Raw genomic sequence first — 121659 nt, forward strand, 5'->3', positions numbered from 1 at the left:
GGAAAGGGTACCAATGTCTTAACAGCCCTGCACTGTAGTATCGCAGGGAGTTCGCGTACGTTCTCAACAGAATTTGGACCAAGCCCCCCAGAATTGGCATCCTGTGGAAAAACCATACAGATGATGGTGTTTAGGAAATTGTGACTCACGAACCAAACCTTTAGAGGGACCCAAAAACTAAAACACAAAAGTTGGCGGCAGGCTAGCTATAGTGTGCGTACATAAACATTCCATTGTACTAGGGTCAGAAAAGGAAGGAAGCTGGTTGAGAGCACTGTTCACCTTAGCTAAAACCACAAGGTCCGGGAGTCATTGTGAGAGAACCACGAGTTCAGAGCGAGCAAGAGGCACAGGGCTCACCGTCGCAGGCATCGTGCATGAGCAGCACAGCAGCAATGGGGGGCCTGGGCTCTGACCATAGCGCCTCCTCTGGCTGTACAGCGTGTATGGCCTTTTCAGAACCACGGAACAAGTCCTGCTGTCTGTGTGGGTAAACAAACACATAATTACAAACCCATGAACAGCAATGAACACACACAAGGACAAAGGTCGACAAGACTACAATGTCAAACCAATTAGTCCGCTGAGTGAGGATTAAACAATCTATTGTGGTCGAGAACAACTAACCGCGTGGCCCCCCTCGGTGCATACAACATCTCAATGGAAGGGGAAACTGTCTGTGGCAGGTCTTTCGGTCAATCACATCCAGCTCTTTGGGGGTCTCCCAGCCCCTGACTGTCCAGACGACTCATCCTGAAACAACACCAAGGACCAGTCACAACCTCCAGTCCCACACAGTAAAACAAACAGGGGAGGAGCATAGAAGCATGGGAACCGCGCACGCACTACGGTGAACTTCCCCGGTTACTTTGTTCCCTCTTCGAGCGTTTTCCCTCGCTGACCAGAGTACGCAAGCCAAGCACGGCCTCGCAGTGAGGGAGGGATTTCCTTTCTGGCACCGCAGTCTGCCCACTGGGTGAAAATTTTCGAAGAAGACAGGCAGAATGTATCTTATCTACCAACCAAGAGAGGTTGTTCCTTGTAAAAAACTCACGCTGCATTAACAACGACGAGATTGTTGATAAACTACGTAGCATGTTCAACTAGAGCCTCAATGTTGGACATGAGGAGGCTGAAGGGACTGCCTGTAATCATTGGAAACAAAACAACCGTTCAGGGACCTATAACAATACTCCTGATGCGGTCCGAACAAAAATACTGATATTTCTACCAAACTTCTATACTCAGTCCTATTTGCTGTTTTTTACAGAGAGCAATATAGTCTTTACCTGCCAACTTCTTTCCAGAAAGAGTATGAACAGCCACTATGGAGGAAATCATAGGAACACCACAAAGTAAGAGGAACGGATGCGTGTAAGAACTTACGAGAACATCTTTTACATATGACTCCTGGAGGAGTTGACTGACTCTAGTATCACGCAGCATAAGGGGCCAGCCCAGTAGAAACATTTGAGACCGGTGGACTGATCCATCTATTTTGTGTTGAGGTTGGTAAGTGCGAATGTTCAACTGTGGTATCCCCTTATTACCAAGTCCATACTTGAGTTTGGCAAGAGAACAAGCTAGTCCGCGCATGTCCAAACCTTGCGAATCTGCGGCACACCCTAGACTTGTTATCAGCGGAATGTGTGTCATGTAATGTTTACCGGTTTGCCTTACTACCACGCGGACAGAGGGCCTTGCTACTGGTCACTTGGCATCTAGGGTTCCGAAACAGTGGCAGTCGGGTGAGATTAAGGAATTAAAGGGAGATGAGGGTCTTGTTAAGTATGGTGGAGCCGCGTTGGCTCTCGACTCATGGAATTGCAGAGGCCCACCCGGATTTTTCGTTATACCTATTGTTGGGCCCCTGAAGTTTAAATAGTTAACGTTAGACTGGGGGAACACACGGGTAGAACTGGCTAGGCAACTTGAAGAGAAGGAAACAAGCCGGCTTTCCTGTAGAAGGCCAAAGCCTGAACAACTCCACGAAGGAACATTTATCCAAAAGCTTCTCTCACACTTCTTCAACCAAATTAAAGTTTACTGGGAACAAACACAAGTCAGTGTCTGACATGCAGGTTAATTCCTTGGCTTGTGCTGAATTATTAGGGAAACACAAACAGTGTAGTTTGTCTTACAGTAACTGTGCTGTAGCAGCCATTACACATACAGCCCAAACCCCCAACATGCCTTTGGACAGAGGGAATGGCATGGAAGCAATACTTAGATTTACAAAACAACAGAGGCAGAGTGCTAGTTTACAGATGCAAGAACTCGGTAAGCCACTTGGTAGGCGGGGTCACATAACAACTAGGGTATTACAAGAGAGTTGCCACACGTTGACTCCGAGTGGCAATAACTATTTAGGATCATTTGAGGAATAATTAAGACCACCAGATGGTAAGAGACAGTGGGTTCAAGCAGACAGTCCTTAAGACATGGTTCAAATCAAGAGGTTACCAGAGCTCTGTGTCAGCCTTATTCTGAATGCTCCAACCTCTAGCAACATCTCTGACCTTTTTGGGTGAGTCCTCTGACCATCAAAGGTCCTCCATATTGTCCCGTTGCCTCAGGCATGTCAGAGCCACTTGACGTCTCGCTGCCTCAGCACCTCTGGAGGGACTCCTGAGCTTCCCTGAGGGAGAAGACAGAAGAACTAAGGAGGAAATGTTAGAACTTTCCTAAGAATCCTAAGCAAAATGATAGAATTAATTTTATATCATGCTAAAATCTGCTAATGTTGCTTTCAGAGTTTCAAATTGTTTTATAAAAAAAAAAGGTGTAGAACTAGATAGGTGCCAAATAAAACACTTTCCGAGACTTATTAAAGATAAAGAATTCAGCGGGAGGAAAGGGTAAACAGTATCTGAGGCATTTGATTTTCCCTCTACGTGACCGGGCAAAGGCAGGGCGGGCCTTGTGCAGCCAACAGAACCAAGCACGATTAGGTAATGCCTATAAGGATGTGGTAAGTTTGGCTCCCATAGAGACCACATGCCAAGAAATAAAACTTTGCAGCTAGTGAGATGAAATTTACTATACGGACCTAACGTTTTCTTATAGCTTGGCTTTGCCCTTGGCGCTCAGTAGCATGTAATCTTATTCAGCACAACCTTTTGTAATCATGGTGTCTTTTTATTAGTAATGTCTTTATTAGTGATTTGTCCGTTTCTCAATTTTGTGACAAACCCTCTCTCCTCCACTTAAAGCCATGAATCCTTAGTTTGCCTAAGGAGACATCCGACTATTTTTGTCTTTTGAGAATGATTGATCTATGGCCACCAACAACTGATTTCTTGAAGAATATAACATATAAATGTTCCTCATGTGGGCGCGGAGCGTCTTATCCTGTCCGTACCTTCCATCATGAACAAAAATAGTTACCCAAAATGTTAGTAAACAAGTAAAAATGTAAACAAGAACTGTTTAGCTTTCAAAAGCCTGGTTAAAACACGAGCTAATGGATACAAGGACTGGGACATGATATCGGGAACGGGATGTATTACGTCTACTGAATTTTGAGAAGCGGTTACATTTTTCTACCAGCGCCCACTCATTTACCTTTTCCAGAAAAGCGTTGTAGGGTGGGAAACTCTCCTATTGTTTTCAATTAAGGAATATTCTACAGTCATTTATTCACAATTTCCTAATCTCCCAAACCTAAGATATTCAATGTAGATTTAATGATTTATCCCTTCCTTTGCCAGTATTGCCTATTCCCTTACACAAGTGAAAACAAATAGACTCTGCTGTACTTAAGTAGATATTTTGTTCATGCACAATAGAAATCCTTTATTTTATTAAAAAAAGCTATTGTCTCCCACCTCCTCCCTAAAACCACTGAGCGCAGTTAAGGCAGGCACTTGCCATCGAATCGGGCGCAGACCTAAGAGATGTGAACCAAACGAGATATAGGGCAAAAAAGGCCAAGCCAACATTACTTAGAAAACACTACGTCGCAAGTTCCCAGGCGATAGTGCTTGCAGCAAATTTCACTCAATCCTTCCATTTGCCAGTGTGCTACACTGCAGGGCATGGACATGAGCACAAGAACCAAAGGAGGCTTATGCACCCAATTAGATTGAAGACTTACCTCTTGTTGCCCTTGCAAAACATAAAGGGAGAAAGGAAAATTAGGAATAAAATACATAATCATTTTTTGACATATTAAATGATTTGGATTTAGCGCGAAGGGTGCGGGAAATTGAGAAAAGCAATGTGTAATTGTATTCTAAACTATGCATCCTAAGATTATCACACCTCAACGTAAGCCTACATCTTATTCAAAAGAAAAGAGACAAGTCAAAGTCATGAAAAACATGTGCTGAACCAAGTGTAAAAGGAAAGAATGTGCTCGGAAAACAACCTGGTGTCTCTCCAATCATGAAAGTTGGGGAGCATCTTTGTAGATCCCCATGCTGCTTATGCTTCTATAGTCGCAGGAAGTTAATATGAGGTCAGTGCTCTCAGGTAGGCATTGGTGAATTCAAGACACCACAAAAGAGGGAGATGAACAGGAAAGGAGATTAACGGAGGGTATCTACACGCTTGGGGTCAGCGTCTGAGTCCGGTGGCAACACACTAAAGGTTTATTCTTACTCGATTCACCCCGGAATTCAGAAGTTTGGATTATGCCTTTCGTCGCAGTATCTTTCTATCAGTTCCCCAAAGGCTTAAGACCAAACACTTTTAGAATTCACCACTCAGTGTGATCTATGTAAACAAACAATCAAGGGTGCCAATTCAAATCCCAGAAGCTGTTCAAGGCGCAAAGAAACTAGCGTGTGACATTGAGAGGTTGCAAAGGGGTTGCGGACTATAGCCAGTGGTATACTTGGAGACACATCCTCTGAGACTATAGTTCCATCAGCGTATGGGTATGTAATTAGTTCACATATCTTAAAACCATGCTAATCAGGCTAATTAAAAACGAGCGTTGAGTGGTAGTAGAAAGATATAGATCTTATCATTGCTAAGTAAGTAAACGAGGTGAGTATTATGGTCTTCGGCAAGGACAGGTTTTTTTGTTCTCAGAATATATTGCCCCAGTCTCACAAATTAAATTGTTGAGGTGGAAAAACTGGACGGCTGATGCTCTTTCTCTTATGCCTCTATTTGATGATAATGTGGGACTAGTAGAGAGATGCCAATCTCGGCTAATGATTAAACTCCAGTTGAATGTGAGTGCCAGCTATTTCTTATGCATCACACCATCTAAGTGAGAACTTATAGGCGTGGTATAACTGTAACAAGCTATTAATAAAATGTGAGTCTATAATATGTGCAATTTATCTAGGAAATACACAAAAGGCGTCTTACTGGCTAACGACGTTTCTTAACAGAATGCTTGGAATAACTAGTATGAGCTCAAGGCGCGCGGCCATTAATGAGTCACATATATTTCATTCTCGCGAGTAGTGGGCCTAGTCGTTGGGGTAATAAGATGCATTTAAGAACCCCGTATCAAAATAGCTCGCGCAGTCTGACCAAGGGCAGCTCACTGAAGTCTTCGTGTCGTTCAAATATGAATCCAACTGACAGAACCGGTGCTACTTTACCAATAGCGAGTTCTTGATTACTTCTTCGAGTCGGCCGACTGGCGGACATCGTCTCTTATTTTAATGCCGCATATGATTTTTTCCATCACATCAACTACCATATCACTTCTCCTCTTTGGCACTGACGAGTCCTAAACAAACCACAACAGTATGTAACAGACAGCGAACAGATTATTCAACCAGGGCTTAAAACCGCAAGTAGACCATGGCATGGAATACGTAGCTAAGCTAACGATAGCTGTCAGCACTAGCTAGCGTCGGCTCAATATCTAATTGTGCTAACTGGGAGTTGACTATAGAAATACATCAACTATAAATTTCCTTCTTTTTTAAATTGAGACGAAGAACGAAATATGGTTAGTCAATTATAGCGCTGTTGTACCTGAAGGGCTATTCTTCTTCGCACGTTTTTCCGCGTGTGATATGTTTGTACGTCCTCACCTTTTCAGATCACCTCTTCACGTAAGCGTCAAGCTAGCTGCCGTGGCTTAGTGCACGATTATTATTTTCGAAGCGTCTAAACGAATCTGGCTAGCCTAGCTAGTCCTTGGTAAACCAAAAAATTGTGGCAATGTGAATTAGTTAGCGAGCTAGCTAACTAGGTAGCAACCAATCTTCACCACAGAGTGCATTTGTGGTGAAGCCAAGCTAAAGGACAGTTTGTGTCGTTTACCTCCGCCTCATCCTCCGGTCCATGTATAATCTCTGTTATCCCTCTGTACAAAGCGCCCCACAAGTTGTAGAAGTTCGGCACTTGTCCACTGGCCTGCGCTCTCAATCTAGCACGCACCAGTGGTTGCAATACTTGATCTTCCCAACATTTCGGTAAGTCACATCAGCTGCCTCACTGCTCTGTGAGTACTGCTGAACTTACTCAATATTTTGTAGCTGCCAATATTTCCCAGTTTCACACCATGACAGTTGCTCCGACATTCAAATATACTGAAAGTCCCCACTCAAATGACATATAAGGTGACATTTTATTACTTTATATTTGGAATGGACTGACAGGGCTGGAAAACTTCTGGGAACAGAAACCCACCAGATGCTTGTTTCGCACGACAACACCATGCACGTCACCGCCTAGGTGACAGAGTGATCGCCAGGGCACCTTAAGCAGGAGTAAGCAATTTAACAGTTTATTGAAAGTGAGAATGGAGCACAACTTTTGCGGTGGTATAGAAATGACCAAGCAAACCACGTAAACTCAAGGATTGATAGTTTAGCTTGTGAGACGAACTACCACGCCCTCAAGCACTACTGGGATGCACAGTGGATATGGGAGACGAGACAGAAGAGACAGTGAGCAAATCGTTTGACGGATACACGCCAAGCTGCTCTCGAGTGGAATTAAGTTGCTCCACTTTACCGGACACCCGTGGACCAGACAAACTGCGCCCCCCATTTTTCTGACTTTATAAATAATTAACTGATGGGGTAAATTACAAAATGTCGCATACTGGCTGTGTCTATGGCAGTGAGTACAACCTGTTGGGGCTAATTCGTTCCGCACGTATCTCTGTTCGAATCCCCACCCTCATCTCACCCTTCAGTGCCCTTATGGTGGTATGAAATGGGAGCACGACCGCGTCCTCTCAGTTCAATAGTCCGTATCGCTCACAGTCAGGCAACAGCTGAAGATGTCGAGGACATCTTTGCACTATGAGAAAATTCCCAGGGTTGAATATACTTAGTGAGCGGATTTAGTAGAGTGGAGATGCAAATTGGTATGGTCAAGAACTATGATAAGCCCTTAGGTTCACCCAATCAGTTTACATTTACACATACAATTAACTTAATGAACATTGGAAACCAATGCTTACCTCTTTAGAAAACTCAGGACTCACATTTGGCTTTAGTGGGTTTATCCCAGCTGCCTTGGCACACCGGGATGCTGTGCTTCATGGAATTTCTCCGACTTTAAATACAACAGGATACCATTGTCGTGTCGAGTATGATTTTGTTAAGAACTCGAGAAGTTCAAGAATGTGGAAAATATTCCAGAATTAAACTTCATGGACGGATTAAATCACTCTTCATAAGATGAATCTATACTTTGAAATTGGTAATTTCACTAAGGATATCACCTTCGTAAGGGGAAGAGAAGGTCAAATGTGTAGAGGGTGTTGATACTGTGTAAGTCTAACATACTTCGGTACCTGATCTGTGAGGCCATTGGGCAGGGACCAGTGTCAAATGTTCGAGGGCGGACTCACAGGGATTGATCCCACTTATCTTTGCCTTAGTTCCGCGTCTTGTCCTGCATGTCTTGGGGGAACTTGTATCATGGATTGAGAGCCTGAGACCAAGCGGGAGATACGCATTATTAATACAAAATAAATCATAACATCAGATAAGAATACAATCACAATTACATGTCAAATCCATACAACCAGAACTAACCCAAGCAGCAAGTCCGATACTATGTATTACTGCAAGACATGGGCAATATAAAAATACGACCCGCTCGGAGTCAATCTGGGTACACACTTAAGGCTACTATGACCGGAAAGACTGGGAAGGTCAAACATGACAAGGACTTCTGGAGACGTTCCTTCTTCCACCCACTACTGGCATTGGCTCTGCCATTCTAGCTCGCATTTGTACCTATTTGTAATAAGGAGGGCAACAGAAAGACCTGTATATAAAATGCGAGGGAGAGAACAATTCCTCCTCTGGTATATGGCAAAGAGGTCTATAGTCCCTTCTGCTTTCATCTTCCTACAGCTGGTAGGACTTCTCCTCATCATCTCAATGGCTGGGGGTGGGTCGCGGAAGGTGGCTGCGGGTCAGGGCGGGGGGGCTGCGGGAACTGGCTATGCTGGAGGAGCAGGGACAAATGCTGGATAGGAAAGAGGAGCGATATAAAATCCACGTCAACTCACTATCAATAGACATGCTTAAAAAATAGTAAATTATAAGTAAATTTGTTGCATTTGACTACATATTGGGTCTGAACGTGTCATATCATGCGGATTAAAAAAGATATTTAACACACTGAGTGGGACATTAGGAGCTATGGGATTCCATTTGCAATCGGTTCATCCTTACAAGTTGGTACCAAAATCAATACGGTGGGTCGCGTCTGGGGGCCATCCATGTAGGAGTGTGTGTGGGGCATTAGGATGGGTTACGCACGATTGATGCGGGGAGAATCATCATGGAACGAAGCTGGGTGTTAGAACTCTGCCCACTGGGGGCCTAGGCGCATCTGCACAGGGCCATGGGGCCGTGGAATCACAGGACAGCGAGGTCATCGAACAGGAGAGTGGTGCGTACAGGACGTTGTGGCAGTCTGCATGATTCACAAGAAAAAAATGAACCAGTTTACCCCCACGGCTTTGATAATAATGTACAAAATTAAATGTCAACAGAAATAAAATGCTTGAGCATTCGTATTGAAACAAGCAAAGCAACTTACGGAAAGGAGGGGCCCCGAGCCATCGTGTTCATTGGAGGGTTGGGTTTGGGCAGAAGGGGGGCAGAGGAGATAAGGGGTGATTGATGATGATGGTAAAGCTCAGGCTTGCTCGGTCCAATCTTCTCTTTGCTTTCATCCTCCTGCACCAGTCCCTTGGCCTTGTGAATGGCCTCAATCTGCTCCTGTAGGGTGATGTTGGCCTGTGCTGCTTGCTGAGTACGCGCCATGCTGCCAGAGTGCCCATCCCAGGTCACCTAAGGAAGGAAGGTGCATTAAGTAAAAACTGACTAGTAATCGATTCCTCTTAGACATTTATTTTACACACAAAAAAAAAGGCTATTCCCTCTCCACTTGCACTCACCTTCTCCTCAGGCTTCTGGATCTCCTCTTCTCCAATCTTCTTACCGATGGCTGTCTCCTCCACGCCAAAGATATCAGTACGCCTCTCAGCCAACTGTTTCAGGCTGCTCTCAATGTCCATGCCAGGGGCGTAAACCTCGTCCTCGATTTGCCTCTCTCTGATGCCCCGGTCCCTCTGCTCTAGCCAGCGGGGATCCAGTAGCCCAATGCGCATGTGCTCCTGCATCTTACTGGCTTGGATCCTCTCACCCGTGATGGGAGAGATGAGGTACTCATCCAGAGTCTTGGCTGGAGGCTGTGGCTTGGAGGCTACAGGGCAAGAAAAATTGATCAAATGTAAGGGCAAATGAAGAACATGCATGTATTTTCCTGTCCTTTATTGTCATACATGATAATAAAACATCTAGCATAAGGGGTGTTTAGGTCCTGATGATGGAATCTCTCTCACCTTTGGGGTCATAGTCCTTGCGGATAATGACCTGGTCTGGAGTAGGGGGCAGCGGGGGTGGCATGGGGTTGTCTGGGGGCAATGGTGCCTTGCCATCTTCCTCGTCATCAGAACCCTGGGCAGAAGGCATCAAAGACTCATGTGACTCTACATTGATTACACTATTCCCTAATAATAATAATATTACATTCATGTTCAATCAGTAACTCTGTTAAGGAGTAATAAGCTGTTAATGACATCCTACTGTTGTGTGTGTATACTGAAACAGGTCTGTGTCTACTAACCTCATCCATGTCTTGCAGCTGTGTGTCCTGATCAGGCTGTGTGGGACGCCCATCATCCCGCTCCTCCCGCTCATCGTCCTCCTCATCCTCACTTTCAACCTCCATCTCCACCTCCTCACTCTCTCCAAACTTGTCATAACGCTCCTGGGTCAGGATGCGAGCTCCCAGCTCCTCAGGTGTGGTGGGTGGGGGGAAGTGGCCTGTTGGAACACAAGTCATAACACCATCATTACAAAACTAGTTACACAGGCGGTGGATAACAATCTCTCAGGAACCCGAAAATGAACTATCTATTCATATTAATTTGTCTGGCTGACAGTTCATTTCTCTACCTTGTTCATTAGGCTGAAAGTCCACGGTCTCCACCACTACAAAGTCATGCCAGTCAATTTGGGCGTAGGACACACGTTCTTTCTCCCGCTCCTCCTCCTCCTTCTTCCTTTCACGCTCCTGGAACTTCGCCCATTCAACACGGTACCTCACCTGTTGGTAAAGCCAGGAGATAAACTGTTAATGCATGGAATTATAGACTATGGACATTTTAAGAGCTTATGGTGGGTAAACCCTACATCAAAGCTTCAGGGACATACCTGGTCCAGCACCTCCCTGGGGTTCTCAGACTCTCTTTTCAGCTTTATCAGAAGTCCCTTGGGAGGGATCAGAATCTAGGGGGAAAAGACCCAAGACAAACACAGGTGAGCATCACAACACAACCAGCTGAAGACATGTTATACTACTAACAAGACAAATTATTATATGATGTGCGGCAGGTAGCCTTGTGGTTAGAGCGTTGGACTTGTATCCGAAAGGGTGCAAGATCGAATCCCCGAGCTGACAAGGTAAAAATCTGTCGTTCTGCCCCTGAACAAGGCAGTTAACCCACTGTTCCTAGGCCATCATTGAAAATAAGAATTTGTTCTTAACTGACTTACCTAGTTATATAAAGGTAAAATAAAATAAAAATTATGATATATTTCAACAAGGTATATGCCACAATCAAGAATAATTGGTATGACGCTGTACCTTAGTGTACTGCTCCACCAGCTTGGTGAAGTAGTTGAAGAGGCTGTGTTGAGGTCGCAGGAAGTCAAACTGGTAGTTTCGCTGTTCTTTCTGCATGAGCTGTGTGAGGAACTGGCCGCCCGTTGCGAGCAACAAACTGGCGGTCAGCTTGACAACATCCAGGTCGAATGCTGAGATTGAAGGGAGGTCAGCAATGAACTCAAACTCAGGTGGAGGCTCCTTTGGCACCACTGTCTCATGAATCACTTGAGCCTGCAGCTACCAGTAAAGGAAACCATAACTTAGAATAGCTCATTTTAGGCATCAATCACATCTTACACTTTACATGAACAAATGACAATCAGTGATTTATAAATCGATAGATAAGAAACCACTGAATGCCTAGGAAGGCACACCTTTTGAGGAAGCTGCTTTGAGTTCTGCAGGCCTGCTGCTGCATGACCTTTGGCACGCCGCAGACGGCTCCTGGCCCTTGCCCTCCTTGAATTCATTGACTTTGTCGGTAGTAAGCATGGTATGGGTCGTTGGGGTTCAGGAAGTTGAACTTTGGGTTGTTGATCTCATTCTGACGGATCCTTGCCTCGAACTCTGGTCCATTCCTGAGAATTAATGGAAGGAAAAGGATGCATGGCCATTGCAATATGAGGTCATACAATTTTATAAAAACACGACTGAGAATGAGACTGAAAAACAAACCTGGCTACAAAACTGGCAGTCTTGTCGACGATGTTTCGGACCTCAGGAGGTGGATAGATGATCCCAACTATGGGTTTCGTTGCTGGGGTTTCCTCTGTTGTCTCATCTGCCTGTTGAAACAATATATATATGCAGAAATTACCTGTCTCGTGAGGCTTTACAAATAAGGCTAATCTGAAAACAAAACTCCCTAAATTCTATCAGCATATCGATTGTGCTACCAGGGTGTAAAACCTTGGATCATGTTTATACTAACTTCCGCGACGCATATAAGCCCTCCCCCGCCCTCCTTTCGGAAAAGCTGACCACGACTCCATTTTGTTGCTTCCAGCCTACAAAAACAGAAACTAAAACAGCAAGCTCCTCGCTCAGTCTGTTCAACGCTGGTCCGACCAAATCTGATTCCACGCTTCAAGACTGCTTCGATCACATGGATTGATGATGTTCCGCATTGCGTCCAACAACAACATTGACGAATACGCTGATCTGGTGAGCGAGTTCATTAGAAAGTGCATTAACGATGTCGTACCCACAGCAACGATTAAAACATTCCCCAAACCAGAAACCGTGGATTGATGGCAGCATTCGCGTGAAACTGAAAGCGCGAACCACTGCTTTTAGCCAGGGCAAGGTGACCGGAAACATGACCGAATACAAACAGTGTAGCTATTCTCCGCAAGGCAATCAAACAAGCTAAGTCCCAGTATAGAGACAAAGTAGAGTCGCAATTCAACAGCTCAGACACAAGAGGTATTGTGGCAGGGTCTACAGTCAATCACGGATTACAAAAAGAAAACCAGCCCCGTCGCGGACCAGGATGTCTTGCTCCCAGACAGACTAAATAACTTTTTTGCTCACTTTGAGGACAATACAGTGCCACTGACACGGCCCGCTACCAAAACCTGCGGGCTCCATTCACTGCAGCCGAGGTGAGTAAAACATTTAAACGTGTTAACCCTCGCAAGGCTGCAGGGCCAGACGGCATTCTCAGCCGCGTCCTCAGAGCATGCGCAGACCAGCTGGCTGGTGTGTTTAAGGACATATTCAATTAATCCTTATCCCAGTCTGCTGTTCCCACATGCTTCAAGAGGGCCACCATTGTTCCTGTTCCCAAGAAAGCTAAGGTAACTGAGCTAAACGACTACCGCCCGTAGCACTCACTTCCGTCATCATGAAGTGCTTTGAGAGACTAGTCAAGGACCATATCACCTCCACCCTACCTGACACCCTAGACCCACTCCAATTTGCTTACCGACCCAATAGGTCCACAGACGACGCAATGCAACCACACTGCACACTGCCTAACCCATCTGGACAAGAGGAATACCTATGTGAGAATGCTGTTCATCGACTACAGCTCAGCATTTAACACCATAGTACCCTCCAAACTCGTCATCAAGCTCGAGACCCTGGGTCTCGACCCAGCCCTGTGCAACTTGTCCTGGACTTCCTGACGGGCCGCCCCCAGGTGGTGAGGGTAGGTAACAACATCTTCCACCCGCTCATCCTCAACACTGGGGCCCCACAAGGTGCGTTCTGAACCTCTCCTGTACTCCCTGTTCACCCACGACTGCGTGGCAATGCATGCCTCCAACTCAATCATCAAGTTTGCGGACGACACTACAGTGTGAGGCTTGATTACCAACAACGACGAGACGGCCTACAGGGAGGAGGTGAGGGCCTCGGAGTGTGGTGTCAGGAAAACAACTCACACTCAACGTCAATGAAACAAAGGAGATGACTGTGGACTTCAGGAAACAGCAGAGGGAGCACCCCTATCCACATCGACGGGACAGTAGTGGAGAAGGTGGAAAGTTTTAAGTTCCTCGGTGTACACATCACGGACAAACGGAATTGGTCCACCCACACAGACAGCGTTGTGAAGAAGGCGCAGCAGCGCCTCTTCAACCTCAGGAGGCTGAAGAAATTCGGCTTGTCACCAAAAGCACTCACAAACTCTACAGATGCACAATCGAGAGCATCCTGTCGGGCTGTGATCACGCCTGGTACGGCAACTGCTCCGCCCACAACCGTAAGGCTCTCCAAGAGGTAGTGAGCTGCAAGAGTCTCGCCACATAACGCCGATCACACGGGGGCAAACTACGCCTCCAGGACACCTACACTCACCCGAGTCACAGAAGGCCAAAAGATCATCAAGGACAACAACCACCCAAGCCACTGCTGTCACCGCTATCATCCAGAAGGCGAGGTCAGTACAGGTGCATCAAAGCAGGGACGGAGACTGAAAAACAGCTTTCTATCTCAAGGCCATCGCGGACTGTTAAAGCCACCACTAACATTAGTGGCGCTGCCAACATACTGACTCAACTCCAGCCACTTTAATACTGGAATTGATGGAAATTATGTAAAAATGTACCACTGGCCACTTTAAACAATGCCACTTAATATAATGTTTACATACCCTACATTACTGCATCTCATATGTATATGTATATACTGTACTCTATATTCATCTACTGCATCTTGCCATCTTTATGTAATACATGTATCACTAGCCACTAAACTATGCCACTTTATGTACATACCCTACATTACTCATCTCATATGTATATACTGTACTCTATACCATCTACTGCATCTTCGCTATGCCGTTCTGTACCATCACTCATTCATATATCTTTATGTACATATTCTTTATCCTTTACACTTGTGTGTATAAGGTAGTAGTTGTGGAATTGTTAGGTTAGATTACTTGTTTTATTACTGCATTGTCGGAACTAGAAGCACAAGCATTTCGCACACTCGCATTAACATCTGCTAACCATGTGTATGTGACAAATAAAATTTGATTTGATTGATTTGATATTGTCATGTTGAGGCATCTGAGGCTACCTGGCTTATTAGAGAGATGTATATATAATGAGATGATCATGTCTCCAACCTAAAAATAAGTCATTGTCCCAAAGGCAGGCAACAAACTTAGGTCCAAAATAAACCCATAGAAAACACATTAGGCTCATTTTAGACCGATTTTGGCGAGAGGTTCACCCTTCCTTTCTGCTGCCTTGCACAGGTCGGCTGATCCAGCAGCAGGAAAGGTAACTGATTTTATCACAGCATATGCGGTGGTGTATAGTACTTAAGTAAAAATACTTTAAGTACTACTTAAGTAGTTTTTGGGGGTATCTGTACTTTACCATTTATATTTGACAACTTCTACTTTTACTCCACTACATTCATAAACAAAATAATGTACTTTTTACTCCATACATTTTTCCTGACACCTAAAAGTACTCGTTACATTTTGAATGCTAAAGCAGGACAGAATTATGGCACCTGTCAATGTAACGCGTTGTCATCCCTACTGCCTCTGATCTTGCGGACTCCCGAAACACAAATACTGTGTTTGCAAATTATGTCTGATTGTTGGAGTGTGCCGCTGTCTGTCTCTAATAAAAAAATAACATGAAAATGGTGCCGTCTGGTTTGCTTAATATAAGGAATTTGATGTAAAGCATTTACTTTTACTGAAGTATGACAAGTACCACTGTACTTAAGTACATTTAAAACCAGATACTTTTAGACTTTTACTCCAAGCAGTATTTTACTGGGTAACTTTCACTTTTACTTGAGTCATTTTCTGTTAAGGTATCTTTACTTTTACTCAAGTATGACAATTGAGTACTTTTTCCACTACTGAGCATATGAACATCATATCAATCTGTTGTTTCACTAGCGCTACACAGAATGCAATAATATTTCATGTAAGTAGATTAACTAGACAATACAGTGTTTTTACAGTGATTGTAATATTTCTATAAAGGCCTTCGTGTATTTTAATTACATTTATAATATTGCAGGAGGTGCAGAAGAGGTGCATGCCACTTGCTAAAAAACAATACTTTAGATAAACAATAGATTCTTTCCAGACAAGACATTTTTTCGGTTGCATGTAACCTTTTATTTAGACTTATTGGATTTATATATATATATATATATATATATATATATACACATTTTTATTTATTTTTACTTTTTGGAAGTACCAGCATGGACGGCAGTAGTTGCTCAGCAAAACTCTTTGGTAAGTACCGAACGTATTTTTACATTATTAAGCTTGAAAAGCTGGTGAATGGCAAGTTGAATGACTGCTTGCTGGGATTGGAGAACGTCTCCTGTAAACCCAGATTCTGAGTCAAACTCATCTACTGCTGTTCATACCAGTACCATTCTTAGTACAATTTCTGTAATCTCATCCGGTGTACATGCTTATTGATTCCATTCGGATTACTGTTAGTGCTATTTGGTGTGTTGATTAGCTAACGTAGCTAGATTAGGGCAGACGTTTCTTGATCTTTATTTATTTAGTATTATTTTTGTACTCGATTGACATTTTAATGCATTGTTAGGAGCAGTAACATAAGCATTACGCGGTTGCCGCTATAACATCTGCTAAATTGTGTATGCGACCAATACACTTTGATTTGATAAAGAGCGATTGAATGTACCAGATTTTACCCTGTTGTTCGGCTCCAGTTGAACAATTTGTACAGGCCCAGGCGGCATGGCTGCGTCAATTCCTTGCTTGGCTTATCTGTTAAAACGTAAATAGTGAGGTTCGTTCTCTTCACAATGACACTACTTGTTGTGGTACTATAGCTATATCTAGAAACTGATTTAATTGCACAAAACTATTTCCAAATAGGACCATTGTTCGTCCGATGACCCGCCTGGAATGGAGGTATTTTACTTCCGGAAACACATCTAAGCATTATGGGATTTGCAGTTCTACTAGCAGGTCGCTATGGAAATAAAGTGACAACATCCAACTCAGTCTGTTACAGCATCTTCCTGAAGGCACAACAACAAGTGCCTTGAGACAATCCATGGGAGAAAGAGTGCAAGATACGAAGGCTTGTCAATATGACACATCTCTTAGGACGTCAGGACTGCGTTGAAAGTCTCCGGAGAGATTTAATAGATATTCAAGGTGCTGTTCTCGATGTCTTCTCTCGGACAGGCCCAGTTCGATTTCCCTCCTGGAAGTTCCCAGATAAGCTTTCATGCAATCTGGACCTGGTGTCGCTATTAGAACAATACGACTTTGTTGATGGGGAAGAGGAATTCAATCAGCATTCACATATTGTTTTGCTGGAGTTGGTGATTGACAGGTAAGTTATTGTACAATATGGCTTATTGTAAAGATCTGATGTGGCTATAGGGAATAGTTGGAAATGATTATACATGACTGTAATCCATTTATTTCCCCTAGATTGCTGCTCCTGCTGCAAAGTTTCAATGCCCATGCAGAGCAGTTGAAGTTGGGACAGAAGAGAGAACACATTCAGCAAAAAGGTCCATGTGTATCAATTGGCCTTGTAGTCAGACACTATTGGAATAACTTGATCCAGGTTGGCAACCAGAGGGTGGTGAGTTTTTAAAGCACACCTGGTGTTTATTTTTCACATACAATAGCTAAATGCATATCTTATGACCATGTTGTTTACCTCTCTTATTCAGAGCACGAAGCAAGATATTCAAGAAGTGATCAAAACTCCAAAATGTGAGGAAAATACAACTTTTTCTTCAGCATCCTCACTTCTGAACACAAAAAGTGATCTTTGTCCACAGTCTCCATCAATAGTGTCTCAGCACTGTACCTCAAGAACATCAGCAAGCACTCCATTGTGTCCTCCACAGAAAATATTAAATGGCTCCCTCTCCTGTCCCACTCACAGAACAGCAAGCAGCATCCCCTCCTGCCTTCCCCTTATATCCACGGACACTCGTAATGTAAGTTGCCAGACAGTAGTGTCATCCCTTGTCCCCTGTGATGCCTGTGCTCAGGTCCAGTCCAGTTTGAGGGAGACTGGTGATGCTCTTGTGGAGCTGTGTCGGAGCGAGGGCCTTCCCTCCTCTCTGCAGCGCCTTCTGGTGGCTGTGGATGACACCCTGGAGCAGGGCCGTCTGACTGCAGGAGATGTGTCCCAGTGGTCCATAGAGCAGCGCAGGGACATGGGCCGGGTGGGTAAGCATCTGCTGGAGGTGCGGTCCACAGTGCAGCCTCTCAGAAACAGCCTTCAGGCAGCGGAAAGGGAACGGGAGGAGTTCAGGGCTCAGCTGGGTAGGGCACAAGAGGAACTGAAGCGTGAAAGGGCAACACACCAAGCCAGCAAAAAACAGCTGGAGCAAAGACTGCAGGAGGCCCAGGTATCCAGGGAGGAGACAGAGAGGAGACTGCAGGAAGAACTTGAGGAGCTAAGGAGAGGTACAGTAGTACTCAACAAGTGAGGACAGAGAGGAAACCTTGCTGACAACAATATATTTGAAGGGAGACAAAATAATAGAACATTTCAAGAGTAAAAGTGCTTTCATCATATTCACAATATAAATGTGTCCCTTTTAGGAACCGTGTCCCTGGAGGATAGCAACTCCAAACTGAAGGCAGGGATTAGTTTGCAAAAAGAAAGGTTACACAAACTTGGTAAGGACATACACCCCCACCCCATGTCTGATGTTTTAGGAGCAGAAGGAGAGAGCCCAAGTTATCTAATTGTTGTGAACAGAAAAACTGCGAAACATTGTCCTTTCTTTGTCAGAGTGTGAGAGAGATGAGCTACATCAGGAAGTGAAGACCATGCAGGTAGAGGAAGAGGCACGGAGTAAATTAGAGGAGAAGACACAAGTGCTGGAGGCTCAACTGTCCACTACTCAGCTCTTACTTGACAAGGAGAAATCCAAGTACCAGAATGCTTGTCGCCAACAGGAGGTGAGTATAACAACCATATATGGATTTGGGTACTCATGGGGGCAGTCTTGAAAACCAGACCTGGGGCAGTACTAGTATATGTTTTAAAGACTTAATCTAAAAACACTGATTTGTGTCTTTTAAGTGAGTTGTTACTGCACAGTCTCACTCTGTGTCTTCAACAGTCACTGCAGGCCAAGCAGAGGTCTCTGCTGGAGCGAGTGGATGCTCTGGACCAGGAGTGTGAGGAGCTTCAGGGACAGTTAGGGAAGAGTGAGGACCGACAGACCGACCTACAGGAACGACTGACACACATCTCAGAGGAGAAGGACCAACTTGAAACCCAGCTCACCCAAGAACAGGTATATTACTACCTGACAGCCCGCAATGCAATGTTTCATATAGTTCATTTTATAGTGCTGCTTGCATACATTGGGCAGATACCTATTTCAGCATTGCATATATATTACCCTATTTCATTTCCAAAGAACAATCATTTGTGTATAACTAACTGCCTTGTCTCTGCGTTCCCTGAGGCCTTGTGTTCTGAGCTTCAGCAGGAGAAGCAGAGACTGGAGAGTCACGTGGGTGAGCTGAAAGACAGTGTGAATCAGTTGAGAGGAGAGGTGCAGGAGTTAGCCCAGAGGGAGAGGCTGATGGTGGCTTTCCCGGAGCTCACCCCCCTGCCTCAGGGATCTCCACAGAGTACGTTCATTTCCTTAAATAACCCAGTGTTTTCTGTGTTGACCCACCATGTTGACTTTGTTGACTTCTGTATTGTTTGCCAGTGTGGGTTTACTTACATTTGGTTTTGAATAGTTACCACACAGACCTGGTTACAATTACAGTATGTTGACAATGCTATCACCATGTCAAGCTGCCTGTCACAGCTCTGTGCATATTCTAATCTAAGACTTGACTCTGTCTCAGGCACAGGGGATGTGTTGGGGGATATGGAGCAGCAGTTTCAGGCTAACTATGTTCGGATTAGGGTTCTGGAGCAGGAGAATAGCACCCTGCACAGTAGCCTGGTGAAACTGAGGGATAGAGCCCAACTAGGGGCCTCCATGGTGGAGTCCAAGGTAGGAGTCCAGGGGACAGCTCTACTCCTTTAGTGTAAAGTGTGTTGACCGTGGAAACTGATGAAAGGGGCTAAGGGGCTAATACTTCAAAACTGCTGCTGGAGAACTACTGCATGTTGTGATCCATTGAATACACCTGATTTGATTTGAACAATGATAAGGGCAGTTGTAAACATTAAACACATTGCAATCTCTACAGATTACCTGCCCCAGCAGCTGTGGATTCACCCAGTCTCTGCCTGACACACCCAGAGAGAGCCAGCTAAAACCCACCCCCTATGTACAACACAGCCCTCTGTAAGTCAACACCACAGAAAGAACATGTCCATTTTTGTTTGCAGATAATACAGGGACAACAAAAATGGAATCCTACCTTAGCATGTAGGGTGTATTATTAATTATTTTCATAAATACATCCCGACAGACTCTTCATCTGTTCTCTCATTCTGTCCATCCCAGTCAGAGCTCCAGTGCAGGATTGTTGAAACATGGAGTGAGGAAGAAGGGAGCAGATGAAGGGGCCGTCCCTATGGAGATGAGGCCTCGGGATCACTTGTCCACCGCTACCTCGTCATTCTCTGCCACCTCCACTACATCTCTGGTGCACCAGCAGACCCTCCGGCTCTCCCCAGACACCAGTGCAGCCAGAACCTACACAAGGATACGCCAGGCATCCAGAACCCGCTCTGTTTGCATGCACACGAGGAAGAAGTGAATCCAGCACTTGGTGATCAACCTCATGGTGACAATTTTTGGAGCATAACAATGCTCAAAGAGGCGAGGGCTGAAAGAGGCTGTTGTTTGAAGTGTATGTCAGGCATCTCCATAAGGAGACTGTGATAAGACACAGATGATTTGAGCAGAGAAACAATACAGCTAAGCTACAGAGTTCAGGATCTTTGTCAACATTGATCTGGCTTAAAGTCACTATTTACCAGAAAATTAATTTGCATTCATACACAATACAACTGTGGTGTCATGTTTTTTATTTCTTGAACTGTGTTAATCATTTTTCTGCACTGAATCCAGTGTTGGGGAGTAGTGCATTTTGTAGTAGCTTGGTGGTAGTTGAACTAAATTCTAATCTTGGTAGTGTTTTAAGTAGTATTTAACTTTTTCCCTCATGTAGCGGTGTAGCTAACTACTGGAACTACCCACAACTTTTTTGCAAAAATAAAATATGGGTGAAGTAGACAATTTTCTACTTTTTCGGCATCAGACCTTCCTAATTCTCACTTGAAACATAGTTTGTGTTTAATAGGCTAAATTACAAATTCTGTTAACATCTGACTAGAGTGATCTGTTCTTGCAATTTGTGATCTATGACATTTCAAATTTAGATATGATCATTTATCACAAAGTAGTTTGGATGTAGTTAACTTGTAAGTGAGGACTTGGTGGACTGTATATTCTTTAGGTTAGGTTTTACTTTATGTGTTCGCTACCGTGTGAAGGTAAGGGCACAGATGACAGACAGTTAGGATTCCAGTTGAGGGGGTTTAATAACGCTGAAGATGCACAGGCACGGAACTGCACCGCACAGTGTATGTAGTATGGGTGGACTAAGGCACTTAGTGGTCTGGCAACTTGCTTCAACCAAAGTGTGTGTGTGTGTGTGTGTGGTATGTCAACAAGGACACACACTGGCCTTGGCTAACACAATGCAAGCTAACTGGTGGGAAAACACAAGGATGGCTGGAACTTTCTCTCACTTGACTACTCTCGAGCTGATCTCTGAGCTGGAGATTGCCCAGCATGCTCTGCTCCACTTCACCGGTGGGCGGAGCTACAGCTCTGATATGACTAGCTAACATTACTGATATGATTAACTACAATAATTCACAGCCCTTTGAACATAACTAAAGCTACTTTGAAAAAGTAGTTAAGTAAACTATATTTTTCTAWAGGGTAGCTTTAGTGTAGATTAACTTATACCAGTGTGAAGTAATTGGTAGCTTGGTAAACTATATTTTCAGAGTAGCTTCCCCAACACTGTTTGGATCACAAATGTGTATTTGCTGACTTCTCCCAAATGCACTTAGCACAATTATCCACAAGGAGGTAGTGAAACAGTTATCTAGTTTGGAAGGTAAAGCAATAATAAACTGAGCATAACAAGCCCATTAAAGCCCATCAATTATTTAAACTCATGAATAAAGAATGTGCTCAAGCACAAACAGCAAAAATTATTTTAAATATCTTAAAATTGTCAGTCTAAAACAGGGAGAGGCCTCCTAGGTAAAAGACAAGTCATGGTGACAACCTGGTGTGGCTCTGTGTTTACCTGATTGGGAACTCTGATTGGGAAAAATACGTGCTCCGTCTGGGATATATTTTTGAACGGTCATCCAACTCGGAATTCCAAGTCGTAAACTCTGGCATTTTTCTAGAGCTCCGACTTTCCAACCTGAAAATCACTGACGTCATGATTCGATCTTGTTTTTATTTTTGGGATTTCCCAGTTGTCTTGAAAGCACCATAAGGCCTTCTAAAGCCGGTATCACTTTTTTACTAAACACTTGAGCGTGCTGTCACTGACCAACTGTCTCACTATCTCTCTTAGAACAATCTTCTTGACCCTAACCAGTCAGGCTTCAATATGGATCACTCAACCAAGACTGCTCTTCTCGGTGTTGCGGAGGTTCTCCGCACTGCCAATGCTGACTCTCCTCTGTTCTCATCCTAGATCTATCTCCTGTCTTCGACACTATCAACCATCAGATCCTCCTCTCCACCCTCTCAGGGCTGGGCATCTCAGGCTCTGCACACTCTTGGATTGCATCCTACCTGCAGGCTGCTCATAGCAGTTGACGTGCAGAGGATCTGTGTCTGCACCACGTCTTCTCACTACTGGTGTCCCCCATGACTCGCTTCTAGGCCCTCTTCTCTCTATACACCAAGTCACTTGGCTCCGTCATATCCTCAGATGGAGAATGAAAGTATGCAGTTGAAAGTATGATGTTGACATGATCAGTTCAATCAAAGTTACTGTAGATATAACGTGATTTGATGTAATTTTATCTGTGGCCAATGACCTTGAGCCTTCTTGGATGGGATTTTCTAATGTAACGCTATGGCAGCACCCAAGGGGCTTGAATTGTTGAGCTCTCCCAGTAGATGTTTGGGTGATGTAGTTTCCCCATGAGTGACAGAACTCTGAGCCAATCACGGCGCAACTAGATAACGCTGGCTGGCCCACCACCACAGAAAGCGCTGAGCTAGGCTGAAACCTGCATTTTGGACCTGCCTTACTCAAGGAAGCAAAAAAGAGACCATGTTTGTATTCGGCTTTATTAACTCAATATTGTTTTTTAAATTGTTTGCAAACTGATATGTGACACGTATTAATGCCAAAATAACATGCAAAACAGGCAACCAAAAAAAATCTCTGTCCCACATGCCATGAATGACGGGTCGCCACTGGTTGTGAGTCTTTATGGGTAAGTCTCTAAGAGCTGTCCACACCTGAATTGTGGAATATTTGCCCATTATTATTTTCAAAATTCTTTAAGCTCTGTCAACCCACGACAATTCTTTAAGCTCTGAGCACTTTGTATCATCTGGTAGTGTCACGTTCTGACCTTAGTTCCTTTTTTATGTCTCTATTTTGGTTCGGTCAGGGCGTGAGTTGGGGTGGGCATTCTATGTTTTGTTCTATGTTTTGTATTTCTGTGTTTGGCCTGGTATGGTTCCCAATCAGAGGCAGCTGTCAATCGTTATCTCTGATTGAGAACCATACTTAGGTAGCCTGTTCCCACCTGTGTTTGTGGGTAGTTGTTTCCTGTTTTGTGTTGTGTCACCTGATAGGACTGTTTCGTTTTTTCACCTTTGTTAWTTTGTATTCAGTGTTCAGTTCAATAAATGTAACATGGACACGTACAACGCTGCATTTTGGTCCGATCCTTCCTATTCCTCATCAGACGAGGACGACGATCGTTACAGAACTACCCACAAAAAAGGACCAAGCAGCGTGGTAAGGAGGAGCAGCGCTATCTGGAGAAATGGACATGGGAGGAGATATTAGACGGCAAGGGACCCTGGACACAGGCTGGGGAATATCGCCACCCCAAAGAAGAACTGGAGGCAGCTAAAGCTGAGCGGCGGCGATATGAGGTAAGGCAGCGCAACAGGCACGAGAGGCAGCCCCCCATTTTTTTTGGGGGGGGGGCACACAGGGAGATTGGCGGAGTCAGGCGATAGACCTGAGCCAACTCCCCGTGCTTACCGGAAGAAGCATAGTACTGGTCAGGCACCGTGTTTTGCGGTCAAGCGCACGGTGTCGCCAGTACGCGATCATAGCCCGGAGCGCTATAGGCCAGCCCCCCGCAAGTGCCATGCGAGAGTGGGCATCCAGCCAGGGCGTATTGTGCCAACTCAGCGTGTTTGGTCTCCGGTACGCCMTTTCGGCCCAGGGTATCCTGCGCTGGCTCTGCGTGCTGTGTCTCCGGGGTGCTGGGAGGGTGCAGTGCGCCCTATGCCTGCGCTCCGCCCGTGCTGGGCGAATGTGGGCATTGAGCCTAAGGGAGAGGTACGAGTGGTATGCACCAGATCTCCAGTGCTCCCCCACAGCCCGGTTCAACCTGTGCCTGCACTCTGGAGGGTCCGGGCTAAAGTGGTCATCCAGCCTGGAGGAGTGGTGCCAAGGCTGCGCACCAGAGCTCCAGTGCTCCCCCACAGCCCGGTCCATCTGGTGCCTCCTCCACGCACCAGGCCTCCTGTAGGTCTCCCCAGCCTGGTGGGTCCTGTGGCAGCCCCATGCACCAGGCTGTCTCTACGTCTCCTCCCTCCAGGTTCTCTCTCCAGTCCGGAGCTGCCAGAGCCGCCCGTCAGTCCGGCGCTGCCAGAGCCTCCCGCCTGTCCGGCGCTGCCAGAGCCTCCCGCCTGTCCGGCGCTGCCAGAGCCTCCCGCCTGTCCGGCGCTGCCAGAGCCTCCCGCCTGTCCGGCGCTGCCAGAGTCTCCCGCCTGTCCGGCGCCCGCTGTAAGGGTTCCCAGTCCGGGGTCGGCGGCGAGGGTCGCCACTCCAGAGGCGCCACTCCAGAGGCGCCACATAAGTGGGCCAAGACTAAGGTGGAGAAGGGGTCTACGTCCCTCCCCTATAGGTTCAGGTTTTGCAGCCGGAGTCCGCACCTTTGGGGGGGGGGGTACTGTCACGTTCTGACCTTAGTTCCTTTTTTACGTCTCTATTTTGGTTTGGTCAGGGCGTGAGTTGGGTCGGGCATTCTATGTTTTGTATTTCTGTGTTTGGCCTGGTATGGTTCCCAATCAGAGGCAGCTGTCAATCGTTGTCTCTGATTGAGAACCATACTTAGGTAGTCTGTTCTCACCTGTGTTTGTGGGTAGTTGTTTCCTGTTTTGTGTTGTGTCACCTGATAGGACTGTTTCGTTTTTTCGTTGTTTACCTTTGTTATTTTGTATTCAGTGTTCAGTTCAATAAATTTAACATGGACACGTACCACGCTGCATTTTGGTCCGATCCTTCCTATTCCTCATCAGACGAGGACGACGATCGTTACAGGTAGGCTGTTTGATTCAGTGTCCTCTGTCTCTGTACAACCCTGTGTGGATGAACCAGTGTCCTCTGTCTCTGTACAACCCTGTGTGGATGAACCAGTGAGAGCTGGTCAAACTTTTAGCTTTTTGCCATTCTCAGTGCAGGTGGTACATAAAGCCCTGAAATCCTTAGATCAGAGAAAGCCTGCAGGTCCTGATCTTTTGGAACCCTGCTTTTTAAATCTGGCAGCTGATTTCATAGCTGAACCACTTACATATCTGTTCACTCTAACCCTGGAATGTAATGAAAATCTGGAAATCAGCATTTGTCCTACCACTTTTAAAAGGGGGAGATCCAACTCTTTTAAATAATTATAGGCCAATCTCAAAGCRGTCACCCCTGGTGAAAATACTTGAAACCSTTGTMAGTGAACAGCTAAAAMAGTTTTTATTTACTAACTCTATTTTATCAATGTACCAATCGGGCTTCAGGAAGAAGCATAGCACAATTACAGCAGCCATGAAGGTTTTAAATGATATCACTGAAGCCCTTGACAAAAAACAGCACTGTGTCTCACTTTTTATTGATCTCTCTAAGGCTTTTGATACAGTTGATCATGCTATACTAAGGCAGAGATTGTCGAGTGTAGGTCTTTCAGAGCATGCAGTTGCATGGTTTGCTAACTGTCTGAGAACTCAGTGCACTCAAATTTGATGGGCTTATGTCTGTTAAATTGTCTGTCTTTAATGGTGTGCCCCAAGGCTCTGTACTTGGTCCTCTCTTATTCACTATATATATATAAATGATTTAGACAAAAATGTCCAAAATGCACAACTTCATTTTTATGCTGATGATACTGTTATTTACTGTTGTGCCTCGTCTCTTACAAAAGCTTTCCAGAACTTGCAAACTGCTTTTTATACTGTTCAACATACCTTGTGTCAATTGAAGCTTATCCTCAATACTGACAAAACTAAACTAATGGTGTTTTCTAAAGCAAGAAATAGACCTCTGAACCTTTCACCTATTACTACCTGTCAGGGCAAGGAGATTGAGGTTGTAACCTCATATAAATATCTTGGAATTTTAATTGATGACGGCCTCTCTTTTAAATTGCATATTCAACAACTTTGAAAATTGAAGATGAAATTGGGATTTTATTTRAGGAATAAGGCCTGTTTTTCTTTTGAAGCCAGAAGGAGGCTAGTATCAGCTACATTTATGCCTTTACTAGACTATGGGGATATTTTATATATGAATGCTTCCGCTCAGTGTTGGAGATCAATTGACACCCTTTACCATGGCACTTGGAGATTTATTTTAAACTGCAAAACTCTTACGCACCACTGCACTTTGTATACCAGGGTTGGCTGGCCTTCTCTAGTCACTTGTAGGCTCAGTCACTGGTATACTTTTATTTATAAAGCCATTTGGGGTTTACTACCTTTTTATTTGGGCATTTTTATTGTTCAGAAATGTGGTGGGTACTCTCTTCATTCGCTGGACTTTATCCTGCTTACTGTTCCAAATGTCCGAACTGAATTTGGTAAAAGGGCTTTTATGTACTCTGRGCCATCGTCTTGGAACGCCTTACAAAATACTTTTAAACTGGAAGAACTTGTCCCGATTGGTATTTTTAAATCACTGATGAATGATCTTGAGACTGATTCCCTGATCTGTCAATGTTTTTAATTTGATGTTTTTGATTTTTGTTATACTCTTGTGAATTATATGGTTTTTACTAGATTACTTGTTTTTCATGTTTGTCTGTAATTTTTGTAATGACTTGGTGCTGCCTATCTTGGCCAGGACGCTCTTGAAAAAGAGATTTTAAATCTCAATGAGCCCTTCCTGGTTAAATAAAGGTTAAATAAAAATAKATTAAAATTAGGTTGTTAATCTTTGTTAGAAGACCATTTTCAGGTCATGCCGTAGATTTAAGTCAAAACTGTAACTCGGCCACTCAAGAACATTCACTGCCTTGGTAAGCAACTCCAGTGTAGATTTGATCTTGTGTTTTAGGTTATTGTCCTGCTGAAATTCATGTCTCAGTGTCTAGTGGAAAGCAGACTGAACCAGGTTTTCATCTAGGATTTTGCCTGTGCTTAGCTCCATTCCATTTCTTTTTATCCTGAAGAACTCCCCAGTCCTTAACGATTACAAGCATACCCATAACATGATGCAGCCACCATTATGCTTGAAAATATGGAGAGTGGTAATTAGTAATGTGTTGTATTGAATTTTCCCCAAACATAACACGTTGTATTCAGGACAAAGTGAATTGCTTTGCCAAATGTTTTGCAGTATTACTTTAGTGCCTTGTTGCAAACAGGATTGTTGAAAACATGTCTTGGAATAGTTTTATTCTGTACAACCTTCCTTTTTTCTCTTGGGTTAGTATTGTGACTAGAGTGATCTATTTTTGCAATTTGCAGTCTATGACATTTTAGATTTAGATATGATAATGTATAAAAGTAGTTTGGATGTTAACTATTTTTTTCAAAGTAACTTTAGTTAGGTAAACTATATTTTTCTAAAGGGTAGCTTTAGTGTAGATTTACTTCACACTGGAATAAGTTATTAGTAGCTTGATGAACTGTATTTTCAGAGTAGCTTCTCCAACACTGTTGGGTTCAAAAATGTGTATTTGCTGACTTCTCCCAAACGCACATAGCAAAATTATCCACAAGGGGGTAGTGAAACAGATATATTGAGTTTGGAAGGTAAAGCAATAATAGTGACAAAACATTAAAGGATGTAACACATTAAGGCTATAACACAACAAAAGGTGGACAAAAATCAAGGGGGTGTGAATAATTTCTGAAGGTACTCTGTGTTTGTCTTGCAGCATGTGTTGTGCATTTGGAAAGTATTCAGACCCCTTGGATAGTTTCCACATTTTGTTACGTTACAGCCTTATTCTAAAATGGATTAAATAAATATAAATTCTCATCAATCTACACACAATACCCCATAATGACAAAGCAAAATCAGGTTTAGAAATGTTTTCAAATAAAAAACATATACCTTATTTACATAAGTATTCAGACCCTTTGCAATAAGATTCGAAATTGAGCTCAGGTGCATACTGTTTCCATTGATCATCCTTGAGATGTTTCTACAACTTGATTGGACTCAAACACCTGTCTACATATATATTTTTTTTATTTCACCTTTATTTAACCAGGTAGGCCAGTTGAGAACAAGTTCTCATTCACAACTGCGACCTGGCCCAGATAAAGCAAAACAGTGCGACACAAACAACAACACAGAGTTACACATGGAATAAACAAACGTACAGTCAAGACACAATAGAAAAAATCTATATACAGTGTGTGCAGATTAGGGAGGTAAGGCAATAAATAGGCCGTAGCGGCGAAGTAATTACAAATGAGCAATTAAACACTGGAGTGATAGATGTGCAGAAGATTAATGTGCAGGTAGAGATACTGGGGTGCAAAGGAGCAAAAGAATAAATAACAATATGGGGATGAGGTAGTTGGATGGGCTATTTACAGATGGGCTATTTACAGATAGGCTATGTACAGGTGCAATGATCTGTGAGCTGCTTTGACAGCTGATGCTTAAAGTTAGTGAGAGAGATATGAGTCTCCAGCTTCAGTGATTTTTGCAATTCGTTCCAGTCATTGGCAGCACAGAACTGGAAGGAAAGGGCCAAAGGAGGAATAGGCTTTGGGGGTGACCAGTGAAATATACCTGCTGGAGCGCGTGCTACGGGTGGGTTCTGCTATGGTGACCAGGTGAGCTGAGATAAGGCGGGGCTTTACCTAGAAAAGACTTATAGATGACCTGGAGCCAGTGGGGTTGGTGACGAATATGAAGCGAGGGCCAGCCAACAAGAGCATACAGGTCGCAGCAGTGGGTAGTATATGGGGCTTTGGAGACAAAACGGATGGCACTGTGATAGATGACAGTGCATGTCAGAGCAAAAACCAAGCCATGAGATAAAAGGAATTGTCTGTAGAGCTCCGAGACAGGATAGTGTCGAGGCACAGATCTGGGGAAGGGTACCAAAACAATTCTGCAGCATTGAAGGTCCCCAAGAACACAGTGGCCGCCATCATTCTTAAATGGAAGAAGTTTGGAACCACAAAGACTTTTCCTAGAGCTGGCTGCCCAGCCAAACTGAGCAATCGGGGGTGAAGGGCCTTGGTCAGGGAGTTGACCAAGAACCTGATGGTCACTCTGACAGAGCTCCAGAGTTCCTCTGTGGAGATGGGAGAACCTTCCAGAAGGACAACCATCTCTGCAGCACTCCACCAATCAGGCATTTATGGTAAATCAAATCAAATTTTATTTGTCACATGCGCCGAATGCAACAGGTGTAGGTAGACCTTACAGTGAAATGCTTACTTACAAGCCCTTAACCAACACTAGAGTTTTAAGAAAAAAATACATAAAAAATAAGAAATAATGTAACAAATAATTAAAGAGCAGCAGTAAAATAACAATAGCGAAGCTATATACAGGGATACCAGTACAGAGTTAAGTTGCAAAGGCACTGGTTATTGAGGTAATTGAGGTATATACAGTGGGAGAACAATAAATTGATACACTGCCGATTTTGCAGGTTTTCCTACTTACAAAGCATGTAGAGGTCTGTCATTTTTATCATAATACACTTCAACTGTGAGAGACGGAATCTAAAACAAAAATCCAGAAAATCACATTGTATGATTTTTAAGTAATTAATTTGCATTTTATTGCATGACATAAGTATTTGATCACCTCCAACCAGTAAGAATTCCGGCTCTCACAGACCTGTAGTTTTTCTTTAAGAAGCCCTCCTGTTCTCCACTCATTACCGTATTAACTGCACCTGTTTGAACTCGTTACCTGTATAAAAGACACCTGTCCACACACTCTCCACTCTTCACAATGGCAAGACCAGAGAGCTGTGTAAGGACATCAGGGATAAATTGAGACCTGTACAAGGCTGGGATGGGCTACAGGACAATAGGCAAGCAGCTTGGTGAGAAGCAACAACTGTTGGCACAATTATTAGAAAATGAAGAAGTTCAAGATGACGTCAATCACCTTCGGTCTGGGGCTCCATGCAAGATCTCACCTCGTGCGATCAATGATCATGAGGAATGTGAGGGATCAGCCCAAAACTACACGGCAGGACCTGGTCAATGACCTGAAGAGAGCTGGGACCACAGTCTCAAAGAAAACCATTAGTAACACACTACGCCGTCAAGGATTAAAATCCTGCAGCGCACGCAAGGTCCCCCTGCTCAAGCCAGCGCATGTCCAGGCCCGTCTGAAGTTTGCCAATGACCATCTGGATGATCCAGAGGAGGAATGGGAGAAGGTCATGTGGTCTGATGAGACAAAAATAGAGCTTTTTGGTCTAAACTCCACTCGCCGTGTTTGGAGGAAGAAGAAGGATGAGTACAACCCCAAGAACACCATCCCAACCGTGAAGCATGGAGGTGGAAACATCATTCTTTGGGGATGCTTTTCTGCAAAGGGGACAGGACGACTGCACCGTATTGAGGAGAGGATGGATGGGCCATGTATCGCGAGATCTTGACCAACAACCTCCTTCCCTCAGTAAGAGCATTGAAGATGGTCGTGGCTGGGTCTTCCAGCATGACAACGACCCGAAACACACAGCCAGGGCAACTAAGGAGTGGCTCCGTAAGAAGCATCTCAAGGTCCTGGAGTGCCTAGCCAGTCTCCAGACCTGAACCCAATAGAAAATCTTTGGAGGGAGCCGAAAGTCCGTATTGCCCAGCGACAGCCCCGAAACCTGAAGGATCTGGAGAAGTCTGTATGGAGGAGTGGGCCAAAATCCCTGCTGCAGTGTGTGCAAACCTGGTCAAGAACTACAGGAAACGTATGATCTCTGTAATTGCAAACTAAGTTCTGACCAAATATTAAGTTCTGCTTTCTGATGTATCAAATACTTATGTCATGCAAATAAAATGCCAATTAATTACTTAAAAATCATACAATGTGATTTTCTGGATTTTTGTTTTAGATTCCTTCTCTCACAGTTGAATTACCTATGATAAAATACACACCTCTACATTTGTAAGTAGGAAAACCTGCAAAATCGTCAGTGTATCAAATACTTGTTCTCCCCACTGTACATGTGGGTGGATTGACTTATGCATAGATAATAACATTATGCATAGATAATAACGCAGTAGCGTAAAAGGGGAGGGGGGCAATGCAAGTAGTCGGGTAGCCATTTGACTGTTTGAGGTTGTGGACAGGTGTCTTTTATACTGATAACAAGTTCAAACAGGTGCCATTAATACAGGTAACGAGTGGAGGACAGAGAGCCTCTTAAAGAAGAAGTTACAGGTCTGTGAGAGCCAGAAATCTTGCTGTTTGTAGGCGAACCAAATACTTATTTTCCACCATAATTTGCAAATAAATTCATAAAAAATCCTACAATGTGATTTTCTGGATTTTTTTTTCTCATTTTGTCTGTCACAGTTGAAGTGTATGATGTATGATGAGTATGATGAAAATTACAGGCCTCTCTCATCTTTTTAAGTGGGAGAACTTGCACAATTGGTGGCTGACTAAATACTTTTTTGCCCCACTGTAGGTGTTTCTTTTGTCCAGGTGTGAAAGGGCAGTGTGAAGTGCAATAGAGATTGCATCATCTGTGGATCTGTTGGGGTGGTATTCAAATTGGAGTGGGTCTAGGGTTTCTGGGATAATGGTGTTGATGTGAGCAATGACCAGCCTTTCGAAGCACTTCATGGCTACAGACGTGAGTGCTACGGGTCGGTAGTCATTTAGGCAGGTTAACATAGTGGTCTTGGGCACAGGGACTAAGTTTGTCTGCTTGAAACATGTTGGTATTACAGACTCAGACAGGGAAAGGTTTAACATGACAGTGAAGACACTTGCCAGTTGGTCAGCGCATGCTCGGAGTATACGTCCTGGTAATCCGTCTGGCCCTTCGGCCTTGTGAATGTTGACCTGTTTCAAGGTCTTACTCACATCGGCTGCGGAGAGCGTGATCACACAGTCGTCCGGAACAGCTGGTGCTCTCATGCATGTTTCAGTGTTACTTGCCTCGAAGCGAGCATAGAAGTAATTTAGCTTGTCTGGTAGGCTCGTGTCACTGGGCAGCTTCCCTTTGTAGTCTGTAATAGTTTGCAATCCCTGCCACATCTGTCGAGCATCGGAACCGGTGTAGTATGATTRGATATTTGTCCTGTATTGACGCTTTGCCTGTTAAATGGTTTGTCAGAGGGCATAGGGGGATTTCTTACAAGCTTCCGGGTTAGAGTCCCGCTCCTTGAACGCGGCAGCTCTGTCCTTTAGTTCAGTGCGGATGTTGCCTGTAATCCATGGCTTCTGGTTGGGGTATGTACGTATGGCCACTGTGGGGACGACGTCATCGATGCACTTATTGATGAATCCAGTGACTGATGTGGTGTACTCCTGAATGCCATCAGAAGAATGCTGGAACATATTCCAGTCTGTGCTTGCCAAACAAGCATCTGCTTCATCTGACCACTTTTTCGTTGACTTAGTCACTGGTACTTCCTGCTTTAGTTTTTGTTTGTACGCAGGAATCAGGAGGACATAATCATGATCAGATTTGCCAAATGCAGGGCGAGGGAGATCTTTGTACGTGTCTCTGTGTGTGGAGTAAAGGTGGTCTAGAGTGTTTTTGTCTCTGGTTGCACATTTAACATGCTGATAGAAATTTTTGTTAAACGGATTTAAGTTTCCCTGCATTACAGTCCTCTGCCACTAGGAGCGCCGCCTCTGGATGAGCGCTTTCCTGTTTGCTTATGACGGTATACAGCTCATTGAGTGCTGTCTTGGTGGTATGTAGACAGCTACAAAAAATACAGATGAAAACTCTCTAGGTAGATAATGTGGTCTACAGTTTATCATGAGAAACTCTACCTCGGGCGAGCAATAGCTTGAGACTTTCTTAGATATCGTGCACCAGCTGTTGTTTACAAATATACATAGACCGCCACCCTTGTCTTACCAGAGGCTGCTGTTCTATACTGCCGACGCCAGCTGTATGTTATTCATGTCGTCGTTCAGCCACGACTCGGTGAAACATAAGATATGACAGTTTTTAATATCCTGTTGGTAGGATATATATACTTTTAGCTCGTCCAATTTATTTTCCAGTGATTGTACGTTGGCCAGTTGTACGTATGGCAAGGGCAGATTAGCCACTCGTTGGCGGATCCTCACAAGGCACCCCCCGATCTCTTCCTGCAATATCTTTTCCGTCTCTTTCTCCTGAGAATGACAGGGATGAGGGCCTGTTCGGGTGTCTGGAGTAAATCCCTGTGGTCCGACTCATTAAATATAAATTCTTCGTCCAGTTCAAGCTGAGTAATTGCTGTTCTGATTTCCAGAAGCTCTTTTTGGTCATAAGAGACATTATGTACAAAAGAAGTTACAAAAAATTTGAAAAAACAAAGCCCATGAAACGGCAGCCATCCCCTCCGGGCGCCAGAGTGGCCAGACGGAAYCCATTCCTCAGTAAAAGGCACATGACAGCCCGCTTGGAGTTTGCCAAAAGGCACCTGAAGACTCTCAGACCATGAGAAACAAGATTCTCTCGTCTGATGAAACCAAGATTGAACTCTTTAGCCTGAATGCCAAGCGTKACGTCTGGACATGTCCCCCCTACATTTTGAAATAGCATTTCAAATCAAATCAAATCAAATCAAATTGTATTTGTCACATACACATGGTTAGCAGATGTTAATGCGAGTGTCGCGAAATGCTTGTGCTTCTAGTTCCGACAATGCAGTAATAACCAACAAGTAATCTAACCTAACAATTCCACAACTACTACCTTATACACACAAGTGTAAAGGGATAAAGAATATGTACATAAACGATAGTGATGATGTGATGGGTAAACGAGGAACGGCATAGGCAAGATGCAGTAGATGGTATAGTCTACAGTCTATACATATGAGATGAGTAATGTAGGGTATGTAAAACATAAAGTGGCATAGTTTAAAGTGGCTAGTGATACATGTATTACATAAAGATGGCAAGATGCAGTAGATGATATAGAGTACAGTATATACATATACATATGAGATGTAGTAATGTAGGGTATGTAAACATTATATTAAGTGGCATTGTTTAAAGTGGCTAGTGATACATTTTACATAATTCCATCAATTCCCTCATTATTAAAGTGGCTGGAGTTGAGTCAGTATGTTGGCAGCGGCCACTAAATGTTAGTGGTGGCTGTTTAACCAGTCTGATGGCCTTGAGATAGAAGCTGTTTTTCAGTCTCTCGGTCCCTGCTTTGATGCACCTGTACTGACCTCGCTTCTGGATGATAGCGGGGTGAACAGGCAGTGGCTCGGGTGGTTGTTGTCCTTGATGATCTTTATGGCCTTCCTGTGACATCGGGTGGTGTAGTGTGTCCTGAGAGGCAGGTAGTTTGCCCCGCGGTGATGCGTTGTGCAGACCTCACTACCTCTCTGGAGAGCCTTACGGTTTGGGCGGAGCAGTTGCCGTACCAGGCGGTGATACAGCCGACAGGATGCTCTCGATTGTGCTCATCTGTAGAAGTTTGTGAGTGCTTTTGGTGACAAGCCGAATTTCTTCAGCCTCCTGAGGTTGAAGAGGCGCTGCTGCGCCTTCTTCACAAGCTGCGTCTGTGTGGGTGGACCAATTCAGTTTGTCCGTGATTGTGTACACCGAGGAACTTAAAACTTTCCACCTTCTCCACTACTGTCCCGTTGATGTGGATAGGGGGGTGCTCCCTCTGCTGTTTCCTGAAGTCCACAATCATCTCCTTTGTTTTGTTGACTGTTGAGTGTGAGGTTATTTTCCTGACACCACACTCCGAGGGCCTCACCTCTCTCCCTGTAGGCCGTCTCGTTGTGTTGGTAATCAAGCCTACCACTGTAGTGTCGTCCGCAAACTTGATGATTGAGTTGGAGGCGTGCATGGCCACGCAGTCGTGGTGAACAGGGAGTACAGGAGAGGGCTGAGAACGCACCCTTGTGGGGCCCCAGTGTTGAGGATCAGCGAAGTGGAGATGTTGTACCTACCCCACCACCTGGGGGCGGCCCTCAGGAAGTCCAGGACCCAGTTGCACAGGGCGGGTCGAGACCCAGGGTCTCGAGCTTGATGACGAGTTTGGAGGGTACTATGGTGTTAAATGCTGAGCTGTAGTCGATGAACAGCATTCTCACATAGGTTTCCTCTTGTCCAGATGGGTTAGGCGCAGTGTGCAGTGTGGTTGCGATTGCGTCGTCTGTGGACCTATTGGTCGGTAAGCAAATTGGAGTGGGTCTAGGTGTCAGGTAGGGTGGAGGTGATATGGTCCTTGACTAGTCTCTCAAAGCACTTCATGATGACAGAAGTGAGTGCTACGGGGCGGTAGTCGTTTAGCTCAGTTACCTTAGCTTTCTTGGGAACAGGAACAATGGTGGCCCTCTTGAAGCATGTGGGAACAGCGACTGGGATAAGGATTGATTGAATATGTCCTTAAACACACCAGCCAGCTGTCTGGTGCGCATGCTCTGAGGACGCGGCTGAGAATGCCGTCTGGGCCTGCAGCCTTGCGAGGGTAACACGTTTAAATGTTTTAACTCACCTCGGCTGCAGTGAAGGAGAGCCCACAGGTGTGGTAGCGGGCCGTGTCAGTGGCACTGTATTGTCCTCAAAGCGAGCAAAAAAGTTATTTAGTCTGTCTGGGAGCAAGACATCCTGGTCCGCGACGGGGCTGGTTTTCTTTTTGTAATCCGTGATTGACTGTAGACCCTGCCACATACCTCTTGTGTCTTTTTGTCTCCCCAAGTTTTATCATTGGCATGTGATACAAAAACGAGACAACGTTGTGCATTAGGCCATGCGACGCCTCCGAGCAGTCGGGTAGGTGTTTGCAGTGTTTAATATATCTGGATTTATCTAAATATATATACATACAGCTCTGGAAAAAAATCCTCCACCAAGTTTCACAGTGGGTGCAAGACCTGGAGAGGCCTACAAGCCACAGTGTCTCGCAGGCACTGTGAAATTTGGTGGAGGATCAGTGATGATCTGCTTCAGCAAGCTGGAATCGGGCAGATTTGTCTTTGTGAAGGACGCATGAATCAAGTCACGTACAAGGTTGTTATGGAAGAAAACTTGCTTCCTTCTGCTCTGACAATGTTCCCCAACTCTGAGGATTGTTTTTTCCAGAGCAGGACAATGCTCCATGCCCACACAGCCAGGTCAATCAAGTTGTGGATGGAGGACCACTAGATCAAGACCCTGTCATAGCCAGCCCAAACTCACAACCTGAACTAGAGCCGATTAATAGGGCCGATTTCAAGTTTTCATAACAATCGGTAATCCTGGTATTATTTGGACGCTGATTATGGGCCAAATCCTTAACATAATCACTAGTTAACTACACATGGTTGATGATATTATAGTTTAAAACTTCTTCGACAACATTCCGCTGAAAAGGCAGCGCGCGAAAATTCATTTATTTTATTTTTATATGTAACTTCATCATTCACAAGTGCAATACACCAAATTAAGCTTAACTTCTTGTTAATCTACCCATCGTGTCCGATTTTCAAAAATACTTTACAGCGAAAGCACACCATATATTATGTTAGTCAGAGCCTAGTCACAAAACACACACAGCCATTTTCCAGCCAAAGAGAGGAGTCCAGAAAAGCAGAAATAGAGATAAAAGAATCACATAACCTTGATGATCTTCATCAGAGTGACACTCCATAGGACTTCATGTACACAATAACAATGTATGTTTTGTTCGAATAAAGTTTCATATTTAATTCCAAAAATCTCAGTTTACATTGGCGCTTTTATGTCAGTAAGTTTGCTCGAAACATCCAGGCAAATTTCAGAGACCACACCAATTTACAGACATAACTCATAATAACTTTGATAAAAGATACAAGTATTATGCACAGAATTATAGATATACTTCTCCTTAATGCAACCACTGTGTAGATTTTAAAAAAGCTTTACGGAAAAAGCAAAACATTGCAAATGATCTGAGTACGGCGCTCAGACAAAAACAAGCAATCAAGATACCCGCGCCATATGTGAGTCAACAGAAAGTCAGAAATAGTATTAATAAATATTCACTTCCTTTTTTATGATCTTTCTTCAGAATGCACTCCAGGAATCCCAGTTCCACAATAAATGTTTGTTTTTGTTCGATAACGTCCAAAATTTATGTCCAAATACCTCCTTTTTGTTCGCACGTTTAGTTCCAAAAATCCAAATTGATGACGCTCAGGTCAGACGAAAAGTCAAAAAATTCCATTACAGTCGTAGAAACATGTCAAACGATGTATAGAATCAAATCTTTAGGATGTTTTTAACATAAATCTTCAATAATGTTTAACCGGAGAATTTCTTTGTCTTCAGAAATGCAATGGAACGCAGTTCGCTCTCACGGCGAGCGCACGTGATCAACTCACGGCAGACTCCTGACTCAAAGAGCTCTCCTTCCCTCATTCTTCACAGTAGAAGCATCAAACAAGTTCCAAAGACTGGTGACATCTAGTGGAAGCCTTAGGAAGTGCAATATGACCCCAAAGGCACTGTATATTGGATAGGCAGACCTACAAACCTCAGATTTCCCACTTCCTGGTGGATTCTTTCTCAGGTTTTGCCTGCCATATGAGTTCTGTTATACCCACAGACATCATTAAAGTTTTAGAAACTTCAGAGTGTTTTCTATCCAAATCTACTAATATGCATTTCCTAACTTCTGCGGCCTGAGTAGCAGCAGTTTACTCTGGGCACCTTAATTCATCCAAGCCACTCAATACTGCCCCAGCCATAAGAAGTTAACAAAGATTGCAGTCTGTTTTGGAATGGTGGCATAATAAACTGGTCCTGAACATCTCTAAAACTAAGAGCATTGTATTTGGTTACAAATCATTTTAAGTGCTAGATCTCAGCTGAATCTGTAACGGAATTCTTCATACGAAGGGAGGAGTAGTGATCTCGACCAAAATGCAGCGAGGTATGATGACTAAATGATTTTATTAAACAAGACGAAGATGAAACGAAATACACTTGATAAACTACAAAACAAATAAACGATGTAGACAGACCTGGACACGAACTTACATATAACATGAAGAACGCATGAACATGAACAGGAACAGACTACAAAAACGAACAAACCGAAAACAGTCCCGTGTGGTGCACAGACACAGACACGGAAGACAACCACCCACAAACAAACAGTGTGAAAACACCTACCTTAATATGGCTCTCAATCAGAGGAAATGAAAACCACCTGCCTCTAATTGAGAGCCATATCAGGTCACCCTTAAACCAACATAGAAACAGAAAACATAGACTGCCCACCCAAACTCACGTCCTGACCAGCTAACACATACACAAACTAACAGAAAACAGGTCAGGAACGTGACAGAATCTGGTAATGAATGGTGTGGCGGTTGAACAAGTTGAGGAGACTAAATTACTTGCCGTTACCTTAGATTGTAAACTGTCATGGTCAAAACATATAGATTGAATGGTTGCAAAGATGGGGAGAGGTCTYMCCGTAATAAAGAGATGCTCTGCTTTTTTGACAACACACTCCAAAAAGCAAGTTCTGCAGGCTCTAGTTTTGTCTAATCTTGATTATTGTCCAGTCGTGTGGTCCAGTGCTGCAAYGAAAGACCTAGTTAAGCTGCAGCTGGCCCAATAACAGAGCGGCATGTTTTGCTCTTAATTGTAATCAGAGGGCTGATATAAATACTATACATGCCAGTCTCTCTTGGCTAAGAGTTGAGAAACTGACTGCATCACTTCTTTTTTAAGAAACATTAATGTGTTGAAAATCCCAAATTATTTGCATAGTCAACTTACACACAGCTCTGACACACTACTTATCCCACCAGCCATGCCACCAGGGGTCTTTTCATAGTCCCAAAATCCAGAACAAATTCAAGAAAACGTACAGTATTATATAGAGCCCTTATTGCATGGAACTTCCTTCTATCTCATGTTGCTCAAATAAATAGCAAACCTGGTTTCAAAAAACAGATAAAGCAACACCTCGCGGCACAACGCCTCTCCCCTATTTGACCTAGATAGTTTGTGTGTATGCATTGATATGTAGGCTACGTGTGCCTTTTTAAAAATGTATGTAGTTCTGTCCTTGAGCTGTTCTTGTCTAATGATGTTCTGTATTATGTTTCATGTTTTGTGTGGACCCCAGGAAGAGTAGCTGCTGCTTTTGCAACAGCTAATGGGGATCCTAATAAAATACCAAATAACATGGCACAAGTGGGTGGGTGGTCTCTGTTGTGCTCTATTGTGGGGGGGGGGAGGTTCTCTGTTGTGCTCTATTGTGGGGGGGGAGGTCTCTGTTGTGCTCTATTGTGGGGGGGAAGGCCTCTGTTGTGGCTCTATTGTGGGGGGAGGCTCTGTTGTGCTCTATTGTGGGGGGGAGGCCGATGACATTAGAGAGCACCCATCAGACCAACTTCTTCAATTGCCAACTCCTTGAGTTTGACAATTGTGTCTAGAAAAACACAATTGTTTACCCTTAAGTGTGAGTAATTTACTCTATTTATACTTGTAATATAATTTTTCAATGGAAAAAGTAAAATAAATACTGTAGCTGGAGTGTGTCTTTAATGTGTTGCATGTGGTATGCTTGTCTCTTGCTTGACAGACTGATTTAGCCTAATTGTGAACACACAGTACTTATCTCTAAAAGCTAAATGGACAGTGTATAATCAATTTAGTTATGTTAATAGTATGGGCAAGAAACCCTGTAATAATAACAATATTCAGAATGCTGCTTCAAAACATTTATTTGTCACGAAATAACACAGCTTCTTTTAGACTTTATACAACAAAAAATACTTACAATTTGGATGTGTAAGTACAGAGTACATAGGTACAGTCAGAGCTCATAGCGCACTGTGCTTACTGCCACACAAGACAGAGAACGTAACTCATCGAGGTGAGGAAATGTTCAGCTTGCCAAAAGCACCATAGTGTCAACACCTGTCACTTGCCCACGCAGGAAAAACAGAGACACACTGGTAGAGAGACACATACAGTTGTTTGCAGTTAAAATCTTAAACTATGTGCAAAGTTGTACAAAAATGAATTTAATATTTTGTTACCCCCACATCCACCAACATTTAATTATTTCAAAGGCTGTATCTGTTGAATTTAATTGTATGGAATATAGTAGTTTACAATATAATATCCTATGAATAAATACTGAGATTATAACAGGGTAAACTACTTGGATAGAGGAGAAAAGCTACCTGAACAACTAAAGTTGTTTAGATTTCACGTAAGCTTTGGGAATCATTCTGTACTCATGAAAACATCTTTAAGGCCATTGGTTGCTTGTGTCATATATTTACATAAACAAATGTATGTTTAAAATATGTATGTTTACAATAACTAATAAATAGTGATAAATAAGAGACAAAACAAACATATTTTTGAGTACAACACTAAGGTGAGCTACAGACACTTGTGAGGTTGGTAGCCGGTAGTGAGAGTCTCATGCTTATTTTTCATCATTCTAAGGACTGTGATATATAGAAAACGCTAATAACATCAAGGCAATGTTGTAGTTACATTATTATTATACAGATAAATGGTAGATGTTTTACCGCAATCTCCAAACGTGACAAACAGACAAATATACACCTTATAGGTAACAAAATAATCAGTTCTCAGGACTTGACTGAAAACTTTAGCTATGGGAATGTTATGATTATCACGTTGAGACATTGTTACATTGTCATGACATCTTACTGCCCTCTCGAACACTGTGCTATCAGACAGGGTAGTGAGTAACTGGGTGTGAGAGTGCAATCCCTCTCTGAGGCGGTCAGTGTAATCCAGCACTGTGAGGGAGAGTAATCTGTGCGTGTGTGTAATCTAGATCAAGCTATTGGGCAACCGCAGGGACTGCTGCAAATCTGTCGGATTACAGAGGCCTCATGAGGATAAGGGATGTCCTATGGCTGGCATAGTCTGACAAAACACCCAATTCCTGTTTGTTAATATGCTTCTAAGCAGCAGCACCACCAAATACCCTGTTCAGGTACATCATGAACTGGGTTTGTGCTTGCAAAAAGCATATATTAAAACACATGTTTATAACTCTCGTCTCGTATTATCACTCTTGTGTATGAGGAGAAATGAGAACAAAACCATAGCTAAAATAATCCAGGTGCTTTTATATCAGATGGTTGTATAATCTAATCTCATGCTAGCACACAGAAGGGGAATGGGTCGCTGTCTAGTTATTGTGCATTGGGGGGAAAAAACTTCTCAGTAGATATTAGGTTGATTGAGACTGCAAAATCTGGGACACATAAGAGTGAGTGAGGTCATTGGATGGGAGTCAGTGGATTAAGTGAGAGGTTGAAAGGTCTACTCAGCCTTAGAAGAAGAGAGTGACAATCTCATGTGATGGAGACAGAGAAAGTTAACAAGTGGAGTCAGGTCATTATGATACGAAGCGAGGTACAAAAACATCCCAAAACAGAACATAATATGTGTGTGATATGCCATCAGTGAAATGCAAAACTAAAATTATAAAATATACTGTTTCACAGCTCAGAAACTACATGAAACAAGTCCAAAATAATATTTAAAACAGAAAATGTATGTAAATGATTTGCGTTTGGCTGAGCAGCCACCAGTGTTGGGGAATGAGGGGGATCTTGAGGTGGTCCCAGGGGTTGTAAGTGGACCCACATGACCCACTGACAGAACCTAGTCTTTCCTCAGGCAAGAATAATTGTGTGTGTGTGTGTGTGTGTGTGGTGTGGTGTGTGTGTGTGTGGGTGTGTGGTGTGTGTGTGTGTGTGTGTGTGTGTGTGGTGTGTGTTTGTGTGTGTGTTGTGTGTGTTGTGTGTGTGTGTGGTGTGTGTGTGAGTGAGAGAGAGAAAGCAAATGTGAATATGTGTTTGTACATGGGTGTGTGTGTAAACAAAGGTCCATTAATTCCAGTGCTTGCAAAACGAAAAATGCCGCAAATCAACATGTGCTATCAATGTATGCTATGATCAAAAGCACCATCCTACTTCCAAACACATTCAATTGTAAGTGACTGAGAGACATTAAAAAGCGGATCAATTGAGGAGTTGAGAGAAATGCTAACAAGGAAATAACACCTGTGCTGGTTTATCTACCATTTAAAAAAATACAGTGATTATAACCAATAGCAATATCCTAAACAATGCTAGATAGCTTTATTACTATGTTCCCATATTAACAGATACAATATGTAAAAATAAATATAAATATGTTTCATAATGAGAGAGCGTAAATCTCATTGTGTGATGTGTACTTACTAATGCAGAGAAACACAGCCTTGTGGCAGTACACACTGATTGTGTGAGGCCAGTCATGAGAGGGAAGTCAGAGGAGAAGAGAGTGAGGTAATGTATGAGTAGGAGCAGATAGATGATAACGGCCCACTGAAATAAAAATGGCTCCCTTCCTAGTTCCTACACATCATCTCTTTGCCTGCTGCTCTTCAGCAGACTGGGCGGGGGAGGGGGTGGTGTGGAGGGCGCTGGCGTCCCCATGTCCGTTCGGCTGTACTGACTGGACTGTCTCTACCAGGCTGCCACTAGGGAGCACCACGTACCTGGCAGCCATGTCCTTGGGCTGCAGCTCCCTCAGGCCCTCCTTACTGTGCCATATCCCATAGCCAAAATACACCAGTAGACCTAGAGAGGTGCAACATATACTGTTAGGACCAAAACACATGCTTACAGAATCACACACATATGTTGTTGTTATTGTTATACTGTCATACTGTATGTGCTTATTCATTGAGAAGACACAGCTATAGCAGGAATATGGTGCTAGGAATTGATTACTTAGACATGGCCCAGCCCCTGTCATGTTCAATATTCCCTGTGAACCCTCTGTAGGCAGACAGGCAGTGTTGGGTAGGTTACTTTCTAAATGTAATCCGTTACAGTTATTAGTTAGGTCTACCTGAACAAAATTGCAAACAGTAACGTAACGTTTGGATTTCCCAAACTCAGTAATGTAATCAGATTACTTTCAGTTACTTTTAGATTACTTTCCCCTTAAGAGGCACAGGTTAGTAGCTGGCACAAAGTCATAAAATGTGATTATAAACCTAAACTTAACCACACTGCTAACCCTAATGCCTAACCTTAAATGAAGACCAAAATGTAAATTTTTTGTTTTCATAGATTTTTACAATATAGCCAATTTTGAATTTGCAGCTGACCCATTTAGCAGAAATCGCTCCGTTTTGCCTCAAGGACAAGACTCGTCCCAATAAATATCAACCTGTTTAAGAAGCATTAGAAGAAGACAAAAATGAATTACCTCTATTGCAGGATAAATCAATGTTAGAGTTTACATAGCTGGCCATAAATGGATGTTGCAGTTTAGAAGCAGTTTAGAAGGGATGAACTCAAACTTTTATTCCATAGGCTAGGATCCGCACTGCAGCTGTTGCAAGAGTGCTTTTTTCACTGGTTGTCCACTGGGGCGTATTCATTACTCCGATTCTGTTGCAAAACGTTTCTTAAACGGAAGCAAACGGAACAAAACGGGGAGGGACCTACCTGAATTTGTCCAACAGAAACTCTAGTTTTGCTCTGTTTGCTTCCATTTGGTTCTTAAACAGTCAATGGTTTCCGTAATGAATACACTCCTGACCGCAAAAACAATGATTGATAAGCAGTTTAAACTTCTTCAATTCAACCATTATTGGGTTAAAATACACAGCATATACATTAGTGAACATCCATCCACAACAACCACAATATGTAAGGCGCAAATAAATTAGAGAGCAGCAGTGTGATTCACATCAATGCGCTATGTAGCCTAAATATCTTCTAACTGCAGCAGGTGCAGGCTAGGAAAGGGTTAACTCACTCCAGTCAAGCCTTGACTTACTTGGTAGGTTTACTCTCTGTAAACACAAAAAGTAACCTGCATATGTTTTAATACAAACATGTGCTATGTACTAATAATTTAATAAAACCCTGTTTCATATCCTGTTGTCTATGATCAACCAGTAATAAGTATCCATACTATTTGTCCATCATTTAGGTTAATAAGTGGCACAGTATTTCAACCACTGAATGCAACAGTTCCAGTTCTGTCTGACATGATGTTTGGTTTACAGGACGTCTGCGCTACATGGTCCTCACAGGCACATGGTCCTCACACAACACACATTTGTGCCATTAGTGGAAGTAATCTTACCTGCAGCCACCCATACGGTAAAGCGGATCCAGGTCATTGGGCTGAGCTTCAGCATTAGGAACACATTCATGAGGATGCTTGCACCAGGGATGAATGGGACCAAGGGTACCTAGAAAATGACAACCGCAAACAACCATCATTCTGACATGTATTAAAATGTGTCAAATAATCAATGCCTTCCTTAATTCAATAAGTGCTTGTCATTGAAAAAAAGGAAGTTGGAGAGCCTAAAAGACCACTAGTCTTGACTCAAATATTAAAAGTCCCAATAGGAGTACTTAATATAATTCAAAAGAATGATCAGGTCTTAATGACAAGATTGTATATTAGGTTGGTGCCAGAGGGAACGTGGGCCATGCTTGAGCTCACAGAAACAGCTTTTATTTTGTATGAACAGCAGATCAACCACACAGCAGAGAGTGAGTGTCTGCTGTGACTCAGCCTCAGAGCTGGGTGAAAATGTCACATTAAATGTTGCAGTTCCTATCTACTGGGCTCGAGTCAGACTGAGTAGAATTTAACATATCTAAAGGTGGAGAGACAGCTACAAAAAAGTCTTAAAACACACAGAGTATTCTTGGTTTATCATAACTACATAAAGACTTAGGGAAATATAACAGGCTGTTTGCTCAAATAAAATGGTATTTGTCACATGCTTCGTAAACTTGAGTAACGATAACTTGGCTATATACACTGAGAATACCAAACATTAGGAACACCTTCAGGGCATGAACTCTACAAGGTGTCGAAAGCGTTCCACAGGGATGATGGCCCATGTTGACTCCAATGCTTCCCACAGTTGTGTCAAGTTGGCTGGTTGTCCTTCGGGTGGTGGACCATTCTTGATACATACGGGAAACTGTTGAGCGTGAAAAACCCAGCAGCGTTGCAGTTTTGACAAACTGGTGCGCCTGGCATCTACTACCATACCCCGTTTAAAGGCATTTAAATTTTTTGTCTTGCCCATTCACACTCTGAATGGCACACATACACAATCCATGTCTCAATTTTATCTAGGCTTAAAAATACTTCTTTAACCTGTCTCCTCCACTTCATCTACACTGACTGAAGTGGATTTAATAAGTGACATCAATAAGGGATCATAGCTTTCACCTGGATGCACCTGGTCAGTCAATATCATGGAAAGAGCAGGTGCTCTGAATGTTTTGTATAGTCAGTGTACACAGGGTACCAGTACTGAGTTGATGTGCAGGGGTACGAGGTAATTGAGGTAGATATGTACATATAACTAGGAATAAAGTGACAGATATAAAACAGTAGCAACAGCGTATGTGATGAGTCAAAAAAGTTAATTAAAACAGGGTCAGTGCAGATAGTTACAGTTCAGGAAGGAGACGCGTTCTGTCTCCTAGAGATGAACGTACTTTGGTGCGAAAAGTGCAAATCAATCCCAGAACAACAGCAAAAGACCATGTGAAGATGCTGGAGGAAACAGTTACAAAAGTATCTATATCCACAGTAAAACGAGTCCTATATCGACATAACCTGAAAGGCCGCTCAGCAAGGAAGAAGCCACTGCTCCAAAACCGACATAAAAAAGCTAGACTATTTGGAAGACCCATTTGCAACCAAGCTTTAACTTCCTGACTGATGTCTTGAGATGTTGCTTCAATATAGCCACATAATTTTCCTTCCTCATGAAGCCCTCTATTTTGTGAAGTGCACAAGTCCCTCCTGCAGCAAAGCACCCCCACAACATGATGCTGCCACCCCCGTGCTTGACGGTTGGGATGGTGTTCTTTGGCTTGCAAGCCTCCCCCTTTTTCCTCCAAACATAACGATGGTCATTATGGCCAAACAGTTCTATTTTTGTTTCATCAGACCAGAGGACATTTCTCCAAAAAGTACGATCTTTGTCCTRATGTGCAGTTGCAAACCGTAGTCTGGCTTTTTTTATGGCGGTTTTGGAGCAGTGACTTCTTCCTTGCTGATCGGCTTTTCAGGTTATGTCAATATAAGACTCGTTTTACCGCTGTTTCCTCCAGCATCTTCGCAAGCTCCTTTGCTGTTGTTCTGGGATTGATTTGCACCTTTCGCACCAAAGTACGTTCATCTCTAGGAGACAGAACGCGTTTCCTTCCTGAGTGGTATGACGGCTGCGTGGTCCCATGGTGTTTATACTTGCATACTATTGATTGTACAGATGAACGTGGTACCTGTAGGCGTTTGGGAATTGCTCCCAAGGATGAACCAGAACCAGTCTACAATTTCTTTTCTGAGGTCTTGGCTGATTTCTTTTGATTGTCCCATGATGTCAAGAAAAGAGGCACTGAGTTTGAAGGTAGGCCTTGAAATACATCCTCCAATTGACTCAAATGATGTCAATTAGCCTAACAGAAGCTTCTAAAGCCATGACTGGAATTTTCCAAGCTGTTTAAAGGCACAGTCCACTTAGTGTATGTGGACTTCTGACCCACTGGAATTGTGATACAGTGAATTATAAGTGAAATAATCTGTCTGTAAACAATTGTTGGAAAAATGAATTGTGTCATGCACAAAGTAGATGTCCTAACCGACTTGCCAAATCTATAGTTTGTTAACAAGAAATTTGTGGAGTGGTTGAAAAATTAGTTTTAATGACTCCAACCTAAGTGTATGTAAACTTCCAACTTCAACTGTAGTTAATCAAATAGCTACCTGGGCTAACTATTTAGCAGTCTTATGGCTTGGGGGTAGAAGGTTTTCAGGGTCCTGTTGGTTKCAGACTTTGTGCATCAGTACCACTTGCCATGCGGCAGAGAGAACAGTCTATGACTTGGGTGGCTGGAGTCTTTGACAATTTTTAGGGGCTTCCTCTGACATCGCCTGGTATATAGGTCCTGGATGGCATGGAGCTCTGCCCCAGTGATGTACTGGGCCATACGTATTATCCTCTATAGCGTCTTGGGGTCAGATGCCAAGCAGTTGCCATACCAAGCGGTGATGCAAGATGCTCTCAACGGTGCAGCTGTATAACATTTTGAGGATCTGAGTGCCCATGCCAAATCTTTTCAGCCTCCTGAGGGGGAAGAGATATTGTCATGCTCTCTTCACGACTGTGTTGGTGTGTGTGGAACATGATAGATCCTTAGTGATGTGAGGAACTTGAAGCTCTCGACCCACTCCACTATAGCCCTATCGATGTGAATGGGGGGCATGCTCGGCCCTCAATTTCCAGTAGTCCACGATCAGCTCCTTTGTCTTGATGACGTTGAAGGAGAGGTTGTTGTTGAGGGTCAGCATGACGGATGTGTTGTTCCCTACCCTAACCACCTGGGGATTGGCCCATCAGGAAGTCCAGGATCCAGTTGCAGAGGGAGGTGTTCAGTCCCAGTGTCCTTAGCTTAGTGATGAGCTTGGAGGGCACTCTGGTGTTGAACGCTGAGCTGTAGTCAATGAAGAGCATTCTGTCATAGCTGTTCCTCTTGTCCAGGTGGGAATGGGCAGTGTGGAGTATAATAAAGATTTCGTCATCTGTGGATCTGTTGGGGCGGTATGCAAATTGGAGTGGGTTCAGGGTGTCTGGGATTCTCTGCCTCAAACCCTATTACAGGGGCTGAGTCACTGGTTTACTGGTGCTCTTCCATGCTGACCCTAGGAGGGGTGCTTCACTTGAGTGGGTTGAGTCACTGACATGATCTTCCTGTCCGGGTTGGCACCCCCCTTGGGTTTGTGCCGTGGGGCAGATCTTCGTGGGCTATACTCGGCCTTGTCTCAGGATGGTAAGTTGGTGGTTGAAGATATCCCTCTAGTGGTGTGGGGGCTGTGCTTTGGCAAAGTGGGTCGGGTTATATCCTGCCTGTTTGGCCGGCCCTGTCCGGGGGGTATCGTCGGACGGGGCAACAGTGTCTCCGACCCCTCCTTTCACAGCCTCCAGTATTTATGCTGCAGTAGTTTATGTGTCGGGGGGCTAGGGTCAGTCTGTTATATCTGGAGTATTTCTCCTGTCTTATCCGGTGTCCGGTGTGAATTTAAGTATGCTCTCTCCAATTCTCTCTCTCTTTTTCGCTCTCTCTCTTTCCTTTCTTTATTTCTTCTTTCTTTCTTTCTTTCTTTCTTTCTTTCTTTCTCTCTCTCTCTCTCGGAGGACCTGAGCCTTAGGACCATGCTTCAGGACTACCTGGCCTGATGACTCCTTGCTGTCCCCAGTCCACCTGGTCGTGCTGCTGCTCCAGTTTCAACTGTTCTGCCTGCGGCTATGGAACCCTGACCTGTTCACTGGACGTGCTACCTGTCCCAGACCTGCTGTTTTCAACTCTCTAGAAACAGCAGGAGTGGTAGAGATAGACTGAATGATCGGCTATGAAAAGCCAACTGACATTTACTCCTGAGGTGCGGACCTGTTGCACCCTCTACAACCACTGTGATTATTGTTATTTGACCCAGCTGGTCATCTATGAACGTTTGAACATCTTGGCCATGTTCTGTTATAATCTCCCCCCGGCACAGCCAGAAGAGGACTGACCACCCCTCATAGCCTGGTTCCTCTCTAGGTTTCTTCCTAGGTTCTGGCCTTTCTAGGGAGTATTTCATAGCCATTGTGCTTCTACACCTGCATTGCTTGCTGTTTGGGGTTTTAGGCTGGGTTTATTTACAGCACTTTGTGACATCAGCTGATGTAAGAAGGGCTTTATAAATACATTTGATTGATTTGATGATGGTGTTGATGTGAGCCATGACCAGCCTTTCAAAGCATTTCATGGCTACAGATGTGAGTGCTATGGGGCGATAGTCATTTAGACAGGTTACCTTGGCATTCTTGGGCATAGGGACTATGGTGGTCTGCTTGAAACTCTGCAGGCGTTATACAACGTTATACAACTAATAATTCTAAGGCGAGGGTCTAGTTCTGCTTCCCTAACTTTATGTGTAGGCATATACAATAAAGTAAAAGTCTACAAAATTGTGAACTGCTTTGCATTTACACTTTGGGCATTAAATGAAAAAGTGAGAATTTGTTTGGCTCACCTGGAAGGTTTTGGTGTTGATATGTGGTTCATGGGCATATATGACGACCAGGCTGAGGAGGAAGGTCGAGCCAAACACCACTATTAGCACGGCGAAGCTCCACGTAGGCAGCTGCAGCTGGTTATTCCCAAACACAAACACGGCACAGAGGGACACAGAGCTCACCATCACCGCCAGCACAGAGAAGGCCACCACCTCCCCCGGCTCAAAGTTCCCTAGCAACCTGCCCAGGTAGGGCTCCCAGCGGGCCTTCAACACCCCTGGGGCGCTGCGTTCCCTGGTCTTCTGCATCTCCACCAGCTGTAGCTTGTCTGAGAAGGACTCATACTCCTTCAGCTCCCCGCTGTCCTGAGCTATGATCTGGGACTCTGAGGCTTCGGGTGAGAGCTCTGGGTTGTAGTTGGTGTTAGGGGAGGTAGTGGAGTTAGCCTTGGAACTGGTCTTCTCCTTCTCAGGCTGGAAGCGCAGCACGATGACACTGGCTGCCACAAAGGTGTAGGCCAGGAGGGTGCCGATGGACAGGAACTGGACCAGGGCCTCCAGGTCAAAGATGAGGGCCATGACGGCCATGAGGAGGCCAAACACCAAGATGGCATTCACAGGGACCTTGGTGACAGGGTTGACCTTGGCGAAGAAGGCGAAGAAGAGGCCATCCTCCGCCATAGCGTAAACAATCCGAGGGAGGGAGAAAAGGTTGCTGAGGAGCACTGTGTTCATGGCTGGAAGAGGGGATGGACAGAGAGTCACATGATCATCAATGCAATCAAAACAGAGAGCTACTGTATGAAGTCAAGATAAATAAAAGTCATAACCATTTGCCCTTCAATCAATTATATCATCAACAGACCCAAAGAAATTCAATGGCATGATACATTGGTGTGGTTACAGTGGCTAAGTCTTTCAAGACACACTTACCACAGATGGACCCTACTGCCACGATGTAGCCAGCCCAGCTGTAGCCTCGGCGGAAGAAGGCGTCAGACAGAGCTGAGTTGGGATCGAGGGAGTGCCAGGGCACCATGAGAGTGAGGACAGTGGAGACCAGGATGTAGGCTGTGGCTGCCATGCACAAGGAGATGGCTGTGGCCATGGGAATGGCTCGCTGGGGGTTCTTTGCCTCCTCGCTTGAGGCTGCAATCACATCGAAGCCAACAAATGCGTAAAAGCAGGTGGCTGTGCCCGCCATAACCCCAGACACACCGAACGGTGCAAAACCTCCTTCTTTCTGGCTCCAGTTGACTGGGTCGGCCAGCATGAAGCCAAACACCAAGATGAAGAGTATGACAACCAGACTAACAGCGGAGAAGATGTGGTTGAGCCAAGAGGAGACTCGCACTCCGAAGGTTATGAAGATGGTGGCAACCACTAGAATCCCGGCGGCCAGCAGGTCAGGGTAGTGGGCGATATAGGGAACATTCCACTTCATTATGTGGTTCTCTGTGTAGTTCTGGATAGTGTGGTTAAACATGGAGTCCAGATAACCACTCCACGCCCGCGCCACCGCGGCCCCACCAATCATGTACTCCAACACTACGTTCCAGCCAATGAGAAAGGCCCATATCTCTCCACAAGAAACATAGGTGAACATGTAGGCTGAGCCCGTTCTGGGCACGCGAGCTCCGAACTCAGCATAGCAGAGGGCGGCCATCAGGGAGGCGATGCCTGCTATGAGGAAGGAGAGAACCACGGCAGGTCCCGCGGTGTCCTTGGCCACAGTGCCAGTCAGGACGTAGAGGCCAGAGCCCACCATGCCCCCAACACCCAGCAGGGCCAGGTCCACCATGGTCAGGCAGCGTTTCATTGATGTCACCATCAAATCATCATCCAGGGTCTTCAGTCGGTTCAGCCTTTGGCAGAAACGCACTGCAGGGATGCAGCCACGCTCACAGGTCGCCATGGTTACAGGATCACAACTTATCAGTCAAGATGCTCAAACTGGATCCATTCTCCTCCTGATCAATTGACCTGAGAGACAAAAATACATATACATACCATCATACAGGGACAAAGCCTGTGGCCGCAGAGCAGGTAGACAAAAGCAACTCATCCTAATGAGGGCTTCATCTAACCTTTATCTGAATGACTCCACCCCCTCACCACTGCTGCCTATTTCTGAGCATGTTGTATTACACCTCTGTCCTTACCAAGTGGAAGCTGGAAACTATTGCTTTTCTATTTTTAGAATTGAAGACTAATATTCTTCAACTTGGCATATTAGGATAGCTTGATACATTTCAGTTAGGACTATCTGAGTAATGTAAAATCTATAAATAGGCATATCTATAAATTACGCAATTGAATACATGTGTTGAACGATATCATTTAGTCTATTACTGATTAATAACTGTCCATGATAAAGATATATTTTTGATCTGCTCTGACTGTTTGACACGTCTTCTATTCACTTGAAGACTAATGTTGAAGGTAATTTCCTATTGTAGCAAATGTAAGGCTATATTCAGCTTTCACCCTGCGAAGACTAAAAGTGTCCGATATCTCAGCAAATAAAAGTAGCCTAACCGAACACACAACTATTTGGGTTGGTTAAAGGRTGTGGAGCCAAATTCTATAATCAAAGGCTACGCTTTATGTGATAGAATGAGACCAGCCCGGGATCCGACTCTTTTTGATGTACCGTTTCCAATTACTGCGTACGGCAGGCATATGGCGAGTTCTGCCGTGCTCAATGCAAGAAATACATTACATAAAGCTTTTATTCCCTACTGAAATTAACACCGATACAAAGTGAAGCGACCATACATATGTCCTCCATAATAACTGTGATTCGTGTCATAATTGTGGAGTCATGGCGAGAATGAATCGCTTTAAGTGCGTCGTTTTTACAAAAGCCAGCCACATTAATAATTTATAACAAAATGGAAACTCATACAAATGTTATCAATGACAAACTATAGGCTATTTCAATAAAGCGATGGCGATTGCTGATTATTCTATGAAATTGTACTTGTCTGCGTTTTTTATATTTTTTTATTATGGCACGAACAAGGTGTTGGAATAGGTAGATTATGGCAAAAACCAGGGGAGAAACTCAACCATTACTGCTATTCTGCATATATAGTCTAATATATTTGATTTAAAAAACGGTCTAATATGGTAACAAATAAAAATATTTGTTTACCTTGAATGCTGAATATCGCTTATGAGTAGCCTATCTCAGGCCCGGTTGATATCCTTTGAAACCCTCAACGACAGACAGGGAGAAAGGTGGAGATGGAGAACGAGAGGATAGAGAGCTGAGCCCTCGATTCTTAAAGGCGCAGTACGAGTTTATTGTTCATCTGATGACGACGGGATCATCCGTCAGATAAGGTCACGCGCAAGGCCAGCGTTTAAAGGTCCAATGCAGCCGTTTTTATCTTAATTTCAAATCATGTCTGAGTAACAATGAAGTACCTTATTGTGATTGTTTTCAATAGCTTTTTAGCAAAGAGCAATTTCTCAAGCAAGAATTTAAACTAAGACTGTCAGGGAGTGGTCTGCGTGGGAGGGCAAGCCTGATGGCCAAAACTTCATCCCACCAAATCAGGCTGAAATTGCAAACAGCTCTTATGCTAAAAGAGCATTATCATTATCACAATTTCACAGTATTATTTTAGAGTGGAAATATATATAAAACACAGGAAAATCACGTTTCTGACAGCACTGTAACATATGCCTAAAGTAAAGTTGTCAAAAGGGCCAACCCTTTTCATCTACCATAATAGCAATAACTGGATGCTACAGTATCAGCATACAAATTATATTCAAATCATCTAAGTTTGTATAGTACTAGTACATTTAAATACCCTTTATTCAATGTTTTGCCTATTGTCACTCAACTAGACTAATAATGAAACAATGAGTCACAATAATCAAAATAAATACTTTTTAATTCATGAACACATTTTACAGTGGCCAAAATCATGGTAAACATGAATAACATTTTTGTTAAAAAAATATCACAAACGTGATAAGTTGGATGAATAAGATGACTTATTTACATTTTGCATCTGTGTGACTGAGTGGCAAACCAAATGGAAAACTATCTACAGCCTTCAGTGATTCTTCAAATTCCTGCACTCTCTTCACAGCCCCATTGTCATCCATAACCAGTAATTTCTACATAGATTCACAAAGAAATACAACTTCTTGGTTTCCATGTGCATTGAACAGAACACACACAGCCCCTGAGGACATGAACCTGAACATGTTGGAAGAGAATGTGTATCCTGAGCCCTGCTCAAGCTCTCACTAACAAGAGGACAGGATGCTGTTGTGTCTATCCACTCTTGGATATGCTCTTTAGTATCCAGTGCTTTTACACAATCAGACCCTGTCTATCGGTCTGTCTGTCTCTCAGGACAGAACTCCTTACTGGGACTCTTTCTGTGGAAGTTTAAGTATCATTTTGAGCCAGTTCATCTGCATTGTCAACTCCTCAAATTACAAGAAGGGAACATGAAACCTCAGAGCTATTATTGTCAACGAGCAGCGCAGTTCCGCATGAAGAAGAATTCTACACATGGCGCACGCCCAAAAACACTTAAAAGTGGCTTGCACTCTGCTTGCACTGCCTCTAGGATATACTTCCAGTGAAACAGCTTAAACCCTACAATAATGGTCTTCTTTGGCTAATCCTGCACTGTAGCAAGGCTATTACAATTGTGGAGACAGAAAGACTCTACCACCATCTATTGGACATTTTCCTGCACTGCAATCTGTGTTTTACCCCTTGACCCCGCTGGCAGTGCACTTAGTTTCCAACACTTTAAACTACAAATCCATTCTCTTCAGGATTCAAGGCACATATTTCACTAAATAATCAAGATTACTTCAACATTAGAATGATGACAAACTACATCTATCATATTTGGTAGAATAGACACCTGGTTATGAGTATGAGCTTATGTAGAGGTGTAACAGGGTTGGTTATGTTTCCACTTGACACTGCATAAATATGTATTCGATGTTTATGTATTCCAATTGGTTTGATGAATTTACATATCAATAAGGTGTTAAGTCATTGGTCAGGCTTGCAGAGAGGGGGAGATCGCAATTTAAATTCTTCCAAGTCTGATATTGACATGCAAGCGGTAGGTCATGTTCTGAAATAGTGCATTCTATTGACGTATTTACAATGTGTACAATTTCACTATGTACATTTACTGATATATATATCAGGAAATGTACCAGTCAAAAGTTTGGGCACAACTCATTCACTGGTTTTTCTTTATTTTTAATATTTTATACATTGTAGGATAATAGTGAAGACACCAAAACTATGAAATAGCACATATGGAATCATGTAGTAACCAAAACAGTGTTAAAAACTAATCAAAATATATTTTATATTTATCCACCCTTTGCCTTGATGACAGATTTGCACACTCTTGGCATTCTCTCAACCAGCTTCACCTGGAATGCTTTTCCAACAGTCTTGAAGAAGTTCCCACATATTCTGAGCACTTATTGGCTGCTTTTTTCTTCACTCTGCAGTCCAACTTATCCAAAACCATCTCAATTGGGTTGAGATCAGGTGATTGTGAAGGCCAGGTCATTTGATCACTCTCCTTCTTGACGGGATGGCATATCGCTGCAAAATGCTGTGGTAGCCATGCTGGTTAAGTGTGCATTGAATTCTAAATAAATCACTGCAGTGTCACCAGCAAAGCACCCCCACATCATCACACCTCCTCCATGCTTCATGGTGGGAACCACACAGGCGGAGATCATCCGTTCACCTACTATGCATCTCACAAAGACACGACGGTTGGAAACATTGCAGCAATTCGACCATGAAGTCCTGATTCACGTAATCTCCTCTGAACAGTCGATGTTGAGATGTGTCTGTTACTTGAACTCTGTGAAGCATTTATTTGGGCTGCAATTTTTGAGACTGGTAATGAACTTATCCTTTGCAGAAAAACCCTTGAATGAGTAGATGTGTCCAAACTTGTGACTGGTACTCTATATACATATTGAAAAAAATATAAACACAACCTGCAACAATTTTAAAGATTTTACTGAGTTACAGTTTATATAAAGAAATCAGTCAATTTAAATACATTCATTAGGCCCTAATCTATGGATTTTATAAGACTGGGAATACAAATATGCATCTGTTGGTCACAACAGAATATAAAGGCAGTTCATAAAATTTAAAAAACATAACAATACATTCACAGATTTCACAACACACTGTGTGCCATCAGGCCCCTACTCCACCATTACCACATATCTACAGTACAAAATCCATGCGTACGTGTGTGTATAGTGCGCATGTTATCGTGTGTGTGTGTGTGTGTGTGTGTGTGTGTGTGTGTGTGTGTGCATGTGTGCATGTGTCTGTGCCTATGTTTGTGATGCTTCACAGTCCCCGCTGTTCCATAAGGTGATTTTCTATCTTTAAATCAAATTTTACTGCTTGCATCAATTACTTGATGTGGAATAGAGTTCCATGTAGTCATAGCTCTATGTAGTACTGTGTGCCTCCCATAGTCTGTTCTGGACTTGGGGACTGTGAAGAGACCTCTTGTGGCATGTCTTGTGGGGTATGCATGGGTGTCCGAGCTGTGTGCCAGCAATTCAAACAGACAGCTTGGTGCATTTAAGATGTCAATACCTCTCATAAAAACAAGTAGTGATGAAGTCAATCTCTCCTCCACTTTGAGCCAGGAGAGATTGACATGCATATTATTAATCTCTGTGTACATTCAAGGGCCAGCTGTGCTGCCCTGTTCTGAGCCAATTACAATTTTCCTTTTTTGTGGCACCTGACCACACGACTGAACAGTAGTCCAGGTGCGACAAAACCAGGGCCTGTAGGACCTGCCTTGTTGATAGTGCTGTTAAGAAGGTAGAGCAGAGCTTTATTATTGATATACTTCTCCTCATCTTAGCTTCTGCTGTATCAATATGTTTTGACCATGACAGTTTCCAATCCAGGGTTATTCCAAGCAGTTTAGTTACCTCAAGCCTTTCCAACATAATCCAGGTGGAATTAGGAATTCCCCAGGGCAGCTGTCTAGGCCCATAACTTTTTTCAATCTTTACTAATGACACGCCACCTCAATTTCCACATGATTGATTACATGATTTAGTTGAGGTTTAGGGTTTAGTGAATGATTTGTCCCAAATACAATGCTTTTAGTTTTAGAAATATTTAGGACTAACTTATTCCTTGCCACCAACTCGGAAACTAACTGCAACTCTTTGTTAAGTGTTGACATGTATAGAGTTGAGTCATCCGCATACATAGAAATTCTGGCTTTACTCAAAGCCAGTGGCATATCATTAGTAAAGATTGAAAAAAGTAATGAGCCTAGACAGCTGCCCTGGGGAATTCCTGATTCTACCTGGATTATGCTAGAAAGGCTTCCATTAAAGAACACCCCCTGTGTTCTGTTAGACAGGTAACTCTTTATCCACAATATAGCAGGGGGTGTAAAGCCATAACACATACAGTTTTCCAGCAGTAGACTATGATCAATAATGTCAAAGTCCGCACTGTAATCTAACAAAACAGCCCCCACAAACTTTGTATCATCAATTTCTCTAAGCCAATCATCAAATAGCATTGCATCTGGTCAATCACAATTTTTCCAAAAGTTTACTAAGGGTTGGTAACAGGCTGATTGGTCGACTATTTGAGCCAGTAAAGGGGGCTTTACTATTATTGGGTAGAGGAATGACTTTTGCTTCCCTCCAAGCCTGAGGGCACACACGTTCTAGTAGGCTTACATTTTTAATATGGTAAATAGGAGTGGCAATATCGTCCGCTATTATCCTCAATAATTTTCCATCCAAGTTGTTAGACTCGGTTGGCTTTTCATTGTTGATAGACACCAATAATTTTCTCACCTCTTTCACACTCACTTTACGGAATGCAAAATTACAATGCTTGTCTTTCATAATTTGGTCAGATACTGTATACTTGGATGTGGAGTGTTAGCATTTGTTGTTGGCATGGCATCGCTAAGTTTGATGGAGCTGAGTTAGCTTTTTTCCCCAAAACTTCATTTATGGTGCTCCAAAGCTTTTGACTATCATTCTTTATGTCATTTATCTTTGTTTCATAGTGTAGTTTCTTCTTCTTTTTATTCAGTTTAGTCACATGATTTCTCAATTTGCAATGCATTTGCCAATCGGTTGTGCAGCCAGACTTATTTGCCATTCCTTTTGCCTCATCCCTCTCAACCATACAATTTTATAAATCCTCATCAATCCACAGGGATTTAACAGTTTTTACAGTCATTTTCTTAATGGGTATATGCTTATTAGTAACTGGAATAAGCAATTTCATAAATGTGTCAAGTGCAGGGTCTGTTTGCTCCTCTTTACACACAACGGACTAACAAATATTCTTTACCTAAACAATATAGGAATCACTACAAAACTTGTGTCTACCGACCTCTTATATACAATATTAGGCCCAGCCTTTGGAACTTTGGTTTTCCTAGATATGGCTACTATATTGTGATCACTACATCCGATGGATTTGGTTACTGCTTTCAAACAAATCTCTGCAGCATTTGTAAGGATATGATCAATACATGTTGATTATTTAATTCCTGTACTGTTTGTAACTACCCTGGTAGGTTGATTGATAACCTGAACCAGGATGTAGGCACTAGTTACAGTTTAAAGCTTTCTCTTGAGTGGGCAGCCTGTTGAAAGCCAGTCAATATTTAAATCACCCAGTAAGTTAAGCTCTTTATTGACATTACATACATGATCAGGCATTGCACACATGTCATCCAGATACTGACTGTTAGCACTTGATGGTCTGTAGCAGCTTCCCACCAGAATGGGCTTTAGGTGATGCAGATGAACCTGCAGCCATATTACTTCAACAGTATTTAACATGAGATCCTCTCTAATCTTTACCGGAATGTGGTTCTGAATATATACAGCAACACCTCCACCATTGGCATTTCTATATTTTCTGTAAATGTTATAACCTTGTATTGCTACTGTAACAGTATAACTTTAAACCGTCCCCTCGCCCCGACCTCGGGCGCGAACCAGGGACCCTCTGCACACATCAACATCAGTCACCCACGAAGCGTCGTTACCCATCGCTCCACAAAAGCCGCGGCCCTTGCAGAGCAAGGGGCAACACTACTTCTAGGTTTCAGAGCAAGTGACGTAACTGATTGAAACGCTATTAGCGCGTACCCGCTAACTAGCTAGCCATTTCACATCCGTTACACTACCACTGTATCATCAAAGGTATTATCTAAGTAAGTTTCAGAGATAGTCAGAATATGAATGTCATCTGTTACTAGCAATTTATTGAGCTTAAGCTACATATGTTAACATGGGCTATTTTGAGCACTTTTCTTCTGGGATGCTTACTTGTTTTTATTGCTTTACTCGGAAGCTTAGCAGCGGTAGATGTGCTCATGTTCTTCATGCTAGTGCAGGGTGAGCTGCACACAGTGGACTTCCTCCTAGGGCACACCGGCTCAGTGCTAACAGTATAAATCGGGTTCGTTGGCACATTATTACTGCATACAGTAGCTGTAGGATCAGCAGAGGCACTCAGAACAGTTAGAGGGACATACATGATGTTACTTATATTGTGTCTACCGACACCTCTGGTGTAATGTTCATTTGCTGAAGCATTATGACCACACTGCGTCACAATGTTAGGGATTAGCTGAGCTGGGCTTGGGTCATTGATAAGTCATTGTCTTGTGTCTATTGTCAGAATAAACAACAATCACCTGGGATCACTGGCTGGACAGTCCTTTCTTTAAAAACACAGCACATGACAGTTACGAAGTACGATCACATCTGTTACATTGATGCAGAGACCAGTCTTCTTGTCTTTGCTGGGTATCTGTTACAGAGGCACACAAGGACATTGCGCCATTGTGTTCATGTATCTGCCATATGCACTAGAATGTACATTTACAAAGTGTTGATTCAACTGGGGATTGATTGGTGGTTATTAGAACCCTGGTGTTCTGCTGGTTTATAACCTTTTGGTACATCTCCACCAAAATCTTGTCATCCATCATCTGTTCCTCTCTCATTTGAATCTCCAGAGCCTGATAGAGACAATTATGTCCTCAGACATGAACAATAGAAATCAGTTCTGTGGCTGTGATATAGAAGGTAGGATGTTTGGGATCATTTAACAGCGCATCAATAACATGTGTTTGCAGTCAGTGCACAAACTGAATTTTAATAATGGTATGATGCTTTATCAATTCCATACTTCTGTTTCTCCTTGTCTATTTGTTTTCATAACTACAAGGTTGTGTGGCTTGCAAACCTGTAGGGCTTCTTTATGCTTACGAACCAAATCCTGCTTGAGTGCTGGGCATGAGGAAGAGAATAGAGACATTGTAAGGTCAAAGGACCTCAGATCCCTAGTATAATGGGCACACCAACATACACTCAAATGGTTATTTTTTTCTCTCATAAGATAGAACATGTGAAACCTAAAGAGAGAGAGACCTTGATGCTTACAGTGCAGCCTTTGTCTCTGGTTGTACAGATTCAGGTGCTGGATATCCAGGAGTCCCTATACTACATCATACACTATTCCATCTATGAGTCTCAGAGCCAGGTCACTCAGTGTGGTGTAGGACAGGCGCTGCTGGAAGGAGCTGGACATGGGGGTAAAACCATTAACAGAGATTACTTCCTGGACCTGGAAACAGAGGTCAAGTCCCATTTCTTTAACTCCCCATTCACTAGGAACCAAAAAGACCGAAATGGCGTGGTTCTACCTAAACTTGTCCAATAAAAAAATTCTGACATGCTTCTGACATCTAACAACTGTAAATATTTATGCATGCATGCATATAAGACATAGGGAGAATCTCAATTGCATTTTCTTGATTCCTCGTGCCCTCTCTCCTCACCTTCTCAAAACAAAAGGTCTATGGGAAGGGACATCTGACCTTCTCATCCAATGGGTTTTAAAATGCGGAGGCGACGAGGAGAGAGGAAGCGAGAAATCAAGGAAATGCAATTGAGATTCTCCAATGATGCTGGGTTGAGATGGTTACCTGGGCAAATCTTTGATAAGGGTTTGTAGTTCTGATGTATGGGGAGTTTAGTTTTCTCAGCTAGCTCCGTACTAGCAATCAAACATGCTTGCTAGCTAGCTAGCTTTACTCTCAGCCATAGCATAGGTTATTAGCATTTAGCAAACCCTTTACTGTAAAAGCTTTGAGGAACCACATAGGTACCTAGCTACAGTTATCTTTAGAAGTTCACCAAAATGCAGTATACACAAAGTAGTGTGTATTCGTGCTGTAGTTMGAGGCTAGCGACTGATGCTCGGATGCTCTGCCTGTGGAAGGACAGAAAAGTCTAAACCAAATCCTTGGAACCACAGAAGACTGCTGAGGGGAGGACGGCTCATAATAATGGCTGGAACAAAGCAAATGGAATGGCATCAAACTCATGGAAACTATGTTTTAATGTATTTGGTACCCTTCCACTAATTCTGCTCCAGCTATTACCACAAACAAGCCTGTCCTCCCCAATGAAGGTGCCACCAACCTCTTGTGCTTGGGAGGTATCAACTCTGACATCACCCCATTGAAGTTGGCATTTAAAATGGTTAATGTTAGGGTAAGGGTAGCGTTTAGGGTTATGGTTTAGGGTAGGGCCAAGGATTCCTATTAGCACTACCCATGGAAGGGTTTGTTGTCTATAAGATACCTGCTTGTAATTCATATTTTTGACTTTATTTATTACTTTTATTTTACTGCAGTTTTGTCATCATTCGTGGTATTTATCATATTAGCAAAGATAAGTTAAATGGAAATATTAAACTATTATTTTACAGAGACAAAAGCGAGTGTGGGGGTCGCGTGAACTAGCAGGAGCTAAATTCGTCCGCCAGATGGCGCGGGCTGTACACTGTCAATCGAGGGAAGATTCTACAGTTTCTAGCTGCGGTTGATCGTGTCATGTGTCATTTCGGCAAGTCGTGTGGAGGTTGATGAGAAGGCAATGACGCCTAAAGATGTTATGTTTTTAAAAGTAGCCACAGCAACAACAAAAAATGTAAAATAGTAGTATGATATAGGCTGCAAATGCTAATTTCATCTGGAAATGAAAAAAGAACGCATGGGATGATTATTTTCTTGAAATTACCCAAATTAGGAAAGTAAATGGCAGTAATTAGTAATTGGCACTATACTTTACATATTTTGTTTTTCCTTGGGTTGTTTCCACCCAAACATTTTATAACATTGTTTGCTTATAGTGACATTACTCTTATGAATTTGCAACGTTGCTGTTAATTCTGTATCAAATAAGCCTTGAAAACGATAGATCATTGATTATAACATAGGCACGATACGCCGTCATGCGCAAAAGGTGCCAGAAATGAAGAGGACCCAGTTGCGGAGGAGGCGAGCACCATAGGGAGCACCGTTGAAAGGATCACGGATGTGCAGATTAAAATAAGTGGCAAAACCATTCTTGCTAGTCAAAAATGGCCAAAAACACATCCCTATATTTCCGTATTGTAGAGGGCAGGAGCCTTCCAGTCAAAGACGTGTAAGTATGTCTTAATTGTACTTATGCAACAGGCAGCAATTACTCCTATTTGCTTATTTATAGGTTTCTCGTTGTGTGAAGTACTCTTATACTAGGATGTACACTTGTTTTGAAGTTAAGAATAGCTTTGTTTTACAGCACTTATTGAGATATTAGTGGTAAAATGTGACTACAAGTAGCCTAGACTTGACAGGTGTTTAAGATATTTATATCAATAATGTATTTCGCAACTGATAAGGGAAGAGCATATCTGTAGGTTTCCTCTGCTACCTTCATTCCATCTTTTAACAAATCTTTTTTTTATCTGTCAAGCTCTGGGACCAGTGACCCATACTGCATTGTAAAAGTTGACAATGAAGTTGTGGCCAGGTGAGTCCATCATATCAGTCATATGCATTCTTGTTTTGTTTGCTGCTTAATTTGACTGTTTTATAAATGTGATTGATAAATGGGCTAAATGTTTACTTCAGAATTGTATGTGACAGCAAGTGGCATGCTGCTGCCAGAAACGTTAAAACTGATAGGGCACTACTGTTAATGCAATGGCAAAACATATTTATCAGTTCATAGGAAACAGTGTTGTATCCTATCATGTTGTCTTTACCCTATGCCAAACCTCTGATTGCTCTCACACACGTTGAATTCAGAACAGGATAGGAACAGGATGTATAATGAAGGAGTCGGTTGCTGGACTTTGGGTACCCCGCTATGTTTTATACAGGCTAGCATGGCAGGAGTGTGGTATAGTAGGCTAGGTGTGTGATCACTGATAAGGACTGTGGTGTTCTTAGGTTGAGCCCCCCAAGTGCAATTGAACCTGATCCAGGGCTGGCCTTTAAGACACCAGTAGGTAACCATGGAGAGGGGGCATAAATTATTGCAGGGAGCTCCCGTTCCCATTCCCGGCTCCAGGCAGGGGCATGGAAGGCTGATGGTAGGGGGACATGTGTTCATGCAGCGCATTGCCCGGGGTTTGGCTGTGTGTGTGTCCACACAAGTGTACTCTGTATATAAATTTAACATATGTTTCATTTGTTGTCTTTTGGGAACTATGTACTCCCCTCTGCTGGTTCATTACCTGTCGCATTGACCTCATGTGGAATGACTAACGAGTTAATCAAAACTTCCGGCTAATCAAGACTCCCGACACTCCCAACACCTCTTTTCTGAAAAACTGATGTTTCAGCGGTTGATAAAATGCATTTGTTTTGTCTTTTCATTTAGTTGTTTCCTCTCCCACAATGAGAGGAGTTGGAGGGTTGACTGACTGCAGAGATCTGCATCAGTCTATGGCTGTCTCATTATCAGCTCACTGACTCATTGACTGTGTGCTTTCTGGACGCCTTGGTGCTTTGACCCTGCTGTGGGGTAATGGTGTCTGGAAAAACAGAGTTTCATTATAATAAAGGGATGCACATTACTGATGAAAATAGACCTTCCTGCTACCCATTGGCATAGAGGACATGKTGTTGAAGTCATTCCTCAATTTCATGTCTAGACAGCAGGTTTGCAATCTCTAGTTTATGGTTAGAGCATTTGCAGTAGTTAATGTTTCATAATGGAAAGGCTGATTTAAAAATTATTGCATATAGACTTGTATTTTGTTATTCCACACACTGCCTTTTGAAGTTATTGCATTGTTATTCTGTCACTGTTTCACAACTTTCAACACATCACAATATTCCCCACACAGCCTTCATTGTAAATTGTTGTCTTTCATTGTTACTGACATTCACAATGAAAGGGATTATGGTTATGAATAAGAAATAAGGGTCATGTAGTACTTGCTGTGGTTACGGTCACTATTATTTGCACCGTTACCTTGCAGGACAGCCACGGTGTGGAAGAACCTCAACCCTTTCTGGGGAGAAGAATACACACTGCACCTCCCAACGGGTTTCCACTCGCTCTCCTTCTATGTCATGGATGAGGACACCATTGGGTAAGATTGCCTTTGACATCTGTCAGAGAGAATTATTGTAGTGTTTCTGTGTCAACAGATTAGTTATAACCTGTAGAGTTATCATAGTTTTGTAATTGAAGAGATGTTCATGATTGTGTTGGCTTGTTTACCAGAGGCTGTGATTTTAGAGTTTTGTATCCAGACTGACTGGGTGAAGAATCATGGATGTGTGTTTTGGAAAAACCTGAACGCTTTCAATAAACAAACATCAACATACAGATGGTACCACAGATTGAGAAATGAAATACTATCTCAGTCTCCTGATCAACAACCTCCTCAGTCTATGCATATATTCTTACTGTATTATGAGGTCACTTTATAGGATGTTAAGTCCTTTTTTGAGAAATACCTCATGTGAAGACCTTTATTTTCAATTATACGTTTTTGTTAATTGTGACATATGTTCTCCCTTTTTTTTGCCCTAGCCATGATGACATCATTGGAAAGATATCGCTGAGCAAAGACGCCATCGGGGCCAAGGTTAAAGGTAAACCTGATCACTATATGTCACAATACTGTTTGTGGCTTTAAATGAATGGGTGGAACTGAGATAATGGGAAAAACTACCAGCACAGAAACATATCTAAATGCTTATTGATTTATAGAATTGTCGCGCTACGGTTGAGATCTGTGGGTCTACTTCTCTGTCTATGCCATGCTAGAGAGGGTGAACCAAAAGAGCAAAGGGTCATCAGAGAGGGGTTATTCCCATGACTCTGAGTAAGGCTCTGCCATGTAGGTCACTGTGATTGAAGAGCTAGGTCTTTTTTAGATCCTGTTGCTGGGAAAGGTTGCCAGTGTATTCTCACAAATCCATAGGTTCATTTAGAGATTCATTTTCTGACTGCTGTGCTTGTTAGTTTGATCACATAGTATTCTCTACTGATTCGTCCCTATGAGCCAAACAGCTTCCTTCTCAATGGACAGTGTACAAACAGGGAGAGAATGACCTGTACATGGTTACATTTGTTTGCAGGATTGCTCCTTGAATCAGGGTTTGCATCAACTCCAGGATCATTCATTGTACAGTACAGCTGTCCTTTTGTTTAAAACACCACTGTAGTCTGTGAGAAGCAACCGAAAGCTTTTCAAACAGCCAGCCTGCGCCTTCCTTCACCACAGCACACCTGGCTCTCCTACAGTAACTTTTAATGTGGGAATTAGTTAGAATATATAGCAATAATGTCTTTGCTGTGCTTTTCCTTATCCATGGCAACTGGGTATAAGAATTATATTGCTACTTTGAATGTGTTTTGACACTACATGAAAGCAAATGTGACACTTTCTCTGTTAGTTAGTGTCTTATACCAATGTCTCTCTCCAGGGAACATTCTGCATTCAGTCCTGATTCACTGCAACATGTTGCCACTGAGTCAACAACTCCTTCACAGGATCTTAGGAATTCTCTCCTCTTTTGGCTGTGAAACTGAAGTCACTGCCCTCACCACCTTGTATCTCAATCAGAAATGTCAGCACCAGTCCTCATATTATCACACACAAACAATCCTCTTGTCTTTTGATATACTGTACACTATATATACAAAAGTATGTGGATTATTAGTGGATTCGGCTATTTCAGCCACACCCGTTGCTGACAGGTTTATACAATCCAGCACACAGCCATGCAATCTCCATAGACAGACATTGGCAGTGGAATGACCTTACTGAAGAGCTCAGTGACTTTCAATGTTGCACCGTCACAGGATGCCACCATTCAAATTTCTGCCCTGCTTGAGCTGTTCCAGTCAACTGTAAGTGCTGTTATTGTGAAGTGGAGACATCTAGGAGCAACAACGGCTCAGAGGTGAAGTGGTAGGCCACACAAGCTCACAGAACGGGACCGCCAAGTGCTGAAGCACATAGCGTGTAAAAAAATCTTCTGTCCTCGTGTGCAACACTCACTACCGAGTTCTAAACTGCCTCTGGAAGTAATGTCAGCACAATAACTGTTCGCGGGAGCTTCATGAAATGGGTTTCCATTTCATGCCAAGCGTCAGCTAGAGTGATGTAAAGCTCACCGCCATTGGACTCTGGAGCCGTGGCAACGCGTTCTCTGGAGTAACGAATCACGCTTCACCATCTGGCAGTCCGACGGACGAATCTGGGTTTGGCGGATGCCAGGAGAACGCTACCTGCCCAATACATAGTGCCAACTGTAAAGTTTGGTGGATGACGAATAATGGTCTAGGGCTGTTTGTCATGGTTTGGGCTAGGCCCTCCCATCTTAACGCTACAGCATACAATGACATTCTAGATGATTCTGTGCTTCCAACTTTGTGGCAACAATTTGGGGAAGGCCCTTTCCTGTTTCAGCATGACAATGTGCCAATGCACAAAGTGAGATCCATACAGAAATGGTTTGTCGAGATCGGTGTGGAAGAACTTGACTGGCCTGCACAGAGCCCTGACCTCACTAATGCTCTTGTGGCTGAATGGAAGTAAGTCCCTGCAGCAATGTTCCAACATCTAGTGGATGTTACAGCAGCCAAGGGGGGACCAACTCCATATTAATGCCCATGATTTTGGAATGAGATATTCGATGAGCAGGTGTCCACATACTGTTGATCATGTTGTATATGTACCAGCCATTTATCCAGGGTCGGACTTATCAATGGGAATGTGTTTAAGGCTTGAGTAAATGTCCACAATAACAGAGCCATGCATGGCAATGCCCGTTAGAGACACTAGGCATTATTGGTATAGTACTAGGCTGTCTGTTTTCTACGCTTTCCCTGATAGGCTTTATTAAATGCCACATACAGTGCCTTCAGAAAGTATTCACACCCCTTGACTTTTTCCACATTTTGTTGTTACAAAGTAGGATAAAAAAATATTTAAATCAAACATTTTGTCAATGATTTACACAAAACACTAATGTCAAATTGGAAGAAAAATTTGAACATTTGTATGTAATATAACACTAATTATATCTTGATTACATAAGTATTCAACCCCCTGAGTCAATACATGTTAGAATCACCTTTGGCAGTGACTATAGCTGTGCATCTTTCTGGTTAAGTCTCTAAGAGCTTTGCACACCTGGATTGTACAATATTTGCACATTATTCTTTCAACATTCTTCAGAAATATGAAAAGTGGTGTTCAGTGATGTGTTGTGTTGGATTTCCCCAAACATAATGCTTTGTATTTAGGACATAAAGTACATTTCTTTGCCACATGTTTTGCTATTTTACTTTAGTACTTTATTGCAAACAGGATGCATGTTTTGGAATATTTTTATTCTGTACAGGCTTCCTTCTTTTCACTCTGTCGATTAGGTTAGTATTGTGGAATAACTACAATGTCGTTGATCCATCCTCAGTTTTCTCCTATCACAGCCATTAAACTCCGTAACTGTTTTAAAGTCACCATTAGCCTCATGGTAACATCCCTGAGCGGTTTCCTTCCTCTCCAGCAACTGAGTTAGGACTGTAGTGGCTGGGTGGCTGGGTGTATTGATACACCATCCAAAGTGTAAATAATAACTTCACCATGTTTAAAGGGATATTCAATGTCTGCTTTTTAAATATTTACCCATCTACCAATAGGTGTGCTTCTTTGCGAGGCACTGGAAAACCTCCCTGGTCTTTTTTGTTGAATATGTGTTTGAAATTCACTGCTCGGCTAAGGGGCCTTACAAATAATTATAATCTCARTAACAAAAAGAAACGTCCTCTCACTGTCAACTGCGTTTATTTTCAGCAAATTTAACATGTGTAAATATTTATATGAACATAACAAGATTCAACAACTGAGACATAAACTGAACAAGTTCCACAGACATGTGACTAACAGAAATGGAATAATGTGTCCCTGAACAAAGGGGGGGTCAAAATAAAAAGTAACAGTCAATATCTGGTGTGGCCACCAGCTGCATTAAGTACTGCAGTGCATCTCCTCCTCATGGACTGCACCAGATTTACCAGTTATTGCTGTGAGATGTTACCCCACTCTTCCACCAAGGCACCTGCAAGTTCAAGGACATTTCTGGGGGGAATGGCCCTAGCCCTCACCCTCCGATCCAACAGGTCCCAGACGTGCTCAATGGGATTGAGATCCGGGCTCTTCGCTGGCCATGGTAGAACACTGACAGTCCTGTCTTGCAGGAAATCACACACAGAACGAGCAGTATGGCTGGTGGCATTGTCATGCTGGAGGGTCATGTCAGGACGAGCCTGCAGGAAGGGTACCACATCAGGGAGGAGGATGTCTTCCCTGTAACGCACAGTGTTGAGATTGCCTGCAATGACAACAAGCTCAGTCCGATGATGCTGTGACACCCCGCCCCAGATCATGACGGACCCTCCACCCCCAAATCGATCCCGCTCCAGAGTACAGGCCTCGGTGTAACGCTCATTCCTTCAACGATTAACGCGAATACGACCATCACCCCTGGTGAGACAAAACCGTGACTCGTTAGTGAAGAGCACTATTTGCAAGTCCTGTCTGGTCCAGCGACGGTGGGTTTGTGCCCATAGGCGACGTTGTTGCCGGTGATGTCTGGTGAGGACCTGCCTTACAACAGGCCTACAAGCCCTCAGTCCAGCATCTCTCAGCCTATTGCGGACAGTCTGAGCGCTGATGGAGGGATTGTGCATTCCTGGTGTAACACAGGCAGTTGTTGTTGCCATTCTGTACCTGTCCCGCAGGTGTGATGTTCGGATGTACCGATCCTGTGCAGGTGTTGTTACACGTGGTCTGCCACTGCGAGGACGATCAGCTGTCCGTCTTGTCTCCCTGTAGCGCTGTCTTAGGCGACTCACAGTACGAACATTGCAATTTATTGCCCTGGCCACATCTGCAGTCCTCATGCCACCTTTGCAGCATGCCTAAGGCACGTTTACGCAGATGAGCAGGGACCCTGGGCATCTTTCTTTTGTGTTTTTCAGAGTCAGTAGAAAGGCCTCTTTAGTATCCTAAGTTTTCATAACTGTGACCTTAATTGCCTACCGTCTGTAAGCTGTTAGTGTCTTAACGACTGTTCCACAGGTGCATGTTCATTAATTGTTTATGGTTCATTGGAAAAGCATGGTGTGTTTAAACCCTTTACAATGAAGATCTGTGAAGTTATTTGGATTTTTACGAATTATCTTTGAAAGACAAGGTCCTGAAAAAGGGACGTTTCTTTTTTTGCTGAGTTTATGTGTTGTGTACAGAGATGAGAAAGTTAGCCTAGTGGTAAGAGTGGCAGTTAGCCTAGTGGACAAGGTAAAAATCTGTTGTTCTGCCCCTAAACAAGGCAGTTAATCCACTGTTCCTAGGCTGTCATTGTAAATAAGAATTTGTTCTTAACTGACTTGCCTAGTTAAATAAAAAGTTATTCAAAAATCATGTTAAACACTGTTATTGCACAAAGTGAGTCTATGTGACTTGTTACGCACATTTTACTCCTGAACTATTTAGGCTTGGGGTTGAAAGGGGTTGAATACTTATTGACCCAAGATATTTCAGCTTTTCATTTTTTATTAATTTGAAATTTTTTAGAAAAATATAATTCCATTTTGACATTTTGAGGTATTGTGTGTAGGCAAGTGACAAAAAAAATCTCAATTTAACACAACAGAATGTGGAAAAAGTAAAATGGTGTGAACACTTTCTGAAGGCACTGTATGTGTTGTAATGTCCCCTGTGTCCAGGGCTGGATAACTGGCTGAATCTGACCCGGGTGGACCCGGATGAGGAGGTGCAGGGGGAGATCCATTTTGGTCTGGAGCTTCTCAAAGATGCCAAAGGTATAGGACTACGATGCCATTTCATAGAGGCCAGGTAAGACACATACTTTATTGGTTAATTGATGCGACTTTAAGCTGTTATGGTCTCTTGTTGAAATGTATAACTGCTTCTTCAATCTCACCAGATTGGCAAAATGCTCATCCTCTTTGACAGATCATCATACAGTGACTAATGTGTTGTGGATGAATTCACAATATCTGCAATGCTCAGCAATCAATGTTATTGCTGTCGCCTTTATTCTTAAAGTAAATACAAGTCCTAGAGGATATTGTGTTTACCTGCCTGTTGAAGTGCCAGCAGACACCAAAGCCAAAGAGTTACAGAAAGCAGATTTTGAGGAGGATAAGCTCATTTCATTTAGCAAAAGGAACGTGCCACAGAGACATCCATAAGAAATGAGAGGCAGAGAGGTCCCTGAGAGGGCTTCAGTGACAGGATGGAGACTGACCACTGTGAGCATGGCCGCCATCCAGCTTGGCTGTTTCTGAAGGCTTTATGCAATCATTGGCAACATACTCAATACCCTCTGAAGGAGGGCTTCCAACTAGATCTGGCCTTCTCTCAGCACTGCCATACGTTTAAAATTAGGGGTTCAGTTTATGTATTTTCTACTAAGAAGTCCTAACATTTTTCCACTGAAGTCTTCCAGCTAACCTCTGCACAGAGGGTGACAACCAATAACAATGAGCATAGTGTTCCAAAGAATTGAGATTAGGGGATGAAGCAACTTTGTTTTCTCTCTTGGAAGCAGAGCACTGCATGGAAAACATAGTATCAAACAGCAGATTTTAGAATGTCTGGTGCTCCTTTGCCTCGGTCCTGCCCCCCCCCCCTTTGGTTGCACAGTTTGTTTTTTGCCCTAGCACTACACAGCTGGATCAAATAATCAAAGCTGGATGATGAGTTGGTTAATTGAATCTCACTGTCTCATTACACTTACTGTCTCACTCTCACTACACTTACTATCTCACTACACTTACCATCTCACTACAATAATTATCTCAATACACTTACTTTCTCACAACACTCACGATCCCACTACACTCATTATCTCACTACACTTACCATCTCACTACATTCACTATCTACCTACACTCAGTATCTTACTGTCTCACTACACTTACCATCTCACTATCCCACTATACTCACTATCTCACTATACTCACTATCTCAATCTCACTACACTCACTTTCTCACTACACTTACTATTTCACTACACTTACTATCTCTTTATCTCACTACTCACTATCTCACTACACTCTCACTAATCTCACTGTCTCACTACACTTACTATCTCACTACACTTTATCTCCCTATCTCACAGTCTCTACACATACTTTTTCACTATCTCACTACACTTACGATCTCACCGCACTTTCTATCATACTACATTTAATATCTCACTACCCTTACTATCTCACTCTCTACACTTATCTCACTATCCTTACTAACTTTCTGACACTACACTTAATATCTCACTACCACGCTAAACGTCTCATCTCACTACACTGTCTCTACACAACTCACTACACTTACTATCTCACCACACTTACTATCTCATTATCTCACTACACTTACTATCTCACTATTCTTACTATCTCACTACACTTACTATTTCATTATCTCACCACACTTACTTTCTCACTACACTTACTATTGCACTATACTTACTATTTCATTCTCACTACACTTACTGTCTCACTACACTTTATATTCCTATCTCACAGTCTCTACACATACTTTTTCACTACACTTACTATCTCAATGTCTCACTACACTCACTCTCACTACACTCACTATCTCACTACACTTGTTCCGGAGTTCCAAATTAAGCAGCAGCAGCTGAAAAGATGAGCTCCTACAAATATTGAAATTTAAATGTTTTTTTAGAGTAAAGTACATCGAAAAAAATCAAAAGAAAACTGCAAACTGAATAGGAGACCAAACAAGCAGCAAACAAAGAAGAAAGGCTTTTGAAAAAGTAATAATTTTTCATAAAATTATACCGTTTTCTTAGCTAGCTAAGTTGTTTACCTGTTGCTAGGCAGTTGCTAGGGACATTCCTGGAAGAAGCTAGCTWGCTAACAAGGAGTGTCTAGTTGGCAGAAGAGAAGAAGGGACAAAGAAGGGACAAAGTGGGACAAAATAAGGACAGAAGAAAAGGGAAAGGGGACATTAAGGTGAAGCAGTCCTCTAAAGACACAAAAGACAATAATACAAGAAACAACACTTCTATTGCCTCTCCCTCTACGATACGCACTTCGGTTGGAGCGAGTAGTTGCATTCCGCTTTGCTCACAGGTAGTATTACATTTCATTTCATTACAGTACAACAGTTGATTTGTTTGATCTTAGCTGGCTACATAGCCGTCTTTGTATCCAAGATAATTGTGTAGTCTAGAGTAATTGTCGAGGTTACCTAGCCAGTTAGAGGTTACCTAGCCAGCTACACTTTCAAACAAAGTCAACAACGCAGCCACTGCTAGCTAGCCTATTTCACCAGCCAGCAGTACATAATCATTTTAGTCAATAAGAATTTTTTTTGCAACGTAAGCTTAACTTTCTGAACATTCGAGACGTGTAGTCCACTTGTCATTCCAATCTCCTTTGCATTAGCGTAGCCTCTTCTGTAGCCTGTCAACTATGTGTCTGTCTATCCCAGTTCTCTCCTCTCTGCACAGACCATACAAACGCTTCACACGCGTGGCCGCTGCTACTCTAACCTGGTGGTCCCAGCGCGCACGACCCACGTGGAGTTCCAGGTCTCAGGCAGCCTCTGGAACTGCCGATCTGCGGCCAACAAGGCAGAGTTCATCTCAGCCTATGCTTCCCTCCAGTCCCTCGACTTCTTGGCACTGACGGAAAATGGATTACCACTGATAACACTGCTACTCCTACTGCTCTCTCCTCGTCTGCCCACGTGTTCTCGACACCCCGAGAGCTTCTGGTCAGCGGGGTGGTGGCACTGGGATCCTCATCCTCTCTCAAGTGGACATTCTCTCTTTTCTCCCTGACCCATCTGTCTATCGCCTCCTTTGAATTCCATGCTGTCACAGTTACCAGCCCTTTCAAGCTTAACATCCTTATCATTTATCGCCCTCCAGGTTCCCTTGGAGAGTTCATCAATGACTTGACGCCCTGATAAGTTCCTTTCCTGAGGATGGCTCACCTCTCACAGTTCTGGGTGACTTTAACCTCCCCACGTCTACTTTGACTCATTCCTCTCTGCCTCCTTCTTTCCACTCCTCTCCTCTTTTGACCTCACCCTCTCACCTTCCCCCCCTACTCACAAGGCAGGCAATACGCTTGACCTCATCTTTACTAGATGCTGTTCTTCCACTAATCTCATTGCAACTCCCCTCCAAGTCTCCGACCACTACCTTGTATCCTTTTCCCTCTCGCTCCATCCAACACTTCCCCACTGCCCCTACTCGATGGTATCGCGCCGTCCCAACCTTCGCTCTCTCTCCCCCGCTACTCTCTCCTCTTCCATCCTATCATCTCTTCCCTCTGCTCAAACCTTCTCCAACCTATCTCCTGATTCTGCCTCCTCAACCCTCCTCTCCTCCCTTTCTGCATCCTTTGATTCCTATGTCCCTATCCTCCAGGCCGGCTCGGTCCTCCCCTCCTGCTCCGTGGCTCGACGACTCATTGCGAGCTCACAGAACAGGGCTCCGGGCAGCCGAGCGGAAATGGAGGAAAACTCGCCTCCCTGCGGACTTGGCATCCTTTCACTCCCTCCTCTCTACATTCTCCTCTTCTGTCTCTGCTGCTAAAGCCAATTTCTACCACTCTAAATTCCAAGCATCTGCCTCTAACCCTAGGAAGCTCTTTGCCACCTTCTCCTCCCTCCTGAATCCTCCTCCCCTCCCTCCCCCCTCCTCCCTCTCTGCTGATGACTTCGTCAACCATTTTGAAAAGAAGGTCGACGACATCCGCTCCTCGTTTGCTAAGTCAAACGACACCGCTGGTTCTGCTCACACTGCCCTACCCTGTGCTTTGACCTCTTTCTCCCCTCTCTCTCCAGATGAAATCTCGCGTCTTGTGACGGCCGGCCGCCCAACAACCTGCCCGCTTGACCCTATCCCCTCCTCTTTCTCCAGACCATTTCCGGAGACCTTCTCCCTTACCTCACCTCGCTCATCAACTCATCCTTGACCGCTGGCTACGTCCCTTCCGTCTTCAAGAGAGCGAGAGTTGCACCCCTTCTGAAAAAATCTACACTCGATCCCTCCGATGTCAACAACTACAGACCAGTATCCCTTCTTTCTTTTCTCTCCAAAACTCTGAACGTGCCGTCCTTGGCCAGCTCTCCTGCTATCTCTCTCAGAATGACCTTCTGGATCCAAATCAGTCAGGTTTCAAGACTAGTCATTCAACTGAGACTGCTCTTCTCTGTGTCACGGAGGCGCTCCGCACTGCTAAAGCTAACTCTCTCTCCTCTGCTCTCATCCTTCTAGACCTATCGGCTGCCTTTGATACTGTGAACCATCAGATCTCCCCTCCCACCCTCTCCGAGCTGGGCATCTCCGGCGCGGCCCACGCTTGAATTGCGTCCTACCTGACAGGTCGCTCCTACCAGGTGGCGGTGGCGAGAATCTGTCTCCGCACCACGTGCTCTCACCACTGGTGTCCCCCAGGGCTCTGTTCTAGGCCCTCTCCTATTCTCGCTATACACCAAGTCACTTGGCTCTGTCATATCCTCACATGGTCTCTCCTATCATTGCTATGCAGACGACACACAATTAATCTTCTCTTTCCCCCCTCTGATAATCAGGTGGTGAATCGCATCTCTGAATGTCTGGCAGACATATCAGTGTGGATGACGGATCACCACCTCAAGCTGAACCTCGGCAAGACGGAGCTGCTCTTCCTCCCGGGGAAGGACTGCCCGTTCCATGATCTCGCCATCACGGTTGACAACTCCATTGTGTCCTCCTCCCAGAGTGCTAAGAACCTTGCGTGATCCTGGACAACACCCTGTCGTTCTCAACTACATCAAGGCGGTGACCCGTTCCTGTAGTTCATGCTCTACAACATTCGCAGAGTACGACCCTGCCTCACGCAAGGAGCGGCGCAGGTCCTAATCCAGGCACTTGTCATCTCCCGTCTGGATTACTGCAACTCGCTGTTGCTGGGCTCCCTGCCTGTGCCATTAAACCCCTACAACTCATCCAGAACGCCGCAGCCCGTCTGGTGTTCAACTTTCCCAAGTTCTCTCACGTCACCCTCCGCTCCTCCGCTCTCTCCACTGGCTTCCAGTTGAAGCTCGCATCCGCTACAAGACCATGGTGCTTGCCTACGGAGCTGTGAGGGAACGGCACCTCCGTACCTTCAGGCTCTGATCAGGCCCTACACCCAAACAAGGGCACTGCGTTCATCCACCTCTGGCCTCTCGCCTCCCTACCTCTGAGGAAGTACAGTTCCCGCTCAGCCCAGTCAAAACTGTTCGCTGCTCTGGCACCCCAATGGTGGAACAAACTCCCTCACGACGCCAGGTCAGCGGAGTCAATCACCACCTTCCGGAGACACCTGAAACCCACCTCTTTAAGGAATACCTAGGATAGGATAAAGTAATCCTTCTAACCCCCCCCCCCCCCCCCCCCTTAACAAGAGTTAGATGCACTATTGTAAAGTGGTTGTTCCACTGGATATCATAAGGTGAATGCACCAATTTGTAAGTCGCTCTGGATAAGAGCGTCTGCTAAATGACTTAAATGTAAATGTACTTACTTTCTCACTACACTCACTATATCACTGCACTTACTTTCTCACTACACTTACTATTTCACTACACTTACTATCTCTTTATCTCACTAGTCACTATCTCACCACACTTACTATCTCATTATCTCACTACACTTACTATCTCACTATCCTTACTATCTCACTACACTTACTATCTCATTATCTCACCACCCTTACTTTCTCAATACACTTACTATTTCACTATACTTACTATCTTATTACCTCACTACAATTACTGTCTCCTTACACTTTATCTCCCTATCTCACAGTCTCTACACATACTTTTTCACTACACTTACTATCTCCCGGCACTTTCTCACTACACTCACTATCTCACTGTCTCACTACACCCACTACCTCACTACCTCACTACACTTACTTTCTCACTCTCACTACACTCACTATCTCTTTATCTCACTAGTCACTATCTCACTACACCTACTTTCTCACTACACTTACTATTTCACTACACTTACTATCTCTTTATCTCACTAGTCACTATCTCACTACACTCTCTCACTAATCCCACTGTCTCACTACACTTACCCTCTCACTACACTTTATCTCCCTATCTCACAGTCTCTACACATACTATTTCACTATCTCACTACACTTACGATCTCACCGCACTTACTATCTTACTACATTTAATATCTCACTACCCTTACTATCTCACTCTCTGCACTTATCTCACTATCCTTACTAACCTTCTGACACTACACTTAATATCTCACTACCACGCTATACTTACTATCTCACTACACTGTCTCTACACAACTCACTACACTTACTATCTCACCACACTTGCTATCTCATTATCTCACTACACTTACTATCTCACTATCCTTACTATCTCACTACACTTACTATTTCATTATCTCACCACACTTACTATCTCACCACACTTACTATCTCACTACACTTACTATCTCACCACACTTACTATCTCACTACACTTACTATCTCATTATCTCACTACACTTACTATCTCACTATCCTTACTATCTCACTGTCTCAATACACTTACTATCTCACTTTCTCACTACATTTACTATCTCACTACACTTACCATCTCACTATTACAACTACACAGGCCCTCAAAGTTCTTTCATCTTTAGATATGTAGGAGAATGTAGGAGAATGATATATGCACATATCACCCCACTCGTTGAATAATTCCAGCACCCTGTAAAAGGTCAGGGGTTGCTCATGTACTAATGTGTTTCTGTTTGTTGACCTCTTAGAGACTTGGCACCAAGAGACATTTCTGGAACCTCTGATCCCTTTGCCAGAATCCTCTTCAATAACCACAGTGCAGAGACTTCGGTGAGGAGGGACATGAGCTGGATAACGTATACATACAGACAAAGACTGATTATGTTAGTATATGACATGTTTTTCTTCTGTGTTTGTCTGTCAGATCATTAAAAAGACACGTTACCCACACTGGGGTGAGACCCTGGAGTTGGAGCTTGAGACAGAGGAGCTGTCTGAGGGAGGGACTGTCACAGTGGAGGTCTGGGACTGGGACATGGTGGGCAAAAATGACTTCCTGGGAAAGGTGAAGCAGTTATGTTCCTAAAGTCCAATCCCTCATACTTATGTTAATCTGTGAGGACACGTTATACTTATTTCTACTATATAGAATGATTCATACTTTTACAAATACAAATATGTATTTTTGGTGGTATAATACTTTTCAGTTTAGTGTATGATGTATTGGTTATTGTTTTCATGTTCAGGTGGAAATCCCTTTTGCTTGCCTGCACAAGACACCTCTGGTACAGGGTTGGTTTCGTCTGCTGCCCCTGGGAAACAATGAGGATGATGCTGGGTAAGGAGTGTGTGGGTGTTAGTGTGGTTGTGTGGATGTGTATCGGTTTGTGTGTGTAAGAGAGAGAGGGAGGGGGGTGTATTTTTATGTATATTTCTTCATCTTAAACGTCGCTTGTGACTTTAAGTATGACTTGAGGACATATTGGTCCCCCTCTAATGCCACAGGCCACGATTGACGTCAGTTGTTTGTCTGGTATCCTGTCCGAGATGGTTTTTTATTTCAGTTTTTTTACTATTTTCGTTTTCAACGTGCGAAAATAAAAATTGAAAACGAAAATAGTAAAAAAAACAGAAATACTGACGTCAATCGTGGCACGCACGCACGCACGCACGCAAGCACGCCAACAGCACACAACACACACACACACACACACACACACACACACACACACACACACACACACACACACACACACAGAGAGAGAGAGTCATTAGGGAGTGAGTCACAGCTTTAGGGAGTGCTTGTTTGGGAAGGAATGAAAAGGTACTATCAGAAGGGAGGCCTGTCATTCCCAATATGTTAGGGGACAGGAAACTATCAAAAATAACCATTACAGGGTGGTTGTTGCACATCAAGCCACCAAACCTAATATAGTGTGGGCACATTCCCTTGGTAATGCTCAGCACTACCTGTGCTATAACATTCTTGTGCTAAGCAAACTTCTTGTGAGTATTGTTTAATTAAGAGTGTCGTGACTGTAGTGTCTCTGAGGCCTCTCGCTCTCGCTGTCCACAGAGGTAAGCTGGGTGCGCTGCGACTGAAGGTGCGTCTGGTGGAGGACCATATTCTTCCCTCCATGTACTACCAGCCTCTCATTGACCTGCTGGTGCAGTCAGTCATCTCTCCTGCTGAGGTCAACATCACACTGCTGTCACATACATAACCCATTGTTATTAACAAATTCTACAGGATATTTTTCTGATTTGTTCAACCACTAGTCTATTACATTTTTCATGCCATTTTTAATTTTAAATGTAATCTTTATTTAACTAGGCAAGTCAGTTAAGAACAAATTCTTATTTACAATGACGGCCTACCGGGGAACAGTGGGTTAACTGCATTGTTCAGGGGCAGAATGACAGATGCCATGGTGCGTGATTCCTTTCTATGAAAATAGATTTACTTCTTTAGATTTCTTACAATATACCACATCCTTTCACCACAGAGTTTATACAGTATATAGAGCCTACTGTGCCCCATGGCTGACAGACACATAGCCAGCTTCCTCTCATAAATGAACACCTGGCCAATAGACCCTGACTGTCTCCACCCGCTGACCCACCCCAGGTGGAGGACGGCAGCCCCCTGACCATGCTGGAGGAGGTGACCACAGTGGAGAGCCGGCAGGACGTGGCCATGACCCTGGTCAAGATCTACCTGGGGCAGGGCCTGGTGGTGCCCTTTCTGGACTACCTCAACACCCGCGAGGTCAACCACACCTGTAAGATATACTGGCTGGCTGGGGAATTTAACATAGGACAGGAAAGTCATATTCCTGAGCGTAATGCTTTTCTAGATGCTCTTGTCAAAAATCATGGTTATATGACCACTAAGTCTCTTGGATGTAGTGAAACAAATCCATGTACAGCTGTGAACAACCAGACAGTGTGTAGGTTAAGGTAGTGGACAGTGATGGAAGGATCTTGCAGCTGTGAACAACCAGACACTGTGTAAGTTAAGGTTAGTGTACAGTGATGGAAGGATCTTGCAGCTGTGAACAACCAGACAGTGTTGTAGGTTAAGGTAGTGTACAGTGATGGAAGGATCTTGCAGCTGTGAACAACCAGACACTGTGTAGGTTAAGGTAGTGACAGTGATGGAAGGATCTTGCAGCTGTGAACAACCAGACAGTGTGTAGGTTAAGGTAGTGTACAGTGATGGAAGGATCTTGCAGCTGTGAACAACCAGACACTGTGTAGGTTAAGGTAGTGTACAGTGATGGAAGGATCTTGCAGCTGTGAACAACCAGACAGTGTGTAGGTTAAGGTAGTGGACAGTGTTGGAAGGAACTTTGAGTGTATATGTGCTAGGCAGATTAAAAAAGAGCCCAGTTGATCACCTGCTCTTGTTCCTGCGTATCCTGCAGAGGCTCTAAGCAATGCTGGTATTTAACTCTGATTTGACGCCCTCTCTCTAATCGCAGCAGTAGCCAGGGTCAGTCTGTCTGTGTGGGCGGGCAGTGCAGCCTTATATTAATCAGACCTCCTGCAATTATTCATCCTTACAGTTGTTTGACAAATTCTGGGTGTTCATTAATTATGTTCCTGTTTCCACTCGGGTCCCCAGGCTAAGTCATAAGGAGTTTAGTTGTGCTCTTTTTGTTTTTTTCACTTTCTGTTAGTGTGGCTTGTGATAACAAGCAAAGTTTCCATAGCAACTCCACACAATCTAAAAGGGAGCTCGTTGATCATAAGATCAAAATAGATATTGGGGAGTAGAGAAATGTGAGGGAAAGAAATGTGAGAAAAAAAACTAGAAATTAATTTATGCTGAAGAAGGGGTGTGGTGGAACAAACTTTTAACATCCTTTTTAATATCATAAAAGAGCAGGCAGCTCTTCTCTTCTCACAAATGAGCTTCTGGCCTACAACTACACAGATCAAAAATATTTACGCAATATGCAACCATTTCAAAGATTTTACTATCACTGAGTTACAGTTCATATAAGAAAATCAGTCAATTTAAATACATTTATTAGGACCTAATCAATGGATTTCACATGACTGGGAATACAGATATTCATCTGTTGGTCACAGATACCTTAAAAAGGTAGGGGCTTGGATCAGAAAACCAGTCAGTATCTGGTGTGACCACCATTTGCCTCATGCAGCACGACACATCTCCTTTGCATAGAGTTGATCATGCTGTTGATTGTGGCCTGTGGAATGTTGTCCCACTCCTCTACAATGGCTGTGTGAAGTAGCTGGATATTGGCGGGAACTGGAACACACTGTCGTACACATTGATCCAGAGCATCCCAAACTTGCTCAATGGGTGACATGTCTGGTGAGTATGCAGACCATGGAAGAACTGGGACATATTCAGCTTCCAGGAATTGTGTACAGATCCTTGCGACATGGGGGGTGTGCATTATTATGCTGAAACATGAGGTGATGGTGGCGGATGAATGGCACGACAATGGGGCTCAGGATTTGGTATCTCTGTCTATTCAAATTGCCATCGATAAAATGCAATTATGTTCATTGTTCGTAGCTTATGCCTGCCGATACCATAACCCTACCGCCACCATGGGGCGCTCTGTTCACAACGTTGACATCAGCAAACTACTCGACGCCATATACGCTGTCTGCCAACTGCCCGGTACAGTTGAAACCAGGATTCATCCGTGAAGAGCACACTTCTCCTGTGTGCCAGTGGCTTTTCCCAGGTGAGCATTTCCCCACTGAAGTCAGTTACGATGCCAAACTGCAGTCAGGTCAAGACCCTGGTGAGGACAACGAGCACGCAGATGAGCTGACAGTTTGTGCAGAAATMATTTGGTTGTGCATACCACACTTTCATCAGCAGTCCAGGTGAATGGTCTCAGACAATCCCGCAGGTGAAGAAGCCAGATGTGGAGGTCCTGGGCTGACGTGGTTACATGTGTTCTGCGGTTGTGAGGTCGGTTGGACGTACTGCCAAATTCAAAAAAATTATGTTGAAGGCGACTTATGGTAGAGAAATTAACAATCAAGTCTCTGGCAACAACTCTGGTGGACATTCCTGCAGTCGGCATGCCAATTGCACGCTCCCTTAAAACAGTGGCCTTTTATTATTGTCCCCTGCACAAGGTACACCTGTGTAATGATCATGCTGTTTAATCAGCTTTTTGATATGCCACACCTGACAGGTGGATGGATTATCTTGGCAAAGGAGAAATGCTCACTAACAGGGCTGTAAACAAATTTGTGCACAACATTTGAGAGAAATAAGKTTGTTGTGCTTATGGAAAATTTCTGGGATCTTTACATTGCGTTTATATTTTTGTTCAGTATAAAACATTTTGCCCGGCAATAGGTCATATCACTATGACTASATCAATGTTCCTCCKTCCAAGGATAAAGGTAACTTCGGTAGCAAATGGGGTCAACTAGGGCTATTGAAGTAGCCCTAGTTGACCAAGATCAGTATTTGGTTTATTACTCCTCTTGGCCCCATACAAAGTGGTTTAGAAATATGATGTCCTTGAAATGTATAGCCTACATTACTCTACTCTTTAATGTATCTCTCTGACAGTGGATCCAAACACCCTGTTTCGGTCCAACTCTCTAGCTTCTAAGGCCATGGAACAGTTCATGAAGGTGAGTAGAAATTCTCATCATGTTGTCTGGGCATGCTCCCTCTGTCAATCCAACGTGTTAGCTGGATTCTCACTTTGCTCTTACCTGTCTCACAGTAAAGCACTATAGCCTAGTCCTAAAGACATGGGAATGACTTAAATCTAAGAACCATTGTTGTTCTGAATAATTGGCATTAGCTGTGTAAACTGACTGGATATATATAAAATAGCTTTGAATGGATGTTTTCTAAATGTGAGGTATTGTGCACTGGCAGGCTGTGGGGATGCTGTACCTTCATGAGGTCCTGAAGCCCATCATTAACCGCATCTTTGAGGAGAAGAAGTACATTGAGCTGGACCCGTGTAAAATTGACCTGAACAGAACCAGGTAAACAGAAAATACTGGAGTCGAAATACAGGTGTGATGATTGTTTACACCCTCAGAGATATACTAGTTTCCTGGATAACAACCCATAACATCTACAGTATATGAGACTTGCATCATAGCATAATCCCCACCTCCTCCACAGTGTGACTGGAGATGACAACATCAAGACATGAAAAAGGAATGTAAAAATGGGGGAAGTTTGTTGCCTAGCAACTAGAGAGAACCCCATGAGATGCCTATCTCTGACACCCACCCATATCCAGTATCTACCATCCCTATATCTGCCCAGACCAGACCTGATCATTTACACAGACTGATCCTACATCTCCTTAGACTTAACCTGCTATCTACTGTACCACATTAGTGCTCAAGTTTCCACAGACGTAATAACACTGAGGGATCTATTGAGAGATGAAATGTATAAGACGGCACCTGATTGACAAGATGGCGCCGATAGAGATGGCAGCTTCGCTTCTAGTCCTTAGGAAACTATGCAGTATTTTTTTAAATGTGTTATTTCTTACATTATTAGCCCAGAAAACCTTAAGTGTTATTACATACAGCTGGGAAGAACTATTGGATATCAGAGAGACGTCAACTTACCAGCACTACGACCAGGAATACGACTTTCCCAAAGCGGATCCTTTGTCTGCACCTCCCAGGGAATTTGAACTGATTCCAGAGGCTGACCCAAAACGCAGGAGAGGGTGCCGGAGCGGTCTTTTAGTGAGGCTTCGGATGTGCGCACACCACCCACCGCTTCCGAGTATATTACTCGCTAATGTCCAGTCCCTAGTTAACAAAATCTATGAAATCAGAGCAAGAGTTGCTTTCCAAAGACATATCCGGGATTGTAACATACTCTGTTTCACGGAGATATGGCTAGCTGGGGACATGCTGTCGGAGTCTGTACAGCCAACGGGATTTTCAGTGCATCGTGCTGACAGAAACAAACATCTCTCCGGTAAGAAGAAGGGCGGGGTGTATGTTTCATGATTAACGACTCATGGTGTAATTGTAACAACATACAAGAACTCAAGTCCTTTTGTTCACCTGACGTAAAATCCTCACAATCAAATGCTGACAGTATTATCTCCCAAGAGAACTCTCCTCGGTTATCGTCACAGCCGTGTATATCCCCCTGCAATTGGATACCAAGACGGCCATCAAGGAACTTCACTCGACTTTATGCAAACTGGAAACCATATATCCTGAGGCTGCATTTATTGTAGCTGGGGATTTTAACAAAGCTAGATTGAGAACAAGGCTACCTAAATTCTATCAGCATATCGATTGCATTACACTAGCGAGTAACACGCTCGACCGTTGCTACTCTAACTTCCGCGATGCATACAAGGCCCTCCCCCGCCCCTCCTTTTGGCAAATCTGACCGTGACTCCATCTTGTTGCTCCCCTCCTATAGGCAGAAACTAAAACAGGAAGTGCTTAGGTCTATCCAACGCTGGTCTGACCAATCAGATTCCACGCTCAAGATTGCTTCGATTACGTGGACTGGGATATGTTCCGGGTAGCCTCAGAAAATAACATTGGCGTATACTCTGACTCGGTGAGCAAGTTTATAAGGAAGTGTATAGGAGAGGTTGTACTTTCCCTAACCAGAAACCTCCCTAACCTTCCCTAATCAGAAACCGTGGATTGATGGCAGCATTTGTGCAAAACTGAAAGCACGTACCACCACATTTAATCATGGCAAGGCGACTGGAAATATGGCCCAATACAAACAGTGTAGTTATTCCCTCCATAAGGCAATCAAACAAGCAAAGTGTCAGTATAGAGACCAAGTGTCAGTATAGAGACCAAGTGGAGTCACAATTCAACGGCTCAAACACGAGACGTACGTGGCAGGGTCTACAGACAATCACGGATTACAAAAAGAAAACCAGCCCCGTCGTGGACATCGCCGTCTTGCTTCCAGACAAATTAAACAACTTCTTTGCGCGCTTTGAGGACAATACAGTGCCACCGACGCGGCCCGCTACCAAAGACTGTGGGCTCTCCTCCGTGGCCGACGTGAGTAAAACATTTCAACGTGTTAACCCTTGCAAGGCTGCTGGCCCAGACGGCATCCCTAGCCGCGTTCTCAGAGCATGCGCAGACCAGCTGGCTGGTGTGTTTACGGACATGTTCAATCCATCCCTATCCCAGTCTGCTGTCCCCACATGCTTCAAGATGGCCTCCATTGTTCCTGTTCCCAAGAAAGCTAAGGTAACTTAAATAAATTACTATCGCCCCGTAGCACTCACTTCTGTCATCTTGAAGTGATTTGAGAGACTAGTCAAGGATCATATCACCTCCACCCTACCTGTCACCCTAGACTTACTCCAATTTGCTTACCGGCCCAATAGGTCAACAGACAATGCAATCACCATCACACTGCATACTGCCCTATCCCATCTGGACAAGAGGAATACCTATGTAAGAATGCTGTTCATTGACTACAGCTCAGCATTCAACACTATAGTACCCTCCAAACTCATCATTAAGCTCGAGACCCTGGGTCTCGACCCCGCCCTGTGCAACTGGGTCCTGGACTTCCTGACAGGTGGTGAAGGTAGGAAACAACATCTCCACTCCGCTGATCCTCAACACTGGGGCCCCACAAGGGTGCGTTCTCAGCCCGCTCCTGTATTCCCTGTTCACTCACGACTGCGTGGCCATGCACGCCTCTAACTCAATCATCAAGTTTGCAGACGACACAACAGTGGTAGGCTTGATTACCAACAACGACGAGACAGCCTACAAGGAGGAGGTGAGGGCCCACGGAGTGTGGTGTCAGGAAAATAACCTCTCACTCAATGTCAGCAATACAAAATAAATGATCTTGGACTTCAGGAAACATCAAAGGTAGCACCCCCCTAGCCACATCGATGGGACAGCAGTGGAGAAGGTGGAAAGTTTTAAGTTCCTCGATGTACATATCACCGACAAACTGAAATGGTCAACGCATACAAACAGTGTTTTGCGAAGAATGCGCAACTTCAGGAGGCTGAAAAAATGTGGCTCACTAACTTTTGCAGGTGCACAATTGAGAGCATCCTGTCGGGCTGTATCACCGCCTGGTACAGCAACTGCACCGTCCACAACCGCAGGGCTCTCCAGAGGGTGGTGCGGTCTGCACAACGCATCACCGGGGGTAAACTACCTGCCCTCCAGGACACCTACAACACCCGATGTCACAGGAAGGCAAAAAAGATCATCAAGGACAATAACCATCCGAGCCACTGCCTGTTCACCCCGCTTCCATCCAGAAAGCGAGTTCAGTACAGGTGCATCAAAGCTGGGACAGAGAGATTGAAAAACAGCTTCTATCTCAAGGTCATCAGATTGTTAAACAGCCCCCACTAGCACAGAGAGGCGGCTGCCTTCCTACAGGCTGATATCATTGGCCACTTAAAAAAATGGAACACTAGTCACTTTAATAATGCCACTTTAAGAATGTTTACATTTCTCATATTGCTCATCTCATATGTATATACTGTATACTGTATCCTTCAGTATCTATTCTTACTATCTATTGCATCTTAGCTGCTCTGTCACTGCTCATCCATATATTTTATACTTATATATTCTTATCCCATTCCTTTACAAGATTGTGTGTACTAGGTTTTGTTGTGGAATTATTAGATATCACCTGTTAGTTACTGCTGCACTGTCGGATCTAGAAGCAGAAGCATTTCGCTACACTCGCAATAACATCTGTTAACCATGTGTATGTGACCAATAACATGTTATTTGATTTGATTTGATAGATGTTGATGTATTGATTTGGCCAGTGCACAGACTTCATAATTAGTGACAATGCTGTCTGTACAAAGCAAAGGTCACAGTATGGGTCCCGCAGGCCTTTGTGTTTCAGAGCTCTTTTGAATTGTCAATATACATTTCATTTCAATGTAACACTGACCCCTCTATCTCTGGAGGCGTATCTCATTTAAAGGTGCGTTGTCTGAGGCTGAGGTGAGGGAGAGCAGTGTGGAGATGCTGCAGGGCTATCTGTCTAACATCGTGGAGTCCATCATTGGGTCAGTTACCCAGTGTCCACCTGTCATGAGGGTGGCCTTCAAACAACTGCACAAGAGGGTGGAGGAGCAGTTCCCTAAGCCAGAGAATGAGGTCTGTTTCAAACCCAGAGGTCAAATGTCAAATTCAGCTACAAAGGTCACCTAGATGAAGACGTGTTTTCCTTGCTGGATAGTGAATAGACATGGGGATGTTGTTAGTGCATTTATTTTATTCATCTCTGTTGCACACCTTCCCTCCTGGCCCTCTCCCCTTAGGATGTGAAGTATCTGGCCATCAGTGGGTTTTTCTTCCTGCGTTTCCTTGCCCCTGCTATCCTCACACCCAAGCTCTTTCACCTGAGGGACCAGCATGCAGATACACGCACCAGCAGGACACTGTTACTACTGGCCAAGGTACTGTGCCCTTGCACGCACACACTCATACGGACACACACACACACACACGCATACGCACACACATGCACAGACAGTTTTTATCCTACAACAGTGCCACACAGTCCCGCACAGTGAAACAGCTGTGGAGAATAGAGTTGCTGTCCGTGGTGCTGAAGTCCTGTTGCTATGGGTCCTCTACAGAGAATGGTCTATTTTTACATCTGTGTGCGGTCAGGCTTGGGTTCAAAGCAGAGCTTCAGAGAGGGGTCCTTCAGAGAGGTTCCCATGCCAGGTGTGGGCAGGACAAAGAGGGCCTCACAGCAAGCCTGCTCACTGGGATGTTTGATGTTACTCAGAGACACATAGAGAGAGGGGTGTAGTAGTCTGTTACAGGAACCACAAGCACATCCTGATGATACTGTGCTGCTCATTTAATATCAGAATTGATAACGGTACTCCCTGCCCATTTGACAGATGGTAAGTTTTGGTTACAGTAGAGAGTGGTGGGTGAACATGGCTGTGTTTCTCTATGCGCCAGGCAGTGCAGAGTGTGGGGAACCTGGGTTTGCAGCTGGGCCACGGTAAGGAGCTGTGGATGGAGCCCTTGCATCCCATCATCCTTTATAGCGTGTCCTCTGTTAAAGACTTCCTGGACAAGCTCATCGACATTGATAGCGGTAAGAAGCACCAGCAGGACACTGTTTATTCAGCAATGCATTTTTTTAAACCTTTATTTAACTAGGCAAGTCAGTTAAGAACAAATTCTTATTTACAATGACGGCCTAGGAACAGTGGGTTAACTGCCTTGTTCAGGGGCAGAATGACAGATTTTTACCTTGTCAGCTCGGGGATTCGATCTATCAACATTTCGGTTACTGGCCCAATGCTCTAACCACTAGGCTACCTGCCTGGAGTTTTTCCTCACCATGTCACCTTACCAGGGGGGAAACTCTAGGCCCTAGTAGTAATGTATCAGTAGCCTGCTGAAGAGCAAGCAGATAACCGTAGAGATCAGAGATAAGGTAGAGCCACTGGGGGGGACAGGGGGGGGGGCGGACGACAGAGCAGCAGAGCTTGGCTGGGCTCCTATCCTGGTAGGCTAACCCGCCAGGTGCCAATATGGCAAGGCCAGTTATTACTGGTATCAATAGATACAATAGACCCAGTGGTGAAATATTCATAGGCAGCTGGGAGCTGATACTGGGACTAAAATGGAGTGCGGTGGGCTGCGCGTTGAACTGTGGAGCCCTCGCCACCCCTACACACCACACTGTATACATAGCACACCTATGCCCTTTTCTCATCGTCGCGTGTCAGCGAGTCTGTTGTTGTGATCCATCTTATCCCTCTGAAATATCATATTCCAATCTCCATGTCATCTCAGCCACTGGGCTCTCCCTCAAAGGCCACTTTGACATTTAATACACTTGATGTGAATGTGTTATGCAGGAGTGGATTTGTATTGTTCCATATGTCTGAGGGTGTGCCCGTGTTCATTTTGGCACTCTTTTTTAGATTTAGTCTAGTCTTAGTCATTTTGACTAAAATATCATTAAGTCACATTTTTGTCATTTGAATAATGATTTAGTCTAGTTATTGTTAAAATGACTAAAATAGTGGGCCATTTTAGCCAACAAAATGCCCTTTAATTTGAGTCACAACACATTTGTATTGCCTCAACCTATAGGTGCACAAACATACATAGCCTTGTCCTACCAACATATTTTTCTGCATAACATCCTATTCTCTTCCCAACAGCAGAAATACTGTATGAAATAATTCAGAGTAAATAGATATTGCACATTACATACAGAACAAACAGACACAAGCAAGCGCAGAAAAAGAGTTGCACAATCACCAGATGGTTCCACAAAGTATTGCCGAAGGGTTGCACCTCCGTCCGGAAGGGTTGCACCTCCGTCCGGATGGATTGCACCTCCGTCATTCAGTCACGTCATTGCCATTGTTATCAAGGTTCCACAGACGCTGCAGCCACATTGGTGTCCACAAGTAAAATGGGAGCTAATGACTGTTTTGCCCAGTGATGTAGTAGTCACTGAACCTCAAGTCCGAATCAAGTCTCAAGACGCCTGTGCTCCCAAAGTCCCTAAATCCCTAAGTCCAAGTCCCAGTGCTCGAGTCCTGGTCCAAGTGCTCAAGTCTGAGTCACTGGGTCAACATTAAATCTAAATAAAGTAATTTACCCAGTCAGATATAGCGTAGTGGCAAGAGGAATTTAGTCAATCAATTGTTTGCTATCCCATTTCTTTCTGTTCCTCCAAATGTTTGCATATAGGCTACTAGTGATGTTACCAGGGCCACATTCAGTTCCAAAACGTTTTTGATTCAGATAGAACCCATGAATAGAGTTATTCCATATTCAACATATTAGAGAGGCATGTTTGTTCTACATAGAGATACGCTATCTGAACGTTCCAAAAGGTTGAGTCCTGCTGAACGTGTCCCAGGTTGGCTATAGCTAGCTAATGAGATAACATGACTGAACAAGGTGTAGCCTAAACAAATTATTAACAGTCCGGTCCGGAAGTAGCCTCGTTTGGAATGGCCCGCTATGTGCTTAATGGATGTAAAATACGGCTCTCCAATGCACGATAGAAAGAAAACATCATAGCGTTGATATTATGGGTCATATCTTTTGACTGGTAAGGGCTAGAATTAAGCCGTTTTCTCTGAGGAAAAGAAGGAGACTTTGCTACGTTGGTTACAGAACCTGGCTATGAAATGCAGTGGGGAAAGTGGGAGGGTTGAGCTTACTCAAGGGATAGAAAAACATAGACTGTTGTTTTACTATTAAACTCAGTGCGACTATGGTTTTTAATTTCTTAAAGGAGCTTGTTTCCCAACCAGGCAACGGGCACCTGCACCTCAAATTTGAGCTCCTGTTTCACCTAATATAATATTAGCTCAATTATATTGTGGAGCTCCTGCACCTAAATATGAACAGTACCGGTACCCAACATGAGTACCAGCACCTGTTTCAGTCCAAGTCCAAGTATTTTAATCACTATTTTTGACAAAATTAACACTGGGGTGTGCTGAACACAAGGGTGACGAGGGAGGCAAGATGACACAAACAATGATGTACAATGAGATAATGCATCATGTGCTGTAATGTAATTCAACAATATGTATACATTAACCATAACTGTACTGCTACAGCTCCACCTTGTGTCCATATTGATAAAACGTAGAACTTCTGTTTCTGTGCTCCCGTTTTCACCCATCTTATTTCTCTCTTCCTTTCTCTCACTCCCTTCCCCTCCATCACTGTTCCTGTTCCATCTTGTTCTCCCTCTCCTTCCCCTCTCTTTTCTCTTGCTCCCTCTGTCTGTCTGCAGTGTCTGAGGTGCCCCAGAGGGCTGTGTTCTTGCCCTCAGTGACAGTGAAGGAGGGCTATCTCCAGAAGCACAAGGCCGAAAGCCCCCAGCTCCTGTCCCGCTTTTCCTTCAAGAAGCGATACTTCTGGCTGAGCAGTGAGACGCTGTCCTACGCCAAGACCCCAGATCCCTGGCAGGTCTGACCCACACATACACAATCCTACCCATGACCAGCTCTATTGGCAATTCCTCCATTCTTTTACATCAGATAAAGACAAACAAGAAAACATTAAGTCCTCTGAAAGTAACTCATTATAACAAGGTAACACCATTTCCTCTGGTGTGAATTGGCTCCTGTACCCTTCAAAGGGTGTTTGATCGTCATCCTGCCTCAAAAAAAAAAAAAAAATTTAATCACCCGTCTGCCTTATTTGTGTTTCCCTCTGTATGAGAACATCATTAGTGGGGAGGCTATTATCATGTGATGCCCAGTCTTTTGATAATGAGCTTCTCTCATTTGCCTAGCCAGTCCAGGACAGGAGTGGGGATGAGGGAGAGAGAATGATAGGGGGTAGAAGGGGAAGGAAGAGAGAGGGGCAGAGAGCGAGCGAGAAAGAGAACAAGAGAGAGAGGGGGGAGCGAGAAAGATAGGGATAGAAATAGGGGGTGTCAGAGAAAGAGAGATGTGGAGAATAGGCCAGTAAAAGAGGGTTCTCTTTGAGCGGACTTCTTCCTTTGTGGGGCTGGAATAAATGCTAGGTTCATTGAAGGCTGTGGATATTCATACTAACATTGCAAATCCAACTGTGGACCATATCCCCTCCCACTGTGCTCTAGCCTGAGTGAGGCAGGCTTCCCATGGAAGCGGCTGATTTCTACATTAAAGCAGCCTTTCTGACATTTTTCTCCTGCCCTGCTCTCTCCCACTTTCTTCTCCATCTCTCCACCACTCTTTTCTCTTCAGTCCTTTTTCTTTGCGAAATGGTCTTGAATTGCTTAATGTTCAATAAAAAGTAGGGGAAGGATGAAAGCAGACATACTCTATCTACTGTACCCATAAGGGTGGCACTTGAAGCCGGGCCTAAACTCGTCTGAGGAATAGCTGATAACTGAATGATTCATTTGATGTGTATTTGCCTGCATCAGAAAATTGCCTACAAAGAGTAATACAGGAGTGCAACATGGAGCTGTGTGCATACTGATACTGTGTTATGTGTGCATCCTGCAGGTGCGCTCCTCCATCCCCATCCAGTGTGTGTGTGCTGTGGAGAGAGTGGATGAGAATGCCTTCCAACAGCAGCATGTGTTGCAGGTCGTCACCCAGGACAACGATGGACAGATGCACACCATCTATACCCAGTGCAAGGTATTGACAGACCTCCAGTCACTGACCACACTATTACTGACCACAGCACTACTGACCCTTGACTGGGTTGACTTTGTGGTGCTTTCTTTTCATCACTGTTCACTGTGGTTTGTGCGTACACTGGGACTGACCTGAGTGTTGTGTATGTCTGTCTGTGTCTGCAGAATGTGAATGAGTTGAACCAGTGGCTGTCAGCCATCAGGAAGGCCAGTATCTACAACAGGCGCATGCTGCCCTCCTTCCACCCAGGGGCGTACCGCAGTAGCAAGTGGACCTGCTGCCTACAGGCTGACCGCGCTAGTAATTAAAATATGAACTTATGTAGGAATCTTTGTTGAAGTACCACACACACTTAACATGTTAGTGCTTCCTTAACACTTCATAATGATCTTTTTATCTCACATTTATGTGCACTACTCTTAACACCAGCCCATATTTATTTGCTCACTGAGACTGAGAATCTCACAGACAGATTACCATACCCTTGTCTGTACATTATGCCTTGAATCTATTCTTCAGAGCCCAGAAATCTACCGTACCCTTATCCTTCTCCTCCTCTGTTCCTCTGGTGATGTAGAGGTTAACCCAGGCCCTGCAGCCCCCAGCACCACCCCCATTCCCCAGGCGCTCTCATTTGTTGACTTCTGTAACCGTAAAAGCCTTGGTTTCATGCATGTTAACATTAGAAGCCTCCTCCCTAAGTGTGTTTTATTCACTGCTTTAGCACACTCTGCCAACCCTGATGTCCTAGCCGTGTCTGAATCATGGCTTAGGAAGGCCACCAAAAATCCTGAAATTTCCATCCCTAACTACATCTTCCGACAAGATAGAACTGCCAAACGGGGCGGAGTTGCAATCTACTGCAGAGATAGCCTGCAGAGTTCTGTCATGCTATCCAGGTCTGTGCCCAAACAATTTGAGCTTCTACTTTTTAAAATCCACCTTTCCAGAAACAAGTCTCTCACCGTTGCCGCTTGTTATAGACCCCCTTCAGCCCCCAGCTGTGCCCTGGACATCATATGTGTATTAATTGCCCCCGATCTATCTTCAGAGTTCGTACTGTTAGGTGACCTAAACTGGGATATGTTTAACACCACGGCTGTCCTATAATCTAAGCTAGATTCCCTCAACCTCACACAAATTATTAAGGAACCTACCAGGTACAACCCTAAATCCGTAACCATGGGCACCCTCTTAGATATCATCCTGACCAACTTTCCCTCTAAATACAACTCTGCTGTCTTCAACCAGGATCTCAGCGTTCACTGCCTCATTGCCTGCATGTGTAATGGGTCTGCGGTCAACTGACCACCCCTCATCACTGTCAAACGATCCCTAAAACACTTCAGCGAGCAGGCCTTTCTAATCGACCTGGCCCGGGTATCTTAGAAGGATATTGACCTGCCTGGTTGCTCTTTAAAAGTGCTTTCCTCGCCATCTTCAATAAGCATGCCCCATTAAAAAAATGGAGAACTAAGAACAGATATCGTTCACCTCAGACTTGACTGCCTTTGACCAGCACAAAAACATCCTGTGGCATTCTGCATTAGCATTGAATAGCCCCTGCGATATGCAACTTTTCAGGGAAGTCAGGAACCAATATACTCAGTCAGCTAAGTCTATGTTTTTCAAACAGAAATTTGCATCCTGTAGCACTAATTCCCAAAAGTTTTGGGACACTGTAAAGTCCATGGAGAATATGAGCACCTCCTTCCAGCTGTCCACTGCACTGAGGCTAGGATGCACTGTCACCACCCAAAACAAATCTACAATAATCGAAAATTTCAATAAGCATCTTTCTACAGCTGGCCATGCTTTCCACCTGGCTACCCCTACCCCGGCCAACAGCTCAGCACCCCCTGCAGCAATTGCCCAAGCCCCCCCCCGCTTCTCCTTCACCCAAATCCAGACAGCTGATGTTCTGAAAGAGCTGCAAAATCTGGATCCCTACAAATCAGCTAGGCTAGACAATCTAGACCCTCTCTTTCTAAAAATATCCCCCAAAATTGTTGCAACCCCAATTACTAGACCGTTCAACCTCTTTTTCGTATCATCTGAGATCCCCAAAGATTGGAAAGATGCCGCGGTAATCCCCCTTTTCAATGGGGGAGACACTCTAGACCCAAACTGTTATAGACCAATATCCATCCTGCCCTGCCTTTCTAAAATCTTTGAAAGCCAAGTTAACAAACAGATCACCAAACATTTAGAATCCCACCGTACCTTCTCCACTCTGCAATCTGGTTTCCGAGCTGGTCATGGGTGCACCTCAGCCACGCTCAAGGTCCTAAACGATATCATAACTGGCATTGATAAAAGGCAGTACTGTGCAGCCGTRTTCATCGACCTGGCCAAGGCTTTCGACTCTGTCAATCACCGTATTCTTATCGGCAGACTCAATAGCCTTGGTTTCTCAAATGACTGCCTCGCCTGGTTCACCAACTACTTCTCAGATAGAGTTCAGTGTGTCAAATCGGAGGGCCTGTTGTCCGGACCTCTGGCAGTCTATGGGGGTGCCACAGGGTTCAATTCTCGGGCCGACTCTTTTCTCTGTATACATCAATGATGTCACTCTTGCTGCTGGGGATTCTCTGATCCACCTCTACGCAGACGACGCCATTCTGTATATATCTCAAACCCCCAAATGAGCTTCAATGCCATACAACACTCCTTCCGTGGCATCAAACTGCTTTTAAATGCTAGTAAAACTAAATGCATATTCTTCAACCGATTGTTGGCTGCAGCCGCCCGCCCGACTAGCATCACTACTCTGGACGGTTCTGATTTAGAATATGTGGACAACTACAAATACCTAGGTGTCTGGTTAGACTGTAAACTCTTCTTCCAGACTCACATTAATCATCTCCAATCCAAAATTAAATCTAGAATCGGCTTTCTATTTCGCAACAAAGCCTCCTTCATTCATGCTGCCAAACATACCTTCATAAAACTGACTATCCTACTGATCCTTGACTTCGGCGATGTCATTTACACAATAGCCCCCAACACTCTACTCAGCAAACTGGATGTAGTCTATCACAGTGCCATCCGTTTTGTCACCAAAGCCCCATATACTACCCACTACTGCGACCTGTACGCTCTCGTTGGCTGGCCATCACTATATATTCGTCACCAAACCCACTGGCTCCAGGTCATCTATAAGTCTTTGCTCTGTAAAACCCTGCCTTATCTCAGCTCACTGGTCACCATAGCAACACCCACCCATAGCACGCGCTCCAGCAGGTATATTTCACTGGTCATCCCCAAAGCCAACACTTCCTTTGGCCGCCTTTCCTTCCAGTTCTGTGCTCCCAATGAGTGGAACGAATTGCAAAAATCACTGAAGCTGGAGTCTTATATCTCCCTCTCTAACTTTAAGCATCAGCTGTCAGAGCAGCTTACCGATCACTGTACCTGTACACAGCCAATTTGTAAATAGCACGGCAATCTACCTCATCCCCATATTGTTATTTATCCTCTTGCTCTTTTGCACCCTCTACTTGCACTCTCTACTTGCACATCATCATCTGCACATCTATCACTCCAGTGCTAATGCTAAATTGTAATTATTTCGCCTCTATGGCCTATTCATTGCTTTACCTCCCTACTCTTCTACATTTGCATACACTGTACATAGATTTTTCTGTTGTGCTATTGACTGTATGTTTGTTTATGTGTAACTCTGTGTTGTGGTTTTTGTCGCACTGCTTTGCTTTATCTTGGCCAGGTCGCAGTTGTAAATGAGAACTTGTTCTCAACTGGCCTACCTGGTTAAATTAAGGTGAAATAAAATAAATAAATAAAATTAGAAAAGTGAATACACTGTATTCTGTTTTGTTCAGCTTCAGGTTGCAGTCGCACTCACTCTGCAGTGACTCTGGGCGACTGGAGTGACCCATTAGATCCAGACGCAGAGACTCAGACCATCTACAAACAGCTTCTTCAGGGAAGAGACAAGCTCAGGTCAGTGGAATACACTTTGACATGAGACATTTGGAGGCTATGATAAACCTTCTCAGACAGACAGACAGACAGGGTGCAGTTCATTTACTTGTCATAAGGGGTCTACATTGTAACACTAGGACTATTATTCATTAGAATATAGCCTGTAACTCAGGAACACATCAGTGTGGATTATGTTCAGCCTCTTTCACACAATGCTTTCATACTTTGTTACACACTGTCTAAACATTGATAAACATGTTGATCAGTGTGTTAATGTGAGTGTGCTGTGCTGTGCCCTGTGCTGTGCTGTGCCCTGTGCTGTGTGCTAACAGGAAGCAGTATGTGGAGGTGGAGGCAGAGATGACCACAGAGGAAGAGAATAGAGTGAACTCTGGGCTGTTCCCTGGTGAGAGACTGTCAAAGCAGTGCCTTTTTAATATGCACCTTAGCTGTCAGAGAGGTTGGTTCCCTAGACAGTTGTACTGTCATTTAAAGCATTCAAGTTGCTTCAAATCTCTCTCTCTCCCCCCCAGATGGAGCAGATTGTAGCGTGGAGCTCCTGAAGCACAGGCAGGCTGCAGCGGTTCGGCTACTTGGAGTGGTTCTGGATCTGGAGCAGGCCCATGCCACCTTCCAGCGGCAGGAAAGAGAGGAGGCCGGTAGCCTCATCCTGACCCCCTAGATTGGGCCTTCCCTGGGGCCTGAGCCCGGGTCTGAAGGGGAGAGCAGCGTCCTCTATCAGACTCAATGGAGTAGGAAAACCAAGCGATCACAGAAGGAAGGCAGCCTCTCCCTGCTCCCTGTCATGTTGTTTGTTACATGTGATGTCTAGAGGAACTCTCTTCTCATCCAGATCACTTCTTCATAAGCCAGAATGAAGAGGATACCCATTCTGCAACATTCTTTTCCTGGGACGTTTGATATCACACACACAGGTTTTCAGCTGTGGCAGAGAAGTTATCTAGTGAAATAACTGATTGCCACAGGTCTTGCATTCAGATGGACTGCCACATAAACTTCTGCTACTCTCCCAAAGCTTGGGTTCTTATCGATTGAGCAGGACACAAACTGTTATGTGGAACTGAGCTGAAGCAAGGGCGCGCATGGAGTGTGTCATTCCCGTGGTACTGCATTATTGTATGGCTATCAAGGAATGTAGTGCATGCCCTGCATCCAGCGTCTGTGAAATGTGAAGATTTTTTAAATATTCAATATCATTATATGGGTCGTTGCAGCAATTCGGTGCCTTTTGAGAAGTGTAACATGGTAAAAAAAAAATACTTTGGATTTCACCTCATTTTAGCATTCTGTCATAAAGAGCACACGTTTTCCCATCTCAAGAGGTTAAATTAAAACAATTACTATAGTAAGTGCCTTTTAAATGTCAAATAAAGTAACAGGGTTGAACACAACAGGGTTGCGAATTTCATCTGAAAATCAGCCATAATCCACTTTTGACAGGGGGAATGGAACAGGGAGTGGCAGTTGAATGCAGGCTTCCCATTTGTGTGTATTTATTGTTACAACATTTCTAGCCTGTCTATCTATGGGTAACACTAATAAATAATCATCTTCAAAAATTACTTTTTCAAAGCAACAATAACTAGGGCTTTACATTGATGGTGAATACGTGGAGAAATGTTGGGGTTAAGTGGGTTAAAAACATCCTAGAAGTCACAGAGGGTGCACGGAGGGACATGCCAAAGTGCTGAATTTTGGCACTTTAGCAAGTCTGTATTCATATAAAAAAAAAATAGATTTATTGAATTATCCATGTGGTCTATATTAAATGGTACTTCATTTAATATAACAGGCTTTTAAAATTCAATATTGGTGCACAATTTCTAATTAAAATATCAAAGGGATCCAAAAGGCAGTGTTTTCGTGTAACGACCCATACCTTGGAGGACGATTATGCAATCTACTCTAGTTTTAGATGAATCTACCTGAATGTATGCTATTTTGCTATTGCTTTTATTTATGTTTTTTTACTCTCTAATTTATATATTTCAATTGATAACATCCACAATGTTGTAGTAAGATTGTGCTGGTGTTCATATTAATGAGGGTAATGCCCTGTGAGATTTCTAAGTAAGTGTTTTTTAATACAACGACACACACGCCATAATTGCTTGAACAGTCACTTGTTTGCTATTAGTATATTGTTTTCACTGTTGCCATAGTGAAGCTTGTGTTTGGTGCTGTTGCTCCGTGGATTTATGGGAAGTAACTTAAACTCAAATGTGTGGCTTTGATATGAAAAACATATTTTACATGGTCCACAGTTGATTGGTTAATTGGTAAAAACGTGTCTTTGAAGCAGTACTACTGACAATATTAAACAGTAGATCAAGTGACATGTTTACTGTTCTCCTCAGGTCATTGTATTTGAAGTCATTTTAAGACAGCTGATTTTGAGTGAAGTGTCATACAGTAACTGTCATTCCTTTGTAATGAATGGAATTGAACATATGTAGATCATTTCTGTTCTACTCTAGTTAGGGTCCCATCACCCTCTGTAGAGAGCTAATGATGTCGACTCACAACCGTTTGAGCGTATCCTGTCTTAGCCATACCTTATATTTTGTATACATGTATGTATTCCCTACAATATTGACCAAATTCAGTTTGCTGGTTTTGAGCTAAGCTAAGGTAAGAGTTGTCAAACTCCAAGTGAGTGAGTTGAGTTGCGTGGAATGGCGTGCACCATTGAAAACGCTTTCTGTGGAGGTGTGGGAGATGTTTCAAATGCCAAACTGCATTTGTTGCCATGGTAAATTGTGTACTGTCTTTATTTTAGTAGTACTTTCTTTAAATTAGTGACAAGGAAGATAATTTTTTTGATCAGTCTTGTCGATTCAAGAAAGAAAAGCTAAGCGTATTGGATTGTTACAATTACACTGTTATCAAATGATATGTTACTGATATCCGAGTAGATTATTGACCTATTATTGTAATCTGTTTAGTAAATTGTATTTAACTTGGCTGGCTATCTTTAGAAGGTTATTATAGACCACTGTTGCATTCTGCTGAATTTCATTAAGTAGCCTCTCAAGTTCAAATCCAGACACATATTGATTGTTGCTCGTTGACTTGTTATTTACTGAAAGAGGGCTGCAATTTAGAAAATGAGCTTACATTTCATATTGCTGACACAAAATGATTGCATGCACAAAGCGGATGGTTACAGATTGGTGGTAACATCAGCTGTATTACTGTGAACTGTATTGGAAATATTGAGTAAAATGTAATGTTACCGCTACTACTTAGTTTGAATTTGTGTTCATGCACACACTGAAAAACCTTTTGAATTTACAATCAGTCGTGTTTTTAAAAGAGGTTTTGGAGGGTCTGGAGATAGTCAGTGCTCGACTTGGACTGAAATAGGTGCCGGTACTCATTTTGGGTGCCAGTACTGTTTATATTTAGGTGCAGAGCTCCACAATACTTTTTAGCTAATATTCTATGGGCCTGATTCCGATTTAGTTAATTACGCCTTTCTTACGCGAGCCTTTCTTTCACACTTCTCAGTAGTTGATATTCAGACTTACATTTTGAAGATGCTTAATGGGCTTTGCAGGCGTGGTTCCCTTGTTCACGCTGAATAAATGTGATTCAACTGCTGAAAACCTTCACACCTTCCCAACAGATTCGTTTTAATTCAATAGGGGTTTCTGTAAATGTATCTTAAGCCATCCCTTTAAATATGGTGTACCTCTTAGTTAGAATTTTGTCGACAGACTCAAAAGAATACTGTATACGCTTATTCGTCTCCGTTTCAGCACCAATTGGAAGATATAAAAAATAATCTGATCTTATTTAGGGTTAGGAAAGTACTTATGAATCATAAGAAAAACAGGTTTGGAAAAACTTTACACTCGAAAGAAGAAAACGGTGGTTTGATTCATTCTGATAATTCCCACATTCAGTTCTTTAACCCATGGTAATGTTGGAAGATTAGTGTACATAGAATTATAATAGGGAGAATAGTGTACAAAAGTAGGCTATAGTAGACTATACCCTGCACTAACCATGGAATTGTGTGATGACGCAGTCAAGTATTGCACCATGAATCGGGTTCAGACTGTTACAACTTGGTCTGCGCTCCCCTCTCCATAACGATTTAGCCACAGTGCAACCCGTGATTCAGGGCAGGCCCACCTGTTTTGAGCCCCACCTGTTTAGCAAAAAATGACAGCTTGATGACAGGTTTTCACACTCTTGGCATTCTCTCAACCAGATTCACCTTGAATGCTTTTCCAACAGTCTTGAAGGTGTTCCCACATATGCTGAGCACTTGTTGGCTGCTTTTCCTTCACTCTGTTGTCCAACTCGTCCTATCTGAATTAGGATGAGGTCGGGTGATTGTGGAGGCCAGGTCATCTGATGCAGCACTCCATCACTATCATTCTTGATCAAATAGCCCTTACACAGCCTGGAGGTGTGTTGAGTCATTGTCCTGTTGAAAAACAATGATAGTCCCACTAAGCGCAAACCAGATGTGATGCGTATTGCTGCAGAATGATGTGGTAGCCATGCTGTTTAAGTGTGCCTTGAATTCTAAATAAATCACTGACAGTGTCACCAGCAAAGCACCCCCACACTATCACACCTCCTCCTCGATGCTTCATGGTGGGAACCACACATGCGGAGATCATCCGTTCACCTACTCTGCGGTTGGAACCAAAAATCTCAAATTTGGACTCATCAGACCAAAGCACAGATTTCCACCGATCTAACTTCCAAAGCTTGCGTTTCTTTGCCCAAGCAAGTCTCTTCTTATTATTGGTGTTCTTAAGTAGTGGCTTCTTTGCAGCAATTCAACCATGAAGGCTTGATTCACGCAGCCTCCTCTGAACAGTTAATGTTGAGATGTCTGTTACTTGAACTCTGGGAAGCATTTAATTGGCCTGCAATTTCTAAGGCTGATAACCCTAATGAACGTATCCTCTGCAGCAGAGGTAACTGGGTCTTCCTTTCCTGTTGTGGTCCTCATGAGAGCCAGTTTCATCATAGCGCTTGAAAGTTCTTGAAATTATCCAGATTGACTGACCTTAATGTCCAAAAGTAAAGATGGACTGTCATTTCTCTTTGCTTATTTGAGCTATTCTTGCCATAATATGGACTTGGTCTTTTACCAAATAGGGCTATCTTCTGTATACCACCCCTACCTTGTCACAACACAACTGATTGGCTCAAAAGCATTAAGAAGGAAAGAAATTTCACATATTACCTTTTAACAAGGCACACCTTTAATTGAAGTGGATTCCAGGTGACTACCTCATGAAGCTGGTTGGGAGAATACCAAGAGTGTGCAAAGCTGTCATCAAGGCAAAGGGTGGCTACTTTGAAGAATCTCAAATATAAAACATATTCTGATTTGTTMAACACTTTTTTGGTTACTACATGATTCCATGTGTTATTTCATAGTTTTGATGTCTTCACTATGTACAATGTAGAAAATAGTAAAACATGTGTCCAAACTTTTGACTTGGTACTGTGTATATACAGTTGAAGTCAGATGTTTACATACACTTACGTTGGAATCATTAAAACTCGTTTTTCAACCACTCCACAAATGTCTTGTTAACAAACTATAGTTTTGGCAAGTCAGTTAGGACATCTACTTTGTGCATGACACAAGTCATTTTTCCAACAATTGTTAACAGACAGATTATTTCACTTATAATTCACTGTATCACAATTTCAGTGGGTCAGATGTTTGAAAATTGAAAGTTGAAAATTCCTGAAAATGATGTAATGACTTTATAGAAGCTTCTGATAGGCTAATTTACATAATTTCAGTCAATTGGAGGTGTACCTGTGGATGTATTTCAAGGCCTACCTTCAAACTCAGTGCCTCTTTGCTTGACATCATGGGGAAATCAACAGAAATCAGCCAAGACCTCCACAAGTCTGGTTCATCCTTGGGAGCAATTTCCAAACACCTTAAGGTACCACGTTCATCTGTACAAACAATAGTACACAAGTATAAACATCATGGGACCACGCAGCCGTCATACCGCTCAGGAAGGAGACGCGTTCTGTCTCCTAGAGATGAACGTACTTTGGTGCGAAAAGTGTGAATCAATCCCAGAACAACAGCAAAGGACCTTGTGAAGATGCTGGAGGAAACAGATACAAAAGTATCTATATCCACAGTAAAACGAGTCCTATATTGACATAACCTGAAAGGCTGCTCAGCAAGGAAGAAGCCACTGCTCCAAAACCGCCATAAAAAAGCCAGACTACGGTTTGCAACCGCACATGGGGACAAACTTTTTGGAGAAATATCCTCTGCTCTGATGAAACAAAAATATAACTGTTTGTCCATAATGACCATTGTTATGTTTGGAGGAAAAAGGGGATGCTTGCAAGCTGAAGAACACCATCCCAACCGTGAAGCACAGGGGGTGGCAGCATCATGTTGTGGGGGTGCTTTGCTGCAGGAGGGACTGGTGTACTTCACCAAATAGAACCTATCATGAGGAAGGAAAATTATGTGGATATATTGAAGCATCATCTCAAGACATCAGTCAGGAAGTTAAAGCTTGGTCGCAATGGGTCTTCCAAATGGACAATGACCCCAAGCATACTTCCAAAGTTGTGGCAAAATGGCTTAAGGACAACAAAGTCAAGGTATTGGAGTGACCATCACAAAGCCCTGACCTCAATCCTATAGAACATTTGTGGGCAGAACTGAAAAAGTGTGTGTGAGCTAGGAGGCCTACAAACCCGACTCAGTTACACCAGCTCTGTCAGGAGGAATGGGCCAAAATTCCCCCAACTTGAAGCTTGTGGAAGGCTACCCAAAACATTTGACCCAAGTTAAACAATTTAAAGGCAATGCTACCAAATACTAATTGAGTGTATGTAAACTTCTGACCCACTGGGAATGTGATGAAAGAAATAAAAGCTGAAATAAATCATTCTCTCTACTATTATTCTGACATTTCACATTCTTACAATAAAGTGGTGAGCCTAACAGACCTAAGACAGGGAACTTTTACTGGGATTAAATGTCAGGAATTGTGAAAAACTGAGTTTAAATGTATTTGGCTAAGGTGTATGTAAACTTCTGACTTCCACTGTATATATAAAAAAATGTGTTGCTTGTTTTGCTTGATATTTTGGCATTAATACGTCACATATGTTTGCAAACAAAGTAAAAACTACAGTATTGAGTTAATAAAACCGCATACAAACATGGTCTCTTTTTTGCTTCCTTGGTGCTTCAGCCTAGCTCAGTGCTTTCTGTGGTGGTGGGGCAGCCAGCGGAAAATACGGAGTGTAGGGGTTGGCAATGTTCACTAGTTGTGCCGTGATTGGCTCAGTGTTCTGTCACTCACGGGGATACTACGTCACCGCAAAATCTATGAGGAGAGATGTCGAAAATGTAAGCCTCTTTGGTGCTGCCTTAGATTTACATTAGAAGTGCCCATCCAAGAAGGCTCAAGGTCATTGGCCACAGATACAATTACGTCAAATCACGTTATATCTACCATAGCTTTGATTGGACTGATCATGCCAACATCGTACTTTTTAAATCTAATCTTGCAAGCTAGACAAGCAGTCATCATCATGAATCTGGTTGAGAATCTACTGGCAAATCCTTTTCAATTCTGGTCATATGAAGATACATTTTAAATAAAGCGTGTAGGTGTTCATCAGCCATTGGACATGAACACTACACAACACGTTGTAAATCGCAAATTCAACAATGAGTGTTTTGGAAGGAATCTGTGGCTAACTGCAAGCGTTGCAAAGCAATCACTAGCCTGCTATTCAGTGGAGTGGGTGTGTGGTCCAAGTCTGGGTTTATGCGTCTCTTCTCCAAGCTTAAAAGGATAAACATTCACAGACAACACTATGGGCCAGTAAAGGTTGAATACATTGACCATGCTGTCAATCCAGCATGACTTCTGCTGCGTTCAAAACAACTGGAAACTCAGAACTGGGAAATCTCAGACTTCAGTGATGTCAAGGCAACTGGGAACTTGGAAAAAAACGAGCTATGTTTTGAACGGTCATCCAAATCGGAATTCCAAGTCGGGAACTCTGGGTCTTTCAAGAGCTCTGACCTGAAGATCACTGACGTCATGATTCAACCTTGTTATATTCTGAGTTCCCAGTTGTCTTGAAAGCACCACAAATCTAGACAAAATTTGCCCACAAGAAGGACCACCGCGCCACCTTCCTGTTCAGGTGAGCACGCACAACAAAGTCCAAAAATGTATTGTATGCTGCTGCATAATGATGTAATATGCTAGCACTGAGCTAGGCTGAAACACCTGCATTTTGGAGCTGCCTTACAAAAAAGAGACCATGTTTGTATGTGGCTTTATTTCCTCAATGACATATCTTTTTTTTTTACATTGTTTGCAAACTGATATGTGACACGCATTAATGCCAAAATAACATGCAAAACAGGCAAGCCCATTTTTTGCTAAAAATGTGGGGCTCAAAACCCCCCTGCCCTGAATGGCGGGTCGCCACTGGTTATTAGGGTTACTGATGGTTGATACTGATAGTGGCTAATATTTAACATGATAGAAATAGAAAACATAGAAAGTCGGGGGAAGCCTATAATTAAGACATTTGAGAGTGCCCATCCCTGCAAGTTAAAAGGCTGTAGAATGAAAATGATGCATAATGGCACAGCATTTCATCAACTTTACTGTGGGAAAGTTGATATGTTGAAATGCTTCAGTTTGCTGTCATATGACTGGTTTCACATTTGTCTCGAGCAATAAGGTAAAATATATCTAAAACAAGTGTCCTTTATATTTACAATTCCGTTATCCAAACGGATTACTCATTTATCCAGCTCTTATCAATAGGGAAAGGGGGATACCTAGTCAGCTGTACAACTGAATGCATTCAACTGAAATGTGTCTTCCACATTTAACCCAACCCCTCTGAATCAGAGAGGTGCGGGGGGCTGCCATAATCAACATCCATGTCTTCYGCGCCCGGGGAACTGTGGGTTAACTGCCTTGCTCAGGGGCAGAACAAGAGATTTTTACCTTGTCAGCTCGGTGATGGTAAAAATCTGTCGTTCCCCTGAACAAGGCAGTTGACCCACTGTTCCCCGGGCGCCGAAGATGTGGATGTCTATTTTTTTATTTCATAGTAATTTCCTATTTTTCTATTGATGTGGACCTGACAAAGACAATGTCATATTTTCAATGTTTTGGCAATTGAATGTTCACAATTTTTTGCTTTGGAATTTCCATTATCAAGCTCTAAAATCATTGAAAGATCACTATTTCATAATACACTTCATGTTTAAAAAAAAATATATAAATATTATTGAATATTTTTTAATAATTGAACCAAAATCGAATGACCTGAATAAGCACCATTCGCTCAGCAATAATGCAACTGTTTATGTCCAAAAAATGTGTGTTGTACTTTTAGCTCTGGTTGTCCTGAAAATAAAATAGTAAAACACTTCATTGTGAAGCTAAATGTAAGGACAGATAAATGAAAGTCAGATAAATCAAAAGACGTTTTTTGCTGAGGTCTCAGGTGATAGGGTTAACACCTTCCTTGGTGATGGAGGTGAGTGATGAGAGGAGTGGGCCTCAGCTGGGAGGGAGGGGGTCTGGGGTGTCAGACCATCTGAGCTGCTGTGTCACGGCTAGGACTGGGAAAGGGGAGATGCGCCCAGTGACAGACATCATAGGTTGTCCTCGGGATTACCAGGGAGACCTCCCATGACAGCCCCACAAGCTGTTCCTCCAGGTCTGGAGGGGAAGCAGGAGGACTGGGTGTATCTGCTTTAGTATTCACCCCAGTGCCTGCATGCATACCCAGCCCCCATCTTTCTCACACATCACCAACATTCATCAGCCAGTGACAGAAAATGACCATAAAGCAGAATTTACTGCATAATGATGCTCAGAGCACAGGGCAGCCCGGAGAAGAGGGGAACAGAAGAGCGAAAGGACGAGGACATGGTGGTAACGAAAGACAGTAAAGAACGAGAGGAGAGAGAAGGTCAAACAAACTACCCCGTTGAGGGCACATTTATTTTCCACATGAAACAAACAAACATGCAACAAAATCATCCCAATCCAGTAGAGACTGGTTCAGATTCAGAGCCCTTTAATGTCTAGTCAATGTCTCTAATCTTGCATTTATTTTTTGTCATTCATTTTATTTTACACTTCAAATCTCCATTTCTCTTTGTGTGTTTTATTGAATGTTTTATATGTAATATGTTGCTTCTGATGAGAAATTAAATGTGAATGTTGAACCATAGCCACATGGTTCTCTGACATTTTGTCTGTAAAAAATGGGCATTGAAAATGCAGATGATGACCTGATACATACGATTGATTACCTTTTATGTGAAACAGAGAGAGGAACAGCAAAGTGCTATTTCTTGCTCATCTCTCTCCATGAAATCTTCTTCAGAGATCAAAACACACAGATAAACAGTGTAGTATGGAGCAGTCCACCATGCCAGTCCACACACATCTCTAAAGACTCCAGAACATTTTTGTCAGCAGACTTGTTGACATCTTGAGTAACATGCACTTCTATGACATTTTTTTATTTCAGCCCCCAAATGTCTACTGTTTAAATATTTTAGAAGCTTAAACCAAGAATTTTCTCTCACACACACACACACACACACACACACACACACACACACACACACACACACAACACACACCACCACACACACCACACACACACACACACACACACACACACACACACACACACACACACACACACACACACCAATTTGTTGCAGGCATATCTGTGTACACAGATAAGTGCAATATGCCTTTGGATGTTTTCAATATGATTGTGAGGTAAACTCCTCATGAGAAAGGATCCCACACCTAATCAATATATGCTATGGAGAATCGTATGGAATGTTTCTTTAATTACTGTAATATAACAATGTTGCACACTATGAATGCTCAATTGAAAACAATCAATCTTTTAAAAAATACATCAAAAAATATATGTGTTCTCCTATATGGAGCATTTGAGCCATACCTTTGGATCACTGTCTCCTTTGGTCACAAATGGACACGCCCTTACAGAATGTTGAACATCCATTCTCCTGTCCCCAATCCCTCCTGATCCCTCCTGCTACACATAAGGTACAAATTGGTCGCATATATAATTGCATAAACTCTATTCCGCTGTCCAAAACTAGACCATAAAATGTATGCTCACAATAAAGCTCCCCATGTACAGACCACTGAAAGTATACGGACTGTATGTACACACCTGAAAAGCTGAGGAGGCCTAGACAATGAAATATTTGATTAATATTACAGGTACATATGTAAGCATTTGGAGACTGGAAATCTGAGCATGATCTGGTCTTGAAACATTAACTGAAAACATTTTCCCTGTACAACTCAATGAGTCTCACTTAAAATGGAAAATTCCCTGATAAGACTGAAATCAATTCTTTCCTGCTTTTCCCTATTACAAGGGTGACAAAAAGCTTAAAATGTGTCAACTTGCAAAAGGATAAAGAAGAAATGAAAAGACAAAATGCCTCTTGTTTTTCATTCTCACCAGTTTGAGGTACTGACAGTATCCTCCTATTGGTTCTCTTAGGTTATACAAGGTAAATAACAGAATTAGAATTAGAATTCTATGGTCAATGACCCATCTGGGGTATAGGGTCGACGTCATGCTGCTAAACTCCCCCCAACAAATAATAAACAGGGACTTCCTGTACTTACTGAATCCCTCAGGGGCTCCACTTCACAGAATCTACATTAACAACAGCAGCAAACGCTAAGACTACTGCTAATACAGTATAAGACGCTCATAAGCTAGCATACACATTTCAACAGTCCCTGACATACTGGCAAATCACATATGCCAGATTTGATCTACTCATTTTATATGTTTCTGTGTGTGGGCGGGTAGATGTGAATGTTTATTTTCTTATATAGAAGAGTATAAAAATAAATTAAACTTACACCATATGACTCAAATTGAGCATACATGTACATTTAAAGGTAGATCACATCTGCAAATGTATAGATATATACTGTATATATATTTGAAGCAATACAAGACAAGTTTATAAACATGAAAATAAAAAACAGCAGCTATAGTAGCCAATACATTTAAAGACATCTTCCAAAAATGAAAGGATTAATTAAAGAAAACTGCTGTCTCAAAGTGCTACGGAAGACTATGATTCAGTCCAAAATATTCAAAAGCATTTAAAGGATCAAACCCTGTGAACTGGGTGGCACACCATAAAAACCTCAACACGAATCTCTTCTGGATTATACCAACATCTCCACTCATTGAAATTGATCAGATCCTACTCAAGGAGAGAATTATGCAACCTAAAGAAGAACTGTTATTTTCGGTAAATGAAACATCACAAGATTTCATCATCAGATTTAGGGCTCAATTCAATCTGTATCGTGGAAGTTCAGTGCTATGGCACAATTGAAATGTAAAAGTAATTCTCAATTGAGCCGACAAATGCAGCGTTTACAGTGAAAGCAGTCTCCACAAACACGGGAACATTGCTTTTACATATCAATGGGTTGAATCGAGCCCTAAAACCTTAGAACTCTTTAGCTTATGGGCATAGAATCTGTGGGGATGGAAGGGAGGAGGTAGCAAAGGAAGTGGAAATTCCCAGTGCATCATCAGCTTCACATACTGTACTTTAAAGAACAACATTCTGATAGATCCTACTGTAGAATGAGCTCATCTAGCTGCTGAGGAAAGGGGATACAGCAGTATCAGACCTAAGTATCATACAGCAGTATCAGACCTAAGTATCATACAACTGTATCAGACCTAAGTATCATACAGCAGTATCAGACAGACCTAAGTATCAAAGCATATCAGACCAATATCATACAACAGTCATCAGACCTAAGTATCATACAGCAGTATCAGACCTAAGTATCATACAGCAGTATCAGACCTAAGTATCATACAGCAGTATCAGACCTAAGAATCATACAGCAGGATCAGACCTAAGTATCAGAGCCTTCAGAGGGATCAGTGCCTTCAGAGGGATCAAACAGTATTGGGTAGTGGTGGTGGTGGTGGGGTGGGGATTTGCTGGCTGCAGCACCAGGGAACAGCAGAGGCTCATCATGCATCCAACCCAGCACCGCAGAGTAGAGAGGAACACCAGGCTTGTACATCACAGGTTGTGTGTGCGCATGTGTGTGTGTGAGGGCTGCTCTGCCTACTCTACTGTATGATGGATCTCCTGGAAGAGGAGAGTCATTCTCTGAGGAGGACATCACTCCATGAGAAGCATGTTCTGCTCCTGTGTTCAAGGTCTAGAGGGCCAGAGAACTTATTAACACCAGAGCACACACTCAAACACACACGCAAGTAGGCACACACACGTGCTGCGAGTGTGATAGATCATGCCAATAACTGGACCTCCTCCGCAGGGAGAATAATAAGGCAGGCTTATTCACAGAGGTCAGCATCATCAATGTGTCAACAAAACAAATGAGGTTAACCTTGGAGTGGAGCAAGGTGTGCTCTACTGCCTCAGTTCTTAACTTACAGGAGCATACCGTTTTAACAAACATCTAACTGGTCGGTTAGATGCTTATGTATGAACCTACATAAGGTTTTACTTCCAGAGGCATCCTCTCTGGTTGGCACACCATTAGAATAGACATTTACTGTGAGACGGCTGCGTCCTCAGATCCTCTGACTGGCTCTCTGTCAGGTGGTGCATTTGAACATTCAATAGACTCATTGGCCAATGGCGCAAAGCGCTGTGAAACAGCCCTGTGTAGCCAATCAGAGATGCCCTGTCTCCTTTCTGAGAATCACATAGCCYTGACCGTCCACTCAGATCTACAGACAGCTTTGGTGTGGAAAACCACCAAGCTAATACTAGCAATAGGCCTCACTTTTAAAAGACTCTCACTAGCAACCACATCAGCATGTCATAAGTTGAGCTGTGTAGATTTGGTGTGAATTAGACTAATACAATTCTGATCTGGAATTGCAACCATGCTTTTCAAATTATATAAGTAAATTGTGCATATTAAAATTCTCCTGAAGATTTCCACACAAACACCAACTACAACTTGAGATCGGTTTTACATCCTGTCTTTACATTCCTTTAACCTATCAGGTTGAAATTTTGGCAAAAACACACCTGCTCAAGGCATGGACAAAGAGACAGCAGTGGGAAAAGTTTTACAGTTATGTTTAGGTAAATGCAAATAACAGTATAACACAATCATGACGTTATCGTGTCATTATTATGTAATTTGCTATATATTAGTTTGCCCACATACAGAACATGAGGGTCTGTAGGTCTGTTTTGGGTGTGGGGAGCAAAAGACGGTTATCTGGCCTGCATGTTGCCTCCTCATTTAGAGGCCCTGTCAGATATAGATATGGGAGGTGGTCCTCTGGGGCCTCTCTGTCCCCCCCTCTCAGTCCTTCAGGTTGTCCTGTCCCACCCCTTGGGCTGACAGCTCTGTCAGAACGTTGTCCAGGTAGTTGGGGTCTGGGTAGCCGTGTCCCGTCAGGTTGGAGCCAAACTCTGTCTTGTGGTGGATCTCATTCCACACCACTGTGTCTGACTCTCCTGTGGTGCTGGACGTGCCGATGGTGAAGATGAGGCGGCGGTCCCACGCCATGATCAGGAGCTTCAGGACCTGGGGAGAGACAGATGAGAGCCCAGGTAGATGAGATACAGCAGCTCACAGTGCACTGTAATCCCCATCTCTCTTTCTAGTTCATTCAATGGGGGTATGGAAGGGAATTGGGATACAGTACCTAGTCAGTTCCACAACTAAATGCATTCAACCGAAATGTGTCTTCCGCATTTAACCCAATCCCTCTGAATCAGAGAGGTGCGGGGGGCTGCATTAATGGACCTCCACATCATCGGCGGCCGGGGAGTAGTTGTTGTTGCCTTATTCAAAGGCAGAACGGCAGATTTTTCCACCTTGTCGGCTCGGGTATTCAAACCAGCGACCTTTCGGTTACTGGCCCAATGCTCTTAACCYCTAGGCTACCTGCCTACTACATCATGTATTTTGAAGAACTGTTCTTCCCATATACAGATAGATAATACTGTAAGTCTTACCCTCCTGCCTTTGTTATTGTCTGGGAGGTAGCAGTGCCGGGGGAACCCCCTAGCGCTGAACTTCTTCCCTGGGTTGGGATGCTCTGTGGTCTGGTGAAAAGGACAGAAACAGTCACAACCCCTCTCTTTCTCTTTCAATTAACATTCAGTCAAGAGGGAAATGTCAAAAGCCCCCGGGACGAGCTTGTATATTCATAGTCTGACTACTCTGGGGGCTTTATTTGCACTCTTTTAAAGCATTCATTTTGGTGGAAATGGACCCTTTCCCCCTTTCATCAAGAAACATGTTCTTTATACCAGCTGTAAAACAACCAATTAACTGTCATGCTGTGTGATGCAGGTCTTATGTGTTGACATGCCACACCATACTCATTGTACTCCACTCTACTTCAGAATGTACTGTATCATTACTATATCATGACTTTCTTACACAGAGTACAGCTGTCAGTGTAAATGTGTTAAAAGGGAGGAGTGAGGAGTGTGAGTGGTGTGCAGGGGCACTGTGAGTGGGCCGTGGCATGTTGTTCTGCTGCAGTGTGGATGACAGGGGACAGACAGCCCCAGCCTCTCTCCCTGCACAGGGAGGCTCAGCCTGCTCTTCTGGTAGAAAGGTCACTTTATTGACTCTATTAAAGCTCAGCTCCGCAGAAAGGATGAAATATGCAGCCCTCTCCTCTCCCTGCAAAGAGAGGAGGTGAATCGTTCTCTCTTTCTCTTTATGAGGATGCAGTCACACGGCTTTGGGACACTTCAACCCCCTGAGCAACACGAAACAGGTTATCAAATACCCTCTGAAGCCTCCTCATGTCAGACACAGCAGTGTTATAGCACCGTAGATGGAAGAAAATAGACTTAGGAAGGAGAGCCAGTGGATGAGTGGACTGTGTGAGTGTGGAGGATATGAGGGTGGTGACCTGTAGCCCAGCAGGAATGTCATAGACGATGCGGATGGTCTTGGCCTCTGGGTAGCCGGGCAGGCAGTGGGGGATGACATGGTACTCCATCTTCCCAGGMGGCTGTGTGCCTGTCTTCTCCCCATAGATAGCCTTACAAGTGGGGCACTGAAGACTGCCATCCTGGATAGGGACACATTCAATGTTCAATATTCATAACTAATCTAATCAAACAAATGTAATCTAATCTAGAGTTGGTTTCATGACAGCGATCCTTCTTCTGTCCTTAATTGACTTTTAAAATGACCATGAACTGTGTTTAGCTGAGTAAGACCTGCTTCCTATTAGTTTGATCTCAATCTAATCTAATTGTTATCATAGCATACCCCATCACATCAAATGGGGGGTGTAATTTCACCCACTACTTTACAATTTCACCCACTACTATACAATATAATATTATAATACCATAACAAGCGCTGGCACGTATGCGCCTTCTCACCTTGTTGCCATTGTTGTACATGGCAACCAGGCACAGCAGATGGTACATATGCCCACACTTGCCAAGTTTGCCCACCACCTCTGGCTTTATGCCCTTGACACCCTCGTAGCCTGATGACATCACCAGCCTCTCCCTGCAGATGGTGCAGTCCTGGGAAGGGAAGGTGAGTGGGCACCAGTTAGACCATAAGAGCTACTGCATGTTACTGTAGGGTTGGGATGCATAGCAATAATACACTGTATAATGATTACAAACTGTATTAAAACTGTGTACGTGTATGTCATCCAGGACTCTCCTTACCTCATCAGGGGCTACTTTCACTTTCTCTGTGTATCTCCGCACCACATCCTCTGGGTTTTTCCCTAGCAATCAAACACAACATTGAAGGCATGTGGTTGAAAGGAACAAAAAACACTTACTCACACACACAATCATTACTCGCAGACAGATGCATATTGTCCTTTGAAGACCCAAGATGACTAGATGGATCTGCATAAGGAGACGTCTATTTGAGCAATAGGTAAACCCAGTGACTGGTCTGGGTCTAAAGTACCATAGCCCTGCTTGATTGTGATGAGACCAGTCCAAGAAGAGAGCGTGTGTGAATAAATACAGTGTGTGATGTTGAAGATGAGGTCACCTTCAAAGTGACACAGAACAATGAGCCATCACCCAATCTCAGAGTGAAACKAAGCTAGCTTAGCTGACAGGAAGAGAGAGAAAGAGACAGAAAAACGAGAGCGACAATGTGAGAAATCGATGGAGAGGGTGAGAGAGAGACAGAGAGAGATGGAGAAGGTTTGAGTTAGGGGAGAGTGGGGTAAGTTGAGCCCTTTTTTAAATTCAGTATCACTACGTCAAGGGAAATATAGTATTCTTTCAGGATGTTGTGTATGCCTGGAAGTAATCAGAATTCATGTAAACAGCAGTTTTGAAAACATAGCTTGGCACAATATACCCTAAGTATGGAGTAAGTTGAGCATAGGTTGGGTAAGTGGGTGATGATGTCCTGTGACAGTGGGTGATGGTGCTGGTAGGTCAAAGTTGAATTCATGGAATGGGGGTGTGGTATATTGTATATCTTAAATGTATACCTACATTCTTTTCAGACATAGATCTATCTGTTCAATATCACTTCCCCTTCCATTTCTTGACCAGTTGTTGTTTCAATGTGACCATCCGTAGGCAAGTTCTCTGCATTTGAGGCTACTAAGCCCATTAAATGGTCTGTGAAATTCTATCATAGCCTCACTTTCACACAGGTACATTCTCGTTATCTTTTTTTCCTTCAGTGTCATTCAGTCTATTTGTTCATCCCTTGCTGCAGCTCGAATTGGACTTCTTCTCTCACTTCCTTGGCTGCTCTCTCAAGAACCTCAAGGGGGCTAGACCCCTGCTTTATGTTTGTATACACGGGGAACGATGATGTCTGCTTTGTAACAATAAAAATGCACTATCTTGAGTCCATATGCATGACACATTGCAAAAATACTATGCATATTATGCATAAAATGGACTAAATGTAATCATTATTTGTATGGGGTATCGTAGCCATTGGCTCAACTTACCCCAAGGCAGTGGTGGAAAAAGTACCCAATTGTCATACTTCAGTATAAGTAAAGATACCTTAATATAAAATGACTCAAGTAAAAGTGAGTCACCCAGTAAAATCCTACTTGAGTAAAAGTCTAAAAGTATATTGTTTTAAATATACTTAAGTATTAAAAGTAAATGTAAAAGTATAAATAATTAAAAATTCCTTATATTAAGCAAACCAGATGGCACCATTTTCTTATTTTTTTAAGTTACAGATAGCCAGGGGCATGCTCCAACACCGAGACATAATTTACAAAGGAAGCATGTGTTTAGTGAGTCCACCAGATCAGAGGCAGTAGGGATGACCAGGAATGTTCCCTTGATAAGTGTGTGAATTAGACAATTTTCCTGTCCTGCTGAGCATTCAAAATGTAACGAGTACTTTTGGGTGTCTGSGAAATAGTATGGAGTAGAAAGTACATAATTGTCTTTAGGAATGTAGTGAAGTAAAAGTAAAAGTTGTCATTTCTTTAGGAATGTAGTGAAGTAAAAGTAAAAGTTGTCAAAAATATAAAAAGTAAAGTACAGATACCGCAAAAAACGACTTAAGTGAAAAAAGCAAAAAAATAAACGTCCCTTTTTCAGGACCCTGTCTTTCAAAGATAATTTGTAAAAATCCAAATAACTTCACAGATCTTCATTGTAAAGGGTTTAAACACACCATGCTTTTTCAATGAACCATAAACAATTAATGAACATGCACATGTGGAACGGTCGTTAAGACACTAACAGCTTACAGACGGTAGGCAATTAAGGTCACCGTTATGAAAACTTAGGACACTAAAGAGGCCTTTCTACTGACTCTGAAAAACACCAAAAGAAAGATGCCCAGGGTGCCTGCTCATCTGCGTGAACGCGCCTTAGGCATGCTGCAAGGAGGCATGAGGACTGCAGATGTGGCCAGGGCAATATATTGCAATGTCCTTACTGTGAGACGCCTAAGACAATGCTACAGGGAGACAGGACGGACAGCTGATCGTCCTTGCAGTGACAGAAAATGTGTAACAACACTTGCACAGGATTGGTACATCCAAACATCACACCTGTGGGACAGGTACAGGATGGCAACAACAACTGCCTGAGTTACACCAGGAACGCACAATCCCTGCATCAGTGCTCAGACTGTCCGAAATAGGCTGAGAGAGGCTGGACTGAGGGCTTGTAAGCCTGTTGTAAGGCAGGTCCTCACCAGACATCACTGACAACAACGTCGCCTATGGGCACAAACCCACCGTCGCAAGACCAGACAGGACTGGCAAAAAGTGCTCTTCCCTGACGAGTCACGGTTTGGTCTCACCAGGGGTGATGGTTGGATTCACGTTTATCGCCGAAGGAATGAGCGTTACACCGAGGCCTGTACTCTGGAGCGGGATCGATTTGGAGGTGGAGGGTCCGTCATGGTCTGGGGCGGTATGTCACAGCATCATCGGACTGAGCTTGTTGTCATTGCAGGCAATCTCAACACTGTGCGTTACAGGGAAGACATCCTCCTCCCTCATGTGGTACCCTTCCTGCAGGCTCATCCTGACATGACCCTCCAGCATGACAATGCCACCAGCAATCACACCAGAGTGTGATTTCCTGCAAGACAGGAATGTCAGTGTTCTGCCATGGGCCAGCAAGAGCCCGGATCTCAATCCCATTGAGCACGTCTGGGACCTGTTGGATCGGAGGGTGAGGGCTAGGGCCATTCCCCCAGAAATGTCCGGAACTTGCAGGTGCCTTGGTGGAAGAGTGGGGTAACATCTCACAGAAAGAACTGGCAAATCTGGTGCAGTCCATGAGGAGGAGATGCACTGCAGTACTTTATGCAGTTGTGGGCCACACCAGATACTGACTGTTACTTTTGATTTTGACCCCCCCCCCCCCCCCTCCCCTTTGTTTCAGGGACACATTATTCCATTTCTGTTAGTCACATGTCTGTGGAACTTGTTCAGTTTATGTCTCAGTTGTTGAATCTTGTTATTTTCATACAAATGTTTACACATGTTAAGTTTACTGAAAATAAACGCAGTTGACAGTGAGAGGAAGTTCCTTTTTTTGCTGAGTTTAGTACTTTCAAGTATTTTTACTTAAGTACTTTACACCACTGCCCCAAGGTAAACATTTTGACTATATTAGCCCACACAGCTACAAGGATGCACTTTCARCCTAGGTTTAGGACCTCATATTGTAGATTATAGAGACCTCAACTGATGTATAAAACAGTCTTTTCATTTGACTTTGTAAAAATCTATTTTTTGGACCTAACTTGCATACAACTTTGCCATGTGGTTTCTTCCTTCACAGACTCCATGAAATGATGACCTCTTCCTAAATATTTGGTCACAATTCATTTTGTGTATGGTTTCCTAGAAACAAGGGATGACTCAACTAACAATTTGGCTCAACTTAGCCCACTCTCTCCTATGCATTTTCAGGCACTGCCTTTATAATGGCTTCATTAGCTGGATCAAAGGCCTCTTTAGCCTCCTTTTGAGTGGCAGACAGAACAGGTCAGGATAACCACAAATATCTGTCCTTTTCTGCCTTGCTCCATGTGGGCTATGCTGCATCAACGCAGGAACAATTGGCTTCGACCCATTTATTAATCTGTGTTGTCATCCCATCCCAATGCCACCGCCTGGGTCTAAGGCCGGGGATGGAAGGATAGAGGGAAGAGAGGAAGGGAATAGAGGTGGGGTCTGGGTAAACAGAGTGATGCAGGGCTGGAAAACCCATAGCCTCACTGACCAATTAGGACAAAAACTCGCCCGGGGTCGCCTGGAATTTCCACAGCATCAAATAGACTTTGGTCTAGCGCCATATCAGCTAAAGCCACACATCTCACCACTAGATCATCATCAACCCATCTCACTACAATAGCTTCCTCTTAATTATAGTTGTGGAAAAAGCTCTGTTCATTTCAATGTGGCAGGTGTAACTGTTAGCCCTCCCTTTCCCTTCTTATCCAGAGAAGATATTTACTTTACATCTCAATGTCTCAATAGCATCTGTCTCACGCTCCATGACAGACCCTTCTCCCCTCCAGTGGTCCTAAGAGTCCTCCCTGTCATACATACATACCTCTCCTGAGGTGCTTCTTCTTGGTCTTGCGGCGGATGCCGTTGACCCCAGGCACAGGCTTCATGTCACTCTTGTTTATGGGCGGCGGGTGCAGAATGGGCTTAGGGGCCCTGGTCAGACACACAGGCAGGCCAGCCGCACACATCAGGATACCTGTCATACCTGGCATAGACACACATGCATACAATTAAAAAAAGAGTCGTGTTAGTTTACTATTATGAGTAAGAATGGATGCGAAAGCTAAAGCACTCAATTAAATGCAGCCTCCAAATTTTTATTTTATTTCTAATTGCAAAAGAGAAGAACAATTACCTGCAATTGCTGGGTGAACTGGTCCAGAGACAGTAAGGTTCTTAACAGGAAGGGGAGGGACCCTACAGAGAGAAAAACTTCCAATATGATATCAGGTTTTCAAAAGGGTAAAAATAATGACACTACAGTTAGTTCACTGTTATTAAGAACTGCACATTCTCAATTAGATCGGCCTCACTTACACAGATGTGGAATATGATGCCATTGTGRGAATAGTCCATGGTCACATGTACTACAGTAGCTATACCACAAACACAGTCAGGACAGCTTGACTCATCTCCAGACTGTTGAACCAGGGCATGATTCAGAACACACACTCCACACAGAGGACGAAGACTGTTGTTTACTCTCAGAGACATCTAAAATAGGAAGCGATAGAAAGCTGTGCACAAAGCATGTGGGTCATGATGAGCCTGTGTGAGTGTGTGTTGGTAAGTCCCTTTTGAGAAAACATGGCCTCAGCTCCAGTCTGGTAATAGAGGGCACTCCCACACAAGGCAGACCAGGCTGCAGAGAAAGGTCACCTGTCAGAGGAGATAGGGTAAGAGACCGCAGACTGAGCTTCTGTTGCTGCTGCTGCTGCTTCTGCTACTCTATGTGAAGAAAAAGAACAACTGATCTGCAGTGATGGAGAGGACCACATAGAAGAAAAGGCAGCCATTTTGATGTCAACACAGCCAAAACAGTTTGAGTGCTTAGACAACGGTAGCAAAGAAAAGAGAGCAACTTTGAATGACTGAATTATTACACTGTATTAACTTACATAGTATTCACATGCAAGAAGCATGTCACTTAATTACAGTAGAATGATATACATTTTCTCAGTTTCCCAAAGGTGTTATGTAACATTAATACCATTGATCTAGGAGATCCCTTCCCCCATCTCTCTGTCTCTTTCTCCTCTCTCTCTCTCCAGCAACTCCCTTACAAAATCCCTAACGAGAGGCTGCTTTGATATGGGTAGAGTCCTGTGATCCTGTGCCAGGGGATCCCTTCAATGAACTCTGGAGAAATAAAAGGTCCACGTGACCTGGACACTCTGGGTCTGATCTGCCTTATCTCCACTCACTCCCAGGGGAACTATTGTAGTGCTACGCAGGGCCAAGCCACAGAGTAGTAGAGTAGAGATTTGAAGCTAAGGCCAGGGTATTGACCTAAACTATAGCATTGATGTACACTACCATTCAAAAGAAAATGGTCCATTATCAGCAACCATCACTCCTGTGTTCCAATGGCATGTTGTGTTAGATAATCCAAGTTTATAATTTTAAAAGCTAACTGATCATTAGAAAACCCTTTTGCAATTATGTTAGCACAGCTGAAAACTGTTGTTCTGATTAAAGAAGCAATGCAACTGGCCTTCTTTAGACTAGTTGAGTATCTGGAGCATCAGCATTTGTAGGTTTGATTACAGGCTCAAAATGGCCAGAAACAAAGATCTTTCTTCTGAAACTCGTCAGTCTATTCTTGTTCTGAGAAATGAAGGCTATTCCATGTGAGAAATTGCCAAGAAACTGAAGATCTTGTACAATGCTATGTATTACTCCCTTCTCCAGATTACTCCCTGCTCCAGATACTCAACTAGTCTAAAGAAGGCCAGTTTATTGCTTCTTTAATCAGAACAACAGTTTTCAGCTGTGCTAACATAATTGCAAAAGGGTTTTCTAATGATCAATTAGCCTTTAAAATGATAAACTTGGATTCGCTAACACAATCTGCCATTGGAACATAGGAGGGATGGTTGCTGATAATGGGCCTCTGTACGCCTATGTAGATATTCCATAAAAAATCTACAATAGTCATTTAAAACATGAACAATGTCTACAATGTATTTCTGATCAATTTGATGTTATTTTAATGGACAATAAATTAGCTTTTCTTTCAAAAACAAGGATATTTCTAAGTGACCCCAAACTTTTGAACGGTAGTGTATGTCAGACAGCTGTGTGCATGTGTAGACCATGTATGCTTGAAAGACATATATAATTCAGGCGTTTCATGGAGGGCGTTGTTTGTGATTAAACAACTCATTCTCACCAGGAGAGAGCAACATCCAACTAGAGCCCTTAGCGCTCTCACACGCACGTGGAAGTGCTACAGCATTTGTAAACATTACATGTTAACACCATGAGATCATTCAACCATATAACCTCTTGCTGAGCAAAAACACGCAACAGCATTCCTTGCTACATTTTATTTCAAAATATGGGAAGCTAATAACTCCAACTTTAAGCTTTTAACAAGACCCTTGGGTTCTTCTGGGGCTAGTGACCTGGTCCTTCCTGCAGCTGCAGCTGGGGCTCATACGTTTGGGCCACTGCTGACCTACATCCTCCCTCCACCCCTTCACCAGGGCCATGGTCACGAGTCTACAGCTGCTAACCTAAAGCCCTCACACTTGCTCCTAAGATCTACTGAACATTTAGTTGTATTTACATCTATTACTAAGGCTGCTGGTCAGATTTTACCAGGAGGAAGTACCTTACAAATGTACAGTATAGGTACACATGTTCACTGAACACATATGCKTGTAGGCTACAGTATTGTAGGCGTGTTGTCGTATTCCATGATTTAGTAAGGACCCATTAACCTTTTTATCGCTTTGGTTCCGTCCACCCTTAGCACTCTCTTCATTCTCTGCTCTCTCTTCTCCTCACCTCTCTCCCAGACTGACTTTCCAGCCTGACTTGAGCAGGACTTAATTAAACTGAGAGCAATGTGATTTCCTCCCGATAGAGACCAAATTAGGCCCAGTTAGAGAAATGCTGACGGAGCCCTTATATCTCCTCATCTGTTTATCATGCACCAGGAAGACAGGGGGAGGAGGAGAAGAGGAGAAAACTCAAAAAATGCTTAATTTTATATTGATGTGATGGAAGACTGGGAGAGGCAGGCAGGCCCTGCCCAGGGAAAGAGAACAGCAGGAGTAATGCACTTCCCAAAGCACCCCAAAACAGACAAATAAGCAATAATGACACAGAGCATCTCTACAATTTCATCGGTTTGGTCTGGATGGSCCTTCATAATTTATTCAGTTATTTCTCCTTTAATTCTATCTAACGGAGACAGGGCTGAGGGCTCCAGTGGAGAGCAAAGCAGTGCAGTGGTTGGGCTGTGTAATCCCTGCTGCGTCCCCTGACCTGTTCTCATCAGATAGCTAGCTCTCCAGCCTGAACAGTTAAAACAGCGTTAATCAATTAACAGAGGGAGACATGAGCACCAAAACAAATCCTACTCACTCAGCCAAGGGCAGAGAGCTGGGCAGCATAGTACCTTTAACTGCTTCATAATTAAATGAGCTAGAAGTGCAAGTATAAAGGATGTCTCTTACCATGCCTCCTCCTTTGGTGTCTTCATCTTTAGAACACACACAAAGAAATAAAAACAATTCTATCTTTTAGACAGCACAAACAATCTCTGGGTTTATCTGTGTTCTCAAATGGGGAAGTGAATGGAGGAAGTTGAGATGAGGAAGTGGCTTGCTGATGTTGAAATGACAAAAATRACCTGCTAACTGTCTCTTTGTCAAATTCACATTACAGAGGACTGGAGCAAACTCTGCAAGTGTCTCTGCAACTCGGTGCTCTGTACACTGCAGATAGACAGAGAACCAGAGGCCTTGTTCATTAGGAACTATCCCTCTAACATTTAATAAGGTGATATGCTCCTTATTATACTAACCACTAGGCTACCTGGGGTGGCAGATAGCCTAGCGGTTAGAGCGTTGGCCTATGTAGGCGTACACAGGCCCAGATCAAATCTCAGAGCCGACAAGGTAAAATRCTGTTGTTCTGCCTGTGAACAAAGCAGTTAACCCACTATTCCTAGGCTGTCATTGAAAATAAGAATTTGTTCTTAACTGACTAGTTAAATAAAGGTAAAATTTWAAAAAATCCACTCTAGTTTCTTCCTATTTGGAAGAATAAGTTACTAGTAGGGTTGTTTTTATACGTTGATTTTATACATGTTCTGACATTTCTTATTTAGGTGCAGAAGATGAAGCGTAAAGGCCCATTGGAAAGTGAATTGCAGGTGGCAACCATTGGAAACCCATATGAAAAGCAAATGTGAAATGTCAAGACAGACCAGTAGGGGGTGATCTTTACTCCCCCTCTGATATTCACGATGATGACGTCACAACAACCACAATGTTCGAGTAGAGTGAAACTAAGCCTGAAATGATCCGGTAGTAAACGAGTTAATTAAACTACCTTATGATCATCTACATGTTACCACAAGGTTACTATTTCAACTGCATTCTTTGTCATTGGCGACAGAGGTGTTTTACTGTTATCTGTCCATAAATGCACTCGCTGAAATGTGTGAGGGTATTCACGTGTCTGTCTGTGAGGGTATTCACGTGTCTGTCTGTGAGGGTATTCACGTGTCTGTGTGTGACGGTATTCAAGTGTCTGTGTGTGAGGGTATTCACGTGTCTGTGTGTGAGGCTATTCACGTGTCTGTGTGTGAGGATATTCACATGTCTGTGTGTGAGGGTATTCCCGTGTCTGTTTGTGAGGGTATTCACGTGTCTGTGTGTGAGGGTATTCACGTGTCTGTGTGTGTTGTTGTTAACCACACTCTTCCTTTGTGTGTAGAGCCACTTGCCTGGGAAACGTTGTTCTCCACCTCACCCCTTTCTCTCTCTGTCTCTCTATCTGTCTTTCTCACAGTCTCCCCCACAGCCTCTCATAGTTCCCTCCTGCCCACTGCACAGAGAGGTGAGAAACGAGCACTCCATCCACTCCAGGCCTCTGATTTGATAGGGCCCTTCTAAATCACCACAGGACTTCTCAGCTGTTACACACACACACACGCACACGCACACGCACATGCACACGCACACACACACACACACACAATAATACACTCCTGCCTGTTTCACACGCTCAGGTGAGCTAAGGGCAATATCAATCTGCCACCTGTCCACTCAGTGATGTGCTTCCATGAGCTGCCAACACCACACATTCCCTTACACAGAACTGGGCCTTGTGAAGTCAGTGTGTCTGCCTGAAAGACAGTATAATTTCAATGTATACTGTCTAACTGTTTCTCTCCCCATCAGCTGTGAGAAGGAAATGGAATGAAATGAGTTCACCAGCGGGTTTATTTTGGTAAAGAAAACAGGATAGGGACTGAGGTATCAGTTCCAGCTCTAGATACTACTTTCCTTCAGTACTCTTCACTGAATCGCTCTCAGGTCAGATCGCTCTGCTCAAGCTCCCATTTTTCCCTGATCTATTATTCATCTCTCCCCAGTGTATCTCTGCCTCCACGGCAAATGGGTTTCCACAGCTACACGGGAGCACAGCTTTACACATGGATACACACAGGCGTACACTTCCACAAGAACACGCACCTAAACACACACACACACACACACACAC

The 121659-nt window shown here is 43.4% G+C and overlaps 5 protein-coding genes and 2 pseudogenes across 5 annotated transcripts in view; 3 read left to right on the forward strand and 4 right to left on the reverse strand.

Annotated features, from left to right (window-relative positions):
* Positions 1 to 331: 331 nt before the first annotated feature.
* Positions 332 to 16515, reverse strand: LOC112067987 (splicing factor 3A subunit 1-like; annotated as a pseudogene).
* Positions 16516 to 16532: 17 nt separating this feature from the next.
* On the forward strand, positions 16533 to 16929 carry LOC139023871 (coiled-coil domain-containing protein 157-like). The gene has a single exon (XM_070437997.1). The coding sequence runs from the start codon at positions 16678 to 16680 to the stop codon at positions 16927 to 16929; it is 252 nt and encodes an 83-aa protein (XP_070294098.1). The 5' UTR covers positions 16533 to 16677.
* Positions 16930 to 17113: 184 nt separating this feature from the next.
* LOC112068029 (coiled-coil domain-containing protein 157-like) lies at positions 17114 to 20808 on the forward strand. Its single transcript, XM_024135022.2, has 10 exons — positions 17114 to 17135; positions 17275 to 17317; positions 17493 to 18022; positions 18161 to 18238; positions 18354 to 18523; positions 18688 to 18864; positions 19039 to 19207; positions 19433 to 19584; positions 19784 to 19881; positions 20044 to 20808. Exons 1-10 carry the CDS (start codon positions 17114 to 17116, stop codon positions 20297 to 20299), a joined length of 1695 nt encoding a protein of 564 aa, XP_023990790.2. The 3' UTR covers positions 20300 to 20808.
* A 21461-nt stretch (positions 20809 to 42269) lies between these two features.
* LOC112068030 (cationic amino acid transporter 4) lies at positions 42270 to 52497 on the reverse strand. The gene is made up of 5 exons (XM_024135023.1): positions 52407 to 52497; positions 50183 to 51232; positions 49268 to 49986; positions 44300 to 44408; positions 42270 to 42774 (listed from the first exon to the last, which is right to left on the reverse strand). The coding sequence occupies exons 2-5, from the start codon at positions 51162 to 51164 to the stop codon at positions 42557 to 42559; spliced, it is 2028 nt and encodes a 675-aa protein (XP_023990791.1). The 5' UTR covers positions 51165 to 51232; positions 52407 to 52497; the 3' UTR covers positions 42270 to 42556.
* Positions 52498 to 53623: 1126 nt separating this feature from the next.
* LOC112067988 (protein DGCR6-like) lies at positions 53624 to 60410 on the reverse strand (annotated as a pseudogene).
* Positions 60411 to 61666: 1256 nt separating this feature from the next.
* LOC112068031 (rasGAP-activating-like protein 1) lies at positions 61667 to 98065 on the forward strand. The gene is made up of 21 exons (XM_024135024.2): positions 61667 to 61798; positions 62111 to 62167; positions 63627 to 63740; positions 64187 to 64248; positions 69398 to 69527; positions 76486 to 76567; positions 76662 to 76802; positions 76984 to 77075; positions 77814 to 77931; positions 78366 to 78519; positions 81315 to 81379; positions 81633 to 81745; positions 85687 to 85879; positions 86044 to 86181; positions 86702 to 86840; positions 89523 to 89698; positions 90730 to 90867; positions 91032 to 91167; positions 94710 to 94830; positions 95145 to 95218; positions 95346 to 98065. The coding sequence occupies exons 1-21, from the start codon at positions 61734 to 61736 to the stop codon at positions 95492 to 95494; spliced, it is 2457 nt and encodes an 818-aa protein (XP_023990792.1). The 5' UTR covers positions 61667 to 61733; the 3' UTR covers positions 95495 to 98065.
* An 11041-nt stretch (positions 98066 to 109106) lies between these two features.
* LOC112068032 (E3 ubiquitin-protein ligase DTX1) overlaps positions 109107 to 121659 on the reverse strand; it is a 61347-nt gene continuing 48794 nt past the window's right edge. Inside the window, exons 4-10 of the mRNA XM_024135025.2 lie at positions 116273 to 116334; positions 115961 to 116122; positions 111599 to 111660; positions 111299 to 111448; positions 110818 to 110979; positions 109904 to 109993; positions 109107 to 109469 (exon numbers count right to left, since the gene is read on the reverse strand). Coding sequence (XP_023990793.1) covers positions 109245 to 109469; positions 109904 to 109993; positions 110818 to 110979; positions 111299 to 111448; positions 111599 to 111660; positions 115961 to 116122; positions 116273 to 116334 — 913 coding nt within the window. The 3' untranslated portion in view covers positions 109107 to 109244. The remainder of the gene's footprint in view (positions 109470 to 109903; positions 109994 to 110817; positions 110980 to 111298; positions 111449 to 111598; positions 111661 to 115960; positions 116123 to 116272; positions 116335 to 121659) is intronic.

Source organism: Salvelinus sp. IW2-2015, unplaced genomic scaffold (assembly GCF_002910315.2).
Source record: "Salvelinus sp. IW2-2015 unplaced genomic scaffold, ASM291031v2 Un_scaffold19, whole genome shotgun sequence".
NCBI classification, from domain to species: domain Eukaryota; kingdom Metazoa; phylum Chordata; class Actinopteri; order Salmoniformes; family Salmonidae; genus Salvelinus; species Salvelinus sp. IW2-2015.

Excerpts from the sequence above, each read along its gene's own strand:
- LOC139023871 (XM_070437997.1), top strand. The coding sequence starts at position 16,678 with ATGACACATCTCTTAGGACGTCAGGACTGCGTTGAAAGTCTCCGGAGA.
- LOC112068029 (XM_024135022.2), top strand. The coding sequence starts at position 17,114 with ATGTGTATCAATTGGCCTTGTA. Across the intron at positions 19,208-19,432 it reads GCCTCAGGGATCTCCACAGA|GCACAGGGGATGTGTTGGGG; the intron begins GTACGTTCATTT and ends ACTCTGTCTCAG. Across the intron at positions 19,882-20,043 it reads TATGTACAACACAGCCCTCT|TCAGAGCTCCAGTGCAGGAT; the intron begins GTAAGTCAACAC and ends TGTCCATCCCAG.
- LOC112068030 (XM_024135023.1), bottom strand. The coding sequence starts at position 51,164 with ATGGCGACCTGTGAGCGTGGCTGCATCCCTGCAGTGCGTTTCTGCCAA. Across the intron at positions 49,987-50,182 it reads GGCAGTAGGGTCCATCTGTG|CCATGAACACAGTGCTCCTC; the intron begins GTAAGTGTGTCT and ends CCCCTCTTCCAG. Across the intron at positions 44,409-49,267 it reads TCAACACCAAAACCTTCCAG|GTACCCTTGGTCCCATTCAT; the intron begins GTGAGCCAAACA and ends GTCATTTTCTAG.
- LOC112068031 (XM_024135024.2), top strand. The coding sequence starts at position 61,734 with ATGGCCAAAAACACATCCCTATATTTCCGTATTGTAGAGGGCAGGAGC. Across the intron at positions 81,380-81,632 it reads CCATGGAACAGTTCATGAAG|GCTGTGGGGATGCTGTACCT; the intron begins GTGAGTAGAAAT and ends GTGCACTGGCAG. Across the intron at positions 89,699-90,729 it reads AGACCCCAGATCCCTGGCAG|GTGCGCTCCTCCATCCCCAT; the intron begins GTCTGACCCACA and ends TGCATCCTGCAG.